A 120,599-nucleotide genomic window follows, 5' to 3' on the forward strand; every position below is an offset into this window, starting at 1 on the left:
CCACTGTCAGGGAGGACAGTTCAAATAGTGGGAGTAGCAAGCAGGTACCTGATGAACCCGATAACAGACCCGATACATGTTCAAATAGGGAACTATCAATGTAAACACCAATTTGTGGTATGTGATTCTAGCCCAATATCATTGCTAGGAAGGGACCTATTGTGCAAATTGGGGTGTTCAATTATGTGCTCAAATGACGGGATAAAGATTCAGACAAACAGCGATGATGAAGAGGAGGAGGAAGGAGATGTGAATGGGGATGGACTGGAAACTGTTGATGAACAGTATCCACTGATTACACTTTACCCCATGCTTACAGAGGCAGACATTCCTGCAGAACTACAAGAGACAGTGGGAAAAGAGGTGTGGGATATGACAGGAAAGGAAGTGGGGTTGGTGAGAGGAGTGGAACCAGTGAAAGTGGCCGTAAAGCCCAATGTAACATATCCCCAAACCCCACAATACCACATGGCACAGGACACCCTCATAAAAGTTGCCCAACTCATTGACGAATTTGTGAAGCAGGGAGTACTGAAAGAAGTGTTGAGCAGTCCATGCAACTCACCAATAATGGGAATAATAAAGCCTAGTGGAAAGGTTCGACTTGTTCAAGATTTGAGAAAAATAAACGAAATAATAGTGAAATGTTGCCCTATAGTACCAATTCCAGCCGTGATTATGTTTCAAATCCCCTGTGATGCTGAGTGGTTCTCAGTCGTCGACTTGTCACAGACATTTTTCTCTGTGCCTCTTCACGAGGACAGCCAATTTCTCTTTAGTTTCAAATTCTTGGACAGAGTCTACAGTTGGTGTCGAATTCCTCAAGGGTTTTCGGAATCACCATCCATTTTCAATCAGATCCTGAAGAAGGATTTGGAAGCTTTAGACCTGCCGTTTGAGTCAACGCTGGTCCAGTACATTGATGATTTGTTGATTGCATCAAAAACAGAGAATGACTGTACAGTCGACACTATAGCTCTGTTGAATCACTTGGGAAGGAATGGACATAAAGTGTCACCTTCGAAGTTGCAATTTTGCCAAAAGAAAGTGAAATACTTGGGTCATCAAATTGAAAAGGGTTCGCGAAGAATAATGAAAGAAAGAATTACCAGTGTACTTCAAATGAGCCCACCAAAGACTAGGAGGGAGGTGAGAAAGTTTCTGGGGATGGTAGGCTACTGTCGGCAATGGATTCCCAACTTTTCGACATTAGCCAAACCTCTGCTGAAATTGACACTGAAAGATGCATTGGATGTGATCGAACTGAAAGAAGATGAGATGGATGCTTTTGTTGAATTAAAGGAATGCATGTGTAGGGCCCCAGCCTTAGGTATGCCTGACTACACAAAACCCTTTACATTGTTTTGTCATGAACGTGATGCTTGTTCTTTGTCTGTCTTAACCCAGGCCCATGGCGGCGTGAACAGACCGGTAGCATATTTTTCCGCTACCTTGGATCCGGTAGCAGCAGCACTCCCTGGGTGCTTGCGCGCCGTGGCAGCAGTTGGTATAAGCCTCACTCAGAGTGAAGGAATAGTGATGGGACACCCTTTGACAGTCATGGTCCCTCACTCAGTCGAGATACTTTTGACCCGCTCCCGAACGCAACACATGACTGGAGCTAGACTCACAAGGTATGAAACAATAATTCTGGGCTCACCCAATGTGCAGCTGAAAAGGTGCACTATGTTGAATCCAGCAACCTTACTTCCCAGTGAAAATGCTGAAATTGAGAACGCTGAAGACGTCGAGCACGACTGCCTTCAGGTGACTGAATTTTGCACCAAACCACAACCTGATATTAAAGACACCAAGCTGGACGAAAATGATCAAATTATTTTTGTTGATGGTTCATGTCTAAGAGATGGATTGGGAATATTGAAAGCAGGATATGCTGTATGTACTGTAACAGGTGTTTTGGAAGCGTCCTGGCTTCAAGGAGTTTATTCCGCACAAGTAGCAGAACTTGTAGCCCTTACCAGAGCATGCCAACTTTCTACATTAATGAAGGTTACTATTTACACTGACAGTCAGTATGGGTTTGGAATTGTGCACGATTTTGGGCAACTATGGTCACAGAGAGGTTTCATGACTTCTTCAGGGTCTCCAGTGAAAAACGGGGAGAGAATAAGAGAGTTGTTACACGCCATCCAGATGCCAGCCGAAGTTGCAGTGGTAAAGTGTAGTGCTCATACAAAGGGACAGGACTATGTTTCCCTGGGAAATGCATATGCGGATCAAGTCGCAAGATTCTGTGCCTTGAATTGCATATTGCTCAGGGATGAATGGAACTTGATAAATGAGCCAGAGCTCGAACCATCTGAAACATTCGCCTTAAAGGTTGTGGATGCAATGGATGAACTGAAGTCATTACAGAATAGTGTCAGTGAGGATGAAAGGGTTTCCTGGGTTAAGTCACAATGCACCAAGAGACCAGACGAGCTATGGGTTTCAAATGAAGGGAAATTTGTTTTACCAAATAGCCTCTTATCGCAGCTAGCGCGGTTCTATCATGGGCAAGCTCACCTAGGGAGAGATGCCATGATAAGACTATTCAAAACTGATTGGTTTAACCCCAGATTCCGTCAAGTTGCTGAAGCAGTCTGCCATCGTTGTGTCATTTGTCAGCAGATGAACCCAGGAAAGGGAACAGTTGTAAATTTGAGCCACATTGGAAGGGCGGGTGGCCCCTTCAGCAGAATGCAGATGGACTTTATTGAGATGCCTGTGCATGGAGGTTTGAAGTATGTGTTGGTGATTGTGTGTATTTTTAGTCATTGGATTGAAGCATACCCCACACGTAGAAATGACAGCCTTACAGTTGCAAAATTATTATTGAGAGAGTTGATACCACGTTTCGGATTCCCGATCTCTTTAGAATCAGATAGGGGAAGTCACTTCAATAACGAGGTGATAAAGTTACTTTGCGCAGCACTGAACATTGAGCAAAAACTGCATTGTACCTATCGCCCTGAAGCTTCAGGACTGGTGGAACAAATGAATGGTACATTGAAATCGAGAATGGCGAAAATATGCGCATCAACGAATTTGAAATGGCCCGATGCATTGCCTTTGGTGTTAATGTCAATGAGAAACACCCCTGACAGAAAGACTGGATTGTCACCGCACGAGATTCTCATGGGCAGGGCCATGAGACTTCCTGCAGTTCCTGCGAATGCGCTTTTGAATATTACAGATTATATGGTATTAGACTACTGCAAGGGTCTGGCTGACGTGGTTCGCTCTTTCTCTCACCAGGTGGAGGCCACCACCTTGCCACCGATCCAAGGTCCGGGACACACACTGAAAGCAGGTGACTGGGTCGTGATAAAGAAGCACGTGAGGAAGTCGTGTCTGGAACCCCGTTGGAAAGGCCCTTTTCAAGTGATCCTGACGACCACTACCGCTGTGAAGTGTGCGGGAGTTCCCAACTGGATTCACGCCAGTCACACAAAGAAAGTGTTGTGTCCTACAGAAGAGGAAGTTGACGCATTCAAAACCTTGGCTCAGGACAATAAAAAGGAAAGTACCAAGGCAGCTCGAGAGGGAGAAAAGGGAGAACTGATAACAGTAGAGGAAGACGACACATTCTCTGGGGACGAAGCAAATGACTCACCCGGGGAAGACCAAGTAGAAACCTCAGAAAGTGACGAACAGGCTGAAGGTGACAAAGAGCCTCAAGCAGCTGAAAGTGATAAAGAACTCGAAGAAAGGGACGACAACAAAGGGCCTGAACACGGTGGAGAAGTAGGAGAGCCTGATCAGAGGAGGGCTTTCCCTGAAGGAGACGATAACGGAAAGGAAAAGGAGAACGTGACTGATTCGCCTGAAAAAGAAAAAGGAAAAGAGCAGGGCGAAACGGTTACAACACGCTCGGGGGAGATTGCAGGCCCCTCAAATGAACAGAGCGTAAAGAAGAAACAAGGCATAGCATCAGTAAAGGTGAGAATAAAAGAAAGAGTGAATGACAAAGACGGAGCTAAGGCCAGAGGTATACGAAAGGAAATACCTGTCATAATACCAGTTCTGAGTGAAGAAGAAGGTTCAACGAAAGAAGAAAGTACCAGTGAAAAGGAAACGAAGGGAGATGCAAAATTGAAAAGAAAAAGAATACCGAACAGGAGGTATTCCGGTCCAGAGTGGGCATATGTAGTCAACGACGATTGGGCTGACGAATTTGTATCACTTAGCCTTGAGAACGAAGAAGCAGAACTACAAGCTGAAAACAAAAGTTTCATGGACGCTGTTGACTGAAAGGCTGATAAATGACATTGATCGCTTGAACATTAAATGAGCTGCAACCAGCTGAGACATTGCTAAAACCTGATGAGACATTGCTAAAACCTGATGAGACATTGCTAAAACCTGATGAGACATTGCTAACCTGATAAGACTTTGATAACCTGATTGACTTTGAAACCGATTTGAGACAAAGCTGCTAACAAAATAAGAGACTGAGTTACTGCCGATTTGAGACAAATGCTGCTAACCGATAAGAAACTGTGCCACTGAAGAAAACTGTGTGAACATTGCGCTCGTTCAACCTTGTAACTATTTGCTAACTCGTTTTCTTTTATAAGTGCTTCTAGCTCTCTGATTCTATACAGATCATGACTAAATTCACTACACAAAGTCGTAGAGTGAGATATTGTAAATATGCGTGTATAGGCTTGATAACTGCATGTGTACTAATAATTATAGCAATAGTGCTTGGAATGAGTGGTAAGAGTGGAAGTGAGGAGAATGATGCTGTCACCTCTAAACCTGCTATTGTTACTGAACTAACCGCCCTGAAAAGGCTCGAACTAGATGAGAGACACTTACATGATAAGAAGGAACTTTCGTTTAACGTTTTCTATCGCTTACTAACAGAGTATGTTGAGACTATGGATGCGAAGGATTGTTATGTGTGTACACAGATACCGACATCTGTAACGGAAGGGGTGACATACCACCACATGCCTCTTACATATGGAATAACATGTAGTTTAGTAACTTCTAGATTCTATGGTCAGACTCATATACAGTATTTTTATTCCAATTATGATGTTACCTTTGCATATGTCCCCATAATAACACAACTAAGCCAGACTGCTAAAGATTGGGATGCTAAACTAATGAGAGAATTTTTCGAACCAATGCAGCCCTTTCAAACAGCTCACGCTCATAGAGAAAATCTTACTTGCTCGCTCTCTGCAATAGAAATAAGTTTCTTAGATCGCACAGATGATAGGAGGGTGCAAATGAATGAAAAGCTAGAAAAAGAATTGCATAAGAGGACCTCAATAGATAATTATGCTTTTGCTGCAATAAAAACACAAGGAAAGATAGCTTTAGATGCTTGGCATGTAGGGAAGTTTTGTATATATTGAGGTGAGTCTTATTATGATAACATTTTTGTGGGAGCGAGTGAATGTAAACACACGTTTATATTTAAAGCCAAATGGACATTCATGCTGAACGGACTGGATCCTGTCATTCCTGGTGTATATTAGATTTGTGGGCACAATGCCTATTATCGTCTTCCAAAGGGATGGTGGGGGAGATGTTACTTGGGTATAGTGTTCCCAAAAGTTTATCAACTGGATGACCTATCGATAATTCCAAAGACGTCTGGATCCCATCATATCGAGAAAAGAGAGACCGCAGCTGCTGTGGTAGAAGATATATTTGGAGCCATAATTCCTTCATTAGGAGTTGTGTTGAATTCAATAAAAATACGAAAGTTGTCTACTATTGTGGATAACATGTTGACAAAGTTTTCAGGTGCTATAATCCTGATGCAAATCTAACAAAAGAAAGTGCAGACTTGAAGGAATTGAAAGAACCAGGAGTTTGGGAGAAGGTTGGAAAGGGAGTTGCTTCAGTGGGAAATTGGCTTGGTGGCATTTGGAATGGAATATTACTAAAAATAATACAGGGAATACTAATAGTACTAATTTGCATATTTGGGATTTGGGGAATAAAGAAGGGAATACTAATGATAATGGCAAGAATTAAGAGAAGGAAGGAAGAGAAAAAATGAAAAGAATGGCAGAAGCATATAAGGAAAGAACTAGGGGAACTAAAAGGCAAAGAGAACTGACAGAATTTTAATGGAATAAAATTTGTGGGATGGTTTGGTGTGATGACAAATAGTCATCAGAGGAGGGATTGATGACGCAGAAACGAGGGTTTTGCATTTATTCACGCATAAAACGTAGATCTGAAATAACCAAGTGTGACTTTAATCAAATTAATAAAGATTGTACGGGGGAAAATGTGCCCTCAGAATAGTCCGCCAACATTTATAAGCGTGCTTTATAAAACGTGATGTATTAGAAGTGTACTAATCTGACATAACCGTAAACGTGTGCTATGACTTCGTTGCTTGAAATTCTCTGCTTAGCCTAACTTTAGTGAAGGCTTCGGCCTAGTCGCCGGGTCTCACGTTTTATTGCTCGTACTTTTCCAACGGACTAATGAAAACGTATATTCTTGCTTGAAGCTGTATTTTTCCAACAGGAACGGTTCTCATGCTTATCTTTAAGGTTTCGTGCCAGCCTGGCTTCTTCTCTTTTGTTTCAAGGTCGATTTGCAGGTGCGGACAATGGAATCTATGATAGTAAACTAATTGGCAAATTATGTTGCAACTTGCGTTCCAGGCTCCAAGGATAGTGTATGCACAAGTAGGAGCTAGTAAAAAGACATTTTTCATTGGTCAATTTGAAGCCAACCTATGAACCCTCCAATGGAAGACCCTACTGGATTTGAACTGTTGTTTATTTAAACCTGGTGCACTAGAAGAAGCCCCCGGCATTTTGGCCATCTTCTGCCCTTTGCTGACTTCGTCATTTTGCCATCTTCTCTGATGCCAATTGATGTTCGACGCCATCTTGAATGACACCTTGATGCTTTCTCTAATCGAGAGAAAGAGACTTTAAATAATTCTCACCCTAGAGACTTTAACGTTGATTTGCCCCTCTGCTTAATGTAGTAACTTTGCCCATTTATCTTGCCGCTGCGAGGCAATTGCCCCGTCCACCCTGCCCCTTTGAACCCTGTCCCATGCTGATCGAATCCGGTACCTGTGAGACGAAGACTTCCTTGAATGCTGTTTGAATTTGGTAAATATGAAAAGATAAAATGTACAATTGCATTGTGTTTTCTTTTTAGGTACCAACTGCTATTTTTGATAAGGGTCCGAGTTAGGAGTTTTCCAAATTAATGTTACTAAATTAATTTTGCATGAAGTCCCACATGCGGATGCTAATTTGAGGTTAGATGAGGGATTCATTGTTACACGATGCAATTTGAGACCTTGTTATGCTGACTAATGTACGAAATAAGCCAATTACAGATTATCATTTTAGTGGTTTGCATTGCTATTATAGAATGCATTATTATTCAAATGCTGTATAGATTGCATCTTTTCCGCCGTTATGGACAGCTATTAATGTTCGTTTACATATATCATCTGGTGTTGAGACACATTTATATCGTGCTAGCTTTGTTAATATAGGGAAATAAATTCATTAACTTTTAATAAATTGGTGTGGTTATTCATGACTGAAAGGTCATGGTGTGTCAAGATGTTATCAGGGTTGATTGTGATGTGTTATGTTGATCGAGGTGTTGCTTATGTTCGTTATTGATCTTTGATTTGAGTACATTGATTGCTCACGGGTGAGGAGAGCCCAACACGGTCAAAAGATTCATCGACCTCAAGAGCGTCCAGGTACAGGTAATTTATTAGGGCGGGACGCTCTATCAAAGCCGCCAAGTAAACATCAAGAATCGAGTGACAGCAAAGACGATGCCTGGCCTGGTGTCACTTCAGATTCTGAATGCTGTCCTACAGTTCCTGAACCCACAGGTTGCGGCAGTCTGGTCAGACCCACTTCCTTCTAATGCCTTGATCTCTCAGACAGAAAAATACAACATGCTCAGCCGTTCCACCACCTGGAGGCGAAGGGACAGAACCTTGTAGTCCCAAGGGTGACATGTCCACTTGGCTGTAGAGGAACACATGGCCACGGTCTCCATGAGACATTCAATATGTAAAGACTCCTCAGGGAGAGATCATCCAAGATCGCCTCCAGGTGGAAGTCTACTTTAAAGTCCATGAAGGTTTGAGTGAGAGATCTGGCCCTAGCAGAGTGTAGACTTGAGTTGTCCATATGGCGCCAATAAGCGTCTTTTGACTTGGCCTTGGACACTAAGGTGGCGTCAGCAGGGAGGACCAGAGGCTCACAAGTCACATCAGTAATAACTGAGGTATTCATTGAGGTAGTAAGCGATACACAATTGTTCCCCATCGTATACCACATTTATAGTTAGTGACTCCTTTTCTTAGCAAAGCTTGTCACTCCGCAGGGTTAGTGTAGGTGAGCGATATCAATAAACATGTCTGTGATCGAGCAGCTAATAGAAGACCCTGTGGGTTGACAGATTTTAGAGGGGACGACCTTACACGCTCCACTCATTCAGCGTATGGTTTAGCACTAAATGACATGATTACAGACATCAACTGTTTGTTTGCTCCTGTTTCTTGTCCGGCTAAGCAGTGTGATCTTGTTGGGCCCACGTTTGCAAGCGGAGGCTGGTGGACTATTGTGTCGATTTCAATCTTGTTTCTAGTGACCTGTGCACTGGGGAGTTTGATTTTGATGCACCTATAGATTACCAGATCCTGGGTTTACATCATACATGTGTAATAAATGTTGCAGTTATAACAAGTGATGGAGAGAGCAGAGATAGGGACGGGTTGACAATAAATTAATCCTTACAAATTTGCTTGAGATTAATTCCGCGGAATATCAGACCCAGAGAAGGTCTTATTTGCATTTCTAGCAATCGCCAGTTCCATTACAAACCGCTTGTCAGTGAAACCTTCAACTCATCCCTGTGATAATCAGAAGAGCTGGTTTGACGATGCGTGTTCAGAAGATAATAAGACCCTTAGAATTGCTTTGGCTTTTGTCCTGAGAAATCAAGAGGTGATTAACAGGGTATGAAGCGATTATTTGGTGACAAAAAGTCGCCAGGAGCAGCAGAAAACCACCACTGGCCAGAAGGAAAATGATCCTGAAGAATGACCAAACTTCATCAGATGGGCTATCTAGAGGGAAATGCCACCACAAGGAGGAAATATAAGAGAGAACGCAAACACCATTTCATGTTTGAGTGTTCATTTTGATAAACAAGGCTCATGGATCCAACAAAGAACTTCTAAAGAGACTGTATTGAAACCATTATTAGATTCTCAAGTGAGATTGGGCGAATACCCATGAAAGTAATGTGTGTCCTGTACAAAACTAAAAAAGTCTTCCTAGCTACATATGGTGCTGGTGTCTGGCGTTTTGCGGATTGCAGTGACTTACAGACTGTGGTAAATGTCTTTCTGAAAAGGCAGGACTTAATCACCTGTCAAATTTTATTAAACTTGTGCGCTCTTATTGTGGCATGCAGGTTTGGAGTAAACCAGAGATTGCCTTCAATCGTCTGGTGACGATAGATTGAAAATCCCTGCATCATGCCCAACATACCCCTTGGTTGGCATGTATCTTCGTAGAAATCTGGGAAAACCTGAAATCTTCAGTGCTCCTCAGTGACGGATATTCTGTCCGCTGCATTACAATTCCACTATAGTCTCTGGAAATCGTAAAACAGTGGATATATCTGTCACATTTGTGATGGAGTAGTCTGTCGCCAAGCTCTGAACCAGGTCCTCAGTCTTCAGATCTTTGAAGGTGGGCACCTGAGGGAAGAATCAGGAAGCCGACAGTAGTGGCGAATTCCACACTACTCGCTATAGAGGGTACGCAACTGTACCAGTTTTGATTATGAACTCGATACACAGATATCTCTTCACTCGACCCCGCTTAACTCTCATTCATTTTTGGGTTGCTTTTCCCAAGATGGTGAAGTGGTTGCTTTTCCCAAGATGGTGAAGTGAGCTAAAAGTTTGGGTCCTTGCCCCGTGGCGGCTTTGCACTTCAAAGCTTGCTGCCCTTCATTCTATAGTCAGCCTAGATCCAGGTGGCTTTGAGCACTTCTGAGGATAAATGCCTTTAGAATTTGTTAACCAACCATATTATTTTCACAGAAGTTGCAGCTCTCAACTTGCTCAAGTACAACTGCGTTTTTTAAACTTTCATTTAGACTGAGGAAAAGTATCCTTTTTAACTGATTGGTATTTTATTGCTTTTATGCGCTGAGATTTTAAGACTGTAGCTTTTATCTATGGTACTTTGCGTTTTCCAATTCATAACCCGTTGTTATGTGTATTTATTTTAAATGTGTATTGTCTTCTTGTTGTCATGTATCTTTTATGGTTGTTAAAAAACAAATAAGGAATATTGATTGATTGATTTAACCGATGGCGCTGACAGACCATGAGGCGGTAAGGGGTTAAGCATTAACACACATTAGCATCTATGGTAAGTTAATTACGTCTCTCAGATAAGGGCTGCTAACCAGCCCTGCCTCTCTCTTCATGTTTATTGACCCAATGGTCACCTACATCCACTGGGGGACCCAAGGCAAAGACAAGGAGTGCCCCGGATAATCCTGGAGACCCGGCCACCCAAGGACACTACCAGAGACAGCCACCAACCCCTCACTGCTTTTATGTGCCAATCAGACAAAAATAGTTCTTTAAAAAGCAACCATGTAGTAGTTATTTTAAAGCCAACCACACAGACTCAAAATTACATTTGTTTATGTGCTTCCCATCCAATGTTATATATTACTTATCACACTAATCTTTGTATAAAGAAATTTACATATCTCTTCTCCATGGGGTAGTAAAGCAGCAGTACATAAAACCACAGACCGATAAAAAAAATAACAAAAAAGGCTACAAAAGGAATGAAATATATAAATATATCTTCAAATATATAATATATGTTTACCCAAAATACATCGCCACACTCCCAGAAACAAACCTCCACCATAAATCCCCTAGAAGATCACCCGCGCTGAACCCATCACCACTGCTGTTTACGTCTTACCATCCGTCCCACGCTGCACAACAGCACTACCTAATAATAGTGGCTTCAGTGGTCGTGCAACACCAACAAACAGTAATCCAGTAAATACCTCAGGGTGAGAGGGTTAGCCATACATATATTCAAGATATTCCAGGAGGTCTAACATCTCACCTAGAGCTACCAATCAGTTCTGCAATAAAATTATGGAATTATGTAACCAGCAGAAGGCCCCCTCACATGAAGAAAGTTCCAGACAAAATAAAGATGTCAAGAGTGTGTTACCTCCTAAACACCTCTGCACTGGAACCAGGATAATCTTGCTTGTGTGCCTTAGAAGTCTGAATAGGTTACAAGGTGGACAGAAAATCACCACTGACTGGAAGAGGAATGATCCTGAAGAATGATCAAACTTCACCAAATGGACTATCTAGAAGGAAAAGTCCACCGGAAAGAAATCTAGAAATACAAGGTACTGACTCCCATCCGATGACAACATGAGGAATCCCTGATGCATCGATTGCATTCTATGGGGGACCCTCTTAAATACTCAAAATACAGGACTTGCTATTGTAGAAAGCAAAGCTTACCAGGATACCACCACTAGTAATGAAAGTACCTAACTTAAGTACCAACATTCACTAAACTTTCCATGGAAAAACCAGAAAGTAATATATAAAGGAACCCCACAACCACTAAAATTGCAATACATTCAAAATATGCACTTTATACAAACTCACCATAAAAGTGTTACAGAATGTACCCCCTGTCTCGTGGCATTTGTAGGGTCAGCGTGGCCTGCTAACGCTACTGTCCTCAGTGTGTCCCACATCCTCATGTATACCCAATACCGTAACACCCCGATGGGTGGTCACCGCATGATCCGCATCTCAACCCCTGTGAAAACCAATCCTGTCTCACTGACGTTTCACTCCCCGCCCCTACTCCAGCTGGTCCCCTACACAGTGCGATTGGGACCGCCTAAATTAGGTTACGGTCATACATAATAGGACAGTGACATCTACTACCCTCAGAAGTCGACTCAAATCTTTTGACTCAGACAGGAGTCATAACATCATCCAATCAGACAACAAGAACCAAAAGCCATAAACAACAACATAATACAATAAGGAGTCAGTAATGTACGCTCACCGTGACCTATGTAGCCATGAATCACGAGACCAATTTAGTAACGGTCAAACATTTATTGCCCTTATATTATCAATGCTAAAGACACGTAAATAAGACGCACAACCAGATGATAGCAATACAGAAACAACACAGGCTGTCCAAAATGTCTCAAGAATCTTAATTTAATAAAAGCAATCACCATTAGATACTCCAGAAGAATTATACAGAATAGAACATAGCTATTTGAGGAATAGCAACAGATTTCATTAGTTGTGCAGTTGAACCAGTCATAATCAATTAATAAACATTCAATTCAATGACTGAGTCGAACATTGTAGGAAGTTGGCTCTGTATATACTATTTCAAAGTAAGAAATAGTGTGCACAGAGTCCAAGGGTTCCCCTTAGAGGTAAGATAGTGGCAAAATTAGGTAATTCTAATGCTGTATTTTGTGGTAGTGTGGTCGAGTAGTAGGCTTATCAGAGGGTAGTGTTAAGCATTTGTTGTACACACACAGACAATAAATGAGGAACACACACTCAAAGACTTACTCCAGGCCAATAGGTTTTTATATTGAAAAATATATTTTCTTAGTTTATTTTAAGAACCACAGGTTCAAGATTTACAGTTAATACTTTAAATGTAAGGTACTCCACTTAGATACTTTAGGAACTTTAAATGAAAACAATATCAAGTACAGTCATTCTGAAAATGGCAATAAGCTATTTTCAAAGACAACACAGTGCAAAAATCAACAGTTCCTGGGGCAGGTAAGTAAAGGTTAGATTAGGAGGTAAGTAAAACACTTACAAGTCTCAGTTCTGGGGCATAGGCAACCCACCGTTGGGGGTTCAAGGCAACCCCAAAGTTACCACACCAGCAGCTCAGGGCTGGCCATGTGCAGAGGGTCAAAGTGGTGCCCAAAACACATAGGCGCCTATGGAGAACAGGGGTGCTCCGGTTTTAGTCTGCCAGCCGGTAAGTACCTGCGTCCTTGGGGGGGGGCAGACCAGGGGAGTTTTGTAGAGCACTGGTGGGGACACAAGTAGGCGCACACAACACACCCTCAGTGGCATAGGGGCGGCCGTGTGCAGTGTGCAAAGCAGGCGTTGGGTTTTGTTTAGGTTTCAATGGAGGGACCCGGGGGTCACTTTAGCGGTGCAGGTAGGCACAGGTGGGGCTTCTCGGGACAGCCACCACCTGGGCAAGGCAGAGGGTCGCCTGGGGGTCACTCCTGCGTTGAAGTTCGGTTCCTTCAGGTCCTGGGGGCTGCGGGTGCAGTGTTGGTTCCAGGCGTCGGATCCCTTGTTACAGGAAGTCGCAGTCAGGGGGATTCTCTGGATTCTCTCTGCAGGCGTCGCTGTGGGGGCTCAGGGGGGTCATCTCTTGTTACTCACGGGGGCTCGCAGTCGCTGGGGAGTCCTCCCTGAGGTGTTGGTTTTCTGCAGGTCGAGCCAGGGGCATCGGGTGCAGAGTGTAGAATCTCACGCTTCCGGCGGGAAACGTGAAGTCTTCGGAAGTTGCTTCTTTGTTGCAAAGAAGTAGCTGGTTTTGAACAGGGGCACTGTTCATGGGAGTTTCTTGGTCCTGTAGTCCAGGGCAGTCCTCTGAGGCTTCAGAGGTCGCTGGTCCCTGTCAGATGCGTCACTGGAGCAGGTTTTCGAAGTTGGAGACAGGCCGGTAGGGCTGGGGCCAAAGCAGTTGTCGTCTTCCTCTTTCTCTGCAGGCTTGTAGGTCAGTAGTCCTTCTTCTTTCTTCAGGTTGCAGGAATCTGATTTCCTGGTATCTGGGGAGCCCCTAAGTATTGAATTTAGGGGTGTGTTTAGATCTGGGAGGGCAGTAGCCAATGGCTACTGTCCTTGAGGTTGGCTACACCCTCTTTGTGCCTCCTCCCTGTGGGGAGGAGGGCACATCCCTAATCCTATTGGGGGAATCCTCCAAACTCAAGATGGAGGATTTCTCAAGGCAGGGGTCACCTCAGTTCAAGGCACCTTAGGGGCTGCCCTGACTGGTGGATGGCTTCTCCTTGTTTTTCTCATTATCTCCTCCAACCTTGTCGCCAAAAGTGGGGGCAGTGGCCGGAGGGGCGGGCATCTCCACTAGCTGGGATGCCCTGGGGCGCTGTAACAAAAGGGGTGAGCCTTTGAGGCTCACTGCCAGGTGTTACAGTTCCTGCAGGGGGAGGTGAGAAGCACCTCCACCCAGTACAGGCTTTGTTCCTGGCCACAGAATGACAAAGCCACTCTCCCCATGTGGCCAGCAACATGGTTGGTGTGTGGCAGGCTGGCAGAAACTGGTCAGCCTACACTAGAAGTCGGATAGGTATTCAAGGGGCATCTCTAAGATGCCCTCTGGGTATATGTTACAATAAATTGCACACTGGTATCAGTGTGCATTTATTGTGCTGGGAAGTTTGATACCAAACTTCCCAGTGTTCAGTGTAGCCATTATGGAACTGTGGAGTTCGTGTTTGACAAACTCCTAGACCATATACTCTTATGGCTACCCTGCACTTACAATGTCTAAGGTTTTGCTTAGACACTGTAGGGCCATAGTGCTCATGCACATATGCCCTCACCTGTGGTATAGTGCACCCTGCCTTAGGGCTGTAAGGCCTGCTAGAGGGGTGACTTACCTATGCCACAGGCAGTGTGAGGTTGGCATGGCACTCTGAGGGGAGTGCCATGTCGACTTAGTCATTTTCTCCCCACCAGCACACACAAGCTGTGAGGCAGTGTGCATGTGCTGAGTGAGGGGTCCCTAGGGTGGCATAAGACATGCTGCAGCCCTTAGAGACCTTCCCTGGCATCAGGGCCCTTGGTACCAGGGGTACCAGTTACAAGGGACTTACCTGAGTGCCAGGGTTGTGCCAATTGTGGAGGCAAAGGTACAATTTAGGGAAAGAACACTGGTGCTGGGGCCTGGTTAGCAGGGTCCCAGCACACTTTCAAATCATAACTTAGCATCAGCAAAAGCAAAAAGTTAAAGGGTAACAATGCCAAGGAGGCATTTCCTTACACAACCCCCCCTCCCCCAAACGAAAGAGGATGAGACTAACCTTTCCCAAGAGAGGCTTCATTTTCTAAGTGGAAGAACCTGGAAAGGCCATCTGCATTGGCATGGGCAGTCCCAGGTCTGTGTTCCACTATAAAGTCCATTCCCTGTAGGGAGATGGACCCCTCAACAGTTTAGGGTTTTCTCCTTTCATTTGCATGAGCCATCTGAGAGGTCTGTGGTCAGTTTGAACTATGAAGTGAGTACCAAAAAGGTATGGTCTCACCTTCTTCAGGGACCAGACCACCTCAAAGGCCTCCCTCTCAATGGCACTCCAACGCTGCTCCCTGGGGAGTAACCTCCTGCTAATAAAAGCAACAGGCTGGTCAAGGCCATCATTATTTGTCTGGGACAGGACTGCTCCTATCCCATGTTCAGAGGCATCTGTCTGCACAATGAACTGCTTAGAGTAATCTGGAGCTTTCAAAACTGGTGCTGTGCACATTACTTGCTTGAGGGTGTCAAAGGCCTTTTGACAGGCCAAGGTCCAGTTAACCTTCTTGGGCATGTTCTTGGAGGTAAGTTCTGTGAGGGGTGTCACTATGGATCCATAATCCTTCACAAACCTCCTATAGTAATCAGTCAAGCCAAGAAATGCCCTGACTTGAGTCTGGGTTTTTGGAGCTACCCAGTCCAGAATAGTCTGGAGCTTGGGTTGGAGTGGGCTGAACCTGGCTTCCACCTACAAGGTGTCCCAAGTAAACCACAGTTCCCTGCCCTATCTGACATTTGGATTCCTTGATAGAGAGGCCTGCTGATTGCAGAGCCTTCAAAACCTTCTTCAGGTGGACCAGGTGATCCTGCCAGCTGGAGCTAAAGACAGCAATATCGTCAAGATAAGCTGCACTAAAGGACTCCAAGCCAGCAAGGACTTGATTCACCAACCTCTAGAAGGTGGCAGGTGCATTCTTTAAGCTAAAGGGCATCACAGTAAACTGGTAGTGCCCATCGGGTGTAGAGAATGCTGTTTTCTCTTTTGCTCCTGGTGCCATTCTTATTTGCCAGTACCCTGCTGTCAAGTCAAAGGTACTCAGGTATTTGGGCAGCACCCAATTTGTCAATCAGCTCATCTGCCCTTGGAATGGGGTGAGCATCCATCTTGGTGACAGAATTAAGCGCTCTGTAGTCCACACAGAAACTCATCTCTCTCTTGCCATCTTTTGTGTGAGGTTTGGGGACCAATATCACTGGGCTACCCCAGGGGCTGTCAGAGTGCTCAATAACTCCAAATTCCAGCATCTTGTGGACTTCCACTTTGATGCTTTCCTTAACTTGGTCAGACTGTCTGAATATTTTGTTTTTGACAGGCATGCTGTCTCCTGTGTCCACATCATGGGTACACAGGTGTGTCTGACCAGGGGTTAGGGAAAAGAGCTCAGCAAACTGCTGGAGGACTTGACTGCAGTCAACTTGCTGTTGGCAAGGGAGGGTGTCTGAGTAGATCACTCCATCTACTGTGCCATCTTTAGGGTCAGTGGAGGGGAGATCAGGGATAGGTTCACTCTCTGTTTCCTGGTCCTCATCTGTAACCATTAACATGTTTACATCTGCCCTGTCATGGAAGAGTTTTAGGTGGTTAACATGGATCACCCTCTTGGGGGTCCTGCTAGTGTCTAAGTCCACCAGGTAGGTGACCTGACTCTTTTTCTCTAGCACTGGGTAAAGGCCACTCCATTTATCCGGAAGTGCCCTGGGAGCCACAGGCTCCAGAACCCAGATTTTCTGACCTGGCTGAAACTCAACCATAGCAGCCTTTTGGTCATACCACATCTTCTGGAGTTGTTGGCTGGCCTCAAGGTTTTTACTTGCCTTTTCCATGTACTCTGCCATCCTTGAACGTAGGCCTAGTACATAGTCCACTATATCCTGCTTAGGCTCATGGAGAGGTCTCTCCCAGCCTTCTTTCACAAGAGCTAGTGGTCCCCTAACAGGATGGCCAAACAGAAGTTCAAAGGGGGAAAACCCTACTCCCTTCTGAAGCACCTCTATGTAGGCAAAATACAGGCATGGCAAGAGGACATCCCATCTCCTTTTGAGTTTTTCAGGGAGCCCCATGATCATGCCCTTCAATGTCTTGTTAAATCTCTCAACAAGACCAATGGTTTGTGTATGGTATAGTGTGGTGAATTTGTAAGTCACCCCACACTCATTCCACATGTGTTTCAGGTATGCTGACATGAAGTTGGTACCTCTGTCAGAAACCACCTCCTTAGGAAAGCCCACTCTGGTAAAGATACCAATGAGTGCTTTGGCTACTGCGGGGGCAGTAGTGGACCTAAGGGGAATTGCTTCAGGGTATCTAGTAGCATGATCCACTACTACTAGGATATACTGATTCCCTGATGCTGTGGGAGGTTCAAGTGGACCCACTATATCCACTCCCACTCTTTCAAAGGGGACCCCCACCACTGGAAGTGGAATGAGGGGGACCTTTAGATGGCCACCTGTCTTACCACTGGCTTGACAGGTGGCACAGGAGGCACAAAACTCCTTTACCTTCTGGGACATATTGGGCCAATAGAAATGATTGACTAACCTCTCCCTTGGTTTGTCCCAAATGCCCAGCAAGTGGGATGCCATGGGCTAATGTCAGAATGAACTCCCTAAACTTCTGAGGCACTACAACTCTCCTAGTGGTACCAGGTTTGGGATCTCTTGCTTCAGTGTAAAGGAGTCCATCTTCCCAATAGACCCTGTATGTTCCACTGACAATTCCTTTTTCTTGTTCAGCAGCTTGCTGCCTTAGGCCTTCAAGAGAGGGACAATGTTCTTGCCCCTTGCACAGCTGTTCCCTTTAGGGTCCCCCTGGGCCCAAGAGCTCAACCTGGTAAGGTTCTAACTCCATAGGCTCAGTTCCCTCAGGGGATAGAACTTCTTCCTTTGAAGAGAGGTTCTGTTTCTTTTTCTGTGCTGAAGCTGGTTCTCCAGTCTTCTTTCCTTTTCTCTTGGAGGGTTGGGCCATTATTCCAGGCTCCAACACCACTTTTTCACCCTGAACGCTGAACTGCGCCCTTGTCTTGACACACGCCAGTTCAGGGAAACCCAGCATGACTGCATGGGTTTTGAGTTCTACTTCAGCCCTTGCTGAGGACTCCAGATCATTTCCAAGCAGACATTCTACTGGTATAGCAGAAGAGACTACCACCTGTTTCAGGCCAGTGACCCCTCCCCATTCTAAAGTTACCATAGCCATGGGATGTACGTAAGTCTGATTGTCAGCATTGGTGACTGGATACGTTTGTGCAGTCAGGTATTGTCCTGGGGAAACCAGTTTGTCTGTCACCATAGTGACACTGGCACCTGTATCCCTCAGGGCCTCTACTCTAGTCCCATTAATAAAGAGCTGCTGCCTGTATTTTTGCATGTTAGGCGGCCAGGCAGCCAGTGTGGCTAAATCCACATCACCCTCAGAGACTAATGTAGCTTCAGTGTGGATCCTGATTTGCTCTGGGCACACTGTTGATCCCACCTGGAGACTGGCTATTCCAGTATAAACTGGAGTAGTAGTTGAAATGGAACCTTTCTTGGGACAGGCCTTGTCTCCAGTTTGGTGTCCATGCTGACTACAGCTGCGACACCAGGTCTTTTTGGGATCAAACTTTTTACCCTTGTACCCAAATGAGGATTGTGAAGAGGCTTTGGACCCACCCTCCATTGCAGGTTTTTGGGGCCCTGTAGAACTGTAGAAGGCCCTTTACTTTTTCCCTTGGATGTCTCAACACTCTTCCCCTGGGGAGGCTTTGTGACCCCTTTCTTTAGGTCACCCCCTGTGGAAGTCTTGGTCACCCTAGTCTTGACCCAATGGTCTGCCTTCTTTCCCAATTCTTGGGGAGAAATTGAACCTAGGTCTACCAGATGCTGATGCAGTTTATCATTTAAACAATTACTTAAAAGGCGTTCCTTCATAAACAAATTATACAGCCCTTCATAATCATTTACACCATTGCCATTAATGCAACTATCTAGTGTTTTGAATGAGAAGTCAACAAAATCAACCCAGGTCTGGCTCAAAGATTTTTGAGCCCCCCTGAACCTAATCTTGTACTCCTCTGTTGAGAATCCAAAGCCCTCAATCAGGGTAGCCTTCATGAGGTCATAGGATTCTACATCTTTACCAGAGAGTATGAGGAATCTATCCCTACACTTTCCAGTAAACATTTCCCAAAGGAGAACACCCCAGTGAGATTTGTTTACTTTTCTGGTTGCACAAGCCCTCTCAAAAGCTGTGAACCATTTGGTGATGTCATCACCATCTTCATATTTTGTTACAATACCTTTGGGGATTTTTAGCATGTCAGTATTTTCTCTGACCCTATTTAAGTTGCTGCCACCATTGATGGGAGCTAAACCCATCTCTTGTCTTTCCCTCTCTATGGCTAGGAGCTGTCTCTCCAAAGCCAATCTTTTGGCCATCCTGGCTAACAGGAGGTCATCTTCATTGAGGCTGCCCTCAATGCTTCCAGAGTTACTGGACTCCCCTGTGGGAGAACCAGCATCTCTGATTATCACTTGTGGATTCAGGGTTTGAGAGAGCCTGGCCTCCCTAACTAGGACAGGAGGGAGGGAATTATCCTCCAGGTCACTGGTTTCCCCCTCTGTAAGGTTTTCTTCAGAGGGGTTGGCTCTTTCAAACCCTGCCAAAAGCTCCTGGACCTGTACTTTGGTAGGGTTGGATCCAGTTTTTATATATTTTATCTTACAGAGAATCCTTAACTCTGACATCCTTAGATGCAGGTAAGGGGTGAGGTTGAGTTCCACCACCATCTCTTCTGTGCTAGATATTATTTTTCTAAAAGTTGGGATACTTTTTAAGAATCTAAAACTATTTATAGAACTTAATTCAAACGTTTTCAAAACTTATAAGCTCTAAAAGAAATGCTAACTGGGACTAACACAAGGCCCTAGCAGGACTATTAAAAATGTAGAAAAATAGCTCAAATTTCAAAAATCAGTTTCTAATGACAATTTTTAAAATTTAGTTGTGTGATTAGGTATTGGCTGAGTAGTCCAGCAAATGCAAAGTCTTAGACCCCACCGCTGATCCACCAATGTTGGCTCTGTATGTACTATTTCAAAGTAAGAAATAGTGTGCACAGAGTCCAAGGGTTCCCCTTAGAGCTAAGATAGTGGCAAAATTAGATAATTCTAATGCTCTATTTTGTGGTAGTGTGGTTGAGCAGTAGGCTTATCAGAGGGTAGTGTTAAGCATTTGTTGTACACACACAGGCAATAAATGAGGAACACACACTCAGACTTACTCCAGGCCAATAGGTTTTTATATTGAAAAATATATTTTCTTAGTTTATTTTAAGAACCACAGGTTCAAGATTTACAGTTAATACTTTAAATGTAAGGTAATTCACTTAGATACTTTAGGAACTTTAAATTAAAGCAATATCATGTACAGTCTTTGAAAAATGGCAATAAGCTATTTTCGAAGAGGAACCAGTGCAATAATCAACAGTTCCTGGGGAAGGTAAGTAAAGGTTAGATTAGGAGGTAAGTAAAACACTTACAAGTCTCAGTTCTGGGGCATAGGCAGCCCACCGTTGGGGGTTCAAGGCAACCCCAAAGTTACCACACCAGCATCTCAGGGCCAGTCAGGTGCAGAGGTCAAAGAGGTGCCTAAAACACATAGGCGCCTATGGAGAACAGGGGTGCTCCGGCTCCAGTCTGCCAGCAGGTAAGTACCTGCGTCCTCGGGGGCAGACCAGGGGGGTTTTGTAGAGCACTGGGGGGGACACAAGTAGGCACACAAAACACACCCTCAGCGGCACAGGGGCGGCCGGGTGCAGTGTGCAAAGCAGGTGTTGGGATTTCTGTAGGTTTCAATGGAGGGACCCGGGGGTCACTCTAGCGGTGCAGGCAGGCACGGGGGCTTCTCGGGACAGCCACCACCTGAGCAAGGCAGAGGGTCGCCTGGGGGTCACTCCTGTGTCGAAGTTCGGTTCCTTTAGGTCCTGGGGGCTCCGGGTGCAGTGTTGGTTCCAGGCGTCGGGTCCCTTGTTACAGGCAGTCACGGTCAGGGGGAGCCTCTGGATTCTCTCTGCAGGCGTCGCTGTGAGGGCTCGGGGGGTGTCGTCTCTGGTTACTCATGGGCTCGCAGTCGCCGGGGAATCCTCTCTGAGGTGTTGGTTTTCTGCAGGTCGAGCGGGGGGGCGTCGGGTGCAGAGTGTAAAGTCTTTGGAAGTTGCTTCTTTGTTGCAAAGAAGTAGCTGGTTTTGAACAGGGCTGCTGTTCATAGGAGTTTCTTGGTCATGTAGTCCAGGGCAGTCCTCAGAAACTTCAGAGGTTGCTGGTCCCTGCCGGATGCGTCGCTGGAGCAGGTTTTCAAAGTTGGAGACAGGCTGGTAGGGCTGGGGCCAAAGCAGTTGTCGTCTTCCTCCTTCTCTGCAGACTTGTAGGTCAGCAGTCCTTCTTCTTTCTTCCGGTTGCAGGAATCTGATTTCCTGGGATCTGGGGAGCCCCTAAATACAGAATTTAGGGGTGTGTTTAGGTCTGGGAGGGCAGTAGCCAATCGCTACTGTCCTTGAGGGTGGCTACACCCTCTTTGTGCCTCCTCCCTGTGACGAGGGGGGCACATCCCTAATCCTATTGGGGGAATCCTCCAAACTCAAAATGGAGGATTTTTCAAGGCAGGGGTCACCTCAGCTCAGGGCACCTTAGGGGCTGGCCTGACTGGTGGGTGACTCCTCCTTGTTTTTCTCATTATCTCCTCCAGCCTTGCCGCCAAAAGTGGGGGCAGTGGCCGGAGGGGCGGGCATCTCCTCTGGCTGGGATGCTCTGGGGCACTGTAACAAAAGGGGTGAGCCAGGTGTTACAGTTCCTGCAGGGGGAGGTGAGAAGCACCTCCACCCAGTACAGGCTTTGTTCCTGGCCACTGAGTGACAACGGCACTCTCCCCATGTGGCCAGCAACATGTCTGGTGTGTGGCAGGCTGGCAGAAACTGGTCAGCCCACACTAGAAGTCGGGTAGGTATTCAGGGGGCATCTCTATGATGCCCTCTGGGTGTTTTTACAATAAATTGCACACTGGCATCAGTGTGCATTTATTGTGCTGAGACGTTTGATACGAAACTTCTCAGGTTTCAGTGTAGCCATTATGGAACTGTGGAGTTCGTGTTTGACAAACTCCCAGACCATATACTCTTATGGCTACCCTGCACTTACAATGTCTAAGGTTTTGCTTAGACACTGTAGGGGCATAGTGCTCATGCACATATGCCCTCACCTGTGGTATAGTGCACCCTGCCTTAGGGCTGTAAGGCCTGCTAGAGGGGTGACTTACCTATGCCACAGGCAGTGTGAGGTTGACATGGCACTCTGAGGGGAATGCCATGTCGACTTAGTCTTTTTCTCCCCACCAGCTGTGAGGCAGTGTGCATGTGCTGAGTGAGGGGTCCCTAGGGTGGCATAAGACATGCTGCAGCCCTTAGAGACCTTCCCTGGCATCAGGGCCCTTGGTACCAGGGGTACCAATTACAAGGGACTTACCTGAGTGCCAGGGCTGTGCCAATTGTGGAAACAAAGGTACAGTTTTAGGGAAAGAACACTGGTGCTGAGGCCTGGTTAGCAGGGTCCCGGCACACTTTCAAATCATAACTTAGCACCAGCAAAGGCAAAAAGTTAGGGGGTAACCATGCCAAGGAGGCATTTCCTTACAAACATTCTTAAGACGAAATTCTAATTCGAAAAGCATGTGTGGGGCTGGGCTTTGTCACATGCAAAAATTCTAAATAAGGCAAAACTTAATTTGGAAAACACCTAAACTATGGCGCTAACCAAAATATTGTACCTGGATTTCTACAGGGAAATCTGTAAAAGGAGAACAATACAAATGCACATTGGTTATACCTCTCCTAAAAGAGGCAGCAGCTAGCAGAGTCTTGGTCAGCAGAGCACAGAGGGGCAGGTCTTCAGCAATCAGGAACAGGAAAGGGGCAACAGCTCAGTAACTTTGGGCCTAAGGTATCTGAACTGGTAGAATCATAAGCATGTAAGTCTAACCATCACTGCAACTAATTCTCATTCAACTACAACTGCTAACATCTGAACAACATCATCTAGAACTTTGCTAAATTAAAGTCCCAAACATCACTAGCTAGACTCCTATTGGGCAAGACTATGAGGGGCGATAGCGAGCAACCAATTGAGTTTCACTGCTCCTCTGGTTTGTAACTTTTCTTCATTCTTCTTCAAGATAGGTCCATGTTGACACTCCTCTCCGGTCGGCAGTTTCCGCAGAATATTAACATTGTAGAAAACAGCACAGAACATGACACTTTAGCTAACATTTACTTTGCACCAGAAACTAAAGCCCATCGTTAAAACTTTCAATTATTATCCCAAGGAAGCTCAGAATGAGCAGAATGGAACAAGACAATAGATTTCCACTTTGAGCGTTTCAATGGAACAGTTAATAAACAAAGTTTACAAAAGAATTTCAATGAAGTCTGCATAACATCTCAAACACTGTACTGTGGAAAAATACTAAAGCAGAGGCCATATACTAATGTTAATACATGCAGAATAAAGCAGTTTTAATAATAAAACCATATTTATGCATTATTCAAATAATCAATCATAATTTCAAATCATTAGTTTTGCTCATCAATTTTAATCATCTTTTGTCAGTACAAATGGTTATGATTCAACAAAAAACATTTTTACAGTTTTTTATTGTTTCACATAAAACTCAAAGTGGTGGACACTACATCCACTACATTTCAAAAATGCACCTTTTAGTTTTTGTAACACACGTTTCTCTAATTAAACTCTTTTAGTACACATTAATTATACAATTTGTTTTATTCATATTTTGTAAATGTTTGCTCTCTCACAATACACAGTTAGAGGGCGGGAGCAGGCTGTCTCACTGATATCCCGCCCCTCCCACTCCAGCTAGTCCCCTATACACACCTAGAGCGGGGGCAGGCTGTCTCACTGACATGTCTCACCCCACCCCCACTCCAGCCAGTCCCCTATACACACCAAGAGCGGGGCAAGCTGTCTCACTGGCATCTCACCACTCCCACTCCAGCTGGTCCCCTATACACACCTAAAGCGGGGGCAGGCAGTCTCACTGACAAGTCTCACCCCTCCCCCCAACTCCAGCTGGTCTCCTATACACACCTAAAGCAGGGGCAGGCAGTCTCACTGACATGTCTCACCCCCCCCCAACTCCAGCTGGCCTCCTATACACACCTAGAGTGGGGGCAGGCTGTCTCACTGACATGTCTCACCCCACCCCCACTCCAGCTAGTCCCCTATACACACCTAGCGCAGGGGCAGGCAGTCTCACTGACATGTCTCACCCCTCCCCCCACACTCCAGCTGGCCTCATATACACACCTAGAGCAGGGGCAATCTGTCTCACTGACATGCCCAGCCCCCCTCCCACTCCAGCTAGTCCCCTATGCATGCCTAGAGAGGGGCAGGCTGTCACATTGATGTCTCACTCCCCACTCTAGCTGCTGCCATGTACTCATCTAGAGCGGGGGCAGGCTGTCTCAGTGACATGTCTCACCCCCCACTCCAGCTGGTGCCCTATACACACCCAGAGCAGCAGGAAGCAGTCTCACAGACAAGTCTCACCCCCACCCACTCTAGCTGGTCCCCTATGCACACCTAGAGGGGGGGCAGGCTGTGTCACTGACATGTCTCACCCCTTCCACACCCACTCTACTTGGTCCCCTATACACACCTAGAGGGGGGGCAGGCTGTGTCACTGACATGTCTCACCCCTTCCACACCCACTCCAGCTGGTGCCCTGTACACACCTAGAGCAAAGCAGACTGTCTCATTGACATGTCTCACCACCCACTCCAGCTGGTTCCCTATACACACCTAGAGGTGGGCAGGCTGTCTCACTGACATGTCTCACCCCAGACCCCATCATAGCTGGTAGTTAACAGAGACAACGTGTTGTGTAAAAGTAGCATTTAATTCCTCTTAGTGCCTCATTGTCTGGGGAAACGCCCAGAACAACGACTCCTAAACCACGAAGTGGTGAAAAACGAAAGCAAAACAACGGTTTCGTTTTCCACGACTTCCTGGTTTTCGTGCCTTAACCATGCATGTGTGAACCACGTACCTGCGTGGTTAAGGCACAGAAAAAGGGAGTTGACACGGTGGAGGAGGAGGTAAGGTGGGCTGGGGCTGTTTTTTGGGGGGTGGGGGGCTCGGGGTGATTAGGGTTTCGTGGGGGAGTGGTGGCCAGGGTTTAGGTTTTAGGGGTGGGTTGGAGTGCTTTAGGTTTTAGGGGCGGGGTGGGGACTTGGGGACTTGGGGTATTTTTAGTTTTTGGGGGTGGGGTGGGGGGCTTGGGGTGATTAGGGTTTGGGGAGGATGGGGGAACAGGGTTTAGGTTTAAGGGGTGGGTTGGGGTGCTTTAGGTTTTAGGGGAGGGGGTTGGGGTTGTTGTGGGGGGTGAGGGAGTCACGGTAATTTTTAGGGGTGGTGGGGCTAGGCGGGAAGCATGCTGGAACCGTGCATGCTGATCACTAATGCCTTTACAACGAAAAATTGTTGTAAAGGCATTCGTGGTAAAGGCATTAGTGATACCAACGAGTTTGTTGTGCCGAACTCGTTGTTGAGCCATGGGTGCTTGAAGCACTCGTGGTTTCAACATATAACCGTTGTCTGTAGTTTCTATATTGAGGGCACGTCAATTATTCTTTGCCCCTTGAAAATCTGGTCACCCTACAATTTGTGCAGTGTTAGGTTGGACAAAGCTCATTTCATGGCCCATCATTGGCTTTAAATGTTGGTGGTCTCATCATGTCTGAATTAAGTCTGTACTCTACTGTACTCCACTCTATACCGCTGCACTCCACACTATTCCATCCCACTCCACTCTACAACACTTTACACTATGCTGCTCTACACTCCCCTAATGTACTCTGCAGCAGTCCACTTTACACCACTCCATTCTACATCACTCTACTCTACGCCACTCCAATTAATGCCACTCTACGCCACAATCAATCAATCAAAGCATTTGTAAAGCGCACTACTCACCTGTGAGGGTCTCAAGGCACTGAGGGGGAGGGGGGCTGCTACTGCTCGAACAGCCAAGTCCTGAGGTGTCTCCTGAAGGTAAGTAGGTCCTGTGTCTGTCGCAGGTGGGTGGGAAGAGTGTTCCGAATCTTGGAGGCGAGGTGGGAGAACTATCTGCCACCGGCGGCATTCTGTGGATGCGTGGGACAGTGGCGAGGGCCAGGTCAGCGGAGCAAAGCTGTTGGGTTGGGTGTAGAAGGAGAGACATCTGTTGAGGTATTCTGGTCCGGTGTTGTGCAGTGCCTTGTGAGCGTGGGTGAGGAGTTTGAACGTGATTCTCTTGTTGACGGGGAGCCAGTGCAGATCACTCCGGTGGGCTGTGATGTGGTTGTGGCACAGGATGTCCAGGATGAGGCGAGCTGAGACGTTCTGTATGGTTTGCAGTCTTTTCTGGAAGTTGGCCATGGTTCCTGCGTAGAGGGCGTTGCCTTAGTCCAGTCTGCTGCTTATGAGGGCTTGGGTGACCGTCCTTCTTGTTCCAGTGGGGATCCATTTGTAGATCTTCCGAAGCATGCGGAGGGTGTTGAAGCAGGAGGAAGTGACAGCGTTGACTTGCTGGGTCATTGATAGCGATGAGTCCAGGATGAATCCCAGGTTGTGTGCGTGGTTGGTGGGTGTTGGTGCGGTTCCCAGTGTGGCAGGCCACCAGGAGTTGTCCCAGGCGGCCACTTTACACAATGCTGCTTTGCAATACCTCAGTCTACTGTGCAGCTCTCCACTCTATGCACATCTACACCACTCCACTGTACTGTTACTTTACTCTATGTCACTCTACACCACCCCACTCTGCAGCTCTCCACTCTACGCCATTTTATTCTTCGCTACTCCAATCTATGCCACTCCACTCAACTCTAAGCTACTCCACACCACTCTACATCACTCCACTCTACGCCACTCCACTCTGCAGCTCTCCACTCTACGTCATTTTATTCTATGCAACTCCACTCTACGCCACTCCACTCTACGCCTCTCCACTCTACTCTACGTCACTCCACTCTACTCTACGCCACTCCTCTACGTCACTCCACTCTATGCCACTCCACGCCACTCCTCTACGTCACACCACTCTACGCTACTCCTCTACGTCACTCCACTCTACGCCACTCCTCTCTACGTTACTCCACTCTACGCCACTCCTCTCTACGTTACTCCACTCTACGCCACTCCTCTCTACGTTACTCCACTCTACGCCACTCCTCTCTACGTTACTCCACTCTACGCCACTCCTCTCTACGCGACTCCTCTACGTGACTTCGCTCTACGCCACTCCACTCCACTCCTCTCCGTCAGTCCTCTCTACGCGACTCCTCTACGTCACTCCACTCTACTCTACGCCACTCCTCTACGTCACTCCACTCTATGCCACTCTACGCCACTCCTCTCTACGTTACTCCACTCTACGCCACTCCTCTACGCGACTCCTCTACGTGACTTCGCTCTACGCCACTCCTCTACGCCACTCCTCTACGTGACTTCGCTCTACGCCACTCCACTCTACGCCACTCCTCTACGTGACTTCGCTCTACGCCACTCCTCTCCCGTTCAGCCCGGCTGAGCAGCAGCCACGCCGCGGTACGTCTGCAAGGCCCTGGTGAAGGCTGCGGCCCTCGTCAGTCGCTCTCATCTCTGGGCCCTGACACCGGGGTGCGCGTGGGGTGGTGACAGGGCCTGGGGCTCAGTGTGGGGGTCACTCTCTCAGTCTCTAGCTCTCCCTGGTGATGCAGCTGCACTCCTTGCAGCCCCGGCCCCATCACAGCCGGGAGAGGTCCCTGCTCAGGTCGTGGCCTCTGGGATCCTGGGCAGAGCGGACAGAAGATTACAGTCTCACACGTGACACAGAGACTGCGCTACGGCGCATGCGCTGCAATCACAGTCGCGGAACTACTACTACTGTTGCGCATGCGCGCTGGCACTGGGACGTGCGTATTCTGCTTTCGCACATGCGCGTTGGGCACAGGCAGCAGGCGCGGATAAACTGGTTAGGCGCATGCGTACCGGGCATAGACGCTTGCTCTAGGAGCGCTACTGCTCCTGCGCAGGCGCGTTGGGCTCTAAGCGCGCACCCCAAGGCCCCCTCTCGCGCGCATGCGCAGGACGCACCCGCGATTAGAACCGTCAGAACCCGCGCATGCGCGTTGCTGCTTTGATTGTATTCTCTGCTGGATGGCACATGCTGCTGGCTGTGCACGACGCAGGCCCACCTTCACTGCTCCTGACACACGCACCGGGGCTGCTCTGACCCAGAAGCCCGGCTGCTGATCAGAAACCACTTGCCCCACTCCCTGGACCCTGCAGGCCTCACTGGAGAGGAGCATGCAGACCCCCTGCACAGGACATAGAAACATGCAGACCCCCTACAAAAAAGAGAGCAGCATACAGACCCCCTGCAGAGGAGAGAGCAGCATGCACACCCCCTGCATACAGGAAAGGAGCATGCAGCCCCCCTGCAGAGGAGGGCCCCTGATGGAGGCAGAGAGCAGCATGCAGCCCCCCTGCAGAGGAGGGCCCCTGATGGAGCCAGAGAGGAGCATGCAGCCCCCCTGCAGAGGAGGGCCCCTGATGGAGGCAGAGAGGAGCATGCAGCCCCCCTGCAGAGGAGGGTCCCTGATGGAGACAGAGAGGAGCATGCAGCCCCCCTGCAGAGGAGAGAGCAGCATGCACACCCCCTGCATACAGGAAAGGAGCATGCAGCCCCCCTGCAGAGGAGGGCCCCTGATGGAGGCAGAGAGCAGCATGCAGAGCCCCTGCAGAGGAGGGCCCCTGATGGAGGCAGAGAGGAGCATGCAGCCCCCCTGCAGAGGAGGGCCCCTGATGGAGGCAGAGAGCAGCATGCAGCCCCCCTGCAGAGGAGGGCCCCTGATGGAGCCAGAGAGGAGCATGCAGCCCCCCTGCAGAGGAGGGCCCCTGATGGAGGCAGAGAGGAGCATGCAGCCCCCCTGCAGAGGAGGGTCCCTGATGGAGACAGAGAGGAGCATGCAGCCCCCCTGCAGAGGAGAGAGCAGCATGCACACCCCCTGCATACAGGAAAGGAGCATGCAGCCCCCCTGCAGAGGAGGGCCCCTGATGGAGGCAGAGAGCAGCATGCAGCCCCCCTGCAGAGGAGGGCCCCTGATGGAGGCAGAGAGGAGCATGCAGCCCCCCTGCAGAGGAGGGCCCCTGATGGAGGCAGAGAGGAGCATGCAGCCCCCCTGCAGAGGAGGGCCCCTGATGGAGGCAGAGAGGAGCATGCAGCCCCCCTGCAGAGGAGGGCCCCTGATGGGGGCAGAGAGGAGCATGCAGAGCCCCTGCAGAGGAGGGTCCCTGATGGAGGCAGAGAGGAGCATGCAGCCCCCCTGCAGAGGAGGGCCCCTGATGGAGGCAGAGAGGAGCATGCAGCCCCCCTGCAGAGGAGGGCCCCTGATGGAGGCAGAGAGGAGCATGCAGAGCCCCTGCAGAGGAGGGCCCCTGATGCAGCCAGCAGAGGTGAGCCATGACAGGTGTGCCACCCTACCTAGCAGGGCACAAGTCCTGAATAAATAAATGGGGGGCTAACCAAGTTAGGCAGTGTGCAAGTGACATCATGGTGTGTGGGCTCACAATGCTGCATCACAGGAAGGGGCATCACAACCCATTACCTCACAGAAAGTGACATCACAAGAAGTGACATCAGAACTTAACACCTCACACATATGTTTAGCAGGTCTAGCATGAGTACATTACGAGAATTAACAACGGAGATTTTGCTGCAGAATTGTGCCAAAAATTGAACGCAACTCTGATGCAAAATCCGAGACTCAACTTATACATTTTTTTAAAAACTTTGCCATAAAGAAACAGGCAACAAGGCGAAACGTACCAGTAAACCTATTCTGCTTAATTGTTTGCAAAATAGGCATTTTTAAATATCTTATGGGGTGAAGGCATCTGCTTCAGAGATTTTTGTCAGCCTAGTAAAGTCCAGGGAGCAATAATAATAGTAAGATAACTTTGGAGGGTAATACATTTGCTGGAGGGATCTGTTTTCTCTAGTCCAGTTTTGAATCAAAGTAGTTTAGAGGGTTAACATCTCTAATGTAAAGCACATCATCTAACATGCAGATGACTGGTTTTTATTTTATGTCGCTATCTAAAAGCATCTTTCTGCTTTTAACACAGATGCCTTTGTTAATTGCAGTTCATAAATTGTAATCTTTCTAACATAGCACAGAAGGACATGTCACTCATACAGCTTGTAATCCTCACTGTTGTATCTAACACATCCTGTACATCGATTCACACTCATATGATTCTTGCCAGTGTATAATGTATACGTCTGAGGTAAATCGCTTTGACACCCTGTATTAGGATGAGTAACACCATAAAAGACATTAAACATAATAGTGGTATTTAAGTTATTATTTGAATGCACATCTCTTATATACAGGGTCTAATCAAGGTCAAAACCATTTCTCTCTTAAGTTGTGGTAGGACTCTCGTTGTGGGAACGAGACTGCTGGATTTCAGGCTGCAGCACCACTGCTTGTGAGTCACTCCCACGCGTCTGTTAGCTGTTGGCCTAACCCATTCAGCTAACTAGTAGCATCAAATACAATCCTAAAAAGTAAAGGTGATTTGTGGCAGCCTGACACATGACACTCAGTGATTTCCCAAGAAAATCTTGGTCAACAAATCTCACACCTTGCTCTCATTTATGAAGTCTCAGACAAACATAGCCAAAAGAAGGATGCAGAATAATTTTCAATGTATTTGTTAAAAAGACTGCAATCTACAATAAAATACATGAGCTGTGATTATCAGGGAGATTAGACAGAATAAAATCAGGATTGTTATGTTCAGGGAGTAGAAACTAATCAACCCAAGCACACTGGAATAATATGTGCATGAAAATCCTACCGAAAACATTGCAGTGTTAGCCCAAATCTGTCCGTGCTCAGTCCATGGAAGGAAAACCACCCTCATCCCTGAAAGCAGAGGCCTGCCGGTCTCCTCGATTGGCTGCAGAGACAGGGCTGAGATCAACAACGTAGCAATGAAATGGCATGTGGCATAAGATGGCGTCCTGGCCGGTAATGACCTATCTGTTGTCTCCTGGCCCTTGTGTTGTTTTATAACAAAGCTTGTTCATTTCTGAGAAACAGGCCTGACGTGATTATGTGTCTAAATGCCAAAGCTATCTACGCACTCTTGTGGCTTCATTATCTAGACAGAATGTGATGTACTGTACTAGGCATCCTTGAGGAAAGGTACGTTATGAAATGTGCACTGAAAGTAATAACAACTTGTTCACAGAATCGCAGCTGATTAGAAAATTAACACATCTCCACTAAAAGCCATTTGTGTTAAAAATGAATTAAACGAATAAATTAAAACAGAGCATAAAATCAGCTCTAAAATGAACCAACATTGACGGAACAAGACTGCAGAGTCCAAACATAAAGTAGCTATGCTCTAACGCTAAAACTAAAGGCATGTTAAAATCATACAAAAGAGGTAAACATGACAGCGCTGACAAGCAAGACAGGCCAACAGGCTGACCGAATCCAGGGGCAATGTAGAATGAAATCAAAAAGCCAGTGGCCCTAAGGGAGGTCCGTAGTTGTTAAATCCAGTCCCCTTCCATCCGCCCAAATATCCGTGTATGATGCCTGGACCGGAGACTCTGATCAGTGGGAGTGGCCGGGACCCGAACGGAGTGTTCCTGACAGCTGAGGCCCCCTTGTAGCTCCATCTGAAGAGGCGCAATCAGAATGAGGTTTGACGAGGTTGAAAGAGTGGCGGAAATGGACTAGTGTTCTGGGCTTGCAGAGGCAAGGGGACGGGAGACCAGGAACAACCCAGGGGTGGAGTACACGCGTGAGGCTAAGCAGTACACAGAGAGGAACCCCAGGGGCTGTGTGGCGCATAGTGCTGGGCATACCAGAGAAGGTCTCTGGGTGGACCCATTAGGTGCCGTTGAGGGAGCATATCCTTCAATATGGTCAGAAACAAGGGCCAACCCCCTACTCAGGGAATTAAAATGAAAAAATACACTGTCCCGAGACTGGCTGAAGTCCCAGGTGAAATCCTCATTGGGTGCAATAATGGCAGCCATTAAGACCTCAAAATTACTGGAGGGGTTGAGGGGCCAAGTCTCAAGACCTCATCACCAACAACCTTCGTCCCAAGAGACTATCCACATTTTCTACATTAGAAAGGGTGCATAGGACGCCATTCTCCCACCACAACCTGATGACCCTCCCAGGGCAGTAATTGCGAGGGCCTTTAACTTCCTGGACAGGGATGCGATCCTGCAGGCGGCCAGATCCCAAGACCATCTCCAATTCGAAAACACCACAATCAGGTTTTTCCCGGACTTCAGGTTCCAAGTGCAGTGACAAATGTGAAGTTTTCAAGAAGTCAAAAATGGAGTGCAGAATCGTGAACTCAAGTACGTGATGCTCTTCCCGGCATGCCTTTCAGTGACCTCAGAGAGCAAGACTTGACATTTCACCACACCGGAGGCGGCATGTGAATGGCTAGATGGTTGCCACACTCCGGGCCTCAGAAACAAATGCGACTACAGGGCGGTCCTCGAGGAAGAGAAAAGGAAGACAAACTCACGAACAATCAGGACCCTGAGCAAAACGCAGAGCATGCAACACCATCATAAACTGACAACTCAACTACATTGCTACCCTGGGGACCTCCGGAACAGGCCCACAGGTGTATTTTCATCAGTTGTAGGGGTTGGAGCGAGATGCAGAGCCCTGAACAGAGGGACAAGACAAACCCTGGGTTGATTCCACCTGTAGTGAGCGGGTGACGAATCTTTAAACTTTTGAGGGGGGGGAATGGGTTGATGTACGAAAAAGATACCCTGTCCAGGCGGGCAACGACCAAGCATAAAACAAGCATTTTGGGGATTTGAGGCAGCTGTTCTCGCTGAGCTATGCTGTAGGCCGGTGGTGGTGGCCCTAGCCCATCCAGGAGCATGGCTTTTTTACTATGGGTGACAGGCACTACGCAGGTTGGGGCGGGCAGTTCAAAGCCTGCTTTGCGAGGTAGCAGGGTGAAGAGAGTTCATTGCATGGGGATGATTGCTTTTAGTTTGTTTGTTCTGTTCTTTGGCTATTGCTGAGATACAGTGCAGCTGTCATGGTAGGGATGAGATACACTGACACGGAGGGGCGAGACGCCAGACAAGCAGGGGGGCCTCATTAAGCAGGTACACTTTAAGATGGCGACAGTCTTGACGCACACCCTGAAGGTGTTGATGTGGAATGTCAACGAGTTGGGTAGCAGAATCAAGTGTACCATAGTCCTACAATATCTGCTCAGACATGCCCCAGACCTGATTCTTCTACAGGAGACACACTTGAAGGGGAATCAGTATAAAGCTGCCAACAGATGTGTTTATTCATTGGTAGCACATGCAGGCTACACCTCAGACTCCAGGGGAGTGGGTATCCTTATCAGAAAAGGGGTCACACACTCAATATTTGCCCGGTTTACACCTCACTGAAGCTCCAGGAACCTACACTCACAGATATTGGGGCCCTATTATTGGATATGCCATCCGGGCTCCTCATACTGGGAGGTAACCTGAATTTGGTAGCTAACTCTGAGGTAGACAGGGAATCACAAGCTAAAACACTGGGTGATTCAGAGATGCTGCGGGCCTTTCTTGACGCATGGGGCCTAGCAGACCTGTGGAGGGAACACAATCCTGGTGTGGGACTATATACTTACTTCTCAGTACCTCTTGGTAGCTATTCCTGCTTGGACTATTTGCTCGCCTCACGGGCATGTGTTGGGAAATTCAAGGAGGCCTCCCATTACACGTGAGGGATTTCAGAATACTCGCCCGTGGGGGTGAAACTACTGCCCCCCCCAAAGTCATACACGTTGCCCACCAGGCTAGACCGCTGGCACCTGAGGGACTAGCTCTTCAGGGATAAATAGAGAGAGAAGGCAGAACAATATTTTAAGGAAAACAAAGGTTCCATGAACCCAGCTGGCGTCCTGTGGGAGGCCTTTAAGACTGTCATTAGGGGACATGTGCAGGGCCTGTTGAGGGGGGAGAAAAAGGAGCGCAAACTGCAATGCAAAGCGCTTGAGTGTGACATTGAAGACTTAGAATCCTGGCATCAGCAAGAGGGGGCAGGATAGTAGCCTCCAACATCCACTGCGGCTTAAGAGAAAAGAGTTGTGGGAGCTGGCAAAAAAACATGCCCGGACCCACTCACTAGCATCCCAGTGGCGACTATATGATGTGGGGGAAGGACAGTCAACTGTTGGTGTGGCTTGATAAACGGGACCGGGAGCCATCCTGGGTCAGAAAGATAATAAACACTGAGGGGATCCCACGTATTTCAAATGACGCTATTGTAGAGGCTTTTGCAGTATATTACGAAGAGGCATATGCCTCAGTGACTCGGGAAACCGAGGCGGACTGCACGGACCTATCCATTTGCCCCGGCTGACTGACTAGGACAGGGAAGCCCTGGGTGGGGAACTGACTCAGGAAGAAGTAGTTTTAGCACTGCAAGGCTTACAGTGGGGTAAAGGAGCGGGCCTAATGGTCTTCCATTGGACCTCCTTAAATGTGTCACAGACAGGGCGGCAAAACATATGTTGCCATGTTTCAGGAGGCACTAAAAGAAGGGATACTGCTGGCTGACCAGAATACCGCAACCATAGTGGTGATTCCGGAAAAGGGCAGACCCCCGGTGAAGTGTGCCACCTACAGGCCCATCTCACTCCTCAACATGGAGGAAGTCTTGGCTAAAATCTTGGCAAATAGGTTACAGACGGTAATCATTAAAATGATACACCCAGACCAACGGCTTCATGCTGCTTAGGAGCACTCGTCTTAATTTGAGGCTCCTGTACGGGTTTCTCCATATGATCGAAAAGCCGGGCAGGGAACAAGCTGTACTCCTGTCTTTTGATGCCAGGATGGCCTTTGAAAGTGTGGAATGTCCTTATATCTTTGCTAATCTTGAGAGCTTGGGCTCACAGTTTTACGGCTGGATTAGACTCCTGTTTCGGGAGCTGCTAGATCAGGTGACGGGCAATGCTACGCTCTCCAAAGCTTTTGGTCATCACAGGGGCACTTGCCAGGGGTGCCCGCTCTCCCCCATCCTATTTGTACTAGCACTCGAGCCTCTGGCGGCTTGGATCCATCAGGACCCCTTGATAAGGGGCATTGGAACCAGTGGAACACAGGAGTGTATTTTGCTATACGCTAACGGGTTACTGCTTTATGTCACCAATACGCGCTGGGCCATAGACAGAATAATGCAGATTTTCTGCATTTTTGGGGAACATTCTGGATACCAAATCAATTGGATAAAACCTTGGATTTTCCCCGGTGGTGGTCCCCCTGTGTTGTTCTCAGACTGCACCAATCGCTAGCGAAGGCTTCATGTACCTGGGCGTCTGTGTCACCAGGGACCAGGAACGTTTCCTTCAGCTGAACCTTCAACCACAATTGAGTAGACTCCATAGGAACATGGAACAATGGAGGGCCCTCCACTTGAATGCCCTTTATAAAATGATGACGCTACCTAGGCTGTTATATGACTTTCAAAACACTCCCTATAAGATATCGCCGGTAGTGTTTCAACAAATTGAACAGGAAGTCAGACTACTGTTGTGGGGCGAAGGTAGCTCTTGCATAGCGCTGGAAAATTTGCAATGGAGGGTTTACGAGGTGGGCCTGGCTGTTCCGGATCCCCTTCACTACTAAAGGCGACACAACTGGTGACTGTTAATGGCTGGGCATTTGCAGATCATCGGAACCAGTTTTTTAGTGTACAGGAATGCGATGGGGAGTAGAGGCTATGAGTTTGTGTTTTATATATATGTTTGATCATGAGAGCCGTGCTGATACACACGGTCCTGTAGTGAGGGCGAGGAATGAAGCGTTGCACTATATGGGATGGGGATCTACCCTGACGGCCCGAACCTCACTATGGAGCAGTGATTTCCTGAGAGAGGTCGGACCCCTGAGGGCATTTAGGAAAAGGACGCTTCTGGGCATTAACCACCTGGGTGATATTTGGAGGGAACATTTGACGTTCTCCGACAAGAGGATAACATGGCGGATACAGAACGCTTTAGATATATGCAGTTGAAGCATGCTCTGCGGTAATATGATGGAGGGCGACCAGTTGCTGGAATCGGCCCCTCTCGAAGACCGCCTCCTGTCAGCTCCACTGGAGTCTAAGGCCATCTTCATGATGTATAAGAAACTGATGAATAAATCCCCTGACCCATTGACCGCTTTCTGCACTGCATGGGAGGAAGACGTAGAGGTGTTGGATGACGAGGACTAAGTGGAGGCAAAGCAGAGCCCCAGGAAGGTGTCAGTATGGGCTTGTTTGGGGCTAGTCCAATTGCAGATACTACACAGGGCCTTTTACTCCTGGGTGATCTTACACAAGATGTACAGAGGTGACTCCCCATTGTGTCTGAGGCTGTGTGAACAGGTAGGCACCTTCTACTGCATATTATGATCCTGCCCCATGATATAGTGCTTTTGGTGGGGAGTTCAGGAGGTCATGACCTGGGTACCTGGGCAGGAGGTCCCTTTAGACCCCAAACTGCTCCTCTTGAACATAGCTGGAGAGGAAGTCTGGCCAAAGTACCAGAGTCTGTGGTTAGCGATGGCGGCAGTAGTGGCCAAGTTTCACATAGCGCATGCTTGGAAAGCAGGAACTCCGCCCCACATACAGGAATGGAAGGCACATCTGGACTGGTGCTGGGGAAGCAGAAAGTGCAGTCTATCAAAGTTTGGGATGCCCCAAAAAGTGGGATAAGTTTTGGGGAGGGCAGAGTGCATATGGAGGGTATGAATGACCAGACGGGAGGGCGAGCTGGTGAGGGTTGGAGTGCTAAGGAGGGACCCATTCTAGAACTTTCCTACCATGGTTCTTAATAGCGATGCTACATACATAGAGGGTGGTTGTACTTATTATGAACTATTTCTGAATGCAAGATGGCTACCGTACCAAATGCTGCCACTTGTTAATACAGAGCAATAGTTGTTGCACGTTGACTAATACAAAGCTTTTTATTTTAAAAAGCCAATGGTCCAATTTAGCTATAATCATGGTCCTGCTGGAAGTCCCTGATGTCATCAATGTAGACAGTCGACAGAAATGACCCACTTGGGCAGGCGATAAGTTGACCAGCTCATGAGATCCATGGAGCACACGTGTGCAGATGCCTCTGCCATAGGACCAGCAGAGGGAGAAGGATTCCACATAGTGCCAGGGGTATATGGAGCCAGAAAATCCACCACAGGCGGCTCATAGGATGCGTCATGTATCAACCTTAGTCTCATTGGGCACATCCATGAATGAGCCCTCATCTGGACCACCAGCAGATCTATATCCAAAAGAGGCACAAGCTGCACTGCAAGGCACACCTTCGGGGCACACTCAGAACAGGCACCACAAGCAGTGGAAACTCGGTGGCACACAGGTGAAAATTGGCCTGAATGACAGAGACCAAGTCACTTCCAATTCCTCCAGCATTGAAGCTCCGAAGTACTGCATCATGCAATCATGACACAGGTGGCTTGGTGGGAGCTCCATTGTCTCTTAGTCGAGATTGGCAGCCATTGCAAATCAAAAATAGAAACAGCACAATACCGCCAGTTAATACCAAAGTTATTGGGAATCTACCAGACACTTGAAAAGAGTGAATGGATGGGTGAAGGCATAACACCAAACACAGGCCCTCATTCCAACCCTGGCGGTCATGGACCGCCAGGGTGGAGGGACACGGAAGCACCGCCAACAGGCTGGCGGTGCTTCAATGCCCATTCTGACCGCGGCGGTAAAGCCGCGGTCAGAAAAGGGGATCCGGCGGTTTCCCGCCGGAATACCCCTGGCTGGGCTGAATCTCCATGGCAGGGCTGCTTGAAGCGCCGCCATGGAGATTCTGACCCCCTTCCCGCCATCCTGTTTCTGGCGGTTTTTACCGCCAGGAACAGGATGGCGGGAACGGGTGTCGTGGGGCCCCTGCACTGCCCATGCCACTGGCATGGGCAGTGCAGGGGCCCCCTAACAGGGCCCCAGAGAGATTTTCACTGTCTGCATTGCAGACAGCGAAAATCGCGACAGGTGCAACTGCACCCGTCGCACCCCTGCAACTCCGCCGGCTCCATTCGGAGCCGGCTTCATTGTTGCAGGGCCTTTCCCGCTGGGCCGGCGGGCGCTCTTTTGGCGGTCGCCCGCCGGCCCAGCGGGAAAGCCAGAATGGCCTCCGCGGTCTTTTGACCGCGGAGCGGCCAAGTGGCGGTTCCCGCCAGGCGGGCGGCGCCTGCCGCCCGCCGGGGTCGGAATGACCCCCACAGTCTGGAAGGTGGTAACAAATCGAGAACCAACAGCCTTTAAAAAGTACACAACCCTTGCAGTATTGGATGAATTAAAAATCCTGCTGACCAACTTTCCAAAATGCTTGGAGAAGTTGGTATTTAATAGGGACTGTATCTCTGCAGTTGACCTGGCACTTGAAGATCTTAAATTTCTCGGACTGATGTCAAAGCCACTTGTTTTTGGAACAGTAGTGTTTTTAGTCTGCTCAGCTTGTCAAAATGTACATATGAAGTAGCGATGTGAGGCCACACTTCAGGTACTTTTATCTCTCATGTGGAAGGGAGTAACACATGGCCGCAGCAAGTTACAATTTGGGAAACCGAAATAACGTAGACAATTCCAGGCTTCCTTCCGCAACAGCTTTCAGCATTCAGCATCACATAACTTCCATTCTAAAGTGTTTGAAATACTGGGTGAATCAAAGAAACAGGAACACCCTTCAGATGGCAAGCCAAGTTCACTATAGCTGCATTGCAAGTGCTGTGCATGGACACCTGCTACAAATCATAGAAGGACTAACCGAAATCTCACATTCTCTTCTGCGAAGAGAAACCTCTGTCTTGCCATTCAGACATTTGTAAACGAAAGGCAGCTCCCACACCTCAATTATGTAACTATCTCCTAATCGCTCAAACCTGCCCATGGAAAAATGTTTCAAACACTGCGTGAATTGAAGTGTCGAAATCTAAGGTTAATTTCTCCATGCGTTGGCCATACTGCTGATGGAATTTCTGCCACAGTAAATGGCAACTTTTCTAGCATTTCGATGTTAGGCATGATGAAGCTTGCTTCCTTTGTTAGCCATTATCTGTTGCTATCTCGTTAAATTCAGCAAATAACTTGCAGAAGTTAACATGCTGCCAAGACACACGGCCACTTTTGAGAACTTGCAGTATCCAACCCAGCTGCATAACAGACTTAAACTGACTCTGCCCTTGATGTAAAAGTGAGACGTCATTTTGAATAATGTCAATTGCAGTTTAAACAATGTTATTTGATGTGTAGTTGGACAAAGTGTTCATACTTTTATTGACAACGGCGAAAGCCTTTTCCATGTTTTCCCTATTAGTTTCCCTTAACCGGGGTGCAACTTCCATTTGGGAAAACTTCCAGATTTCAATATATATGAAATATAAGAACATTTTGAGTGGAGCATTCTAGGACCTAACAAGAAATGTTGTAAGTCAATGTCTTCTGAAAGTAGAATAAAGTGTTCTTTCACAGCTGTTAAATTGGAAGTGCGAATCCACTATTTCCAAAGTTTGTCCACACTGTATGTTGTGATGATACCCGAGTATCGGGCTGTGATGGAACGAGGGTCCGGTCTGCTCGGTCTGAAACCCTGTGTGGACTTAACAAACAACGCATACCAACCATTTGTGTCCACTGGCCACAATAACCACCTGTCGTGACATGAAAGTGATTCATTAAAGGTTCCATTCTGAACCCAGCAATTGAGCTGTTCTTCAGAGACATTTAAAGGTTTCTGCCAGTTGTCAGATTTAGCTGGTGTGGGAATACTGGGTGCATTCAATTCTTTTATTTTTGCTAACCTAGTGCAGAAATTATTGTCTGTAATGGTGATAACAGAACAGTTCCCCATAATTTGCTGTAGTCATATATACATCTTTACTTTCAAATACAGTATAATGTTGAAGCTCAGAAAGCATGGAATCAACTGTTATAACATCCCAGTCATCAGAAACAACACCAGGTGTAACAACATCATGCATAGATACTTTAAACACATATGGAATTTGAATAACTTCTGTGGGCCTGAATATAATATATGCAACTTTATCCCAAACAATCCCATCAGGAATCGGGACAGCTGAAATGTTCACAAGGGACAAGTCTCTTCAAACCTTCTGAGAAGATAGGTACGGTGTCAAAACCTCATCCACCAGTTCAACAGCAGAGCGTTCAGGAAGATTATGACCATTTATCAATAGAAAGAAAACTATCACAAAACCAATCCAAAGCAGAAGGCAAGCAATGTCAATAGTATCCATTGATAGTACCGTGGTCGAAACAAGTCATGGTTTTTAAGCCAGTTGAAAAGCTTACGTGCCCTTGATAGGGGTGCAGCTGCTGAAGATGATGAGTCTGAAGAAAGGTCGTCGAGGTCAACAAAGTAACCAGAGGCAGTTAGTGCAAAGACTGGAGCTGGTGCAGAGCTGGTACATGGACCCAGTGCTGGTTCATGATAATCAACGCCGTATGTGTGTGTTGCATTGGAATAGTAGATTTCCACATCTTATATGTTCCTTATTGGTGAAGAGATGACAGGAATTAACAAAAGATCATTTTCCACCCTCCCCAAGTTTGGGGAGACAATTGTAGTACTTGTAGAAGCATTGTTGAGTGCTTGAAGAGGTATATCCCATTAAGTAGTGAGGGAGGTAGGGGAACTACCAAGGAATCGTGCAGGTCTTCTGTGCACAATTGGCCACATGCTGCAATTTGCTATATACTATCTCAAAGGGAGAGATAGTGTGCACAGAGTCCAAGGTTTCCCCTTAGAGGTTGATAATGGCAAAATTAGATAATACTAATGCTCTATTTTGTGGTAGAGTGGTCGAGCAGTAGGCTTATCAGAGGGTAGTGTTAAGCATTTGTTGTACACACACAGGCAACAAATGAGAACACACACTCAAAGACTTAACTCCAGGCCAATAGATTTTTATATAGAAAAATATTCTCTCCTTAATTTATTTTAGAACCACAAGATTCAGAATTCAAGTAAGTACATACATTGCAAGGTACTTGGCATAAGTAAAATGGAACTTTGAATTCAAACAGTAATGTATACAGTTTTGGCAAAAACGGCAATAAGCTATTTTAGAAGTGGACACAGTGCACAACAGTTCCTGGGGGAGGTAAGTATTGGTTAGTTTACCAGGTAAGTAAATCACTTACAAGTTCAGTTGCCGGGGCATAGGTAGCCCACCGTTGGGGGTACAAGTCAACCCCAAACACCCAGCACCAGCAACACAGGGCAGTCAGGTGCAGAGGTCAAAATAGGGCCCAAATAGCATAGGCTCCTGTGGAGACTAGGGGTGCTCCGGTTCCAGTCTGTTACCAGGTAAGTACCTGCGTCCTCGGGGAGCAGACCAGGGGTTTTTTGTAGAGCACTGGGGGGGGGGGGTCACATACAGGCACACAAAATACACCCTCAGCAGCTCAGCCGCACATCAGTTACCAAGTGCAATGGGCAAAGTAGGTGTCAGGTTGTAGATATAAATCAACGGAGAGACCCGGGGGTCACTCTGGCGATGCAGGCAGGGCGCAGGGGTGCTTCTCGGGCCAGCCACTGACTGGGCAAGGATGAGGGCCACCTGCTGGTCACTCCTGCACCTGTAGTTGGTTTCTCTCGGGCCTGGGGGCTGCGGTCAGGGGGAGCCTTCGGATTCTCTCTGCAGGCGTCGCTGTGGTGGTACAGGGAGGTTGTCTTAGGGTTTCCACATCGTGTGAGTCGCCGGGGCGTCGGGTGCAGAGTGTTGGGGACTCACGCTTCCGGAGTGAGGCTGGAGTCCCTTTAAAGATGGTTGTTTCTTGGTTTCTTGGACGGAGCCACTGTCCACTCGAGTTTCTTGGTCCTTTGTGTGCAGGGCAGTCCTCAGAGTCCTCAGAGGTTGCTGGTCCTGCTGTATGCGTCGCTGTGCAGGTTCTTTTGGTCTGGAGACAGGCTGGTAGGACTAGGGCCAGTTGTCGTCTCCGTCGTCTCTGCGGGGCTTTCAGGTCAGCTGTCCTTCTTCTTGTTTCAGGTTTGCAGGAATCTGGTTTACTGGGTTCAGGGTCTCCCCTAAATACTCAATTTAGGGGTGTGTTTAGGTCTGGGGGGCAGTAGCCAACGGCTACTGTCCTTGAGGGTGGCTACACCCTCTTTGTGCCTCCTCCCTGTGGGGAGGGGGGCACATCCCTAATCCTATTGGGGGAAATCCTCCAAAGTAAGATGGAGGATTTTCTAAGGTAGGGGTCACCTCAGCTCAGGACACCTTAGGGGCTGTCCGGGCTAGAGGGTGACTCCTCCTTGTTTTTCTCATTATCTCCTCTGGACTTGCCAACAAAAGTGGGGGCTGTGTCCGGGGGGCGGGCATCTCCACTAGCTGGAGTGCCTTGGGGCATTGTAACACGAGCCTGAGCCTTTGAGGCTCACTGCTAGGTGTTACAGTTCCTGCAGGGGGAGGTGTGAAGCACCTTTACCCAGTTCAGGCTTTGTTTCTGGCCTCAGAGAGCACAAAGGTTTTCACCCCAAGGAGGTCAGAAACTCATCTCTCAGTGGCAGGCTGGCACAGACAGGCACTGAAGGATTGAGTAAAATACAGGGGGCTTCTCTAAGATGCCCTCTGTGTGCATTTGTTAATAAATCCAGCACTGGCACCAGTGTGGGTATATTATTCTGAGAAGGTTGATACCAAACATCCCAGTGTTCAGTGTAGCCGTTATGGAACTGTGGAGTTGGTTTTGACAAACTTCCAGACCATATACTTAATATGGCCGCACTGGACTTACAATGTCTAACAATAGACTTAGACACAGTAGGGGCATAGTGCTCATGTAGCTATGCCCTCACCTGTGGTATAGTGCACCCTGCCTTAGGGCTGTAAGGCCTACTAGAGGGGTGACCTACCTATGCCACAGGCAGTATTTTGTAGGCATTGCATCCTGAGGGGGATGCCATGTCGACTATACCTTTTTCTGCCCACCAACACACACAATCTGCAATGGCAGTGTGCATGTGTTAGGTGAAGGGTCCCTTAGGGTGGCACAACATATGCTGCAGCCCTTAGGGACCTTCCCTGGTCACAGGGCCCTTGGTACCACTGGTACCTTTTACAAGGGACTTATCTGTGTGCCAGGGGTGTGCCAATTATGGAAACAATGGTACATTTTTAGTGAAAGCACACTTCTCAGTCAAGTCAGCATCAGTATCAGACAAAAAGTGGGGGGTAACTGCAACAGGGAGCCATTTTCCTACAGCTGTCAAATGAAACAAAACGTTTTTTTCCGGAAGCAAGCAGCTGTTGTAGTATGACAGATCTAGAACTGTGTATTCCCAGGACTGGAACCAGTGCTTGATATGAAAGGCTAAATTCCTATTTTACAGCAATCGTTTCATGTACTAGATTCCCCACTTTAGGAATCCAGCCGGTAGATGTTGTATCAAATCCCTCATTCCCAAGGTGGCGGCATAGGCAGGTGAATTTTCATTACAGAACTTTTGTAATTCCTGCAAGACAGTGACACGTTCATTTATGTCAGGGGGTGTGTCTGCCGTCTCCACGCCAGGACCATCAAGGTCTGGGACATAGATAGGTATCCCGAATAAGACCTCATAAGGGGTATGTCCTCCCAAGGACCTTTGGGGCAGAGTATTTAGTGCTCTCTTTACCGCACATAGGTGATGAAGCCAACTACAACCAGAACCTGATACCCTCATTGTTAAGGATTGCTTTTAAGTCACGTTTTTTCCTCTCCACCACATCATTTCCCTTAGGATGATATGGTGAGGAGTGATGGAGTTGAACACCCATCATTGCCATGCAGTCCCTGAATGCCCTGAAGGCAAAGGCAGGGCCATGGTCCGAGTAGAATGCTGGAACTGCGTATGTCCCAATGAAGACTTGCAAATCTTTAATAACAGTTCGAACGTTAGCTGATTGCTCTTGCCATCTAATCTAGAACAGGAGTCAACAGCAACTAAGATGTATTTGTATGCACCATCAGACGGTAAGAGACCACAATGGTCCAGGTACACACACTGTAGTGGTTTGTTGGAAATTAGGAGGGGAGTCTGTGGTCGGTGTTTATTGGTAAACCCTTTTATTTGTTGGCAAGTGTCACAACAAAGGACATACTGTCTGGTATGCTTGTACAGACCTAGCCGCCAATAGTGTGTTTTTGTAACAAAGTAATTGTAGCCGCCAAACCTGCCTGGGCATAAGCAACCCCCCCTCATGCACTGCTGTAATGAGATCTAATCTCTGATCTTGGTTGGGGATCACACGATCACCCACTCCTGGAATTGTTGTAAATGCAATGTTTTGGGCACTTAGGTGGTAGGAACATTTTGCAGGGTTTGCTTTTGGTAAAGGCTTGCCATCAGCCAGGGCTTTCATAGCAGGCAATGTCTCATCATCCAATCTCGTCCGGAAACGAGTAATCGCAGCAACAGAAGCTGTGGATGCTGCAGATTTGGCAGCTTCATCAGCCAAAGTGTTTCCTACAACGTTTATTCCTACACGTTGGTGACCCAACGTATGAACCACAGAATCCTTCGGTAGCCTATCATTACGATCTGCTACCCTCCTCTTCCCCCAGTGATTTATGTTTGAGGGCATTCCCTTTGGAATCATTGAACCCATTTAGGAGCCAGTTATTTTTGTCTTCCTCCTCCGTTTTTGCTGACCTTGTTTTTGATGGCCTTAGGACTCTGCGCACTTTACCACTGCTGTCCAGTGCTAAGGTGCTTGTGCCCTCGCCCCAAACATGGTGACATTGGCCTATTTCATTGACTCGTAAGCCCCTACTAAAGTGCACTATATGTGCCCAGGGCCTGTAAACTGAATGCTACTAGTGGCCTGCAGCACTGTGCCACCTTCTAAAGTAGCCCTGTGAACATGTCTCAGGCCTGCCACTGCAGATACTCTGTGTGCAGTTGTAAAACTGTCATTTCTGCCTGGCAAAATAAACCTGTTACCAGGACCAAACTTTCCTTTTTAAAACATATGTCACCCCTAGGGTAGGGCTTGGACATCTCAGGGGGTGGTGTATTTAAAAAGTTGGACATGTACTTTTAAGTTTTACAGGTCCTAGTAGAGAAAAACTCTTAAAAACATTCATTTTGCACTACTGCAGATCCTGCCTTTCCCACAGGACAACATTGGAGTTACCTAATTACATTTAATAAGCTGTGATTTCCATATGCCAGCTGGTAACCAGTTCACATTTGGTTTCTTAGGAACTTAAATGAAAAATCCTCTTTCATGGTAAAGTCGGATTTTAAAATTGGCGTTTTCCTGCTTTAGCTATTTAGTGTCTGCAGCCTGTCTCTGGGTCACATAAATGGGTGTAGGTGATATTTGGGCTTTGTGTATTCCCCCTGGACAGCACACATGATAGGGAGCTTAGGTGTGCCTGGATGGGCCATCAGTAGCAGGATGGTAGGCCGGGGGAGAGCTCACCCCTACTTGCACAGGAATAGGCTGTGTCCTGCCTCCACACAAAGGGCTGCATATCCCCTGTAATTAATCTGGAGCCAGGGCAGGGAAGGAAGGATGCCTGGAAGCTTCAAAGGGAAACCTCTAGAAGCTTCTCCCCACTTTAAAGGCACAGGGTATAAATATTGGACCTCAGCCACCTACTCTTCAGTACACTTCTGGGCCTGTGGATACTCGGCCCGGAAGAAAAACTGATGTGCTGCTACAAGGCCTGTCATTCTGCTGGACTGCTGCCTCGCTGTTCTAACTGAACCAGTGCACCTCAGTCCAGACCTGCAGCGGCCGCTGCTCTTCAAGTACTGAGTCCTGCACAGAGCCTCAGCAGTGCACCTCAGTCCAGACCTGCAGCAGCCGCTGCTCTTCAAGTACTGAGACCTGCACAGAGCCTCAGCAGTGCACCTCAGTCCAGACCTGCAGCAGCCGCTGCTCTTCAAGTACTGAGACCTGCACAGAGCCTCAACAGTGCACCTCGGTCCAGACCTGCAGCAGCCACTGCTGTTTGAGTACTGGGACTCACACAGAGCTCTGCCAATGCACCTCAGTCCTGATCTGCTCCTGAAGAAGGGTCTAGGTTGGTCCTCCCAGGCAGAAGTTGTAGTTTGTGGGGACCCCCTCACAAAGCTGTGCTTCAGGACCAGGGCCCCTTGGGTTGCTGCCACTATACATGGCTGGGCCTCGATTATGGTCCGTAATAGGTAAGAAGACGTCTTTAACCAAGAGACTGAGGAGGAAAGACCATCTGACACAAGCTTGTGCGGATGACATCTCAAGAAAATGAGCCAGGCCGGGGCCTGAGGACCATGCTGCACCCTTGCTGTCTGGAGCCTTCCCAAGAAGCATCTGTGTGACCAGAGGCCTAGGGCTCAGAGAGGAGCATTCTTGGTCCAGCAAGGAGTGCACATCTAATAAACACCCAATACTGCTAAAGTCTAACACGGGCACTGAGTGCAACACAGCACATGGAGTGTTGGAGTATATCTATCGTAACCAGGCTTCTGCCTGCTCTACACAATGAGATCTCACCATCACAGGTTACTTGGCTTCCCCATGACACTTCTTGTCTTTTTTAAGTGGAATGTTTATTACTCTTCACTTTTCATGTGAATAAAACGTGGATCCCAGTTTGTCACCAGTTTACACCTCAGTGACGCATGGATTGGAATCGGAGTCCTGTAGACAAGTTCTGAGGCAGTCATCAGATCTGTTATGAAGTCTGTCAATTTCAGTTCAGGGTGCCCTGCTACACCACACCACAAACACCTTACACACTATACAAACCACATATGCCTTACACACTGCACTAAACCACACATGCCTTACACACTGCACCAAACCACATATGCCTTACACACTGCACAAACCATACATGTCATTCTCACTAAACAATCCACACATGCCTTGCACACTCCACATACCCCACACTCCTTACACAAAGCAAAAACCACACACGCCTTGCACATTGCAAAAACCACACATACCTTACACACTGCTGAAACCACACATGCCTTACACACTGCTGAAACCACACATGCCTTACACACTGCTGAAACCATAACGCCTTACACACTGCACAAACCACAGATGCTTAAGACACTGCACAGATCACACACTTTTTACACACTGCACCAAATCACACACACCTTACACTGCACCAAACCACACACACCTTATACACTGCACAAACCACACATGACATACAAATAGCTGAAACCACGCATGCCTTACACACTGCACAAGCAAAACACACTTTGCACAGTGCAAAACAAACACACACCTTACAAACTGCACAAACCACACACGCCTTACTGTGCAAACCACACACGCCTTGCACATTGCACCGATCCACACACCTTACACACTATATCAAACCACATGCCTTACACACTACACAAACCACAAATGCCTCCCACACTGCACAAACCACACACCTTACACACTGCACAAACCACACACCTTACACACTGTGCAAACCACAAACTCCTTACACATTGCACGATCCACACACCTTACACACCACATCAAACCTTACACACTGCACAAACCACAAACACCTCACACACTGCACAAACCACAAACCTTACACACTTCACAAACCACACATGTCTTACACACTGCACAAACCACACACCGTATACACTGCACAAAACACACATGCCTTACATCCTGCACAAAACACACATGCCTTACATCCTGCACAAACCACACATGCCTAACACGCTGCAGCAAACAAGACACACCTTACTTATTGCACAAATCACACCCGCCTTGTATACTAAACAAACCACACATGGCTTACACACTGCTGAAACCTCACATGCCTCACACACTGCACAAAATCACACATGCCTTACACACTGCACAAACCACGCACGCCTTACACACTGTGCAAACCACACATGCCTTAGACACTGCACAGATCACACACTTTTTACACACTGCACCAACCACACATGTCTTACACCTTGCACAAACCACACACATCTTACACACTGTGCAAACCACACATGCCTTACACATTGCACTGATCCACACACCTTACACACTGCATCAAACCACACACGCCTTACACATTGCACTGATCCACACACCTTACACACTGCATCAAACCACACACGCCTTACACACTACACAAACCACAAACGCCTCATACACTGCACAAACCACACACCTTACACACTGTACAAACCACACACATCATACACACTGTACAAACCACACGCCCTACACACTGCACAAACCACACATGCCTTGCACCCTGCACAAACCACACACACCTTACACACTGCAGCAAACCAGACACACCTTAGCCATTGCACAAATAACACACTCCTTACACACTGAACAAAGCACACATGCCTTACACACTGCTGAAACCTCACATGCCTTACACACTGCACAAATCACACATGCCTTACACACTGCACAAACCACACACGCCTTACACTTTTTCACAAACCACACATGCCTTACACACTGCTGAAAGCACACACGCCTTACACACACTGCTGAAATCACACATGCCTTATACACTGCAGGAACCACACACACCTTACACAATGCACAAAGCACACTCTAGACGCTGCACAAGTCACACACTTCTTACACACTCCACCAAACCACACGCACCTTACACTGCACCAAACCACACATGCCTTACACACTGCAGGAACCACACATGCCTTACACACTGGATAAACCACACATGGCATACACACAGCTGAAACCACACACACTTTACACACTGCACAAGTAAAACATACCTTGCACAGTGCAGAAACCGTGCACACCTTACACACTGAACAAACCACACACACCTTACATGCTGTGCAAATCACACACTGAACAAACCACACACCTTACACTTCACCAAACCACTCACGGCTTACACACTGCACAAGCTACACATGCCTTACACACTTCACAAACTACACACACCTTACACATTGCCCTTGTGCACTCAATGCTAAATGTGGCTAATTACTTGGACTGGAGAGCTTTAGGTGAGAGACAGTAATTAGAGAGTTTTATTCTAGGATGCAAGAAAGCATGTTTAGCACGTATATCCGAGTTCACTATGACTGATGTAACTTTATGTTCCACTTCCAGGTCACCGGCCATGATGTGTCCTCATATTTTTCCATAGAGGAGTGGGAGCTGTTAGAGAAGTGGCAGAAGGAACTTTATGAGAAGGTGGTGCAGGAGATCCACCAGGCCCTGGTCTCCTTGGGTAAAGTTAGATTCTTGACTATTCCCCAGAGTTGTGAGAGTCCAGTAGTAATTACTTATGACTTTGTGTCCTCAGACCAAGGGCTTGATATTTTGTCTTTGGCTTGTCCTAGTGAACTGTGAGATTCTATTGTGTTTATGCTCTAAATACAAATGATAAGATTTGGGTAGGAAGTTTGGAATCAGAGACATGTCTTGTGTTCTTGTCTCATCACTTCTTCCTGTATCTCTGTGTCTTTACGTCTCTATGCCTTGCTCTCACCCTCTACTTCTGTACTTCCATCTCTGGACCTCTCCCTCCTTGACTCCAGCTCTCTGTGTTCTTGTCTGTATCCTGTTTGTCTGTGTCTTTAGATCTCAATGTCTTGCTCTCAGTGTCCAAACCTGCTCTTTTCTTCCGTCTCTAGGCGTCCATATGTGCTTCTAGGGACACAACTCCCCCCACACCCTCCAGAGTGCTTTTATCCTCACTTTTGTTCTCTCTGTAGTGTCTGCTCTTTGTGTGACAGCGTCCTGTGGCTACTGCTGCGTTTTCTTTAGCTCTGTCTCTAAACTACTGAACTTTTTTTTTTTGCCTGTACTCATATTCCGTACTGGTTCTCTTGGTTGTTTCTGTTATAAAAAACACATCATCTCATCTTTGTAGTCCAACATGTGGCACTTTGGAGAATACCACAGATTTTTCAAGCTTACACAAGGCCCCCTGAAGAGTGACTAATGTCTGTGGTCTTTTGCTGACAGGTCCTGTGCTTGCCACCGTCTTTTCTTTAAGAGCCCAAGGGAAGCAGGAGCTGCTGTCCATGGACCACCAGGAGGCTTTAAAAAGTAGGTGAGAGTTGCCATGACAGTGCCCTGGCAGTGTTATGAAGCCTGTCCCCTCAGGTATCCAGAAAGACACACACTGGAGCCCACGTGGCTTCTCACTCCCAACATATATGCTTGCACATGTACAGACGTGCACAGATGACCCAGCATAGTCCTGAAAACCTATCTCAGTTACAGTACATCACTAAGGGGCTTGAGGTATTGTTTCCAAAGGAGGAGGAACAGACAAGGATCTTTGGGACGCTGAAGCTGTACCCATGGCCAGATGATACACATGCATGTATAAATATTAACCCAGCAACACACGCAGACACATGTAACTACAGAGATCCTAACCCCGCACATTCACACAGACACAAAGGTGCACGCAAGCACAGCTGATGCCACATTCTTGCACAGACACCCGTATATACACACAAGCTCTGCCAGAGATACTGACTCACACAGATGCACAGTGAAACACCCATGCACACTTAAAGACACACAAAGGTGCGCACCTTGAATAATTACACATTAAAATGTCACTTTAGGAAATTATAAAAAAGAGTCTTTAGTTCTTAAAAAGCAAAAAGTGTCTCTTGCAAGAACAAAGTACCTGGTTTGCTTTTAAATTCTCTGCAAGGGACCGCAGGGGAGGAGATGCGGGAAAAACCGGGAGGTGTGCGTTGATTTCTCTGGGCGCACACAGACTATGGGCCTCATTATGACCCTGGCGGGCGGCGGAGGCCGCCCGCCAGGATGCCGCCCTCCAAAATACCGCGCCGCGGTCAAAAGACCGCGGCGGGTATTACAAGTTTTCCCCTGGGCTGGCGGGCGGTTGCTGAAAAACCGCCCGCCAGCCCAGGGGAAAACGACCTTCCCACGAGGATGCCGGCTCGTAATCGAGCCGGCGGAGTGGGAAGGTGCGACGGGTGCAGTGGCACCCGTCGCGTATTTCAGTGTCTGCAAGGCAGACACTGAAATACTTTGCGGGGCCCTCTTACGGGGGCCCCTGCCGTGCCCATGCCATTGGCATGGGCACGGCAGGGGCCCCCAGGGGCCCCGCGACCCCCCCTACCGCCATCCTGTTCATGGCGGCTTTCCCGCCATGAACAGGATGGCGGTAGGGGGGGGTCAGAATCCTCATGGCTGCGGAGCGCGCTCCGCAGCCATGGAGGATTCACACGAGCAGCGGAAAGTCAGCGGGAGACCGCTGACTTTCCGCTTCTGACCGCGGCTGAACCGCCGCGGTCAGAATGCTCGTTGGAGCACCGCCAGCCTGTTGGCGGTGCTCCCGTGGTCGGTGGCCCTGGCGGCCACCGGCCGCCAGGGTCAGAATGACCCTCTATGTGTTGATAATTTCCTTGCAGGGAAGGCTTTGCGTCGATTTCTGGCGCACTGACTTGGATCCTCTTTGGGTTGCGGGGTATTTGGACGCCCCGGGGACGATGCAGAGAAATCCTGGGCGTGCAGAACGAAGTCACAGGAGCTGCGCCGATCCTGTGGATGATGCACGGAAATTTCTGTTGCACGGCAGGCGCTGTGTCGATTCTTCCTCTCAGGAAGTCGGGCTGCATTGTTCCGGCTCGGCTATGCGTCGAGCCAGTGGGCCGTGTGTCCAGTTTCCGGTCGCGGCACTGACGCTGCGTTGATATCTACTCGGGGAGCCGAGCTGCGTCATTCCGGTTCGGCATGCAGTGATTTTCTCACTGCGATGCAGGCTGTGCGTCGTTTCTGGCAGGCTGCACAAGGAGTTCTTTGCAGGATGAAGTCTTTTTGGCCCTGAGACTTCAAGGAACAGGAGGCAAGCTCTATCCAAGCCCTTGGAGAGCACTTCTCTGTAGAGCCAGAGGGCAGCAAGGCAGCAGGTCAGCAGTCCTTTGCAGAAAAGCAGTCAGGTGACTCCTTTGGGCAGCCAGGCAGTTCCTCTTGGCAGGTTGCAGGTTCAGGTCCAGAAGGTTCTTTTGCAGAGTTTCTTTGCCAAGAAGTGTCTGAGTTGGTAGGGTCAGAGGCCCTGTTTAAATACCCAAATGTGCCTTTGAAGTGGGGGAGACTTCAAAGAGTGGCTTAGAAGTGCACAAGGGCCCCCTTTCAGTTCCATCCTTTCTGCCCGGGTCCCAGTAGGGGGGTTGGCAGTCCATTGTGTGAGGGCAGGCCCCTGTTCTTTGACATGTAAGTGTCAGGCCTCCACCCTCCAAGCCCAGGAAGACACATTCAGTATGCAGATGTATGCAGGTGTGACTGAGCATCCTGTGTTTGGGGTTGTCTGAGTGAAATGCACAAGGGGGCTGTCAACTAACCTGGCCAGACGTGGGTTGTAAGGCACAGAAGGATTTAAGTGCAGAGAAATGCTCACTTTCTAAAAGTGGCATTTCTTAAACAGTGATATTAAATCCAATTTCACTAGTCAGCAGGATTTTGTATTACTATTCTGGCCATACTAAATATGACCTGGTTACTCCTTTCAGATCAGAATCTACCACTCAAACAGTATATGAGGGTAGCCCTAATGTTGGCCTATGAAAGGAGCAGGCCTCACAGCGGTGGGAAACACATCTATGAGTTTTACACTACCAGGACATATAAACTACACAGGTACATGTCCTTCCTTTTACCTACTTAGCACCCTGCCCTATGGGTTACCTAGGGCCTACCTTAGGGGTGCCTTATATGTAGAAAAAAGGGGAGTTTAGGGCTTGGCAAGTAATTTTAAATGCAAAGTCGAAGTGGTAGTGAAACTGCACACACAGGCCTTGAAATGGCAGGCATGAGGCATGGTTAAGGGGCTACTTATGCGGGTGGCACAATCAGTGCTGCAGGCCCACTAGTAGCATTTAATCTACCGGTCCTGGGCACATGTAGTGCACTTTACTGGGGTCTTACAAGTAGATTAAATAAGCCAGTTGGGTATGAACCAAAGCCACCATGCTTTAAGGGAGAGGGCATGTGCACTTTAGCACTGGTTAGCAGTGGTAAAGTGCGCACAGTCCTAAAACCAGCAAAAGCAGTGTCCAAAAAGTGGAGGGAGGCGGGCAAAAAGTTAGTGGTGACCACCCTAAGGCCGTCAGGTCTAATACTGACCAAAACATCCACCCACACAAAGGTGCACATTAGTGCACACTCAGACACACCCTTACAAACACAAACAAAAGTGCACACGTGCTTACTGAGAGACACACAAAGGTGCACACCTTGAAACACATCCTCACTCACAAAGCTGCACACTGGTGCACCCTCAGCCACACCCATACAAACACAAACAGAAGTGCACACATGTTCAGTTAGAGACACACAATGGTGCACACCTTGAAACACACACTCACACAAATAGAAGTGCACAAATGCTTACTTAGACACACTCTCTCAAGCAGACACACAAGGCACTCAGAAGGGGTGTAGGCATATAGCTTGCTGATTGGAAGCCATAATTGCAGATTATACAGTGAAAAAGAACTACTGGAGAGAGGCAAAGCGAAGCATGAAAGACACCTTAGAAGAAGAGAAAGAGAAGCGCTGCCCCAGTAGTGTGTGGCGCTTGGGCAAGAGTGGAGAGGAAGAGCGCTAGGGGTACGAGAAGTAGGAACTCGCAGAGGGTGGGTAGCGACACAAAAAGGGGATATGGAGAGATGGGTCTGGAGTGTAAGAAGGGCAATAAGGCAACTAAACACTGGCAGAGGATGTATACATGCACTTATAGGGCTATAGAGCATGCTGCGTGTTCCCGGAAGTGATTGCTTCATATCATGTGTGATCCAAAAGCGAGGGCCTCGGGGTCTAGGTGTGGTGGCCTAAGGTGAACACCGAGGGTTGAAAAGCTGCATGGCTCTGCCTTTATCACTACTGTGGAGCTGTAGAAACAGAAGGAAACAGTGGAGGGGCAAACCTAGTTAGGAGAAGTCATGACGTGGCTGACATCCTGTCTGGCTGGTTGGGGGCAGACAACCCTACTCTGTAGGGGAGCTGTGAGGAGGGTCACACTCCCCATGAGGTACCTCTCTCGGGCGGGGAGGTAACAGTGGAGGGCACTGAGGACTCCCAGCAAGCATCTCTCTTTTGAGTGGTACTTGTGGAGAAGAAAGAGAGAAGGAGATACTTCTGGAGGAGAAAGAGAGTAGGAGATACTTGTGGAGAAGAAAGAGAGTAAGATATACTTGCGGGGGAAAAGAGTCTAACAGATACTTGTGGAGAAGAAAGAGAGTAAGAGATACTTGTGGAGATGAGAGAGAGTAAGATATACTTGCTGGGGGAAAGAGTGTAACATACTTGTTGAGAAGTAAGAGAGAAGGACATACTTCTGGAGGAGAAAGAGAGTAGGAGATAGGTGTGAAGGAAGAAGAGAGTAAGTGATACTTGTGAAGAAGAAAGAGAGTAAGAGATGCTTGTGAAAGAGGAAAGGATGTAAAACATAGAGGATCTCTGGGCCTGGGAGAATAAAGAGAGAAAGAGATACTTGTGGAGATGAAAGAGAGTGAGAGATACATGTGAAGAAGAAAGAGTAGGAGATAGGTGTGAAAGAAGAAGAGAGTAAGAGATACTTGTGGAGAAGAAAGAGAGCAAGAGATACTTGTGAAGGAGGAAACGAGTAAGAGATACTTGTGGAGAAAGAGGAAAGTAAGAGATATTTGTGAAGGAGGAAGAGAGTAAGAGATGCGTGTGGAGAAGAAAGAGAGTAAGAGATACTTATGGAGAAGAAAGAGAGTAAGAGCTAATTGTGAAAGAGGGAATGATGTAGAACATAGAGGGTCTCTGGGCCTGGGGGACGAAAGAGAGAAAGAGATACTTGTGGAGAAGAAGGAGAGTAAGAGATACTTGTGGAGAAGAAGGAGAGTAAGAGATACTTGTGAAGGAGAGAGAGAGAAAGAGATACATGTTCCTACTGTAAGAGATACCTGTGAAGGAGAGTAAGAGATACTTGTTCCTACAGTAAGGGATACTTGTGAAGGTGAGAGGGGGTAAGAGATACTTGTTCCTACTCTACGAGATACTTGTGAAAGAGAGAGAGAGAGAGAGAGAGAGAGTAAGAGATACATGTTCCTACCGTATGAGATACTTGTGAGGCAGAGAGAGTAAGAGATACTTGTGAAGGAGAGAGCAGAGGTGAGAGCACACAGGGGGTGTGCACCTGTCAGCAGAAGGAGAGCAGGTGACACTTGTGAGGATGGGAAGAGATGTGAGAGCAAACAAAGTCAGTCTGAGAGCAGAGGAAGAAACTAAGGGCCAGATGTAGGTAGAAACGGGATTGCGACTTGCAAATTGCGAGTCAGAGTGACTCGCAAGTTGCGAGTCGCAATCCCATATGCAGAATGGTGTCCCTAACACCATCTGCGAATCGCAAGGCGGTCGCAACGACCCACCTTATTAATATTTATGAGGTGGGTCGCAATTTGCGACTCCCTTGCGATTCCCTGCACTCACAGGGATGGTGGCCTGCTGGAGACAGCTGACCACCATGTCTGTGACTGCTTTTTTAATAAAGCATTTTTTTTTTTTTTATTGCAGCCTGTTTTCCTTAAAGGAAAACGAGTTGCAATACACTCGGGAAAATGAAACCATTTGGTTTTATTTTTTCAGAGCCATTCACAATGAGCGAATGAGTTAGCACCCACTTCGCATGGGTGCTAACTGTGAATTGCTTTGCTGCCCCGTTAGCGGTCACGTAGCAATTCTGCATCGCGGTGTGAATCGCAAATAGGAAGGGGAACACCCCTTCCTATTTGGGAGTCGCATTCCCATTTTGCGAGTCAGTACCGACTCGCAAAATGGGAATATGCATCGCAATGCGTGTTTTGCATGGCAAAAACTGCGAATTTCACAGTTTGCGCCATGCAAAACGTTACCTACGTCTGGCCCTAAATGCGGTGAAATCATGGAATCTCCATTTTCTACCAACAGGTGCCAAACTTCCCAATCCCGATGACTTACACAACATGAACAGAGAAGAAAGGATTCCTCTGAACAATATTCCAGAAACAGAAGGGCAAGAAGGAAGCGAGAGCCTCGTTGAAGGTGAAGACCAAGGGAAATAACTGGTGCTTTCTAAAACCAAAGAAGGTCCCCTTAGGGCAATGTCCAGCACCGATGAGGCCCTGTTAGTGAAAAGATCAGACTCCCAGGAAGAACTCCTGTGCAATATTACATGCACATGCATATACCATGTAGAATGTGTAGACATGCGGTATTTGCACACAGATGAGTTACATTTAAAGATGTCAGACAAGTGCTATGATCGTGTTTATCCTGTCCTTACCTTTCACACTTAGCAGAGGCACGTCCACTGGCTTGTGTCAGAGGTCAACCTTTGTGGATGAACTCTTGCGTCGTTCAGTTAAAGTTGATACTAACTATGTGAGGGGGCGGGTGCATCTGGAGTGAGGTAGCCTCCTCTCTGCCCTCTGTCACTGTCCGGCCTATCCTGAGGTGGCCTCTGGGTTACGGAAGCACGCCTATCAGAGCCCTGGATCCAGGGAGCTCCATAAACATCAGAAGGGTCTCTCCGTCTGCTTAAAGAGAGACTTTAGGCCTGGTTTAGATCTTGGCAGAGGGAATACTCCATCGCATGGCTATCCTGTCCATCTTATTATAAGCTCCACCTTATTATACATCGGACGGGATATCCGTCACATTTGCAATAGACCATTCCCCTCCACCAAGAACTTAATCAGGCCCTTCGTCCTCTCCTCCCCAGGCCTCCAGTGACCCTCCCCTCATCCACTGCACTCGAGTTTGTAAGAAGAGAAGGGACAAGAAGGGACATGGCCCTCATTACATCCTCCTGCCATAAGCTCAAGTTCTTTGGGACGGTGGCCGCTTATTCTGACACTGGCCGTTAGATCAGAGTTTGATAGAAATCCATGGCGAACCCTGGACCAAGGCCATCCTCCCAGAACTGCAAACATGAGAGTTTAATGGACCGAGTTACACAAGCACCAGAGCTCCCTCCGAGCTTGTGACCGCTCCGGGTGGCTGCTTTTGCTGTCTCCTTATGCAGGAGCACCAGGCTCTGCTTCCTAGCACAGAATAAATCCACGCTGATCTACACAGATTAGTGTTTGGATTACCACTGTAAGCGTATTTGCCAGCCCCTGACACACATTTATGTGAGAAGTTGGCTTGTAGAAGGTGAATTCTTTGCAGAGCCTGTTCCTTCTGGAAACAGTTGCAGTTCTTGCCAATCTCCGGCCTGAGGTGACTGCCTTTATCCTAGAGTTCCCTTAATGTCTCCAGCATGATTCAGTTGACCTTCCCTTTCCGCCTGCGGCAGGGAAGCCACTTTGCCCCGCAGTTATCCTATCTGTATCCTGTCTGCTGTCGCCTCTGTATCTGCGGAGGAGTGCCAGCTCACTAGGACAGTCTCTTGTTGTTAGGGCACTTTTGAATTCCTGATGGTCTGCACTCCATCCATGCAGGGATCTTACTTTCAGTCACACTTTGCAAAGAGCTGTGTCTTGTAATTGAAAGCAGCTGGGGTGATATTGGCGCTGTGGCTTCTGAACTCCTCAGTGAATCACAATTACTGAAACGAACCTCTGCCTCCTGAGGAACCTGTGTAATAGACATGTGCAGGATCAAACCATCAATCAGTAATGCCCAGCTGTGGATGAGACACTTTGATAGATGTGCACAAGTGTCCAGATGTCCTCTAGCCCACGGTAGGACTCTCATAGACTGTGAAGGATGAATACCTGTCCCCGAAGAGAACATTGTCTGCAACTTTCTTGTAACATAATACATACATGTTTTAACTCGTTTGACAGGACATGGGGACTTTTCATTCCCAGTAAAGGATGAAGATGAGGCCTTCTGCGTTGAGCACCTGGACAGTAGCAGTGACGAGAGCTTCGCCAGTCCCTCAGGTGAGCGATTAGAGGTCTGTGGTATGGAGTCAAGTTTACAAGAGGCCAGCCTAGGTCGCTATACAGTAGGTTTACAGGAAGCGAGTCTCAGTACATTAATGTTTACAGAAAGTGAGACTCAGTAGTTATAGGTTTACAGGAAGTGAGGCTCAGTACTCATAGGTTTAAGGAAGCGAGTCTCAGTACATTAGGGTTTACAGGAAGTGAGGCTCAGTAGTTTTAGGTTTACAGGAAGTGAGGCTCAGTAGTTTTAGGTTTACAGGAAGCGAGTCTCAGTACATTAAGGTTTACAGAAAGTGAGACTAAGTAGTTATAGGTTTACAGTAAGTGAGCCTCAGTAGTTATAGGTTTACAGGAAGCGAGCCTCGGTAATTATAGGTTTACAGGAAACGAGCCTCAGTAATTATAGGTTTACAGGAAATGAGCCTCAGTAATTATAGGTTTACAAGTAGTGAACTCAGTAGTTATAGGTTTACAGTAAGTGAGCCTCAGTAGTTATAGGTTTACAGGAAGTGAGCCTCTGTAATTATGGGTTTACAGTAAGTGAGCCTCAGTTGTTATAGGTTTACAGGAAGTGAGCCTCAGTAATTATGTGTTTACAGTAAGTGAGCCTCAGTTGTTATAGGTTTACAGGAAGTGAGCATCAGTACTTATAGGTTTATAGGAAGTGAGCCTCAGTAGTTATAGGTTTACAGGAAGTGAACCTCAGTAGTTATGGGTTTACAGGAAGTGAGCCTCAGTAGTTATAGGTTTACAGGAAGTGAACCTCAGTAGTTATGGGTTTACAGGAAGTGAGCCTCAGTAATTATAGGTTTACAGGAAGTAATCTTCAGTAGTTATAGGTTTACAGGAAGTGAGCCTCAGTAGTTATAGGTTTACAGGAAGTGAACCTCAGTAGTTATGGGTCTACAGGAAGTGAGCCTCAGTAGTTATGGGTTTACAGGAAGTGAGCCTCAGTAGTTATAGGTTTACAGGAAGTGATCTTCAGTAATTTAGGTTTACAGGAAGTGAACCTCAGTAGTTATGGGTTTACAGGAAGTGATCTTCAGTAATTTTAGGTTTACAGGAAGTGAGCCTCAGTAGTTATAGGTTTACAGGAAGTGAGCCTCAGTAGTTATAGGTTTACAGGAAGTGAACCTCAGTAGTTATGGGTTTACAGTATGTGAGCCTCAGTAGTTATAGGTTTACGGGAAGTGAACCTCAGTAGTTATGGGTTTACTGGAAGTGAGCCTCAGTAGTTATAGGTTTACAGGAAGTGAACCTCATTAGTTATGGGTTTACAGGAAGTGAGCCTCAGTTGTTATAGGTTTACAGGAAGTGATCTTCAGTAGTTATAGGTTTACAGGAAGTGAACCTCAGTAATTATGTGTTTACAGTATGTGAACCTCAGTAGTTATAGGTTTACAGGAAGTGATCTTCAGTAGTTATAGGTTTACAGGAAGTGAACCTCAGTACTTATGGGTTTACAGGAAGTGAGCCTCAGTAGTTATGGGTTGACAGGAAGTGAACCTCAGTAGTTATGGGTTTACAGGAAGTGAGCCTCAGTAGTTATGGGTTTACAGTACGTGAGCCTCAATAGTTATAGGTTTACGGGAAGTGAACCTCAGTAGTTATGGGTTTACAGGTCGTGAGCCTCAGTAATTATGGGTTTACAGTACGTGAACCTCAGTAGTTATAGGTTTACAGGAAGTGAGCCACAGTAGTTATAGGTTTACGGGAAGTGAACCTCAGTAGTTATAGGTTTACAGGAAGTGAGCCTCAGTAGTTATAGGTTTACAGGAAGTGAGCCTCAGTCATTATGGGTTTACAGGAAGTGAGCCTCAGTAGTTATAGGTTTACAGGAAGTGAACCTCAGTAGTTATAGGTTTACAGGAAGTGAGCCTCAGTAGTTATGGGTTTACAGGAAGTGAACCTCAGTAGTTATAGGTTTACAGGAAGTGAGCCTCAGTAGTTATGGGTTTACAGGAAGTGAGCCTCAGTAGTTATAGGTTTACAGTATGTAAGCCTCAGTAGTTATGGGTTTACAGTATGTGAGCCTCAGTAGTTATGGGTTTACAGGAAGTGAGCCTCAGTAGTTATGGGTTTACAGGAAGTGAGCCTCAGTAGTTATAGGTTTACAGGAAGTGATCCTCAGTAGTTATGGTTTTACAGGAAGTGAGCCTCAGTAGTTATAGGTTTACAGGAAGTGATCCTCAGTAGTTATAGGTTTACAGGAAGTGAGCCTCAGTCGTTATTGGTTTACAGGAAGTGAGCCTCAGTAGTTTTGGGTTTACAGGAAGTGAGCCTCAGTAGTTATAGGTTTACAGGAAGTGATCCTCAGTAGGTATAGGTTTACAGGAAGTGAGCCTCAGTCGTTATGGGTTTACAGGAAGTGAGCCTCAGTAGTTTTGGGTTTACAGGAAGTGAGCCTCAGTAGTTATAGGTTTACAGGAAGTGAGCCTCAGTCGTTATGGGTTTACAGGAAGTGAGCCTCAGTAGTTATAGGTTTACAGGAAGTGATCCTCAGTAGTTATAGGTTTACAGGAAGTGAGCCTCAGTAATTATGTGTTTACAGTAAGTGAGCCTCAGTAGTTATAAGTTTACAGGAAGTGAGCCTCAGTAGTTATAGGTTTACAGGAAGTGAGCCTCAGTTGTTATAGGTTTACAGTAAGTGAGCCTCAGTAATTATGTGTTTACAGTAAGTGAGCCTCAGTAGTTATAGGTTTACAGGAAGTGAGCCTCAGTAGTTATAGGTTTACAGGAAGTGAGCCTCAGTAGTTATGGGTTTACAGGAAGTGAGCCTCAGTAGTTATAGGTTTACAGTATGTAAGCCTCAGTAGTTATGGGTTTACAGTATGTGAGCCTCAGTAGTTATGGGTTTACAGGAAGTGAGCCTCAGTAGTTATGGGTTTACAGGAAGTGAGCCTCAGTAGTTATAGGTTTACAGGAAGTGATCCTCAGTAGTTATGGGTTTATAGGAAGTGAGCCTCAGTAGTTATAGGTTTACAGGAAGTGATCCTCAGTAGTTATAGGTTTACAGGAAGTGAGCCTCAGTAGTTTTGGGTTTAAAGGAAGTGAGCCTCAGTAGTTATGGGTTTACAGCAAGTGAGCCTCAGTACTTATCGGTTTACAGGAAGTGAGCCTCAGTAGTTATAGGTTTACAGGAAGTGAGCCTCAGTAGTTATGGGTTTACGGGAAGTGAGCCTCAGTAGTTATAGGTTTACAGGAAGTGAGCCTCAGTAGTTATAGGTTTACAGGAAGTGAGCCTCAGTCATTATGGGTTTACAGGAAGTGAGCCTCAGTAGTTATAGATTTACAGGAAGTGAACCTCAGTAGTTATAGGTTTACAGGAAGTGAGCCTCAGTAGTTATGGGTTTACAGGAAGTGAACCTCAGTAGTTATAGGTTTACAGGAAGTGAGCCTCAGTAGTTATGGGTTTACAGGAAGTGAGCCTCAGTAGTTATAGGTTTACAGTATGTAAGCCTCAGTAGTTATGGGTTTACAGTATGTGAGCCTCAGTAGTTATGGGTTTACAGGAAGTGAGCCTCAGTAGTTATAGGTTTACAGGAAGTGATCCTCAGTACTTATGGGTTTACAGGAAGTGAGCCTCAGTAGTTATGGGTTGACAGGAAGTGAACCTCAGTAGTTATGGGTTTACAGGAAGTGAGCCTCAGTAGTTATGGGTTTACAGTACGTGAGCCTCAATAGTTATAGGTTTACGGGAAGTGAACCTCAGTAGTTATGGGTTTACAGGTCGTGAGCCTCAGTAATTATGGGTTTACAGTACGTGAACCTCAGTAGTTATAGGTTTACAGGAAGTGAGCCACAGTAGTTATAGGTTTACGGGAAGTGAACCTCAGTAGTTATAGGTTTACAGGAAGTGAGCCTCAGTAGTTATAGGTTTACAGGAAGTGAGCCTCAGTCATTATGGGTTTACAGGAAGTGAGCCTCAGTAGTTATAGGTTTACAGGAAGTGAACCTCAGTAGTTATAGGTTTACAGGAAGTGAGCCTCAGTAGTTATAGGTTTACAGTATGTAAGCCTCAGTAGTTATGGGTTTACAGTATGTGAGCCTCAGTAGTTATGGGTTTACAGGAAGTGAGCCTCAGTAGTTATGGGTTTACAGGAAGTGAGCCTCAGTAGTTATAGGTTTACAGGAAGTGATCCTCAGTAGTTATGGGTTTACAGGAAGTGAGCCTCAGTAGTTATAGGTTTACAGGAAGTGATCCTCAGTAGGTATAGGTTTACAGGAAGTGAGCCTCAGTCGTTATGGGTTTACAGGAAGTGAGCCTCAGTAGTTTTGGGTTTACAGGAAGTGAGCCTCAGTAGTTATAGGTTTACAGGAAGTGAGCCTCAGTAGTTATGGGTTTACAGGAAGTGAGCTCAGTAGTTATAGGTTTACAGGAAGTGATCCTCAGTAGTTATGGGTTTACAGGAAGTGAGCCTCAGTAGTTATAGGTTTACAGGAAGTGATCGTCAGTAGTTATGGGTTTACAGGAAGTGATCCTCAGTAGTTATAGGTTTACAGGAAGTGAGCCTCAGTAGTTATGGGTTTACAGGAAGTGAGCCTCAGTTGTGATAGGTTTACAGGAACTGAGCCTCAGTCGTTATGGGTTTACAGGAAGTGAGCCTCAGTCGTTATGGGTTTACAGGAAGTGAGCCTCAGTAGTTATAGGTTTACAGGAAGTGAGCCTCAGTAGTTATAGGTTTACAGGAAGTGAGCCTCAGTCGTTATGGGTTTACAGGAAGTGAGCCTCAGTAGTTATAGGTTTACAGGAAGTGATCCTCAGTAGGTATAGGTTTACAGGAAGTGAGCCTCAGTCGTTATGGGTTTACAGGAAGTGAGCCTCAGTAGTTTTGGGTTTACAGGAAGTGAGCCTCAGTAGTTATAGGTTTACAGGAAGTGAGCCTCAGTAGTTATGGGTTTACAGCAAGTGATCCTCAGTAGTTTTGGGTTTACAGGAAGTGATCCTCAGTAGTTATAGGTTTACAGGAAGTGAGCCTCAGTAGTTATGTGTTTACAGGAAGTGAGCCTCAGTAGTTATGGGTTTACAGGAAGTGTGCCTCAGTAGTTATAGGTTTACAGGAAGTGAGCCTCAGTCGTTATAGGTTTACAGGAAGTGAACCTCAGTCGTTATGGGTTTACAGGAAGTGAGCCTCAGTAGTTATAGGTTTACAGGAAGTGAGCCTCAGTAGTTATAGGTTTACAGGAAGTGATCCTCAGTAGGTATAGGTTTACAGGAAGTGAGCCTCAGTCGTTATGGGTTTACAGGAAGTGAGCCTCAGTAGTTTTGGGTTTACAGGAAGTGAGCCTCAGTAGTTATAGGTTTACAGCAAGTGATCCTCAGTAGTTTTGGGTTTACAGGAAGTGATCCTCAGTAGTTATAGGTTTACAGGAAGTGAGCCTCAGTAGTTATGTGTTTACAGGAAGTGAGCCTCAGTAGTTATGGGTTTACAGGAAGTGAGCCTCAGTAGTTATAGGTTTACAGGAAGTGAGCCTCAGTCGTTATAGGTTTACAGGAAGTGAGCCTCAGTCGTTATGGGTTTACAGGAAGTGAGCCTCAGTAGTTATAGGTTTACAGGAAGTGAGCCTCAGTAGTTATAGGTTTACAGGAAGTGAGCCTCAGTAGTTATAGGTTTACAGGAAGTGAGCCTCAGTCGTTATGGGTTTACAGGAAGTGAGCCTCAGTAGTTATGGGTTTACAGGAAGTGATCCTCAGTAGTTATAGGTTTACAGGAAGTGAGCCTCAGTAGTTATGTGTTTACAGGAAGTGAGCCTCAGTAGTTATGGGTTTACAGGAAGTGTGCCTCAGTAGTTATAGGTTTACAGGAAGTGAGCCTCAGTCGTTATAGGTTTACAGGAAGTGAGCCTCAGTCGTTATGGGTTTACAGGAAGTGAGCCTCAGTAGTTATAGGTTTACAGGAAGTGAGCCTCAGTAGTTATAGGTTTACAGGAAGTGATCCTCAGTAGGTATAGGTTTACAGGAAGTGAGCCTCAGTCGTTATGGGTTTACAGGAAGTGAGCCTCAGTAGTTTTGGGTTTACAGGAAGTGAGCCTCAGTAGTTATAGGTTTACAGCAAGTGATCCTCAGTAGTTTTGGGTTTACAGGAAGTCATCCTCAGTAGTTATAGGTTTACAGGAAGTGAGCCTCAGTAGTTATGTGTTTACAGGAAGTGAGCCTCAGTAGTTATGGGTTTACAGGAAGTGAGCCTCAGTAGTTATAGGTTTACAGGAAGTGAGCCTCAGTCGTTATAGGTTTACAGGAAGTGAGCCTCAGTCGTTATGGGTTTACAGGAAGTGAGCCTCAGTAGTTATAGGTTTACAGGAAGTGAGCCTCAGTAGTTATAGGTTTACAGGAAGTGAGCCTCAGTCGTTATGGGTTTACAGGAAGTGAGCCTCAGTAGTTATAGGTTTACAGGAAGTGATCCTCAGTAGTTTTGGGTTTACAGGAAGTGATCCTCAGTAGTTATAGGTTTACAGGAAGTGAGCCTCAGTAGTTATGTGTTTACAGGAAGTGAGCCTCAGTAGTTATGGGTTTACAGGAAGTGTGCCTCAGTAGTTATAGGTTTACAGGAAGTGAGCCTCAGTCGTTATAGGTTTACAGGAAGTGAGCCTCAGTCGTTATGGGTTTACAGGAAGTGAGCCTCAGTAGTTATAGGTTTACAGGAAGTGAGCCTCAGTAGTTATAGGTTTACAGGAAGTGATCCTCAGTAGGTATAGGTTTACAGGAAGTGAGCCTCAGTAGTTTTGGGTTTACAGGAAGTGAGCCTCAGTAGTTATAGGTTTACAGCAAGTGATCCTCAGTAGTTTTGGGTTTACAGGAAGTGATCCTCAGTAGTTATAGGTTTACAGGAAGTGAGCCTCAGTAGTTATGTGTTTACAGGAAGTGAGCCTCAGTCGTTATGGGTTTACAGGAAGTGAGCCTCAGTAGTTATAGGTTTACAGGAAGGGAGCCTTAGTCGTTATAGGTTTACAGGAAGTGAGCCTCAGTCGTTATGGGTTTACAGGAAGTGAGCCTCAGTAGTTATAGGTTTACAGGAAGTGAGCCTCAGTAGGTATAGGTTTACAGGAAGTGAGCCTCAGTCGTTATGGGTTTACAGGAAGTGAGCCTCAGTAGTTTTGGGTTTACAGGAAGTGAACCTCAGTAGTTATAGGTTTACAGCAAGTGATCCTCAGTAGTTTTGGGTTTACAGGAAGTGATCCTCAGTAGTTATAGGTTTACAGGAAGTGAGCCTCAGTAGTTATGTGTTTACAGGAAGTGAACCTCAGTAGTTATAGGTTTACAGCAAGTGATCCTCAGTAGTTTTGGGTTTACAGGAAGTGATCCTCAGTAGTTATAGGTTTACAGGAAGTGAGCCTCAGTAGTTTTGGGTTTACAGGAAGTGAGCCTCAGTAGTTATAGGTTTACAGGAAGTGAGCCTCTGTCGTTATGGGTTTACAGGAAGTGAGCCTCAGTAGTTATAGGTTTACAGGAAGTGAGCCTCAGTCGTTATGGGTTTACAGGAAGTGAGCCTCAGTTGTGATAGGTTTACAGGAAGTGAGCCTCAGTAGTTATAGGTTTACAGGAAGTGAGCCTCAGTCGTTATGGGTTTACAGGAAGTGAGCCTCAGTAGTTATAGGTTTACAGGAAGTGAGCCTCAGTAGTTTTGGGTTTACAGGAAGTGAGCCTCAGTAGTTATAGGTTTACAGGAAGTGAGCCTCTGTCGTTATGGGTTTACAGGAAGTGAGCCTCAGTAGTTACAGGTTTACAGGAAGTGAGCCTCAGTAGTTATAGGTTTACAGGAAGTGAGCCTCTGTCGTTATGGGTTTACAGGAAGTGAGCCTCAGTAGTTATAGGTTTACAGGAAGTGAGCCTCAGTCGTTATGGGTTTACAGGAAGTGAGCCTCAGTCGTTATGGGTTTACAGGAAGTGAGCCTCAGTTGTGATAGGTTTACAGGAAGTGAGCCTCAGTAGTTATAGGTTTACAGGAAGTGAGCCTCAGTAGTTATGGGTTTACAGGAAGTGAGCCTCAGTAGTTATAGGTTTACAGGAAGTGAGCCTCAGTAGTTTTGGGTTTACAGGAAGTGAGCCTCAGTAGTTATAGGTTTACAGGAAGTGAGCCTCTGTCGTTATGGGTTTACAGGAAGTGAGCCTCAGTAGTTATAGGTTTACAGGAAGTGAGCCTCAGTCGTTATGGGTTTACAGGAAGTGAGCCTCAGTTGTGATAGGTTTACAGGAAGTGAGCCTCAGTAGTTATAGGTTTACAGGAAGTGAGCCTCAGTCGTTATGGGTTTACAGGAAGTGAGCCTCAGTAGTTATAGGTTTACAGGAAGTGAGCCTCAGTAGTTTTGGGTTTACAGGAAGTGAGCCTCAGTAGTTATAGGTTTACAGGAAGTGAGCCTCTGTCGTTATGGGTTTACAGGAAGTGAGCCTCAGTAGTTACAGGTTTACAGGAAGTGAGCCTCAGTAGTTATAGGTTTACAGGAAGTGAGCCTCTGTCGTTATGGGTTTACAGGAAGTGAGCCTCAGTTGTGATAGGTTTACAGGAAGTGAGCCTCAGTAGTTATAGGTTTACAGGAAGTGAGCCTCAGTCGTTATGGGTTTACAGGAAGTGAGCCTCAGTAGTTATAGGTTTACAGGAAGTGAGCCTCAGTAGTTTTGGGTTTACAGGAAGTGAGCCTCAGTAGTTATAGGTTTACAGGAAGTGAGCCTCAGTCGTTATGGGTTTACAGGAAGTGAGCCTCAGTAGTTATAGGTTTACAGGAAGTGAGCCTCAGTCGTTATGGGTTTACAGTAAGTGAGCCTCAGTAGTTATAGGTTTACAGGAAGTGAGCCTCAGTAGTTATAGGTTTATAGGAAGTGAGCCTCAGTAGTTATAGGTTTACAGGAAGTGAGCCTCAGTAGTTATGGGTTTACAGGAAGTGAACCTCAGTAGTTATGGGTTTACAGGAAGTGAGCCTCAGTAGTTATAGGTTTACAGGAAGTGAGCCTCAGTAGTTATGGGTTTACAGGAAGTGAGCCTCAGTTGTGATAGGTTTACAGGAAGTGAGCCTCAGTAGTTATAGGTTTACAGGAAGTGAGCCTCAGTGGTTATGGGTTTACAGGAAGTGAGCCTCAGTTGTGATAGGTTTACAGGAAGTGAGCCTCAGTAATTATGTGTTTACAGTACGTGAACCTCAGTAGTTATAGGTTTACAGGAAGTGATCCTCAGTAGGTATAGGTTTACAGGAAGTGAGCCTCAGTAGTTATGGGTTTACAGGAAGTGAACCTCAGTAGTTATGGGTTTACAGGAAGTGAGCCTCAGTAGTTATAGGTTTACAGGAAGTGTTGCCTCAGTAGTTATGGGTTTACAGGAAGTGAGCCTCAGTTGTGATAGGTTTACAGGAAGTGAGCCTCAGTAGTTATAGGTTTACAGGAAGTGAGCCTCAGTGGTTATGGGTTTACAGGAAGTGAGCCTCAGTTGTGATAGGTTTACAGGAAGTGAGCCTCAGTAATTATGTGTTTACAGTACGTGAACCTCAGTAGTTATAGGTTTACAGGAAGTGAGCCTCAGTAGTTATAGGTGTACAGGAAGTGAGCCTCAGTACTTATCGGTTTACAGGAAGTGAGCCTCAGTAGTTATAGGTTTACAGGAAGTGAGCCTCAGTAGTTATAGGTTTACAGGAAGTGATCCTCAGTAGTTATGGGTTTACAGGAAGTGAGCCTCAGTAGTTATAGGCTTACAGTAAGTGAGCCTCAGTAGTCATAGGTTTACAGGAAGTGAGCCTCAGTAGTTATGGGTTTACAGGAAGTGAGCCTCAGTAGTTTTGGGTTTACAGGAAGTGAGCCTCAGTAGTTATAGGTTTACAGGAAGTGAGCCTCAGTAGTTATGGGTTTACAGGAAGTGAGCCTCAGTAGTTATAGGTTTACAGGAAGTGAGCCTCAGTCGTTATGGGTTTACAGGAAGTGAGCCTCAGTCGTTATGGGTTTACAGGAAGTGAGCCTCAGTAGTTATAGGTTTACAGGAAGTGAGCCTCAGTAGTTATAGGTGTACAGGAAGTGAGCCTCAGTAGTTATAGGTTTACAGGAAGTGAGCCTCAGTAGTTATAGGTTTACAGGAAGTGAGCATCAGTAGTTATAGGTATACATGAAGTGAGCCTCAGTAGTTATAGGTTTACAGGAAGTGAGCCTCAGTAGTTATAGGTTTACAGGAAGTGAGCCTCAGTAGTTATAGCTTTACAGGAAGTGAGCCTCAGTAGTTATAGCTTTACAGGAAGTGAGCCTCAGTAGTTATAGGTTTATAGGAAGTGAGCCTCAGTAGTTATAGGTTTATAGGAAGTGAGCCTCAGTAGTTATAGGTTTACAAGAAGTGAGCATCAGTAGTTATAGGTATACATGAAGTGAGCCTCAGTAGTTATGGGTTTACAGGAAGTGAGCCTCAGTAGTTATGGGTTTACAGGAAGTGAGCCTCAGTAGTTATAGGTTTACAGGAAGTGATCCTCAGTAGTTATGGGTTTACAGGAAGTGAGCCTCAGTAGTTATAGGCTTACAGTAAGTGAGCCTCAGTAGTCATAGGTTTACAGGAAGTGAGCCTCAGTAGTTATGGGTTTACAGGAAGTGAGCCTCAGTAGTTTTGGGTTTACAGGAAGTGAGCCTCAGTAGTTATAGGTTTACAGGAAGTGAGCCTCAGTAGTTATAGGTTTACAGGAAGTGAGCCTCAGTCGTTATGGGTTTACAGGAAGTGAGCCTCAGTCGTTATGGGTTTACAGGAAGTGAGCCTCAGTAGTTATAGGTTTACAGGAAGTGAGCCTCAGTAGTTATAGGTGTACAGGAAGTGAGCCTCAGTAGTTAAAGGTTTACAGGAAGTGAGCCTCTGTCGTTATGGGTTTACAGGAAGTGAGCCTCAGTAGTTATAGGTTTACAGGAAGTGAGCCTCAGTCGTTATGGGTTTACAGGAAGTGAGCCTCAGTCGTTATGGGTTTACAGGAAGTGAGCCTCAGTTGTGATAGGTTTACAGGAAGTGAGCCTCAGTAGTTATAGGTTTACAGGAAGTGAGCCTCAGTAGTTATAGGTTTACAGGAAGTGAGCCTCAGTCGTTATGGGTTTACAGGAAGTGAGCCTCAGTAGTTATAGGTTTACAGGAAGTGAGCCTCAGTCGTTATGGGTTTACAGGAAGTGAGCCTCAGTAGTTATGGGTTTACAGGAAGTGAGCCTCAGTAGTTTTGGGTTTACAGGAAGTGAGCCTCAGTAGTTATAGGTTTACAGGAAGTGAGCCTCAGTAGTTTTGGGTTTACAGGAAGTGAGCCTCAGTTGTGATAGGTTTACAGGAAGTGAGCCTCTGTCGTTATGGGTTTACAGGAAGTGAGCCTCAGTAGTTATAGGTTTACAGGAAGTGAGCCTCAGTCGTTATGGGTTTACAGGAAGTGAGCCTCAGTTGTGATAGGTTTACAGGAAGTGAGCCTCAGTAGTTATAGGTTTACAGGAAGTGAGCCTCAGTAGTTATGGGTTTACAGGAAGTGAGCCTCAGTAGTTATAGGTTTACAGGAAGTGAGCCTCAGTAGTTTTGGGTTTACAGGAAGTGAGCCTCAGTAGTTATAGGTTTACAGGAAGTGAGCCTCTGTCGTTATGGGTTTACAGGAAGTGAGCCTCAGTAGTTATAGGTTTACAGGAAGTGAGCCTCAGTCGTTATGGGTTTACAGGAAGTGAGCCTCAGTTGTGATAGGTTTACAGGAAGTGAGCCTCAGTAGTTATAGGTTTACAGGAAGTGAGCCTCAGTCGTTATGGGTTTACAGGAAGTGAGCCTCAGTAGTTATAGGTTTACAGGAAGTGAGCCTCAGTAGTTTTGGGTTTACAGGAAGTGAGCCTCAGTAGTTATAGGTTTACAGGAAGTGAGCCTCTGTCGTTATGGGTTTACAGGAAGTGAGCCTCAGTAGTTACAGGTTTACAGGAAGTGAGCCTCAGTAGTTATAGGTTTACAGGAAGTGAGCCTCTGTCGTTATGGGTTTACAGGAAGTGAGCCTCAGTAGTTATAGGTTTACAGGAAGTGAGCCTCAGTCGTTATGGGTTTACAGGAAGTGAGCCTCAGTCGTTATGGGTTTACAGGAAGTGAGCCTCAGTTGTGATAGGTTTACAGGAAGTGAGCCTCAGTAGTTATAGGTTTACAGGAAGTGAGCCTCAGTAGTTATGGGTTTACAGGAAGTAAGCCTCAGTAGTTATAGGTTTACAGGAAGTGAGCCTCAGTAGTTTTGGGTTTACAGGAAGTGAGCCTCAGTAGTTATAGGTTTACAGGAAGTGAGCCTCTGTCGTTATGGGTTTACAGGAAGTGAGCCTCAGTAGTTATAGGTTTACAGGAAGTGAGCCTCAGTCGTTATGGGTTTACAGGAAGTGAGCCTCAGTTGTGATAGGTTTACAGGAAGTGAGCCTCAGTAGTTATAGGTTTACAGGAAGTGAGCCTCAGTCGTTATGGGTTTACAGGAAGTGAGCCTCAGTAGTTATAGGTTTACAGGAAGTGAGCCTCAGTAGTTTTGGGTTTACAGGAAGTGAGCCTCAGTAGTTATAGGTTTACAGGAAGTGAGCCTCTGTCGTTACGGGTTTACAGGAAGTGAGCCTCAGTAGTTACAGGTTTACAGGAAGTGAGCCTCAGTAGTTATAGGTTTACAGGAAGTGAGCCTCTGTCGTTATGGGTTTACAGGAAGTGAGCCTCAGTTGTGATAGGTTTACAGGAAGTGAGCCTCAGTAGTTATAGGTTTACAGGAAGTGAGCCTCAGTCGTTATGGGTTTACAGGAAGTGAGCCTCAGTAGTTATAGGTTTACAGGAAGTGAGCCTCAGTAGTTTTGGGTTTACAGGAAGTGAGCCTCAGTAGTTATAGGTTTACAGGAAGTGAGCCTCAGTCGTTATGGGTTTACAGGAAGTGAGCCTCAGTAGTTATAGGTTTACAGGAAGTGAGCCTCAGTCGTTATGGGTTTACAGTAAGTGAGCCTCAGTAGTTATAGGTTTACAGGAAGTGAGCCTCAGTAGTTATAGGTTTATAGGAAGTGAGCCTCAGTAGTTATAGGTTTACAGGAAGTGAGCCTCAGTAGTTATGGGTTTACAGGAAGTGAACCTCAGTAGTTATGGGTTTACAGGAAGTGAGCCTCAGTAGTTATAGGTTTACAGGAAGTGAGCCTCAGTAGTTATGGGTTTACAGGAAGTGAGCCTCAGTTGTGATAGGTTTACAGGAAGTGAGCCTCAGTAGTTATAGGTTTACAGGAAGTGAGCCTCAGTGGTTATGGGTTTACAGGAAGTGAGCCTCAGTTGTGATAGGTTTACAGGAAGTGAGCCTCAGTAATTATGTGTTTACAGTACGTGAACCTCAGTAGTTATAGGTTTACAGGAAGTGATCCTCAGTAGGTATAGGTTTACAGGAAGTGAGCCTCAGTAGTTATGGGTTTACAGGAAGTGAACCTCAGTAGTTATGGGTTTACAGGAAGTGAGCCTCAGTAGTTATAGGTTTACAGGAAGTGTTGCCTCAGTAGTTATGGGTTTACAGGAAGTGAGCCTCAGTTGTGATAGGTTTACAGGAAGTGAGCCTCAGTAGTTATAGGTTTACAGGAAGTGAGCCTCAGTGGTTATGGGTTTACAGGAAGTGAGCCTCAGTTGTGATAGGTTTACAGGAAGTGAGCCTCAGTAATTATGTGTTTACAGTACGTGAACCTCAGTAGTTATAGGTTTACAGGAAGTGAGCCTCAGTAGTTATAGGTGTACAGGAAGTGAGCCTCAGTACTTATCGGTTTACAGGAAGTGAGCCTCAGTAGTTATAGGTTTACAGGAAGTGAGCCTCTGTCGTTATGGGTTTACAGGAAGTGAGCCTCAGTAGTTATAGGTTTACAGGAAGTGAGCCTCAGTCGTTATGGGTTTACAGGAAGTGAGCCTCAGTTGTGATAGGTTTACAGGAAGTGAGCCTCAGTAGTTATAGGTTTACAGGAAGTGAGCCTCAGTCGTTATGGGTTTACAGGAAGTGAGCCTCAGTAGTTATAGGTTTACAGGAAGTGAGCCTCAGTAGTTTTGGGTTTACAGGAAGTGAGCCTCAGTAGTTATAGGTTTACAGGAAGTGAGCCTCTGTCGTTATGGGTTTACAGGAAGTGAGCCTCAGTAGTTACAGGTTTACAGGAAGTGAGCCTCAGTAGTTATAGGTTTACAGGAAGTGAGCCTCTGTCGTTATGGGTTTACAGGAAGTGAGCCTCAGTTGTGATAGGTTTACAGGAAGTGAGCCTCAGTAGTTATAGGTTTACAGGAAGTGAGCCTCAGTCGTTATGGGTTTACAGGAAGTGAGCCTCAGTAGTTATAGGTTTACAGGAAGTGAGCCTCAGTAGTTATGTGTTTACAGGAAGTGAGCCTCAGTAGTTATGGGTTTACAGGAAGTGTGCCTCAGTAGTTATAGGTTTACAGGAAGTGAGCCTCAGTCGTTATAGGTTTACAGGAAGTGAGCCTCAGTCGTTATGGGTTTACAGGAAGTGAGCCTCAGTAGTTATAGGTTTACAGGAAGTGAGCCTCAGTAGTTATAGGTTTACAGGAAGTGATCCTCAGTAGGTATAGGTTTACAGGAAGTGAGCCTCAGTCGTTATGGGTTTACAGGAAGTGAGCCTCAGTAGTTTTGGGTTTACAGGAAGTGAGCCTCAGTAGTTATAGGTTTACAGCAAGTGATCCTCAGTAGTTTTGGGTTTACAGGAAGTCATCCTCAGTAGTTATAGGTTTACAGGAAGTGAGCCTCAGTAGTTATGTGTTTACAGGAAGTGAGCCTCAGTAGTTATGGGTTTACAGGAAGTGAGCCTCAGTAGTTATAGGTTTACAGGAAGTGAGCCTCAGTCGTTATAGGTTTACAGGAAGTGAGCCTCAGTCGTTATGGGTTTACAGGAAGTGAGCCTCAGTAGTTATAGGTTTACAGGAAGTGAGCCTCAGTCGTTATGGGTTTACAGGAAGTGAGCCTCAGTAGTTATAGGTTTACAGGAAGTGATCCTCAGTAGTTATAGGTTTACAGGAAGTGATCCTCAGTAGTTTTGGGTTTACAGGAAGTGATCCTCAGTAGTTATAGGTTTACAGGAAGTGAGCCTCAGTAGTTATGTGTTTACAGGAAGTGAGCCTCAGTAGTTATGGGTTTACAGGAAGTGTGCCTCAGTAGTTATAGGTTTACAGGAAGTGAGCCTCAGTCGTTATAGGTTTACAGGAAGTGAGCCTCAGTCGTTATGGGTTTACAGGAAGTGAGCCTCAGTAGTTATAGGTTTACAGGAAGTGAGCCTCAGTAGTTATAGGTTTACAGGAAGTGATCCTCAGTAGGTATAGGTTTACAGGAAGTGAGCCTCAGTAGTTTTGGGTTTACAGGAAGTGAGCCTCAGTAGTTATAGGTTTACAGCAAGTGATCCTCAGTAGTTTTGGGTTTACAGGAAGTGATCCTCAGTAGTTATAGGTTTACAGGAAGTGAGCCTCAGTAGTTATGTGTTTACAGGAAGTGAGCCTCAGTCGTTATGGGTTTACAGGAAGTGAGCCTCAGTAGTTATAGGTTTACAGGAAGGGAGCCTTAGTCGTTATAGGTTTACAGGAAGTGAGCCTCAGTCGTTATGGGTTTACAGGAAGTGAGCCTCAGTAGTTATAGGTTTACAGGAAGTGAGCCTCAGTAGGTATAGGTTTACAGGAAGTGAGCCTCAGTCGTTATGGGTTTACAGGAAGTGAGCCTCAGTAGTTTTGGGTTTACAGGAAGTGAACCTCAGTAGTTATAGGTTTACAGCAAGTGATCCTCAGTAGTTTTGGGTTTACAGGAAGTGATCCTCAGTAGTTATAGGTTTACAGGAAGTGAGCCTCAGTAGTTATGTGTTTACAGGAAGTGAGCCTCAGTAGTTATAGGTTTACAGGAAGTGAGCCTCAGTCGTTATAGGTTTACAGGAAGTGAGCCTCAGTCGTTATGGGTTTACAGGAAGTGAGCCTCAGTCGTTATGGGTTTACAGGAAGTGAGCCTCAGTAGTTATAGGTTTACAGGAAGTGAGCCTCAGTAGTTATAGGTTTACAGGAAGTGATCCTCAGTAGGTATAGGTTTACAGGAAGTGAGCCTCAGTAGTTTTGGGTTTACAGGAAGTGAGCCTCAGTAGTTTTGGGTTTACAGGAAGTGAGCCTCAGTAGTTATAGGTTTACAGCAAGTGATCCTCAGTAGTTTTGGGTTTACAGGAAGTGATCCTCAGTAGTTATAGGTTTACAGGAAGTGAGCCTCAGTAGTTATGTGTTTACAGGAAGTGAGCCTCAGTAGTTATGGGTTTACAGGAAGTGAGCCTCAGTAGTTATAGGTTTACAGGAAGTGAGCCTTAGTCGTTATAGGTTTACAGGAAGTGAGCCTCAGTCGTTATGGGTTTACAGGAAGTGAGCCTCAGTAGTTATAGGTTTACAGGAAGTGAGCCTCAGTAGTTATAGGTTTACAGGAAGTGAGCCTCAGTAGTTTTGGGTTTACAGGAAGTGAGCCTCAGTAGTTATAGGTTTACAGGAAGTGAGCCTCTGTCGTTATGGGTTTACAGGAAGTGAGCCTCAGTAGTTATAGGTTTACAGGAAGTGAGCCTCAGTCGTTATGGGTTTACAGGAAGTGAGCCTCAGTAGTTATAGGTTTACAGGAAGTGAGCCTCAGTAGTTATGGGTTTACAGGAAGTGAGCCTCAGTTGTGATAGGTTTACAGGAAGTGAGCCTCAGTAGTTATAGGTTTACAGGAAGTGAGCCTCAGTGGTTATGGGTTTACAGGAAGTGAGCCTCAGTTGTGATAGGTTTACAGGAAGTGAGCCTCAGTAATTATGTGTTTACAGTACGTGAACCTCAGTAGTTATAGGTTTACAGGAAGTGATCCTCAGTAGGTATAGGTTTACAGGAAGTGAGCCTCAGTAGTTATGGGTTTACAGGAAGTGAACCTCAGTAGTTATGGGTTTACAGGAAGTGAGCCTCAGTAGTTATAGGTTTACAGGAAGTGTTGCCTCAGTAGTTATGGGTTTACAGGAAGTGAGCCTCAGTTGTGATAGGTTTACAGGAAGTGAGCCTCAGTAGTTATAGGTTTACAGGAAGTGAGCCTCAGTGGTTATGGGTTTACAGGAAGTGAGCCTCAGTTGTGATAGGTTTACAGGAAGTGAGCCTCAGTAATTATGTGTTTACAGTACGTGAACCTCAGTAGTTATAGGTTTACAGGAAGTGAGCCTCAGTAGTTATAGGTGTACAGGAAGTGAGCCTCAGTACTTATCGGTTTACAGGAAGTGAGCCTCAGTAGTTATAGGTTTACAGGAAGTGAGCCTCTGTCGTTATGGGTTTACAGGAAGTGAGCCTCAGTAGTTATAGGTTTACAGGAAGTGAGCCTCAGTCGTTATGGGTTTACAGGAAGTGAGCCTCAGTTGTGATAGGTTTACAGGAAGTGAGCCTCAGTAGTTATAGGTTTACAGGAAGTGAGCCTCAGTCGTTATGGGTTTACAGGAAGTGAGCCTCAGTAGTTATAGGTTTACAGGAAGTGAGCCTCAGTAGTTTTGGGTTTACAGGAAGTGAGCCTCAGTAGTTATAGGTTTACAGGAAGTGAGCCTCTGTCGTTATGGGTTTACAGGAAGTGAGCCTCAGTAGTTACAGGTTTACAGGAAGTGAGCCTCAGTAGTTATAGGTTTACAGGAAGTGAGCCTCTGTCGTTATGGGTTTACAGGAAGTGAGCCTCAGTTGTGATAGGTTTACAGGAAGTGAGCCTCAGTAGTTATAGGTTTACAGGAAGTGAGCCTCAGTCGTTATGGGTTTACAGGAAGTGAGCCTCAGTAGTTATAGGTTTACAGGAAGTGAGCCTCAGTAGTTTTGGGTTTACAGGAAGTGAGCCTCAGTAGTTATAGGTTTACAGGAAGTGAGCCTCAGTCGTTATGGGTTTACAGGAAGTGAGCCTCAGTAGTTATAGGTTTACAGGAAGTGAGCCTCAGTCGTTATGGGTTTACAGTAAGTGAGCCTCAGTAGTTATAGGTTTACAGGAAGTGAGCCTCAGTAGTTATAGGTTTATAGGAAGTGAGCCTCAGTAGTTATAGGTTTACAGGAAGTGAGCCTCAGTAGTTATGGGTTTACAGGAAGTGAACCTCAGTAGTTATGGGTTTACAGGAAGTGAGCCTCAGTAGTTATAGGTTTACAGGAAGTGAGCCTCAGTAGTTATGGGTTTACAGGAAGTGAGCCTCAGTTGTGATAGGTTTACAGGAAGTGAGCCTCAGTAGTTATAGGTTTACAGGAAGTGAGCCTCAGTGGTTATGGGTTTACAGGAAGTGAGCCTCAGTTGTGATAGGTTTACAGGAAGTGAGCCTCAGTAATTATGTGTTTACAGTACGTGAACCTCAGTAGTTATAGGTTTACAGGAAGTGATCCTCAGTAGGTATAGGTTTACAGGAAGTGAGCCTCAGTAGTTATGGGTTTACAGGAAGTGAACCTCAGTAGTTATGGGTTTACAGGAAGTGAGCCTCAGTAGTTATAGGTTTACAGGAAGTGTTGCCTCAGTAGTTATGGGTTTACAGGAAGTGAGCCTCAGTTGTGATAGGTTTACAGGAAGTGAGCCTCAGTAGTTATAGGTTTACAGGAAGTGAGCCTCAGTGGTTATGGGTTTACAGGAAGTGAGCCTCAGTTGTGATAGGTTTACAGGAAGTGAGCCTCAGTAATTATGTGTTTACAGTACGTGAACCTCAGTAGTTATAGGTTTACAGGAAGTGAGCCTCAGTAGTTATAGGTGTACAGGAAGTGAGCCTCAGTACTTATCGGTTTACAGGAAGTGAGCCTCAGTAGTTATAGGTTTACAGGAAGTGAGCCTCAGTAGTTATAGGTTTACAGGAAGTGATCCTCAGTAGTTATGGGTTTACAGGAAGTGAGCCTCAGTAGTTATAGGCTTACAGTAAGTGAGCCTCAGTAGTCATAGGTTTACAGGAAGTGAGCCTCAGTAGTTATGGGTTTACAGGAAGTGAGCCTCAGTAGTTTTGGGTTTACAGGAAGTGAGCCTCAGTAGTTATAGGTTTACAGGAAGTGAGCCTCAGTAGTTATGGGTTTACAGGAAGTGAGCCTCAGTAGTTATAGGTTTACAGGAAGTGAGCCTCAGTCGTTATGGGTTTACAGGAAGTGAGCCTCAGTCGTTATGGGTTTACAGGAAGTGAGCCTCAGTAGTTATAGGTTTACAGGAAGTGAGCCTCAGTAGTTATAGGTTTACAGGAAGTGAGCCTCAGTAGTTATAGGTTTACAGGAAGTGAGCATCAGTAGTTATAGGTATACATGAAGTGAGCCTCAGTAGTTATAGGTTTACAGGAAGTGAGCCTCAGTAGTTATAGGTTTACAGGAAGTGAGCCTCAGTAGTTATAGCTTTACAGGAAGTGAGCCTCAGTAGTTATAGCTTTACAGGAAGTGAGCCTCAGTAGTTATAGGTTTATAGGAAGTGAGCCTCAGTAGTTATAGGTTTATAGGAAGTGAGCCTCAGTAGTTATAGGTTTACAAGAAGTGAGCATCAGTAGTTATAGGTATACATGAAGTGAGCCTCAGTAGTTATGGGTTTACAGGAAGTGAGCCTCAGTAGTTATGGGTTTACAGGAAGTGAGCCTCAGTAGTTATAGGTTTACAGGAAGTGATCCTCAGTAGTTATGGGTTTACAGGAAGTGAGCCTCAGTAGTTATAGGCTTACAGTAAGTGAGCCTCAGTAGTCATAGGTTTACAGGAAGTGAGCCTCAGTAGTTATGGGTTTACAGGAAGTGAGCCTCAGTAGTTTTGGGTTTACAGGAAGTGAGCCTCAGTAGTTATAGGTTTACAGGAAGTGAGCCTCAGTAGTTATAGGTTTACAGGAAGTGAGCCTCAGTCGTTATGGGTTTACAGGAAGTGAGCCTCAGTCGTTATGGGTTTACAGGAAGTGAGCCTCAGTAGTTATAGGTTTACAGGAAGTGAGCCTCAGTAGTTATAGGTGTACAGGAAGTGAGCCTCAGTAGTTAAAGGTTTACAGGAAGTGAGCCTCTGTCGTTATGGGTTTACAGGAAGTGAGCCTCAGTAGTTATAGGTTTACAGGAAGTGAGCCTCAGTCGTTATGGGTTTACAGGAAGTGAGCCTCAGTCGTTATGGGTTTACAGGAAGTGAGCCTCAGTTGTGATAGGTTTACAGGAAGTGAGCCTCAGTAGTTATAGGTTTACAGGAAGTGAGCCTCAGTAGTTATAGGTTTACAGGAAGTGAGCCTCAGTCGTTATGGGTTTACAGGAAGTGAGCCTCAGTAGTTATAGGTTTACAGGAAGTGAGCCTCAGTCGTTATGGGTTTACAGGAAGTGAGCCTCAGTAGTTATGGGTTTACAGGAAGTGAGCCTCAGTAGTTTTGGGTTTACAGGAAGTGAGCCTCAGTAGTTATAGGTTTACAGGAAGTGAGCCTCAGTAGTTTTGGGTTTACAGGAAGTGAGCCTCAGTTGTGATAGGTTTACAGGAAGTGAGCCTCTGTCGTTATGGGTTTACAGGAAGTGAGCCTCAGTAGTTATAGGTTTACAGGAAGTGAGCCTCAGTCGTTATGGGTTTACAGGAAGTGAGCCTCAGTTGTGATAGGTTTACAGGAAGTGAGCCTCAGTAGTTATAGGTTTACAGGAAGTGAGCCTCAGTAGTTATGGGTTTACAGGAAGTGAGCCTCAGTAGTTATAGGTTTACAGGAAGTGAGCCTCAGTAGTTTTGGGTTTACAGGAAGTGAGCCTCAGTAGTTATAGGTTTACAGGAAGTGAGCCTCTGTCGTTATGGGTTTACAGGAAGTGAGCCTCAGTAGTTATAGGTTTACAGGAAGTGAGCCTCAGTCGTTATGGGTTTACAGGAAGTGAGCCTCAGTTGTGATAGGTTTACAGGAAGTGAGCCTCAGTAGTTATAGGTTTACAGGAAGTGAGCCTCAGTCGTTATGGGTTTACAGGAAGTGAGCCTCAGTAGTTATAGGTTTACAGGAAGTGAGCCTCAGTAGTTTTGGGTTTACAGGAAGTGAGCCTCAGTAGTTATAGGTTTACAGGAAGTGAGCCTCTGTCGTTATGGGTTTACAGGAAGTGAGCCTCAGTAGTTACAGGTTTACAGGAAGTGAGCCTCAGTAGTTATAGGTTTACAGGAAGTGAGCCTCTGTCGTTATGGGTTTACAGGAAGTGAGCCTCAGTAGTTATAGGTTTACAGGAAGTGAGCCTCAGTCGTTATGGGTTTACAGGAAGTGAGCCTCAGTCGTTATGGGTTTACAGGAAGTGAGCCTCAGTTGTGATAGGTTTACAGGAAGTGAGCCTCAGTAGTTATAGGTTTACAGGAAGTGAGCCTCAGTAGTTATGGGTTTACAGGAAGTGAGCCTCAGTAGTTATAGGTTTACAGGAAGTGAGCCTCAGTAGTTTTGGGTTTACAGGAAGTGAGCCTCAGTAGTTATAGGTTTACAGGAAGTGAGCCTCTGTCGTTATGGGTTTACAGGAAGTGAGCCTCAGTAGTTATAGGTTTACAGGAAGTGAGCCTCAGTCGTTATGGGTTTACAGGAAGTGAGCCTCAGTTGTGATAGGTTTACAGGAAGTGAGCCTCAGTAGTTATAGGTTTACAGGAAGTGAGCCTCAGTCGTTATGGGTTTACAGGAAGTGAGCCTCAGTAGTTATAGGTTTACAGGAAGTGAGCCTCAGTAGTTTTGGGTTTACAGGAAGTGAGCCTCAGTAGTTATAGGTTTACAGGAAGTGAGCCTCTGTCGTTACGGGTTTACAGGAAGTGAGCCTCAGTAGTTACAGGTTTACAGGAAGTGAGCCTCAGTAGTTATAGGTTTACAGGAAGTGAGCCTCTGTCGTTATGGGTTTACAGGAAGTGAGCCTCAGTTGTGATAGGTTTACAGGAAGTGAGCCTCAGTAGTTATAGGTTTACAGGAAGTGAGCCTCAGTCGTTATGGGTTTACAGGAAGTGAGCCTCAGTAGTTATAGGTTTACAGGAAGTGAGCCTCAGTAGTTTTGGGTTTACAGGAAGTGAGCCTCAGTAGTTATAGGTTTACAGGAAGTGAGCCTCAGTCGTTATGGGTTTACAGGAAGTGAGCCTCAGTAGTTATAGGTTTACAGGAAGTGAGCCTCAGTCGTTATGGGTTTACAGTAAGTGAGCCTCAGTAGTTATAGGTTTACAGGAAGTGAGCCTCAGTAGTTATAGGTTTATAGGAAGTGAGCCTCAGTAGTTATAGGTTTACAGGAAGTGAGCCTCAGTAGTTATGGGTTTACAGGAAGTGAACCTCAGTAGTTATGGGTTTACAGGAAGTGGGCCTCAGTAGTTATAGGTTTACAGGAAGTGAGCCTCAGTAGTTATGGGTTTACAGGAAGTGAGCCTCAGTTGTGATAGGTTTACAGGAAGTGAGCCTCAGTAGTTATAGGTTTACAGGAAGTGAGCCTCAGTGGTTATGGGTTTACAGGAAGTGAGCCTCAGTTGTGATAGGTTTACAGGAAGTGAGCCTCAGTAATTATGTGTTTACAGTACGTGAACCTCAGTAGTTATAGGTTTACAGGAAGTGATCCTCAGTAGGTATAGGTTTACAGGAAGTGAGCCTCAGTAGTTATGGGTTTACAGGAAGTGAACCTCAGTAGTTATGGGTTTACAGGAAGTGAGCCTCAGTAGTTATAGGTTTACAGGAAGTGTTGCCTCAGTAGTTATGGGTTTACAGGAAGTGAGCCTCAGTTGTGATAGGTTTACAGGAAGTGAGCCTCAGTAGTTATAGGTTTACAGGAAGTGAGCCTCAGTGGTTATGGGTTTACAGGAAGTGAGCCTCAGTTGTGATAGGTTTACAGGAAGTGAGCCTCAGTAATTATGTGTTTACAGTACGTGAACCTCAGTAGTTATAGGTTTACAGGAAGTGAGCCTCAGTAGTTATAGGTGTACAGGAAGTGAGCCTCAGTACTTATCGGTTTACAGGAAGTGAGCCTCAGTAGTTATAGGTTTACAGGAAGTGAGCCTCAGTAGTTATAGGTTTACAGGAAGTGATCCTCAGTAGTTATGGGTTTACAGGAAGTGAGCCTCAGTAGTTATAGGCTTACAGTAAGTGAGCCTCAGTAGTCATAGGTTTACAGGAAGTGAGCCTCAGTAGTTATGGGTTTACAGGAAGTGAGCCTCAGTAGTTTTGGGTTTACAGGAAGTGAGCCTCAGTAGTTATAGGTTTACAGGAAGTGAGCCTCAGTAGTTATGGGTTTACAGGAAGTGAGCCTCAGTAGTTATAGGTTTACAGGAAGTGAGCCTCAGTCGTTATGGGTTTACAGGAAGTGAGCCTCAGTCGTTATGGGTTTACAGGAAGTGAGCCTCAGTAGTTATAGGTTTACAGGAAGTGAGCCTCAGTAGTTATAGGTGTACAGGAAGTGAGCCTCAGTAGTTATAGGTTTACAGGAAGTGAGCCTCAGTAGTTATAGGTATACATGAAGTGAGCCTCAGTAGTTATAGGTTTACAGGAAGTGAGCCTCAGTAGTTATAGGTTTACAGGAAGTGAGCCTCAGTAGTTATAGCTTTACAGGAAGTGAGCCTCAGTAGTTATAGCTTTACAGGAAGTGAGCCTCAGTAGTTATAGGTTTATAGGAAGTGAGCCTCAGTAGTTATAGGTTTATAGGAAGTGAGCCTCAGTAGTTATAGGTTTACAAGAAGTGAGCATCAGTAGTTATAGGTATACATGAAGTGAGCCTCAGTAGTTATGGGTTTACAGGAAGTGAGCCTCAGTAGTTATGGGTTTACAGGAAGTGAGCCTCAGTAGTTATAGGTTTACAGGAAGTGATCCTCAGTAGTTATGGGTTTACAGGAAGTGAGCCTCAGTAGTTATAGGCTTACAGTAAGTGAGCCTCAGTAGTCATAGGTTTACAGGAAGTGAGCCTCAGTAGTTATGGGTTTACAGGAAGTGAGCCTCAGTAGTTTTGGGTTTACAGGAAGTGAGCCTCAGTAGTTATAGGTTTACAGGAAGTGAGCCTCAGTAGTTATAGGTTTACAGGAAGTGAGCCTCAGTCGTTATGGGTTTACAGGAAGTGAGCCTCAGTCGTTATGGGTTTACAGGAAGTGAGCCTCAGTAGTTATAGGTTTACAGGAAGTGAGCCTCAGTAGTTATAGGTGTACAGGAAGTGAGCCTCAGTAGTTATAGGTTTACAGGAAGTGAGCATCAGTAGTTATAGGTTTACAGGAAGTGAGCCTCAGTAGTTATAGCTTTACAGGAAGTGAGCATCAGTAGTTATAGGTTTACAGGAAGTGAGCCTCAGTAGTTATAGCTTTACAGGAAGTGAGCCTCAGTAGTTATAGCTTTACAGGAAGTGAGCCTCAGTAGTTATAGCTTTACAGGAAGTGAGCCTCAGTAGTTATAGGTTTATAGGAAGTGAGCCTCAGTAGTTATAGGTTTATAGGAAGTGAGCCTCAGTAGTTATAGGTTTACAAGAAGTGAGCATCAGTAGTTATAGGTATACATGAAGTGAGCCTCAGTAGTTATGGGTTTACAGGAAGTGAGCCTCAGTAGTTATGGGTTTACAGTATGTGAGCCTCAGTAGTTATGGGTTTACAGGAAGTGAGCCTCAGTAGTTATAGGTTTACAGGAAGTGAGCCTCAGTAGTTATGGGTTTACAGGAAGTGAGCCTCAGTAGTTATAGGTTTACAGGAAGTGAGCCTCAGTCGTTATGGGTTTACAGGAAGTGAGCCTCAGTCGTTATGGGTTTACAGGAAGTGAGCCTCAGTAGTTATAGGTTTACAGGAAGTGAGCCTCAGTAGTTATAGGTGTACAGGAAGTGAGCCTCAGTAGTTATAGGTTTACAGGAAGTGAGCCTCAGTAGTTATAGGTTTACAGGAAGTGAGCATCAGTAGTTATAGGTATACATGAAGTGAGCCTCAGTAGTTATGGGTTTACAGGAAGTGAACCTCAGTAGTTATGGGTTTACAGGAAGTGAGCCTCAGTCGTTATGGGTTTACAGGAAGTGAGCCTCAGTAGTTATAGGTTTACAGTACGTGAACCTCAGTAGTTATGGGTTTACAGGAAGTGAGCCTCAGTAGTTATAGGTTTACAGGAAGTGAGCCTCAGTAGTTATAGGTTTACAGGAAGTGAGCCTCAGTCCTTATGGGTTTACAGGAAGTGAGCCTCAGTAGTTATGGGTTTACAGGAAGTGAGCCTCAGTAGTTATGGGTTTACAGGAAGTGAGCCTCAGTAGTTATAGATTTACAGGAAGTGAGCCTCAGTCCTTATGGGTTTACAGGAAGTGAGCCTCAGTAGTTATAATCAGGAACAGACAAAAGAGGAGTACCCGGCCTAACCCCCTCCCCCTTTGGCACAGACACTCAGTCCCACCACTCACCCCTACATATAAAGTACTGTAATGTAAAGAGGAGTTTGTAGAGCGCATGTCTATCGTCCGTGAGGGTTTCTAGGCTCTGAGTAGGGGGCACTGAAGACCAGGCCCCAGGTCTTCAGTTTCCTACGGGATGTTGTGAGCCTGGTGCTGCTCTGACGTCCTGGGGGAGAATGAGCACCTCCGCCCGCTTCCGTGGGTGTGGGGAATGAGTGTGAGTGACATCAAAGCAGATCGGAGGTTGCAGGTTGGGTGGTGAAAGTCCAGACAGCGCTTGAGGTAGGCTGGTCCATTCTGATGTAGCGCTTCGTCGGCGAGGATGAGTATCTGGAAGTGGCAGCGCTTGTGTGTGCAGAGAGACTGTGTAGCAATGCTGGGGGCATGGACAGCGGTGCAGCCCTGCGTGCAGGAACCCCCCAGCGGACACAGCGTCTGCACCAGGCCACATTGTGTCCACAGCTCAGTGGAAAGGGGGTTGCACTGACTGACATCCTTCCTTGGTTGGAATATGTCTGTGGCTCATGAACAGGCGCCGAATATCAAATGTGCAGATTTCTCGTCTCGTGTGATATCGTTTTTTGGAAGGGATACGGATGCACTTATTTGGGCATTTCCCTGTTCGAGGACGGTTTGACAGGGACAGGGATATTTATTTAGTTTGTGTTAGGAGGGTCACAGCTGCGCTCGTGTTATTACTTGGATCTCTGAGTTATATATTTTTCTTTAATCAGTGTAGACCAGTGTGTGGCGTTGTCAGCAGAGAGTCTGTTTACTTTGTGCATTTGTGAAAGCCCTTGATAGCTCCCTGCTGGTGCGAGAGCCTCATAGTGCCAAACAAACCCGAATAAATCACAGTCATAATACTCTTTGATAGACATTTGCACCTCTCCGGACCTGCAGCCCTTCATAACCCCGGATAAACAGAGGCATGTGGCAGGGACGACCTCCGATGGATGCTACAAGGAGCTCCGTCGCAGAGAGCGCGCCCTCTTCACTGATTCCTCGTCTGTCAGGCACAGAGTTACATCTAAAGGTTTCCTTCTTATTACAGAACACGAGATCGTTTCATTCCCCATAAAAGACGAGGAAGACGCCTACTGTGCCTACCGCCCGGACAGTGGAAGTGAAGACCGCGTCACCTGCTCCTCAGGTAAGAGAGCACCAGCGCCTTAATCTAGTCCTAAGTATCCATAGTCAGTGGCAGAGCTCACAGTCCGGTGCAATATCTGAGTATATACGATGCCCTGTAGACGTCAAGGGGTCTCCACTAGCTTCTTGTGTTCCCTCTTAACCATAGTCAGTGGCAGAGCTCCCAGTCCGATGCAATATCTGAGATTATACGATGCCCTGTAGACGTCAAGGGGTCTCCACCACCTCCTTCTGTTCCCTCATATCCATAGTCAGTGGCAGAGCTCCCAGTCCGATGCAATATCTGAGATTATACGATGCCCTGTAGACGTCAAGGGGTCTCCACCACCTCCTTGTGTTCCCTCTTAACCATAGTCAGTGGCAGAGCTCCCAGTCCGATGCAATATCTGAGATTATACGATGCCCTGTAGGCGTCAAGGGGTCTCCACCACCTCCTTCTGTTCCCTCTTATCCATAGTCAGTGGCAGAGCTCCCAGTCTGATGTAATATCTGAGTTTATACGATGCCCTGTAGACGTCAAGGGGTCTCAACCAGCTTCTTCTGTTCCCTCTTATCCATAGTCAGTGGCAGAGCTCACAGTCTGATACAGTATCCGAGTTTATACAATGCCCTGTAGACGTCAAGGGGCCTCCACCAGCTTCTTGTGTTCCCTCTTATCCATAGTCAGTGGCAGAGCTCCCAGTCCGATGCAATATCTGAGATTATACGATGCCCTGTAGACGTCAAGGGGCCTCCACCAGCTCCTTGTGTTTCCTCTTAACCATAGTCAGTGGCAGAGCTCACAGTCGGATACAATATCTGAGTATATAGATGCCCTGTAGGCGTCAAGGGGTCTCCACCACCTCCTTCTGTTCCGTCTTAACCATAGTCAGAGCTCACAGTCTGAAGCAATATCTGAGATTATACGATGCCCTGTAGACGTCAAGGGGTCTCCTCCAGCTTCTTCTGTTCCCTCTTATCCATAGTCAGTGGCAGAGCTCATAGTCTGATACAGTATCTGAGTTTATACGATGCCCGGTAGACATCAAGGGGCCTCCACCAGCTCCTTGTATTCCCTCTTAACCATAGTCAGTGGCAGAGCTCACAGTCTGAAGCAATATCTGAGATTATACGATGCCCTGTAGACGTCAAGGGGCCTCCACCAGCTTCTTGTGTTGTGTCTTAACCATAGTCAGTGGCAGAGCTCACAGTCTGATGCAATATCTGAGTATATACGATGCCCTGTAGACGTCAAGGGGTCTCCACTAGCTTCTTCTGTTCCCTCTTATCCATAGTCAGTGGCAGAGCTCACAGTCTGAAGCAATATCTGAGATTATACGATGCCCTGTAGACGTCAAGGGGCCTCCACCAGCTTCTTGTGTTCCGTCTTAACCATAGTCAGAGCTCAGTCTGATACAGTATCTGAGTTTATACAATGCCCTGTAGACGTCAAGGGGTCTCCTCCAGCTTCTTCTGTTCCCTCTTATCCATAGTCAGTGGCAGAGCTCACAGTCTGAAGCAATATCTGAGTTTATACGATGCCCTGTAGACGTCAAGGGGTCTCCTCCAGCTTCTTCTGTTCCCTCTTATCCATAGTCAGTGGCAGAGCTCACAGTCTGAAGCAATATCTGAGTTTATACGATGCCCTGTAGACGTCAAGGGGTCTCCACTAGCTCCTTGTGTTCCCTCTTATCCATAGTCAGTGGCAGAGCTCACAGTCTGATGCAATATCTGAGTTTATACGATGCCCTGTAGACGTCAAGGGGCCTCCACCAGCTTCTTGTGTTCCGTCTTAACCATAGTCAGAGCTCAGTCTGATACAGTATCTGAGTTTATACAATGCCCTGTAGACGTCAAGGGGCCTCCACCAGCTTCTTGTGTTCCGTCTTAACCATAGTCAGAGCTCAGTCTGATACAGTATCTGAGTTTATACAATGCCCTGTAGACGTCAAGGGGTCTCCTCCAGCTTCTTCTGTTCCCTCTTATCCATAGTCAGTGGCAGAGCTCACAGTCTGAAGCAATATCTGAGTTTATACAATGCCCTGTAGACGTCAAGGGGTCTCCTCCAGCTTCTTGTGTTCCCTCTTATCCATAGTCAGTGGCAGAGCTCACAGTCTGATGCAATATCTGAGTTTATACAATGCCCTGTAGACGTCAAGGGGCCTCCACCAGCTCCTTGTGTTCCCTCTTATCCATAGTCAGTGGCAGAGCTCACAGTCGGATACAATATCTGAGATTATACGATGCCCGGTAGACGTCAAGGGGTCTCCACATCAGTCACATCTCTCTCAGACCGGACTTCCAGAAGACCTCCAGTCACTGGGGTGAGATCCAAATCACCTTAAAATGTCAAACTTGAAGAACCCTCACTCTCGATATTGAACCCTGGCTGGTGAAGCTGGTGCCTCACCTGAGTGGGGGTAATTATCGCTGCTCTGGGGTTGAAAGGAAAGCACCCCCTGCATCGCTGATGGATCCCAACCGTTTCCAGCAATCAGTCAGTTAAGACTGATCACTTGTGGACCATGGATGACAGGTCCTCCCTGGTGAACGTTTGTCTGTACATCGTACTGTTTTTTAATCTGATTTCTAGGTTTTACAATCACATCATTTCAGTTGTTAATTGATAGATCACTTGCTGTACCCACGCCTACGTCTTGCAGTTGGACAACGTCTTAACTTTGCAGTAACTCTGCCGGTACTTGATGCGTTCCTGTCATCGGTCTGTCACTGACCATCAGCCGTGAACCACGAGCCAGTGTCCTGCTGTGTCCCTTTATAGCAAACCCTTCCCTGTGCCATGTGCTGCTGGGCATGGGCCGGGCAGTCACTTCTTAGTGCCCGGGGGCTGCATATCTCTGGGAACCTAATCACAGGGCTGGGTAGAGATACCTGCTAAGCGGCCGCCTTCCCTTCCCTGCCTTTTGTGTGGTTTGTAAACGTGCTTTTTCGTCCCTGTCCTCTCCGAAGGGGCCAAAACTTTGCCCCATAGGTGCCTGCGACTGGAACCCCTTTTCCTCCCTGGGCGGGGCAGTGCACCCACTTCTCGCCCACTCTCCACTGCAAAGCGTCGCTGCAGTTGGTTTAGACACTAAGGGCCTGATCCATACATCTGGTGCCTGCCCAGGCCCAGCAGGCAGCTCTCTGGTAGATATCGATACATCTGGTGCCTGCCCAGGCCCAGCAGGCAGCTCTCTGGTGCACATCGATACATCTGGTGCCTGCCCAGGCCCAGCAGGCAGCTCTCTGGTACACATCGATACATCTGGTGCCTGCCCAGGCCCCGCAGGCAGCTCTCTGGTACACATCGATACATCTGGTGCCTGCCCAGGCCCAGCAGGCAGCTCTCTGGTGCACATCGATACATCTGGTGCCTGCCCAGGCCCAGCAGGCAGCTCTCTGGTACACATCGATACATCTGCTGCCTGCCCAGGCCCAGCAGGCAGCTCTCTGGTGCACATCGATACATCTGGTGCCTGCCCAGGCCCAGCAGGCAGCTCTCTGGTGCACATCGATACATCTGGTGTCTGCCCAGGCCCAGCAGGCAGCTCTCTGGTGCACATCGATACATCTGGTGCCTGCCCAGGCCCAGCAGGCAGCTCTCTGGTGCACATCGATACATCTGGTGCCTGCCCAGGCCCAGCAGGCAGCTCTCTGGTGCACATCGATACATCTGGTGCCTGCCCAGGCCCAGCAGGCAGCTCTCTGGTGCACATCGATACATCTGGTGCCTGCCCAGGCCCAGCAGGCAGCTCTCTGGTGCACATCGATACATCTGGTGTCTGCCCAGGCCCAGCAGGCAGCTCTCTGGTGCACATCGATACATCTGGTGTCTGCCCAGGCCCAGCAGGCAGCTCTCTGGTGCACATCGATACATCTGGTGCCTGCCCAGGCCCAGCAGGCAGCTCTCTGGTAGATATCAATACATCTGGTGTCTGCCCAGGCCCCGCAGGCAGCTCTCTGGTGCACATCGATACATCTGGTGTCTGCCCAGGCCCCGCAGGCAGCTCTCTGGTGCACATCAATACATCTGGTGTCTGCCCAGGCCCCGCAGGCAGCTCTCTGGTACATGCAGTCTCTCCCTGTTCAAGGTCTGTTCTTTACAAAACACACTAGAGAGTGAGAGATGAGCGCGCTCACCTTCCCATGTGAACATATACACCACCCAGAAGAAGCAAATATGTCAGCACATACTCGGGCAGTCACTCCACAACCTCCTTCCCCATGCCACCAACCAGGCTGGTGGGTGAGGGGCATCTTTAAGAAGAGCAAAGGTTTGTAACCATTGGAATAAACCTAGCGACCGGAAGGTCATGTAATGACTCTGCCTGAGAATGTGTACCTGCTTCTTTTGTTGGGTATAAGGTCTCTTCTAGTCGTTGTAATCATGTGCTTAGATCTAGGACACGTTAGTGTGTTAGAACCAGTCCTTCTCCTAGGATCCTGTGTGTTCTGTGGAAGTAAGTGGGCTGGATGCTAAGAATCTGCCTTTGTTACCCTGCTGAGCCCTCTGAGGTCTGTGATTGGCTCCTTGGCTCTAAACATCCCTCTGTTTGATTGTGTTCCGCAGGACCCACCATCATCCCGTTCGCCATAAAAGATGAGGAAGAGGACTACTGCATCCAGCATCCGGGTAGTAAGAATGAACAGAGCATCACCTGCCCGACAGGTAAGGAACTCGTCCACCTGAAGACCAAGGAGTTACATGTGAGCTCCAGCGCTCTGGAAGTGGCAGAAACATGGTTCTGTTCATTCTTAGTAAGCATGAGTAATGAGTGAAACGTAGAGAACGCTACCCTCATCCTCACTCAGGGTGGGGCTCAGTGTTCATCTTCTTGAGTGTGCAATTCCGGGGCCAGGGAGTCCTGCACCCAGACAGGTGGCAGCCGCAGTAACCTCAGCAGTCAGAGCAGGAATTCAGCAGCGCGGCCACTGTGAGCCTCAGATGGCCACAGTGGATCTTGCACTGAACTGAGGTACGACTGAACTCCTGCAAACTAGCTGTAAAGATCCCATATACACCAGGGTCAGTGCCGGCATCTCCCAGCGTCTGGAGTCTCCGTTCCTCCGGCAAACAGCAATTACCTGTCGATCCTTTGTTGAAGAGGGTCTTAGCTGGAATCCATTAGTTCCCCAGGAAATCTCTGTAACTTTCTGAAAGTAAACACTCCCGCCAGCGCTGTGATAACTCCTAGTCTGACCCTGCATTCAGGCGCATTACCCGCCTTCGAAGAGCTGTAACTAAGCCACCAGCGAGTATGCAAAGAAACTATCAGGGTCTTCAGTGCAGACTGCTAGAGTGAGCCTGAAGTCTGTACAAACATGTACACAACTGAAGTCTGTACAAACATGTACACAACTGAAGTCTGTACAAAGATGTACACTACTGAAGTCTGTACAAACGTGTACACAACTGAAGTCTGTACAAACATGTACACAACTGAAGTCTGTACAAAGGTGTACACAACTGAAGTCTGTACAAAGCTGTACACAACTGAAGTCTGTACAAAGCTGTACACAACTGAAGTCTATGCAAAGCTGTACACAACTGAAGTCTGTACAAAGATGTACACAACTGAAGTCTGTACAAAGGTGTACACAACTGATGTACACAACTGAAGTCTGTACAAAGCTGTACACAACTGAAGTCAATACAAAGGTGTACACAACGGAAGTCTATACAAACATGTACACAACTGAAGTCTATACAAAGGTGTACACAACTGAAGTCTGTACAAACATGTACACAACTGAAGTCTGTACAAACATGTACACAACTGAAGTCTATACAAAGCTGTACACAACTGAAGTCTGTACAAAGCTGTACACAACTGAAGTCTGTACAAAGCTGTACACAACTGAAGTCAATACAAAGGTGTACACAACTGAAGTCTATACAAAGGTGTACACAACTGAAGTCTATACAAAGGTGTACACAACTGAAGACCTCTTCGCCTGGCGCTGCCCCGGAGGGCCCTGTGCTGTACAAACACACATAGCATAGACCAGTGACTGTTCCTACCACGGACAGTGGTACCTACATGTGGAGCTTATCAGCCAATGCAGCGCGGTCCGGGGAACGGTAACGCGCTCCCTGCTGGGGTCTGACAAAGATTGTCCTTTTAGATGCAGGTGACCGAAAGGAAACTAATGACTTGCCACGTAGGGTGAGCAGGGTAAAAGCATTTCTAGCATGCACGCCACAGTCCACAAAGATGTTCAGTATTGTTTAATATTGTTCTACCAGGAAATGTCAAAAACGTTTCCATATTGTGATACGAGTGGTCAGTTCAGCTGCTAACTTCGGACATAAACCGCAGCGCATGGCATCGGGGTCTGGTCTTTGAGTCTGGTAGTCTCATCAGGGTCTGGTCTTTGAGTCTGGTGGTCTCATCAGGGTCTGGTCTTTGAGTCTGGTAGTCTCATCAGGGTCTGGTAGTCTCATCAGGGTCTGGGCTTTGAGTCTGGTAGTCTCATCAGGGTCTGGGCTTTGAGTCTGGTAGTCTCATCAGGGTCTGGTCTTTGAGTCTGGTAGTCTCATCAGGGTCTGGGCTTTGAGTCTGGTAGTCTCATCAGGGTCTGGGCTTTGAGTCTGGTAGTCTCATCAGGGTCTGGTCTTTGAGTCTAGTAGTCTCATCAGGGTCTGGTCTTTGAGTCTGGTGGTCTGATCAGGGTCTGGTGTTTGGGTCTGGTAGTCTCATCAGGGTCTGGTAGTCTCATCAGGGTCTGGTCTCTGATAGTCTCACCAGGGTCAGGTCTTTGAGTCTGGTAGTCTCATCAGGGTCTGGTCTTTGAGTCTGGTAGTCTCATCAGGGTCTGGTCTTTGAGTCTGGTAGTCTCATCAGGGTCTGGTAGTCTCATCAGGGTCTGGTCTTTGAGTCTGGTAGTCTGATCAGGGTCTGGTCTTTGGGTCTGGTAGTCTCATCAGGGTCTGGTCTCTGATAGTCTCACCAGGGTCAGGTCTTTGAGTCTGGTAGTCTCATCAGGGTCTGGTCTTTGAGTCTGGTAGTCTCATCAGGGTCTGGTCTCTGAGTCTGGTAGTCTCATCAGGGTCTGGTCTTTGAGTCTGATAGTCTTGCCTCTCTGAGCAGACATTACGCCGGAAACTGGCAGTCGCAGTAAAGCGCCTGTGATCCTCTCTAAAGCATGGTTAAAGTGCCTTATTCCTGACTGGGAGCTGTCCGTACGGACATGGGGTGGTGTAGAAGGAGCACCAGGGCCTGGAAGGTACAAGCCACCTGTGGCTGCCGCCCCCGTGGAGCCATCCACTCACATCCTAAACTTAAGAACCACTGAAATTCACCAGTGATAATTGCATCAAGAATCTATAACTTGCACCCCTGTGCACAGTGTTGTTGTCAGTGATGTCATTTCAGTTGTCGTCAGTGATGTTACAGAAGATGTCCCGAGGGTTGTAGTATGTGCGTCACGAGCAGTGCATGGCGAGGGCGCGAGCTGTAGTTTCTCGCTGGATTTCAGTGGTGTTGCAAGGTCTGGCGTTAGACCCATTATATGGATACTATACTTACTTAAAGGGCCCCAACCACCTCTCGTCATCCGTTGGTCTGTTGTTGTCATTCACATTTTGCTTCAGTCCCCACAGCCCGGCACGCGCCAGGGGGCAGCTATAGCCACTGGCTCCTGTTAATGCTCGTTATCGGACTGCTGCGGTTCCACAGCATTGTAGGCGGTGTCCATTTGAAAATATTCTCTATAAAGTAATCCTCTTTTTGATGTGCACGCAATGAAAAGCATTTATAACTGCACTCTTGTAGGTCATGCGGGTATCTATTTATATTGAAGACTAACATTATGTACAAATCTAGCGTGCTTGATCTGCTTCTGTGGCTTTCTAGTTTGCTTTCGGTGCTCTCGTATGTCGGGCCTATATCTAGTAACACTCTTTATTCGGTCATCCAGTGACCGAGCGAGGGAGAGGGTGTGCGTAGCGGCCTGAGCTGCCGACTTCAGGGCTGGGGAACCCGGTTCAAGTCTAAGCGTCGGCTCAACAGCCTGTGATTCTGGGCAGACCACTTAATCTCCCCGTGCCTGATCAGCGCCTTGAGACCCTCATGGGTAATTTCCAGCACTTTACAAACCCTGGATGTATTTATTTATGCAGCAGACAACGTAAATCAGACATAATACAATGCATGCAAACAAGAATGCTGTAAAGTGAAATAATCATAAAACAGGCGTAACTAGAACAGTAATTCATAAAGACATTGCAGGGCTAATCTTATAGACATTGTACAGAAATTGCAGCAGGGTCACGAATCCTGTCTGTTGGCAGCGCCTGGAAAACCCCACAGCACTGTGCTTTGTCTAAGATTGGCCTCTTTTAAAAATGGTAAAATTAGTGGGTTTCTTAGTGACGAATAGTACTTGCACAAAAGAATAAAGTTGCGGAAGCGCTGTTGTCGGTAGGCCCAAGCCAGCGGCTGGTGTCCACAGGCCACGGTGCAGGCATGATGCCTGGTGATGACACTGGAGTCAATGGTGCTGGCGTCGGTGGACCGGGGCTGCGGTGTGGGACGGTGCTTCGTGCTCCTCACGAGCGGTGTCCACAGGCCACAGTGCAGGCTATAGGCGCCATTGTCAGCAGGAGCGGCGTCGTCAGGGATGCCTAGGCTGCGGTGTGAGGAAACTGAAGTCTTTCATTTCCCTGAGGCTTCCAACAAGAGGCAAGCTCTACTCCAGGCACTTGAATAAGTTTCTCAAGCAGGACACACAGCAAAGTTCACCCTTTGCACTCTTTTCAGGCAGAAGCAGCAACTGCAGGCCAGTCCAGCAAAGCAACACAGCAAAGGGACAGTACTCCTCCTTCAGCTCTTCTCCTGGGCAGAGGTTCCTCTTGATTCCAGAAAGATTCTAAAAGTCTGGGGTTTTCGGTCTTGTTCTGATACCCTGTTCTGCCTTTGAAGTTGGCAAAATTCAAAGAAAAGTCTCAAGTGTTTGCAAGATCCTTCCTTGTCCAGGCCCTAGACGCACACCAAGGGGTCGGAGACTGCATTGTGTGAGAACAGGCACAGCCCTTTCAGGTGTGAACGACCACTTCTCCCTCTCCTCTAGCTCAGATGGCTCATCAGGATTTGCAGGCTACACCCGCCCCCTTTGTGTCACTGTCTAGAGAGGTGCAAAACAGCCCAACTGTCAAACTGACCCAGACAGACAATCCACAAACAGGCGGACTCACAGAATGGTATAAGCAAGAAAATGCCTACTTTCTACAAGTGGCATTTTCAAACAGACAATTAAAAAAACAACTTCACCAAAAGATGTATTTTTAAATTGTGAGTTCAGAGAACCTAAACTTCACATTTTTATCTGCTCTCAAAGGGATTCTGTGCTTCAAGGATATTTAAAGGCAGCCCCTATGTTAACCTATGAGAGAGATAGGCCTTGCACAGTGAATACCGAATTTGGCAGTATTTCACTGTTAGGACATATAAAACACACTAGTATATGTCCTACCTTAGACATACAGTGCACCCTGCCCCTGGGGCTACCTAGGGCCTACCTTAGGGGTGCCTGACATGTAATAAAAGGGAAGGTTTAGGCTTGGCAAGTGGGTACAAGGCTCTCTGTGTGTGTATCTGTGTACGGTCCTCTGTCTGTTGTTGCAGGCCTCTCTCTCTGTGTATCTGCGCAAGGCCCTCTGTGTGTGTATCTGTGCAAGGCCCTCTGTGCGTGTATCTGTGCAAAGCTCTGTGCGTGTATCTGTGCAAGGCTCTCTGTGTGTATCTGCGCAAGGCCCTCTGTGTGTGTATCTGTGCAAGGCCCTCTGTGTGTGTATCTGCGCAAAGCCCTCTGTGTGTGTATCTGCGCAAGGCCCTCTGTGTGTGTACCTGTGCAAGGCTCTCTGTCTGTGTATCTGTGCAAAGCTCTCTGTGCGTGTATCTGTGTAAGGCTCTCTGTGTGTATCTGTGCAAAGCTCTCTGTGTGTATCTGTGCAAGGCCCTCTGTGTGTGTATCTGTGCAAGGCCCTCTGTGTGTGTATCTGTGCAAAGCTCTCTGTGCGTGTATCTGTGCAAGGCTCTCTGTGTGTATCTGCGCAAAGCTCTTGGTGTGTATCTGCGCAAAGCTCTCTGTGTGTATCTGCGCAAGACCCTCTGTGTGTGTATCTGTGCAAGGCCTTCTGTGTGTGTATCTGTGCAAGGCCTTCTGTGTGTGTATCTGCGCAAGGCCCTCTGTGTGTGTATCTGCGCAAGGCCCTCTGTGTGTGTATCTGCGCAAGGCCCTCTGTGTGTGTATCTGTGCAAGGCTCTCTGTGTGTGTATCTGTGCAAGGCCCTCTGAGTGTGTATCTGCGCAAGGCCCTCTGTGTGTGTATCTGTGCAAAGCTCTCTGCGTGGGTATCTGTGCAAGGCTCTCTGTCTACCGTTTCAAGCCTCTGTGTGTGTGTATCTTCGCAAGGCTCTGTGTGTGTATCTGTGCAAGGCTCTCTGTGTGTATCTGTGCAAGGCTCTCTGTTTGTATCTGTGCAAGGCTCTCTCTGTGTGTATCTGTGCAAGGCTGTCTGTGTGTATCTGTGCAAGGCTCTCTGTGTGTGTATATCTGTGCAAGGCTCTGTGTGTGTATCTGTGCAAGGCTCTGTGTGTGTATCTGTGCAAGGCTCTCTGTGTCTGTATCTGTGCAATGCTCTCTGTGTGTATCTGTGCAAGGCTCTATGTGTGTATCTGTGCAAGGCTCTGTGTGTGTGTATCTGTGAAAGGCTCTCTCTGTGTGTATCTGTGCAAGGCTCTCTGTGTGTGTATCTGTGCAAGGCCCTCTGTGTGTGTATCTGTGCAAGGTTCTCTCTGTGTGTATCAGTGCAAGGCTCTCTGTGCGTGTATCTGTGCAAGGCCCTCTGTGCGTGTATCTGTGCAAGGCTCTCTCTCTGTGTATCTGTGCAAGGCTCTCTGTGCGTGTATCTGTGCAAGGCCCTCTGTGTGTGTATTTGTGCAAGGCTCTCTGTGTGTGTATCTGTACAAGGCTCTCTGTGCGTGTATCTGTGCAAGGCCCTCTGTCTGTCTGCCGTTGCAGGCCTCTCCGTGTCTGTATCTGTGCAAGGCCCTCTGTGTCTGTATCTGTGCAAGGCTCTCTGTGTGTATCTGTGCAAGGCTCTCTGTGTGTATCTGTGCAAGGCTCTGTGTGTGTGTATCTGTGCAAGGCTCTCTCTGTGTGTATCTGTGCAAGGCTCTCTGTGTGTGTATCTGTGCAAGGCCCTCTGTGTGTGTATCTGTGCAAGGCCCTCTGTGTGTGTATCTGTGCAAGGTTCTCTCTGTGTGTATCTGTGCAAGGCTCTCTGTGCGTGTATCTGTGCAAGGCCCTCTGTGCGTGTATCTGTGCAAGGCCCTCTGTGTGTGTATCTGTGCAAGGCTCTCTCTCTCTGTATCTGTGCAAGGCCCTCTGTGTGTGTATCTTCGCAAGGCCCTCTGTGTGTGTATCTGTGCAAGGCCCTCTGTGCGTGTATCTGTGCAAGGCTCTCTGTGCGTGTATCTGTGCAAGGCCCTCTGTGCGTGTATCTGTGCAAGGCTCTCTGTGCGTGTATCTGTGCAAGGCCCTCTGTGTGTGTATCTGTGCAAGGCTCTCTCTGTGTGTATCTGCGCAAGGCCCTCTGTGCGTGTATCTGCGCAAGGCTCTCTGCGTGTGTATCTGCGCAAGGCCCTCTGTGTGTGTATCTGTGCAAGGCTCTGTGTGTGTATCTGTGCAAAGGTCTCTGTGTCTGTATCTGTGCAAGGCTCTGTGTGTGTATCTGTGCAAGGCTCTGTGTGTGTATCTGCGCAAGGCTCTCTGTGTGTGTATCTGCGCAAGGCTCTCTGTGTGTGTATCTGTGCAAGGCTCTCTCTGTGTATCTGTGCAAGGCCCTCTGTGTGTGTATCTGCGCAAGGCCCTCTGTGTGTGTATCTGTGCAAGGGCCTGTGTGTGTATCTGTGCAAGGCCCTCTGCGTGTGTATCTGTGCAAAGCTCTCTGCGTGTGTATCTGTGCAAGGCCCTCTGTGTGTGTATCTGTGCAAGGCCCTCTGTGTGTGTATCTGTGCAAGGCTCTCTCTGTGTATCTGCGCAAGGCTCTCTCTCTCTGTATCTGCGGAGGCCTCTCTGTGTGTGTATCTGAGCACGGCTCTCTCTGTGTGTATCTGTGCAAAGCTCTGTGTAAGTGTATCTGTGCAAGGCCCTCTGTCTGTCTGCCGTTGCTTGCCTCTCCGTGTGTGTATCTGTGCAAGGCCCTCTGTGTGTGTATCAGTGCAAAGCTCTCTGCGTGTATCTGTGCAAGGCTCTCTGTCTGTCTGCTGTTGCAAGCCTCTCTGCGTGTGTATCTGTGCAAGGCCCTCTGTGTGTGTATCTGCACAAGGCCCTCTGTGTGTGTGTGTATCTGTGCAAGGCCCTCCGTGTGTGTATCTGTGCACGGCCCTCTGTCTGTCTGCCGTTGCAAGCCTCTCTGCGTGTGTATCTGTGCAAGGCCCTCTGTGTGTGTATCTGTGCAAAGCTCTCTGCGTGTGTATCTGTGCAAGGCCCTCTGAGTGTGTATCTGCGCAAGGCCCTCTGTGTTTGTATCTGCGCAAGGCCCTCTGAGTGTGTATCTGCGCAAGGCCCTCTGTGTGTGTATCTGCGCAAGGCCCTCTGAGTGTGTATCTGCGCAAGGCCCTCTGTGTGTGTATCTGTGTAAGGCTCTGTGTGTGTGTATCTGTGCAAGGCCCTCTGTGTGTGTATCTGTGCAAAGCTATCTGTGTTTGTATCTGTGCAAGGCTCTGTGTGTGTATCTGTGAAAGGCAGTTTGTGTGTGTATCTGTGCAAGGCTCTCTGTGTGTGTCTGTGCAAAGGTCTCTGTGTGTGTATCTGTGCAAGGCTCTCTGTGTGTGTATCTGTGCAAAGCTCTCTGTGTGTGTATCTGTGCAAAGCTCTCTGTGTATGTATCTGTGCAAGGCTCTCTCTCTGTATCTGTGCATGGCTCTCTCTGTGTGTATCTGTGCAAGGCTCTCTCTCTGTGTATCTGTGCAAGGCTCTCTGTGTGTGTATCTGTGCAAGGCTCTCTGTGTGTATCTGTGCAAAGGTCTCTGTGTTTCTGTGCAAGGCTTTCTGTGTGTGTATCTGTGCAAGGCCCTCTGTGTGTGTATCTGCACAAGTCCCTCTGTGTGTATCTGTGCAAGGCTCTCTGTGTGTGTATCTGTGCAAGGCTCTCTGTGTGTGTATCTGTGCAAGGCTCTGTGTATGTGTATCTGTGCAAGGCCCTCTGTGTGTGTATCTGTGCAAGGCTCTCTGTGTGTGTATCTGTGCACGGCCCTCTCTGTGTGTATCTGTGCAAGGCTCTCTGTGTGTGTATCTGTGCAAAGCTCTGTGTATGTGTATCTGTGCAAGGCCCTCTGTCTGTCTGCCGTTGCAAGCCTCTCTATAAAAAGCATTCACAAAGGCAAGAGGCTGGCATGGCAGCCAATGCCTTTTTAGATCTGGTGTTAGCTAAGATGTTTTCATTTTACTAAAATCATGGGAATAACATAGTATAGTTATAGGGTTTTTTTGCCAGACTTCCTCCATTAGTCTGTTGTTTTGTCATTCTCATTTTTATTCCACCCGCTCCAGCACGCGTCATGGGGCGGCGGGGCGGCCCTCTTCAGCCATTGGCTCTGGCTATCTGAAGGCCGCTATGAGCTGGGACGTGCTTCGGTGATCGCTGAGGTCAGCGGGTTGGTTTTCGGTAGGAATCCCCGGGCTAACAAAGCCAGGTGGGGAGATCAGGCCTTCTCAGTGGCGGCTGGTAACTTGTGGAACTTGTTTCCAGAAAGTATCCGTAGGCGCATTTAGCATTTCATAAACATCTTCAAACCTGGCTGTTTACCCTCTAGGGGGTTTGTTTGCCTTCCCCCTATTTGGGTTAGCTGTGACTGATATCTCTTGTAGGCCTGTTCCCCTCTTCTTTCTGCTAGCGCTTTGTAAATACAACAAAAACAAATACTTCCATGTGAGTTACGGCAGGCTTCCCTTTCACAAGGAGCACATACACACACAAAGTAGTTAATTCTGTGGTAATTAGTGTTTTTTGAGACCAAAAAATATGTTTGCTTTTAGCCAATAATTTTTTTAGATTGATGAGGGGTTGTCAGCTTCCCTAACAATAACGTTTTGCAAAAACCCTGGAAGAACAAAATAGGAATTGCCCAAAGGCTGGCAGCCAACGTCGGGGCTATTGGCTTTGCCAGTGCTTGTTTAGTTTAAAATATTATGTTTGACATAACATTTTCACTCGGCTTTAATGTCACTAAAACCGTTGGCATATTCAGTGATTTTCTGTTAAGTTTCATAAAGCCAAGTACAATATTATTACCATACCCAACTATAACGTCACTTTAACCTTTATTTTTTTTCACGTACTTTCTAGTTTTTTTTTTTTTTTACGTAAACTAGTATTTTGTTGCCATATGTTAGCAGGCCGATCATGCCACGTGCAGCCTTCTGGTGTGCACAGCATGGGGTTGGCCGCAGGGCCTGCCCACAGTGCCTAGTATCAGAGGACAGCCACCCCACCCGGCACAGCTTTCAGCTAGACCTTGTGCCCAACCCCTCTCGGACAGCCCTCCTCACTGTGCATGGCTGTCAGATGTGTGCTCTGTGGGTTAGCTGCACGGCCAACCGCCCATTTGCAGCAGCCCGCCACAGACGTACAGGGCCAGCTGCAGGATCTAGGAAGCCCCCCCCCCCCCCAAAACCTGGATCCCTCTGGGACCCCCACCTTAGGTTACAAGGGGGGGGGGGGTCAAGGGCACCCCTAATCTGTGCCCTTGCTTTTTCATTTTTAGGACACAGAGATCCGATGTCCTAAACTAGTGGATGCAATACTTTTCCACATGTGGCCAGCAAGTGACTGTGAGCTCCCCCAGGACTCGCAGGTGTGAGATGGCTGACGGGGAAAAAAAGGCCCTCAGGGCACTTAAATATTTGAAATTACATGACCGCGAGACTCTCTTGCAAGCTTCCCGTGCACCCAACCTTCCAGGTATGCAAATATTTTTAACCTTAATTTCTCAAAATCGACTGAACTGATTTGCACCATATCACAACAAGTGCGCTTTCCGGACAACAATCTAGCTTTCTGACACATTTTGTGTCATTTGATTCAGACGTATATTTACTACAGAAGAGGGCGTTGGTCCCTTCCTCAAAGTTAGTTAAGACCAGAAGGATGTGACATTCAAAATGTCTACATTTTATCCCAAACCACACCTCCGTCACCTGAAAACTCTAACAGCGTTTTAGAGACAATCTTTGCTTCTGACCTCCATCCGTTATTTCCACCATTTCTGGACAAGCGCTGATGTTCCCTCTGGTTTTTCCAGATTTTGTTGCATGGTCTCTGTGCTTCAAGTAGATGTTTTCTCCTTATGTGTCTTGACCTGTTCCCTCGATGCTTTTTATTTTAATAAAAGAAGCGCACCGCTGTTTGTGTCCCTTTGAATTAAACTGTAGGGTTTGAGCCGCGACCCACTGGAGGGTACGCGGAGCGGCGAGTTTGCTGGGTTACCGGTTCGTAATACCCTGAGGCAGGATACATTAGATAACAAGATCAACCAGTCGTTGTGATGCCATGTGTGCAGTGGTTTAATGTGTGGTTCCCCAACCTGACCCTCTTATACTCAGCCGAGGAACAAGCTCCCTGCGGTCGTACAAGGGGCGAATTTTAAGAGAATCTTAACAACTGTAAACCAGGCTGTGGCGGAGATCATGAGTTCAGCCTTCAGTTGAAGAAACTGGCCTCATAGGGTCTCAGTCAGACTCTCTCTGGAGTGATGTTTTTAGGATATAAGATCCTGGTCGGTGACCTTATTTGGAGAAGTAGGGTGATGGAGTATGAGTGAACATACGCGAGTGCTCAGTACAACACTCACTTTGTGCCCCACCGAGCCCCTGGTACACAGAGCCCAGTACGTGTGGTAGAAGGAGGTGCAACCAAACTTGACTCGGCCCAGGGCCAGAGGTTCCTGGTTTCTGCATATATCACCTCCGCTTCCTAGCAGGGAGCTAGGCTGGACACATGCAAGGTTGATTGACAGGTGATACAGTCTACCTGGAGGCAGGAAAAGGAGCACACCAAGTTAAATACGTTTAATATGTTGCTTGGTGAATGGTCTTATGAGAGCTGCACAACTTCAGTCTTTGGTGATCCGAGATTTTCCACAAGTTAAGCTCAGGAATGCTCAGCACATCAGGATACCCCCTGGAGGCAGAACTCCAATATAACTGACATGTTTTACATGAACTCTTTACAAATGGGATCCCTCAGGGATGTCTAAGCTCAGGTGGCCTTCTTTTAGGTTCTACACTGAGATCACTTGCAGAGTGGCAGCCAGAACTCAGCCTCCCTAAAAGTGATTTGTAAAGATACTTAGATACTCACCTAGCCCAGAACTCTTAACTTCCCTGTTGTATCAGCCCTCAATGTTGGAACTGGGAATGGCAGAGAACCTATCATTTCTCTCTGGTTTATAGATCAGACTTGTACAAACTAAACCAGATGACAGGGTCGGTGATCCAGTCTGATAGGCGGCCGTACTGGCGAGTTATTTGTATGCTCCAAGCACATTTTGTCTGTTCTTGAAAGATGTTGTAAAGTATTTACCCTACTCGATATAGACTGCGGTGTACTCCAGCGCTTCCCGAACTGTGAGACGCAAGCCCACTTTTGGTGGGTCGCCAAAGTCCATAAATAAACATGTTACTGAATTCTGTTTTTATCTGTAATGTTTGCTGTGCTTCAAAGACAGAGGTCAGATGCCAGGCTAGGGCTCCTGTGTTTATGTTTCAACACAGAGACTGGCGTTTACAGACTCATAAAGTGAGTTATGTGAGAGTCCTGCTGGGTACATGAAGTGTGAAAGGAAAGCTTGAGGATGTTTTTGGTCTTAACACACAACACACTGTAAATACTGGTCAGCGATCTGTACTCATTCAGCAGTTAGGAAAGCAACATAAAGCACATGTTGTTGTAATTCTGCAGTGTGATGGGAACAGAGGCTGTAGTAGGAGCAGAACAAACCAAGACACACAAATAACAAATACTCACTGAAACCCGATTCCACACTTTATCATTTGCGTGCAGTAGAGTTTTATCAACGGAAGTTTGTGCAAATTAGTGACCATGTCAATCAATCAGGCATTGCTTATAGAGCGCAGCTACTCACCCGTGAGGGTCTCAAGGAACTGGGGGGGCTGCGTGGCTGCCATCAGTGATGTGGTTCTTCAAAAAGCCATGTCTTCAGCTCCTTCGTGAAGTTGAGGAGGGAGATAGTTTGTCTGAAGTGAAGCGGGAGAGTGTTCCAGGCCGTGGGTGTGATGTGGGAGAAAGAGTGTCCCCCTGTTCTTGATTTCCTGATGTGGGGTACTTTGGCGACGGAGAGCTGGGCTGATCGGAGGGTCTTGTGGGGTACGTGGAAATTTGGTCGGCTGTTCAGGTGGACTGGTCAGGTGTCGTGGAGGGCTTTGTGGGCGTGGATGAGGATCTTGAAGGTGATGCGTTTTTCTATTGGAAGCCAGTGAAGTGTTCGCAGGTGCTGAGAGATGTGGCAGTGTCGGGGCAGGTAGAGGACCAGTCTGGCGGCGGCGTTCTGGATGTTTTGTAGTGTGTTGCTGTAGTCCAGTATGCTGGTGATAAAGGCGTGTGTGACAGTATTTCTGTGTTCCAGGGGGATCCATTTGAAGGTCTTGCCTAGGAGGCAAAGGGTGTGGAAGCAGGTGGATGTGACTGAGCTGATTTGGTGGTCCACGTTGAGTTTGGCGTCCAGGATGATCCCGAGGTTTCGGGCTTGGTTCGTGGGGGTGGGTGGGTTTCCAAGTGTGGGTGGCCACCATGAGTTATTCCATGAGTCGGGTTGAGGGGCCATGAAGAGTACTTCAGTTTTGTCTCCGTTGAGTTGTAGGCATCTGTTTTTCATCCAGTTGGCTATTGCTGCCATGCCTTCACGGAAGTTGTGTCTGGCTGTGTTGGATTCGTTCGATAGGGAGAGGATGAGTTGGGTGTCATCGGCGTAGGAGACGATGTTGATTCCGTAGCTCCTGACGATGGCGGCCAGTAGGGTCATGTAGATGTTGAACAGAGTAGGGCTGAGGGAGGATCCCTGGGGGACTCCACAGATGGTGGGTGTGGGGTCTGAGATGAAGGGGGTGAGTCTCACTCATTGGGTTCTGCCGGAGAGGAAGGAGTGGATCCAATCGAGGGCCTTGTCTCTGATGCCGGCCTCGTGAAGTCTGCGTAGCAGGGTGTGGTGGGGGACTGTATCGAAGGCCGCCGAGTGGTCTAGCAGGATGAGTGCCGCTGTCTCTCCCCTGTCCAGCAGGGAGAGGATGTCGTCGGTTGCAGCCAGGATGGCTGTTTCGGTGCTGTGTTTTTTTCTGAATCCGGATTGGGAGGCGTCGAGGATGTTGTGGACTTCGATGAAAGTGGAGATTTGGCTGTTGATGGCTTTCTCAATGACTTTCGCTGGGAATGGGAGCAGTGAGATGGACCTGAAGTTTTTGAGGTTGGTGGGGTCTGCTGGTGGTTTCTTGAGGAGGGGGATGATCTTGGCGGGGTCCCAGTTGTTGGGGAAGGAGGCGTCAGCTAGGGAGCGGTTGATGGTGAGCCGGAGCTTGGGGGCGATGATGTCAGCGGCTCTGTTGAAGATGTGGTGGGGGCAAGGGACTCTGGGGGCCCCGGAGTGTATGGACTTCATCGTCTTCAGAGTGGTTTCGGTGGTGAGGGTGGTCCAGTTAGTGATCGTTGATTTGTTGGTTTCAGGTTCCGGTGGAGGGGTTTCTGCGCGTGAGTTGTCCTCGTTGAAGCTGTCATAGATGGTGTCGATTTTATGGTTGAGGGAGGTGTTGAGTCTGTCGCAGAAGTTTTGTGAGGGTGGGATGTCTGTTGTTTCACTGTGGAAGATGTGCCATCTGTAAATGACTGCACAGCCACACGACATTTAATTATATTAAAAAATCGTCCACCTCATCTTTATTGAATCACGGTGGGTCACAAAAGTGTGTTGTGCTAACAAGTGGGGTTTGGTTCTAAAAAGTTTGGGAAGTGTGCCGTGTACTGTATGATATGGATCTCTCCATCAGCAGGTTTAAAATGGAGTAATGTGATAAAACATTGCCTGTGTTACGCATGCCCTCAAGCCGATACTATTCATATGTTTGCAAAATGTTGGATCCCCATCTATCGGACTTCAGTCTGCTTCCGAAAACACAGCTCAAGGCGGGTCCTGCCACAATCCTGCTAGGCGATCATGTAGACGACCCGTCTGCATGTGCCTGATCTGTTGCTTGATAGAGGACCACAATCCCGGCCTTCTCAGGAGTGGTGGAACAATTTAATGAAACTTACGACATAGTACGACCGGTTGCCTCGGTAGAGGCAGCTTGTGCTACTGCAGTTGAATGGAGACTCTGCTTCAGTTTTGGAAACTATGGTCCTGAGTTCGAGTTAGCGGACGGGTTACTTTGTCACACACACGACGGATATACCGTGCGCCGTATTACGATCCCATTATATCCCATTGGAATCATAATACATCGGATGGGATTTCTGTCACATTTGTCACGGAGTAACCCATCCACCAAAATCTAAACGAGACCCTCAGACCTCCCAGTGCTGTTGATGTGTTTTTTTCCTTTTCTTCACTTCTTTCTGCAGGTCTAACCCTGATCTCGTCCTGTTTCCAGATATAAATAAATTAGATAAACCTTTAAGCTGCGCATTTCACCCACCTCTGTTCCTTACGCTCGGCATCTGCATGGAACATCTTCGTGTAGCATGTGTGCATTCTTTGAATGATGTTGGGCGATTCTTTGTAAGGGTAGATGGGTCTTTGTGTGGTTGTCTGCTTCTTGCTAGGTTTCATCGTAGCGAGGGTGGGTGACCCTGTGTACTATCCTCCGGTTGCGTCTGGGTGCCATCTTATTGACGTTAGGTGTGCATGCCTGATCTTCGGCTGATGCTAGGCATCACATGGGGGTAAACATATCTGTGCTGTTCTCTGCTGGATGCGTGCTGCTGTGTGTTGTGCTTCGCGTGATGCCATCCTAGGGAGAGTGAGTGTGCCCGGTGACTGGTTCTTGTCCGGTGCCGCATGCATCTTACAGATGTTAGGCTTGTGCATGCGGAGTGATGCTCAGTGCCACCCTCGCGAGGGCCGGCCAGCATTTTGATGTATGTGGCACTGGAATTGGAACAGGCAGTCTGGATATGGGATGCCTCTGATTTTTATTATTTGTGAATTTCAGTCAGAAGCAGTGTTCCACAACACAGTTTGGAAGATGCCTTTTGTGGGACTTTTGCCAATAAGAGAAAAGTCTCAGTCTCTGTGTTAATTGACAGTTGATCGACCTCAGGACAATGGTTTAAGGGAGAGTGAGGTCACTTCCAAGCACCTGGCCAAGCTAGGCTGTATATATTTAGTGGTTTGCCACAAATAACCATAATTTACATACACATTTTAATCTAATACATTTTTATGTTTTCACTTTTATATTTTACAACAGGCCCATTTGGTATATCAGACACAGGAGGTGCAACTATGAAGAAGCCGCGTACGTGTCGAGAGAAGAAAAAGAGGGTCACTGCCAGGTCCACCCTTGTGCAGCGCCCCAAAATCCATGCGGACGAGAAGCTCTTCCACTGCACCATCTGTGGCAAACGATTCTCTAAAAACAGCTACCTTCTGCAGCATCAGAGATTGCACGGAGGTCCAAACTCCTTCCCTTGCATGGACTGTGGCAAGATCTTTGCAAAAAGGTCAGATCTTCAGCGCCACGAGATCATCCACACAGGCGAGAAGCCCTTTTCCTGCAACGAGTGTGAGAAGAGCTTTACTCAGATGTCTGGTCTCAAGCGCCACCAGAGACTCCACACTGGTGAGAATCCCTTTCCCTGCACCGAGTGTGAGAAAAGCTATACCTTCAGGTCAGATCTCCATCGCCACCAGCGAAGCCACACAGGAGAGAAGCCCTTTCCCTGAGGAGCCACACAGGGGGGAAGCCCTCTCCCTGAGGAGCCACACAGGGGAGAAACCCTCTCCCTGAGGAGCCACACAGGGGAGAAGCCCTCTCCCTGAGGAGCCACACAGGGGTGAAACCCTCTCCCTGAGGAGCCACACAGGGGGGAAACCCTCTCCCTGAGGAGCCACACAGGGGGAAATCCTCTCCCTGAGGAGCCACACAGGGGGGAACCCTCTCCCTGAGGAGCCACACAGGGGGGGGGGGGAATCCTCTCCCTGAGGAGCCACACAGGGGGGAAATCTTCTCCCTGAGGAGCCACACAGGGGAGAAGCCCTCTCCCTGAGGTGCATGTGCTCAGTGGACAGAGCTCCCAGGGGTAGGAGCCATTTTCTTGAACCAAGTGAGAGAAGACATTTATTTACTCCTCAGCCTACCATCTGTGGCACCCGAGAGGGCATACATGCGGGGACATGAATGTTACAGCACACTCGACCGTATGGGGAAGGCAACCACCTCATACAGCGAGGCAGGCAGCTTTCCTGCTTCATCTGAGAAGATCACTGAAAACAGGTGTCATGCACTTCTCAAGATCCACACAGAAGTGTAATCCATTCCTATCACTGTCTGCGAGGGTCGTCGCGTCGTGTGTGCATGTTTGTGTGCATGCGTGTGTGTCCGTGTGCATGTCTATGTGTGCGTGTGCACGCATGTGGGTGTGTCTGTGTGTGTGTGTCCGTGTGCATGTCTAATGTGCACGTGTGCACGCATGTGGGTGTGTGTGTGCATGTTTGTGTGCATGCGTATGTGTGTGTGCGCGCATGCATATGTCTCTGTATGTATGTGTCTGTGTGCATGTCTATGTGTGCGTGTGCACGCATGTGAGTGTGTGTGTGTGTGTGTGTGTGTGTGTGTGAGCGCATGTCAGACCGTACACCACCACTGTTGTGGTTCTTTGATCTTCCTTTCCTGGTGGTGTTTCTCACATACTGATGCAAGGTTTGCCTTTTCTCAAAGAGAATAAATAAATATAGTTGTAAGATAGAGGGATTTTCGACAGTTAGTGTAGATTTGTAGCCAAAAATCACTAGATTGATGCCAGGTGCTAGCAGATGTAAATCCATTTACTGCTGTGTGAGTGTGGCCCTGCTGGGAAGAGCTCAGTCCACACTGAAGTATGTGTGTCCTGCTACAGGGAGATCCTTACAGCTCATGCAGTGATGTGGATCTGCACACTTCACGTGTAGCTGTCCTGCCCCAGCCCTGCTGGCACGAGCAGGTGATCCAGGACATGTCCCGGGAGGATGCATTCTCCATCTGCCTCTCTACCAAAAGCAGAGCCTTGTGCATTGCTGCCTCGGAGTCTGTGAACTTGGAAATACATCCAACACTACAAGTGCAGTTCTGAGCACACAGAAACCTGGAATCCTGGGGTTGGCAGCTGAAAAATAATTTAAACAAGAGATCTTTAAAACATTATAACATAATTGATGTGAACTTTCTGCACAGGAATATTTATCAATGCCAAATGCCCCTTTTAATACTTAAAACCAGAACAGTGTGCTTTATGAAAACAGTGGATGCAGCAGGACACAGACCTGAACCAGTAAGACAGAAATACACTAAGAAAAGGGAGTCTCTCATCGTAAAAGATATGTCAGACTTGGTCTCACTGTGAGAACACATGTTGTGCCATTCATTCCCAGGCAGTCATCACCTACTCTGACTTCAGTGTCTTACAAGCCTGATACCTTGTGCCAACTCCTGGAACAACGTTCCTGAAACCTGCGAATGGCCCTTATGGAATAAGGATCTCCCTGCGCACTGCGGGGCTCAGAGGAAGGGCTGGAGAGCCAGGCTGTGCTGGGTTGTCAGGGCAGCTCGTAGCAGGGACATGGAACAGTGCCCCTGGCACCGTCCAGGGTCCTGCACCCATGGCTGCTCATCCTTGGCTTTCCCAGATCCGCGACCCCAGTTGTTACTTCACAGCTTAAGGATTCCCACAGTACTGGGGGTGACCGGGCTCATCAGTCTGGACTTCACCACAGCGCTGAAACTGGCAGCAGGAGACGAAGGGAATGTGCCCACCCATCACCTTTTCTCTCAGGCCTGAGGGTATTCAGGGGTGTGGCCCCTTCCTGTAGGGTCACACTTGAAGAGCCCCTCTAACTCTTGTGAAGTGGTGATGGAATATGGGGTGCTGAGGGCTCCCAGACATAATCCTACTGTTCAATATATTGATCAGACCAGTGTTCGCCATCATAGAAGTCCGGGGCATATAATCCCACGCTGAATCGAGGACAGGCCCGTCTCCCTGCGACACCGTCCTAAACCTCAAACTCTATTAGACAACACAGCTCAACAACGCAGGATATTAGCCTGATATGTAATAGGGCCCTACGGAAAACACCACTGTGCATCCTTCCATAGGTGAAGACACACTGTGCGACCTTCTATAGGTGACAGTAAACGCACTATGCGTCCATCCTTCGGTGACGTTAAACACACTGTGCGTCCATTCTTAGGTGACGATAAACACACTGTGCGTCCATTCATAGGTGACAATGAACATACTGTGCGTCCATCCTTCGGTGACGTTAAACACACTGTGCGTCCATCTACATGTAGAGGACTGTTGCGTCATTAAGCCCTATATTGCACCGCAGGATCCTGCACAAGTCACCTTGCAGCACTTTGTGACAGGTAAAGGCTCGGGATGCGCCATACTTAACATTGTACAGCACATTCCTGTCCGTTGCCATGCGCTGGCGCACAATGTGCTGTCTAGCACCAACACAAGCACCCTTGCACCGTGGTGCACAAGTGCCTGTGGTGTAAGCAGGGAGGTGCACCTTCCTTAACAAAAACAATCCCCAGAGGCTTTTTCCTCTTTCTATGTGTGCTGCAGAATGCAGTAGAAATAAAGATATTTCTCCTTGTTACGCCTCACCTAGGGAGGTGTAGGGTTTTGACGCATTAACAGGTCTACCGGTAATGGTCAATCTGGTAATGCGTCATACTCCATGGGTGGATCCGTGGGAACACCCACACTGCACCCATGGAACGTCTTCCCAGGTACTTTGTGCTGTGTTGCGTTACTTTAGATCTATCAAGCCATGCAGGGTGGCCTTGCCAGGCTTGATGAATCTGTTTTATGGGTTGTGTCGCTCTTGCGACCCACTGAGTGGCATAACGGCAAAACAACTGTTCAATAAATGTGCCCCATATTTTTCATTCTGGAACAGTTGGACTTCATGACATTAAGCATGGATGGGAAAAGGCATAAGCAGTTCAGGGATGTTGTCTGCTTTTTCAAACAACATTTTCATCTGCTGGTCCAGAACATTTTTACACATTTCAAAAGTGATAGCCAAGGAACTGAAAATTAGGACATAATATGACATTTTAGTCTTATCAAACCTGACACACGGTGCCAGTAGGCACGCTGCAGCACACTGCAGCAGTCTGTGGCATTTTCCTTCTTAAGTACATGCAGCTGCACATGTGGATTAGACAGCGGGATCCCATTACTAGGAAAGTACAGCTAAAAGTGATGAAAACGGACCACCGCGATTCAACGAATTCTGTACAGAGTACGAGCATATGTGCTACAAGGGCCCGGCGACGCACCCCCGTTGTAATAGCCAGGAACAGACGGTGACAATAAATGCTGTGATCTTGTGAACGTCTTGCCCCGTGTATTATGTGTTATTCTTTTTGCATCAGTTACATCTTTGTTACTACTCATTGTTAATTCAGAATAGTTGATTTTAGTGAAATTTTGTGATCAATAAAATATTGTTAACAAGAACTTTTCTGTGCCACTTCATATGGAAACGGGAAACTGCAAACATGGGCCAAGCACCCACTTTGCCACAAATTAAACTTGTCCACTTGTGTCCATTTTGTGCTAGATTCTGTTGCTGTTTTTTTACTCTGTGCCCTGGGACTCTGCTAACCAGGCCCCCGTGCATGTGCTCTGACCCCTGTCAAATTGGCTAAATCCCAGATTGGCACGTAAGACGTAACTATAAGTCCTTAGTATATGCTCTTCAATGTACTCAAGGGTTGTAGATTCAATGTCACTAGTGGACTTCAGCACTTATGTGCCACCACTGAGGACTCCAAGCCTGCCACAGTAGCCTGATGGTGCAGAATTAAAGCTGCAATTTCGGCCTGTGGAAATAAACCTTTTGACTGGACTAAACCTTCTGTATTATTACCTATAAGTCAGCCCTGAAGGTGGGCCTGGGGCAGGGAACATGGTATTTAAAAGTTGGACATGTATTTCGTGGTCTGGCAGTGGAAAACATCAAAAGTAGTTTTTCACTGTGGCAAGGCTGGCTGTCCCACAGGTTAGCACTGGTTTGCACTATTTTAAGAAAACCTAAATTCAGTTTGAGAATAGCTTGAAAAATGGTTCAAGGACTCATACTCATAGTAATTTAAAATGCAAATTAATAGTACAGTTGGATTTTATATTACTATGAATAAATAGACATTTAGAAAATTATCTGTTTTATACCCAAAACCAAAAGGATTTCCTACCAGTGTCCAGTTCTCCCTTGACCCCTACTGGACGCCTTTACCATCACTGGCAGGTGTAGCTAACACCCGAGCGTGTCCCCTCCTTTGTCTCTGCAGTCAACAAGGCACCAGTCCCAGTGGGAGAGCTGCCTTCCAGAACCAACTTTGAGTTGACCATGGTTGAGGGGTTGCTTAGTTCCCTGGCCAGACCTGTAGGGTGGGCACAGGAACTCTGCCCCGGGGAAGAACGGTTTTCCCGTGTTGGATTTAGAGAGGGGCACTGGGGAATTGTTTAGAGTAGGACTCAGCGGAACTGCTGCAAGAGTGGGTATGGTCACCCCGGTAAAATTTACTGTATTGTTTAGAGAGGGACCAGGAGTCAGCCTTATCCACAGGCTCATGCCAAGCATAAACGTGGCACCTGGGGCACCCCCTTCAGAATACTACGGGAAGACAGAAGAAGGACTGCACCTGCTGTTGAGACCTGTGAGGAAAGCCCTCAGGGCCTGGTCTGCTCCCAGTTGTACTCGAGACAAAGAAATGGACTCAGAGGGTCAGTTGGCTGACCTGTTAAGCTGCAAGAAGCCCCCTTACATGGGAGAGCCTAGCTGACCAGTTCCAACAGAATGTGAGCTGGACACTGTTGGCGAGTTCCGTTGAGGTGCGTCCTGATCCCCAATGCTGTCCCTGGGGTCCTGGAACCCCAGGTGTCAGACCGTTCCCTCCTGCCCAAACCTGGATAACTGGGACTTTCAATCTTTTTGCTGTTTGCCTGCAGAACTGCCAAGCGGCCAGGACCAAGCTGGTAGCCGATCTGCTGAGGGTAATGTAACGTAACAATCCCTTGTAAAGCGGAACTTACACCTTACAGGTATCTTGGCAATATCACAATCTTGCAAGACTCTAGATACACAAAAAGATTCTTTACCAGCCTATCTCGACAGCTGTCTTAAGCGACCGGTCTCTGGCCTTCACTATTTTTTTGGAAATAGCCAGGTTTTTAAATCCTTTCTAAAGCAACTAATGTTAGCACGTGCTCGGAGGCTGGCGGGGAGCTTGTGCCACTGTGCTGCCAGAACACGGCAAGATTTACCCCAGGTCGTGTTTTTCTAAAGTTTGGGGCACACAGGAGGTTAGCAGAAGCTGACCGCAGATTCCTCTGAGGCCTATACGGAACATCTCACCAGATTATTAGATAACCATTTTGATCTAGCACCGAATAAACTACTAACTGCTCCTGCCCTTGTGATGGAACCCGACGGGGAATGACATCCCACAAGACCAGCCCTTACCCAAGATCAGAGCTGCTTCCTACACCCACGCTTGAGAAGAGATTACAAGTCTAGTCACACTTTCTGTTTTATCTTACTTACCCAGGACGCTAAGCAATCATACCTACACTGAGATGACAAATCCCACCCACTGGCAATCTCAATATTAAAGTCAAAGGGGTAAACCACCCGGTGAAAGGATGCAAGATAATGGACCAACCGTAAGAGAATGAAAGGGGACATCATTATATTACAAGACACAAGATTCTCAGAGAGAATCCAATACCCTTAAAAATAACTGGATCTCAGAAGTCATCTGTTCCCTGCGATACTCCAAATACCTGGAGTAATCACACTAATGTACAAAAAATCAAACCTAAAAATGAAATCGCATATTAAAGACGCAGAGGGTAGAAGGATAATTTCCATCTTAAGTCAAACTGCCACAAATATTCATGTTGTTAACTTATAGGGACTCAATGATGACGTCCCTGCTTCTGGGACGGTGTACCGGATAACAGGCCATCTACCACCCAATGACAGTCATCGTAGAAGGTGACTTTAACTTACCAACAGACGCAACCCTTGACCGTCGATGTACCTGCAAATACACCCTCCTGAAGCCATCAAGCTTCACAGCAGCTTTGTACTAAATACAACCCAAAGACATCTGGAGACCTCAACACCCGGGCTCCAGGGCCAGACCTTTATTCAGCCCCATGTAACTCCTACACTAGGGTTGACCAGAGTCTCATCCCTGGAACCTGGACCCAGTTGATAGATGAAACAAACATCCATCCGCGCCTTATCTCAGATCACTCTTGCATCGAGGCACTGCTCTCAGGGAGCACCAGACACTTGGTGATTCAGCAATGACTTCCTAGCCAGCCCAGATAACAGAGAAAACTACATGTCAGGCAGCGCTTCCCCAACAATGTCCGCACAGAGATTCTGGGGCGCACTTGAGGCAGCCGTGAGGGGCACAGTAATCTGCGTGAGACCAAAACAACAACAACAGGTAACACATTATTAGTTGCATTAGAAGAAGAAATAAAACAACTTAAAAAACTTCTCACCAACAACCTAGATAAGAAAACCCTCTCCTTTCTCACTAACAAAACATAGGACTATAACAACATTTTGAGTGACAAGTTTGCCATTTGAAACAATAGATTTAAAGGTCTTTCACTATGTGAGGCCAGCAGGGCCACTAACTACCAACCTCAAGCACAACCAGGAACAGATGACCACTAGTAAAGAAGATACAAATGCCATCCAAACCAATCCCCAAAATATTAGAAATCCTCCGAAAATTGTAAGATCTACACTCTGATAACAAGCATGTAACCCCAGAACAATGTTCAAACTCCCCGACTAACGAAAAACTGCAGACCTGTGTCGCTTATAAATTGCAAACTGTAGGCAAAGGTCATCCCAGACGACTTAACCGCCTCCTACTAGCTTGGCGGGAAACCCACAAGGCGACTTCCCGAGGCATTGTTTGTCTGACGACAGTACCCCCCCCCATGTTCTGAGAAGAGTGACCACCTCCTCGCCCACTCCGGCGGCGGCCCTGACACCGAGAAGGTGCTCGGAGATCCCTGCACCTTCCTGCAGGTTCCCTCCAAACTTGTAGCCTGGTGACCAGTCCGTCAGATGATGCGCCCTGGACAGTATCCCCGGCGCTCGGGACGGACATCACTCATTAAACTACTGAAGGCACAAGACACGGAGCCCGCTGTAACCTCGCTGTTTCTGCTTCTAGGAGCTAGGGTCACCTGCCCGCGGAGGGGGTCCTGTGATGGTCCCCACAGAGGCCACCACATCCTTCGGTCCCCTGAGAAGTGACTGAACCGGAGGCCTCAGTCTCCGATTATACACTATACCGGGGTCAATCAGGCGCTCAGTCATGAAATCCCTCCCGTACAGAAGACGCATTAGGAGGCGCGGGCCTCGCCTGGGACCCCACTGCCTCAAGACCCCGGCACTGCTGGATCAGACTTCATGGACCCCCTTAACCATAATGAACTCTCCCAGAGGAAGGCGTCAGATCTTCTCCAAAACGTGGCTCCCAGATGCATCCAATGCCTCATCAGGAGCCCCCACAAATACTATCTGACGACTTCCACGGCAGTGTGATAAACTACCTACAAACTCGTATCGGAAACAAAAGGCCCAGCACAGCAGTGAAGCCCTGCTGCCTGCAGAAGGGGCGCCCTGCACCCCGCCAAGTTTAGGAACCACCAAATAACCTTTTGGCCAGGCAAGCTCCCACTGGTCTCCCACAGTGGACACTGGACCCCGCGTGGCTGGATGTGGACAAAGCCACCTTAGGGAACCTGGGCCCTGTTACCTCCTCACCATCAATATTACACATTGGGTGCCTCACAATACTTGTTTAAAAACGCCCAGAATGCTCCACTAGCCGTCGACAGAAACTATCCTCACCAATTAAATCCTCCAATCCTGGCTCTGGGGCAACCAACACTCAGATGGAAAGGCCAGACACTCTCCTGGGGCTCCTGGGCATCCAAAGGTATTTCATTCCCCAAAGGGCAGTGCCTCAGTGCGCCCCCTATATCCTTCTCAAACCCACAAATGCAGCACACCCAGAGAATAGAGAATTCTATAATTGCCTTAGACTTAAAGCAGCATCACCGAGTGGTAATCTTACAACACAGAACCACCCCTTCGATACTTACCAAGAACCTCAACAAATCAGGCCATCGTGTGTCCAACATGTATAAACTATCACAACCCAAAAATGCCGAGTATAAGCCTCGAAATATCCAAGGATTGGGAGACACACACTGACCTCAAGCGAGATGCAGAGTGGAGTGACATGTGGAACTAAGGTACCTCACACAGCATTTCACCGGGTGGAGTGACATGTGGACCTAAGGTACACCACACCGCATTCACCGGGTGGAGTGACATGTGGACCTAGGGTCCCTCACACAGCATTTCACCGGGTGGAGTGACATGTGGACCTAAGGTACACCACACCGCATTCACCGGGTGGAGTGACATGTGGACCTAGGGTCCCTCACACAGCATTTCACCGGGTGGAGTGACATGTGGACCTAAGGTACCCCACACCACATTTCACCGGGTGGAGTGACATGTGGACCTAAGGTACCACACACCGCATTTCATCGGGTGGAGTGACATGTGGACCTATATACCCCACACCACATTTCACCGGGTGGAGTGACATGTGGACCTAAGGTACCCCACACAGCATTTCACCGGGTGGAGTGACATGTGGACCTAAGGTACACCACACCGCATTCACCGGGTGGAGTGACATGTGGACCTAGGGTCCCTCACACAGCATTTCACCGGGTGGAGTGACATGTGGACCTAAGGTACCCACACCACATTTCACCGGGTGGAGTGACATGTGGACCCAAGGTCCCCCACACAGCATTTCACCAGGTGGAGTGACATGTGGACCTAAGGTACCCCACACCACATTTCACCGGGTGGAGTGACATGTGGACCTAAGGTACCCCACACCACATTTCACCGGGTGGAGTGACATGTGGACCTAAGGTACCACACACCGCATTTCATCGGGTGGAGTGACATGTGGACCAATATACCCCACACCACATTTCACCGGGTGGAGTGACATGTGGACCTAAGGTACCCCACACAGCATTTCACCGGGTGGAGTGACATGTGGACCTAAGGTACCCACACCACATTTCACCGGGTGGAGTGACATGTGGACCTAAGGTACCTCACACAGCATTTCACCGGGTGGAGTGACATGTGGACCTAAGGTACACCACACCGCATTCACCGGGTGGAGTGACGTGGACCTAAGGTACCCACACCACATTTCACCGGGTGGAGTGACATGTGGACCCAAGGTCCCCCACACAGCATTTCACCGGGTGGAGTGACATGTGGACCTAAGGTACCCCACACCACATTTCACCGGGTGGAGTGACATGTGGACCTAAGGTACCCCACACCACATTTCACCGGGTGGAGTGACATGTGGACCTAAGGTACCACACACCGCATTTCATCGGGTGGAGTGACATGTGGACCTATATACCCCACACCACATTTCACCGGGTGGAGTGACATGTGGACCTAAGGTACCCCACACAGCATTTCACCGGGTGGAGTGACATGTGGACCTAAGGTACCCACACCACATTTCACCGGGTGGAGTGACATGTGGACCTAAGGTACCCACACCACATTTCACCGGGTGGAGTGACATGTGGACCTAAGGTACCCCACACAGCATTTCACCGGGTGGAGTGACATGTGGACCTAAGGTACCCCACACAGCATTTCACCGGGTGGAGTGACATGTGGACCTATATACCCCACACCACATTTCTCTGGGTGGAGTGACATGTGGACCTAAGGTACCCCACACAGCATTTTACTGGATGGAGTGACATGTGGACCTAAGATACCCCACACCGCATTTCACTGGGTGGAGTGACATGTGGACCTAAGGTACCCCACACCGCATTTCACCGGGTGGAGTGACGTGGACTTAGGTATCCCACACCGCATTTCACCGGGTGGAGTGACATGTGGACCTAAGGTACCCCACACCGCTTTTCACCAGGTGGAGTGACATGTGGACCTAAGGTACCCCACACCACATTTCACCGGGTGGAGTGACATGTGGACCTATATACCCCACACCACATTTCACCTGGTGGAGTGACATGTGGAACTAAGGTACCCCACACTGCATTTCACCGGGTGGAGTGACATGTGGACCTAAGGTACCCCACACAGCATTACACCGGGTGTAGTGACATGTGGACCTAAGGTACTCCACACCGCATTTCACCGGTTGGAGTGACATGTGGACCTAAGGTACCCCACACAGCATTACACCGGGTGTAGTGACATGTGGACCTAAGGTACTCCACACCGCATTTCACCGGGTGGAGTGACATGTGGACCTAAGGTACCCCACACAGCATTACACCGGGTGGAGTGACATGTGGACCTAAGGTACTCCACACCGCATTTCACCGGGTGGAGTGACATGTGGACCTAAGGTACCCCACACAGCATTTCACCGGGTGGAGTGACATGTGGACCTAAGGTACCCCACACCGCATTTCACCAGGTGGAGTGACGTGGACCTAAGGTACCCCACATCGCATTTCACCGGGTGGAGTGACGTGGACCTAAGGTACCCCACATCGCATTTCACCGGGTGGAGTGACGTGGACCTAAGGTACCCCACATCGCATTTCACCGGGTGGAGTGACGTGGACCTAAGGTACCCCACATCGCATTTCACCGGGTGGAGTGACATGTGGACCTAAGGTACCCCACACAGCATTACACCGGGTGTAGTGACATGTGGACCTAAGGTACTCCACACCGCATTTCACCGGTTGGAGTGACATGTGGACCTAAGGTACCCCACACAGCATTACACCGGGTGTAGTGACATGTGGACCTAAGGTACTCCACACCGCATTTCACCGGGTGGAGTGACATGTGGACCTAAGGTACCCCACACAGCATTTCACCGGGTGGAGTGACATGTGGACCTAAGGTACCCCACACCGCATTTCACCAGGTGGAGTGACGTGGACCTAAGGTACCCCACATCGCATTTCACCGGGTGGAGTGACGTGGACCTAAGGTACCCCACACTGCATTTCACCGGGTGGAGTGACGTGGACCTAAGGTACCCCACATCGCATTTCACCGGGTGGAGTGACGTGGACCTAAGGTACCCCACATCGCATTTCACCGGGTGGAGTGACGTGGACCTAAGGTACCCCACACCACATTTCACTGGTCCTGTCAGAGGCTGGAGGTTACTGAGCCCATCCCACCTACATAGACTGAAACTCCTAGACAATCCCACACGCTGGAATCCCAAAGAAGGAAGCGGGGATCTTGCACCCTAGGTTTTCCATGTGTATCAGTAGAACACACTGGGAAAATGTTTGCTCGTTCATCACTACAATCTTTGAGATACACCCTACGCACAAATTCACATATCTCATCAAAGGATTCCTAGATCCCGATGTCAGGAATATTAACAACAGCCTTCTACTCAACCTCTTACTAACGACCAGTCGGATGAATCACCTCCAACCAGAGACACAAGGTGACAGATGAACTGACTAACACAGAACAGAGGAGCAGACAACACCGCCCTCCAACATTCCCATGGAAACCTCAACACACCCACCTGGAAGTTCTTAGATGCCTCCTGTACCAGCAGCACAACCCCCTGAATCCCTCAGCAACCTGATGCACTTAGGGGCATCTACACCAGCACACTGAGAAAGGAAGCTATGCAGCTCTGAGCAGCAGAGAGCACGCTTGCAGCAGGCAGGACAACTCACTCCCCTTCCTGCCTCAGCAGCAGAGACCACACCTGCAGCAGGCAACACCTCGCACCTCTTACTGTCTCACGTCTCAGCAGCCTGCAGCAGGCAGGACACCTCTCAGCAGCCCACACCCGCAGGAGGCCAGACACCTCGCACCTCTTCCTGTCTCACACGTCTCAGCAGCCCACACCCATAGCAGGCAGGACACCTCGCACCTCTCCCTGTCTCACACGTCTCAGCAGCAGAGACCACACCCGCAGCAGCAGGACACCTCGCACCTCTTACTGCCTCACAAGTCTCGGCAGCAGAGACAATACCTGTAGCAGGCAGGACACCTCGCACCTCTTCCTGTCTCACACATCTCAGCAGACCACACCTGCAGCAGGCAGGACACCGCACACCTCTTCCTGCTTATCTCACAGCTCTCAGCAACAAAGACCACAGCCAAATCTGAGCGTCAGTCACCCATGTGAGAGAGGAAGCTACATGTAACACTCAGCAGCAGAGACCACACCTGCAGGAGGCAGGACACCTCGCACCTCTTCCTGTCTCACAAGTGTCAGCAGCAGAGACCACACCTGTAGCAGGCAGGACACCTCGCACCTCTTCGTGTCTCACAAGTCTCAGCAGCCCACACCCGCAGCAGGCAGGACACCTCACACCTCTTCCTGTCTCACACGTCTCAGCAGCCCACACCCGCAGCAGGCAGGAAACCTCGCACTTCTTCCTGCTTGTTTTACAAGCCTCAGCAGCAGAGACCACACCCGCAGCAGGCAGGACACCTCGCACCTCTCCCTGTCTCACACTTCTCAGCAGCCCACACCCGCAGCAGGCCGAACACCTTGCACCTCTGCCTGTCTCACACCTCTCAGCAGCAGAGACCACACCCGCAGCAGGCAGGACACCGCACCTCTTCCTGTCTCACACCTCTCAGCAGCAGAGACCACACCCGCAGCAGGCAGGACACCTCGCACCTCTCCCTGTCTAGGTCTCAGCAGCAGACACCACACCCGCAGCAGGCTGGACACCTTGCACCTCTCCCTGTCTAGGTCTCAGCAGCAGAGACCACACCCGCAGCAGGCAGGACACCTCGCACCTCTCCCTGTCTAGGTCTCAGCAGCAGACACCACACCCGCAGCAGGCTGGACACCTTGCACCTCTCCCTGTCTAGGTCTCAGCAGTCCACACCCGCAGCAGGAAGGACAACTCGCACCTCTCCTTGTCTTACACGTCTCAGCAGCAGAGACCACACCCCAGCAGGCCGGACACCTCACACCTCTTCCTGTCTCACCAGTGTGAGCAGCAGAGGCCACTCCCGCAGCATGCAGGACACCTCGCACCTCTCCCTGTCTAGGTCTCAGCAGCAGAGACCACACCCGCAGCAGGCAGGACACCTCGCACCTCTCCCTGTCTAGGTCTCAGCAGCAGAGACCACACCCGCAGCAGGCAGGACACCTCGCACCTCTCCCTGTCTAGGTCTCAGCAGCAGAGACCACACCCGCAGCAGGCAGGACACCTCGCACCTCTCCCTGTCTGACACTTCTCAGCAGCCCACACCCGCAGCAGGCAGGTCACCTCGCACCTCTCCCTGTCTCACACTTCTCAGCAGCCCACACCCGCAGCAGGCAGGTCACCTCGCACCTCTCCCTGTCTAGGTCTCAGCAGTCCACACCAGCAGCAGGCAGGACACCTCGCACCTCTCCCTGTCTCACACTTCTCAGCAGCCCACACCCGCAGCAGGCAGGACACCTCGCACCTCTCCCTGTCTAGGTCTCAGCAGTCCACACCAGCAGCAGGCAGGACACCTCGCACCTCTTCCTGTCTAGGTCTCAGCAGTCCACACCCGCAGCAGGCAGGACACGTCGCACCTCTCCCTGTCTAGGTCTCAGCAGACCACACCCGCAGCAGGCAGGACACGTCGCACCTCTCCCTGTCTAGGTCTCAGCAGACCACACCCGCAGCAGGCAGGTCACCTTGCACCTCTCCCTGTCTACGTCTCAGCAGCAGAGACCACACCCGCAGCAGGCAGGACACGTCGCACCTCTCCCTGTCTACGTCTCAGCAGCAGAGACCACACCAGCAGCAGGCAGGACACCTCGCACTGTCTACGTCTCAGCAGCCCACACCGCAGCAGGCTTCTATCACTAGGTTTTCAGCCCCCTCCAAGGGTGACTGTTGTGGTTTCTGCTCTTAAATACCTGTCGGTGGGGGGGTTATCACATGACTCCGACTCTAAGACTGGAATCTGCTGCATGTTATATCAGTCCCACTGTGTTTAGGGTGAAGAGCTCACATCCAGCCCAGTCCATCAGTGCACAGGCGCAGGTACGCTGCATGCCCCCTCGGTCAGACATGTCCAAGGGGAGGAGAGGAGGGAACATATGATTCCTGTCTCTTCTAAATATGAACAACGTGGGGGATATTCTGACCGGCGCTTTCATGGCCACGTGCCATTCACAAACTTGGAAACTCATGAACATTTACAAAATGAGATGACCCATACAATAACTGCTTCATCACAGACTGAAACTGGGTCCCACACACGTCCTTGGGGCCCAAAAGACTCACAACAAGCGACCATCAGTCCCAAAGCACTCGCTGATTGGGAGCTGGATCTTGATGGACAGATGGTGGCACCGCCTCAGAGGTGTCCAGTCCAAGCTATCAGTGCAGGTGTTACCGAAGACTTCTTAAAGAACTAGGAATGTAGTAATTAGTTTAATAAGTCTAAATAAGATGGTGAACCCCTTTTCTATAAACGCAGACTCTACTTAACATCGTGACAGAAAGCACAGGCCTTAGAGTGTCTCTCGTTGAAGTATAGTCTGTTGAAGTTGGGTTCAGTCCTTCGATGTATGAATCCTCCTTGGATCTGTGATCAGTTCCACTGAGCGCAGGAGCCTAGACCAAGGCTGTTCTACTGTACTGGATCAGTCCTGAGCACTTGTAGAGTTTCACTGCGACTGCGGAGCGGTCGTGATCCACCTACGTGTATGTGATAGCTT

The 120,599-nt window shown here is 47.7% G+C and overlaps 1 protein-coding gene across 1 annotated transcript; it reads left to right on the plus strand.

Annotated features, from left to right (window-relative positions):
- Positions 1–28,350: 28,350 nt before the first annotated feature.
- On the plus strand, positions 28,351–109,255 carry LOC138303488 (uncharacterized). Its single transcript, XM_069242663.1, has 8 exons — positions 28,351–29,675; positions 49,390–49,510; positions 50,251–50,334; positions 56,206–56,319; positions 58,068–58,166; positions 84,437–84,535; positions 89,084–89,182; positions 105,000–109,255. The coding sequence occupies exons 1-8, from the start codon at positions 28,527–28,529 to the stop codon at positions 105,473–105,475; spliced, it is 2,241 nt and encodes a 746-aa protein (XP_069098764.1). The 5' UTR covers positions 28,351–28,526; the 3' UTR covers positions 105,476–109,255.
- The last annotated feature ends 11,344 nt before the right edge of the window (positions 109,256–120,599 follow it).

The sequence above is a fragment of the Pleurodeles waltl genome, chromosome 7 (assembly GCF_031143425.1).
Source record: "Pleurodeles waltl isolate 20211129_DDA chromosome 7, aPleWal1.hap1.20221129, whole genome shotgun sequence".
In the NCBI taxonomy this organism is placed as follows: Eukaryota; Metazoa; Chordata; class Amphibia; order Caudata; family Salamandridae; genus Pleurodeles; species Pleurodeles waltl.

Bases quoted from the DNA above. Each gene is read 5' to 3' on its own strand.
- LOC138303488 (XM_069242663.1), top strand. From the start codon at position 28,527: ATGCAGACCCCCTGCACAGGACATAGAAACATGCAGACCCCCTACAAA. The intron at 50,335-56,205 runs GTAGGTGAGAGT...TTCTACCAACAG, and splicing joins CCACCAGGAGGCTTTAAAAA to GTGCCAAACTTCCCAATCCC. The intron at 89,183-104,999 runs GTAAGGAACTCG...ATTTTACAACAG, and splicing joins GAGCATCACCTGCCCGACAG to GCCCATTTGGTATATCAGAC.